This window comes from Portunus trituberculatus, chromosome 25, assembly GCF_017591435.1.
Source record: "Portunus trituberculatus isolate SZX2019 chromosome 25, ASM1759143v1, whole genome shotgun sequence".
Classification (NCBI taxonomy): Eukaryota; Metazoa; Arthropoda; class Malacostraca; order Decapoda; family Portunidae; genus Portunus; species Portunus trituberculatus.
In genome coordinates, this window is record NC_059279.1 from 4,487,667 (window position 1) to 4,631,442 (window position 143,776).

Sequence of the window (143,776 nt, forward strand, 5' to 3'; positions counted from 1 at the left end):
CCTCTATCTAAAGACCTAATGAGTAGAGTCCACGTCTGACACCTGTTCGCTCTTCTTTGTCACGTATGGATATATATTCAAGCTGCAACTTTCATTATTATCATTATCGTTACTATTTATTATTATTTTTGTTCTATTTCGATCTTCTTTGTCACGTATGGATATATATAAACAAGAGGCAACTTTCATTATTATTATTATTTATATTATTATTATTATTATTATCATTATTTTCATTCGTACCATAGATCAGATCTGATACGACTGTTTGTTGAGATAAAATTCCTTAAACGTTACTTCTTTTTTTTTATCTCTGTCAACAAACTTCACGGCTGATAAGAGACTGGCCAAGCATTGCTAAGTAAATGTTGATAAGAGAGTTTGCGCGTTGTATTCCTGTTATGTTTACTCTGTTCTCCTGAAGGTTAGTTTTCATCATCTGCTTTACGGTTACTATGTAATTTCCTTCCACTTACCTATCTAGCACTTATTCAATTTTCTCTCTATTAGTTTTCCCTCGAATACTTATTCTACATTTCTTTCCACACGGTTTACAATTGTCCGTCTACTCTAAAATGGCTCCTGGATCTCAAACATATTGTAGCTTATTGATAACGTGATTTGATATGAATAATACTTGTTTTCTGTTGATCAGCGCACTTATTACAAAGATAGATCACGATTTTCCTCAAGACATGATAACCACGCATTCCCTGGGACACCATTCAAACCGAGACCCAGGAGCCACTTTAGACTAGACAGACGTTTATCAGAGTCTCGAACAACAATTCCTTAGCGTCGTCAGGTGGTTTAAAATGTGCGAGGCGTGACTGTATTATGCAAATTGAAGTAATGTTACCAAACGCGAGTAAGTCATCTACATCAACACTGACCGCCTGTTGTGAGCTAAACGCTGCTATCTTGCCCTAAATCAACAGCCATTACTCTTTCAAGACAACAAAGGGAAAAAAAAATATCTTGGTTCTTAGATGTAGAGCAACGAAAGGCCACTGACACGCCTGCTCGAACCTGGCCAGGGCAACTACGCATCCTTGCTATAATCACACACACATACACACACACACACACACACACGTATGTACAGACACAATACCACCTCCGTCTAATGACCACCTCCTATAACAGTGTCTCGATATTTTTTAGTTTAGTTAAAGCTTACATCTTGTGGAATTAAATAACTTACGAGGATTTCTTAACCTTTTCAGTAATGGGATGCATTTTTTACCTGGAGTTTTAGGTATGATTCGATGATTTTATTGATATTAGGAAGGGTCTTTGGAGATCAGAAGAGTGATGGTCACAGTCTTCACTATTTTTAATCCTCAGGTGAAATCGTCAAATAGTAACCAGAATAAATATGAAAACGTGTCATGGTATTGAAGAGGTTTAACTAAAGAAATGTCATTCTAATTTTCTTTTTCTCTATGAATTCGATGTTGAAGGGATAGTCCGTCACGGTATGCAAGTGTTGGTGAGGATTCTGGTTTTTTGTGCAGGGAGACGTGAAGGAAGTGCTCACGTACAGTACTACGTAATACATTCCCACACCTTCAACTCCCTCTACATGACCCATGCCTGTGTACCTCATGCTGGCAACTCAGCAAACCCTGCCTCGCTATTCCCTACCAGGACACACTCCAAACATTAATTTTGACCACGCACCAATACCGACAATAAAGGTGGAGCTATGAGGTGACACGCCCTGGACCAGAGTGGCCGCGCCCATGAGGGTGGAATAGCAACACCCTGAGGTCACTCAAATACACATACACACACACACACACACACACACACACACTCTCTCTCTCTCTCTCTCATAAACCCTTTCTACCTGTCGAATGGTAGATGCGAGTAATGACGATCTTGTTTCGTTGCCTCGCTCTTAACACATCAGAGGCCCATGTCACGCGGCACTGATTCACAACACAAGAGCCACAGAAAGACGCTTGCTCCGCGCACACACACCAACTCACTGACGGTCAGGCGCTGACTGGCTGGCAGAGTTCAAGAGTTGCCACTTCCCATTTGCCAGAGAGGCAAGGCAGTTCACGGATTATTTTCCCGCTCACTCCACCTGAAAAATAGCCCAAACCCGGCCTGTCCACCTTCAGGAATCGCCCAAAACGAGCCCAATATCTTGCTGTTAGCGAATATTGTCATAAAGGTGTTCATTCAATATACATGATGGAGTGCAATCATGAGTATATATTTCCGAAAAAGAGCTCAAGGTTCCATATACATTAATGAATTGTGCATGTGTGGATATAAGAGATGGAATACGTAGATGCTGCTTCATTTATTCATCAATGCACTTCTTTTGGGTTCACTACGAACATTGCAAAATATTACTGGGAATCTCATCTGCATAATTTAATGGCTACTGTTCTAAATAACGTCATGATCTCATGGTAGATAAGTAAAAATTGCACCAACACGTTGAGAAAGTTGTTGTTATGCCTCGAAATAGTCTTGAAATACGGTCGTCTGCGTGGTTCTCTGAGTGGTCGGGCTTCCAGTTGATGTGTCATTACGGGGAGCGAATCTGAAACATTGGTGAGCAATTAGTAATTAGAAAAGACAGGAGATGCTTGATATCACACACACACACACACACACACACACCCTGATGGGGGTGGTTACGGTGTCCATGGGACCAGTCCCGTCACTGGTTGACACCTGGCACGTGACGTTTGTGGGTGGTTGCATTCCCACTGTCCTGATGATCAAGTCACCGTTGGGCAGCACCTGCAGGAAACGTAATGCAGTGTTCAGTCTTCCCTGTTGCCTTGATTCAGTAGAGTGACAAAACAGTCGTATCATAATGTGCTTCTGTCTTTGGGCATCAGCACGACCTAACCATTATGAAAAGCTTTTCGTCTTACCAACCATTTTATTACTTGTTACTACTTGTGTTACTCACCTGGTAGTTACTGTTTGTGTTTCCCACGTAGATGTTGTCCACGTACCAAGTGTGCACCAGATTTCTACCCTGGGCGCGGCAAGGGAGAGTGAGAGAGTCGCCCACCACGGCCCAGACCCAGGTAGAGTGGTAGTAGATGCGAGGCTGATTCTCCAACTGGCTGGTCGGGATCTGGCACGTGCTTCCCTCCTCCCCCACGCCTTTCACATTACGTTTTTATCAGTAGTAATATTTCTAAACGTACTAAATTCTAAGTAGAAACATTCGTTAACGATATAAATGACTTACCAAAGAGACTGAGAGTAAAGTTTCTGAAGTACACGTTATTTGAAGGCGTCCTCATCTCCACACTATATTCACCCTGAGAATCAAGGACACATATTTAAAAATAGCCATTGACTCAAGACAAATGAGACACTATGCTGCTCCCTGTCCAACACAAACACATTAAGGGAACGTAACATCTTTGTGCTCTCGTCTCTAAACTGAATTCACCTTAAGAAACGAAGACACTTGATTGAAATAGAAAAAAAAAAAAAAAGGAAAATGAGACAGACATTTCCGGCTCCTTATCGGATATACCAACAATATCAAAGTAACATCTCAAGGCGCCACATTCTGAAATACTTCTCCCCGCACTTCGATTACTTATAAAAGCCTTTAGTTAACCCCTTCAGTGCTGGGATACAATTTTATTTTAAGTTTTGTGTACTATTAGAACATTTTATTGACATTAGGAAGGGTCTATTGAGGTCAGAAGATTAATCCCCTCATGAGTTTCTGAAATTGTATAAAATCTCCAAATAGCAAACAGAATGAATTTGAAAACGCGTCATGGTACTCAAGGGGTTAAAATTACATATTATCAGCAGATGAAACACGATTGAGAATCCTGTTAATTATAGCCTTGAAAAACACGCATGGTGAGAGCAAAATTGATATGGGTCTATGTGAGGTTCGTATTCCCAAACCTTTCTATGCTTTACCTTAACTAATTTAAAAGACTTTACTTAAATATACACAAGTTTTTTTTAAGGTGTTTTTGCGGTTCTAGAGGAAAGGTGATATGATTTTTATATTATTGACTGGAGAAACACTCTTGAAAACCTACCTAATCATCTTTGTGGCCTTGGAAAGTAGTCGTGGTGAGAGCAAAGTGTCTCCAAATACGTATATGTGAGAGTAACGTACCTCGTCCTTCTCGGCAGCGCAGTTGATGAACACCACAGGAGAGACGAGGAGACGGGCGGCGGAGGCTGAGCTTGAGGGAGCCACTGGAGCAGGACCCGCCATGGGAATACTGATCTCGTTGGTTATCTCTTCGTATACTTCCTGCTGAATCTGCTGTGCCATCAGACTCTCCTGCTCATTTCCCTGTGTGTGTGTGTGTGTGTGTGTGTGTGTGTTGCGATTATTACAACCATGAATTAAAGCAATAAGAAAAGCTATGACTAACTAAAGCAAATTAAGTACGCGATCCTTAGAGACACCTACAAAGAAGAGAATAGATGAAAAGAAAAAAATATCCATATCTAACTTGCAAAATGTTCAGAAATGACTGCATAATGATAAAAAAATAAAGATAAAACATTTCAGCGTGAATTATGATTAAGAGAGTGTCTCCAAAAGCAGTGAAAAGCTGTGTCAACTCGTAACAAACCGGACGCAACAGAGGCAGATGATTCTTGAACCAGGTGACCTCAGTGCCAGCAGGAACCACAGCCTTGCACAGTAGCTGAGCGTCTTGCTTCCTGTTGATGTAGGCTTGGCGTGGAGAGCATTCGTCCAGCCATACCACTGCTCCAGCGCTAGTGGATGACGTGCCTGCGGTCAAGAAAACGTGCAAGAGATGACAGGCCAGTAGTAATAACGTGATAACTGAACAAAATCAAAGTAAAGGAAGATGAAATTCGAAAAGAAGACTGGTGAAATAAGGAGAAAACACACTAACCTTGACAAGACTAAACTAAAAGGTGAAACACGAAAAGAAGACTGATGAAATAAGAAAACACGCAGGTCACCACATTAGAGATAAATTATTAGCACGGGATATTTTGGGAAGGAAGACGTTTGAGAAGCGCAATAGAAGACCAGAGTATGTGGAAGACACAATTGAAGATCAGCAAAAAGATTCCTATCCATATGAAGACCAAGCTAAATGTCAGAAAAGTAATTGGATATACAAATCTACTAATCATGAATTGCCTAATGGAAAAGTGAAAAGTGGTGATGTGGTTTCTCATTGTTCGTCGAATACTCACGCTTCGGTTTGGCTTCATGTAAAGGCCTAAATGTGGAATGCTAAAGGGAGGAGAGAAAATATTATGTAGATCATGTAATATGTGAAAATCTGCATCTGTTTTGGTTTATCTATTTATTACTGTATCTTTATTTTGTTATCACTTTTTTTTTTTAATCTGTATACACCACCAATCATTCACTGCCTCTCCTGACGCTTCAAAAGTTATCATTCTCCTCAGCTTTCAACCGCTTGCCTCCTACAAGCTCACGACTCAGCATCTCAAAAAAGTAGTGTCTCAAAAATCACCTTCAAGTAATCATGTCTTCATCCCTTCAGTACCATGACGCGTTTCCATGTTAATTCTGCTTACTATTTAGCAATTTTAAACAGCTTCAGAAACTTATATGGGGATTAAATAGTGAAGATTCTGACCATTAATCTTCTGACCTCCATAGACACTTCATAGTGCAAATAAAATTATCTAATCATATCCAAAACTCTTAGCAAAAAAAGCGTCCCAATTATGAAGGGATTAACACGCACATTTTTAAGTCACTACTCATCTCAGCTATAGTAACCTCATACCTTCCCCCCTCACAGCTCATCTACTCAACACTAGCGCCTCAGCCCGTAATTCAGTGGCTGCTAACAAATCTCACCTTGAAGTGTGAGGGAAACAGGGCCGGGAGAAGATTTTGGCGCATAGGAATGGACCACTGGCCACTCACAGCTGCTGCAAGGACAATCAGCACCACACATGGAGACAACATCATGACCTGTGGGCGAGAGAAGATTACGTGACGCTTGATCGGAGAGGTAAAGGAAGTACATGACGGTAAAAAATTAATTAGTGGTAGATGAGTCCATTGGGTTGAAGAGTTAGTAGTGAAGGTAGAGTTGGTGGAATGAGAGAGATGAGAGGTTGATGAAGAGGTGATGAAAGGGAGAGAAAATGCCCTGGGTGTTGGAGGGAGGAGAGGGACGTGTGTGGAGGTAATAGCAGAAATACTAATTTAAAATATATAAAAGAGAAGGAGGAGATTGAAGAGGAGGTGGTGGTGGTAGGTAGTAGTGATGGTAATCCGATAAGGATACGTGTTGCTTATCTATAATTATGTCATACACTAAAATAGTAGCTCGATAGATAAATGAATGAATAATGTAAGAAAACATCTAAGAAGTGTGCCAAGATAAATAGCAAGGAAACATTCTCTCTAGAAGCAAAACATAAAGGTTGGAAATCAGAGAAAACGAAGCTATGGAGTATGAGGGAAGACTCACCTAAAGACGGAGATCCAACGCCGCGTCCTGTCAGGAAGGAGAGCAGTGAAGGAGTTGAGTGGCTTGGTCTGGCCCCTCTCCTCGTTTTTATACCCGCTTGCAAAACACACGCGCGTAGAAAAGTTTTGTGAAGGTATACATTAAACTGTGATAACTGATGAAGTGTGAATAGGAGGTAATGCTAAAGTATGGGATGAAGAAGTCAATGGAAGCGAGTTGAGAAATCATGGACTGTGGTTCCTCCTGGCGTCATCCCGGCGGCACCTCACCACGGACTCTCGTCGCTCACCTCCAGTTTGTTTGCAGGTCGTATAGATAAACCTGCACTCATTAACGATGTAAGAACAATACTGATGTTCGTCTCTCTACCTCCAGTTTGCCTACAGATGATATACATGTACTACAAAACAGCATAAGAAGTTGAACACTGGATTCTCTTCTCTCTACCTTTTGCTTGCGTGCAGATGGTCAGTACGTACAAAGGGACATGCAGACTTTTTCTTTTTTTATGTAAGAGAGGAGGACTGGCCTAGGGCAACAAAAATATGAACACGAAAGGCCCACTCAGTCGCCAGTCTCGTTGCAGAGTCGATGGAATTAGCCAAGATCATAGAAAAATAAAGGATACTGCAACAAGCCATATGACTTATACACGTGGCAGTCCTTGCATGGAACACACCTAAATGTTTCCACCAATCATTTCCATCAATAACTGTTTGTAATCTTCTTTTAAATCTCCCTGATGATTCGACACTAACGTTATCCTGGTTACTGACTCAATTCCATTCATTTACCACTCTATCTGAAAGCTAATTATAATCTTGACTATCGGTGTATGTATGTAATATGATGTGGGGATAAGAATGAAGCACAATACTACTGAAAACTTTCAAAGTGAAGCCTTCTCATAAGATAATGGATGAGTAGATTGGTGAAATAATAGTAGTAATAATAAGGATGATAATGATAATGATAATGATAATGATGATAATGATAATAATGATAATAATAATAATAATAATAATAATAATAATAATAATAATAATAATAATAATAATAATAATAATAATAATAATAATAATAATAATAGTTATAATAATAATAATAATAATAATAATAATAATAATAATAATAATAATAATGATAATAATAATAATGATAATAATAATAATGATGATGATAATAATAATAATAATAATAATAATAATAATAATAATAATAATAATAATAATAATAATAATAATAATAATAATAATAATAATAATAACAATAATAATAATAAAGTTATGATAATAATGATAATGATAATAATAATAATGATAATAATGATAATGATAATAATAATAATAATAATAATAATAATAATAATAATAATAATAATAATAATAATAATAATAATGATAATAATAATAATAATAATAACAATAATAATAATAGTAATAATGATAATAATAATGATAACAATAACATGAATAATAAAAGTAATAATAATAATAATGACAATAATAATAATAATAATGATAATAATAATAATAATAACAACAACAATAATAATAACAATAATAATAATAATAATAATAATAATAATAATAATAATAATAATAATAATAATAATGAAAATAATAGAAATAATGATAATAATAATAATAATAATAATAATAATAATAATAATAATAACAATAATAGTAATAATAACAAAAAAAATAATAATAGTAATAAAGTTTTCCTTTCGTGATGTCACGTGATTTGTCACGGAAATAAAAGAAAGCATCGTACTGTGTGTGAATGCACGATAACTCTACTCCCAGCAACGCTGATTTGATACCAAGAGTTCCACAACAAGGTACTGTTTACTGATGTGAAATCAACACATTCATTCGTGTTTATGCGCCTCACATGTTCATTAATCTTCGCAGCACACTGTTTTGTAAGAGGAAAAATGAAAATAAAGAAAATAAATTTGCCGCGTGGTGAGTCCCAACCGTCCAGCGAAGGTGTGGCCGTGACCTGACTCGACCTTGGGGCGGGGGCGGGAGAGAAGCGGGTGAGTACTGAGCATTGAGAAGTGAGCAGTGCACGTGGGATCTTCACCCATGCCAAGTGTGTGGGGTCTTGCTGTGTTGATGTGGTGGTGGTGGTGCCACATTTCCACAGCTAGCTGCCTGTTGGTCCGTCCGTCGTCACTGTTGCCGCCGACACAGGAAGTGGCTGTGAGCGATGTGGTGTTCATCAGAGAAGTTGTGCAGCAGCTTGGTCTCCCTCGCAGTCATGAGTTACTGCAGACACACTTGCAGGATGTGGTGACCTCCGTGCCCAAGCTGGTGGACCTGCTGATCCTCCCTGTGCTAGAACACACAACTCTGTCCTTCGTGAGGGCTGTAGAGGACGTGGTAGCGCTGGTGCCGCAGAATGAAGGCAGCCGCACACATGACTTAATAGACGCCGCCGAGCACATGGCGAGGTGGCTGCCGCTGGTGTTTCCCGAGACGAGTCACTTGGAACCACTGATACAAGACTTTCTAGGTCCGGACATTTCTTGCCGTGTTCAGCAGTGGCTGGTGAAGACTGGGCGGCTGGTGAAGGTGTCTCAGCAAACAGTGAGCAATATCAAGAGTCCAGCACGTTTACTTGCCCTTTTCCTTGAACCAGCGTTGGTGAGGCTCGTCTCTCTCCTGGTGGAGGAAGTGCCCAAGTACATTGCAGAGGTTGTTTATGAGCTGATGCATGACGACCAACGCCTCACTCAGTCCTGGATAGTTGACGCGATTGTGAATGTGCTGAGGGCCGCGGAAAAGGGAGTACAGAATACTCAGTGCTTAGAAAAAGTCTTGTGTCTGTCACACCCTGCTAGACTGTGGCTCACCTACTACCCCACACAAGTTGGATTGTGGGTCGGAGACACCACAGGATTCCTCGCCTCTCTGACACCACGTCTGCAGAGTGCTTTCAAGACTGTGTCCTGGATGGTGAAAGGAGAACCGTGCTGTCACTTCTTTCATTGTGACATTGCAACATTTTTGCAGACCTTTAATAGTCAGTGTTAAAAATCATGTGGTGTTGAATCAAGAAGGCTTTTCATGCACAGTCCCCACAAACGAGAGAAACTGTGAAGGAAGATTCGTCCATAAATTAGATCCTGAATATCAACACAAACAGACGCAGATTACTGGCAGGACCACTGTGGCTGCGTCCATCCAAAAGCAGCGCGCCCATGTCGTGAGTTGTTTCACGTTTATGCATGATATCTATGGTGTGCCAGTATTAGAAAGCATGTGATTATTTGGGATTTTTCATAGTATGATTATTCCTGCTACTCCAAACCAAGTCTGTCTGTCAGTCTTTTCCCGCAAGAATTGGCAGCAGTGCTTAGCAGTGATGGAAATCTTTACGTAGTTATTTATCTCGTGTGTAAATGGGCACATCTGTCATCAGGTGGATTGAGTATAATGGGCTGTATCATTATTATTATTACATTGTTATTATTATTATTATTATCATTACTATTATTTTTTATTACTTATTATCATTATTATTATTATTATTATTATTATTATTATTATTATTATTATTATTATTATTATTATATTATCATTATTATTATTATTATTATTATTATTATTATTATTATTATTATTATTATTATTATTATTATTATTAGTAGTAGTAGTAGTAGTAGTAGTAGTAGTAGTAGTAGCAGTAGCAGTAGTAAATGGTATAATACACAAATTAGGAGAAGAAAATGAGGTGCGGAAAAGAGGAGTGAAAAATGAGGAATTGGTGGGATTGGTGGGGATGAAGATGAGGTGCTAGGAAGAGAAGACAGTCTGTAGTGAGGAATATAAGGTGATACAGTGCATGGGGGGAATATAAGTTGGTATAGTGCACAGGTGATAGTGGGTAATGGAAAGGATAAGACGTCAGAGCTGGGGCTGAGGAATGCGTATCTGGCACCGTCTGGGAGGAAGGGAGGGAGGGAAGGAGGGAGGGAAGGCAGCAGGAAGCATTCGTTCCCACGCTCATAAACTCATCAGGTGGGGGAGGAGGAGGCACGGGAGAGAGGGCAGGAGGGAGAGTGAGGGCGCCACTACCAACGCGGAGGCAGCGGCTGCAACTCAGGTCGTGCAGTATTCTGAAACAGCTTATTCCCTCACCACAAATACTTTCAAAGCTCACAGAGATGATTAGCCAAGTTCTCAAGAGTGTTTATCTTATTAATAATTTAGATATCACTTTAATGTCACTAAAATGGTAATATCCTTAAATAAAAAAGAAACTATGCAGCATCAACTAGAAGCTTTAGAATGTAGAGGAGGTGCATGCAGAATTGATTTAGAACGTGGTCCGTAATAGAATAAATCCACCGGCATCCCAACACAGGCGTGTCAATGAAAGGGAGCGAGGAATGCGGCCGCGACTCCCGGTTGTGATTGGCTGAACTCTCATGACGTCACCAAGCAAAAATATCCTCTCACGAATTTTATGTTAGCGTCTTGTAAAGGAAATCTTTCACCACTTTATGTTCTTATAGTGTAGTGGTGATGCTGGCGGGACCACATGTACACTAATTCACAGCAAGATATGATATTTCGATTACTGCTCTGCTTATAATTATAGTTTTTACATTTCCATATACGAAACAACACCACGTGTAAGATTAAGTAAACAGGTGTGTTTGGTGGAGTGGGGACAAGTGTGTGAGGTATCAATTGCTTCAGTACTGAGACGCATTTTTATCTTTAGTTTTGAGTATGATAAGACGATTTTATAGTGATCAGGAAGGGCCTATGAAGGTCAGAAGATTAATGGCCAGAGTCTTCACTACTTTAACCCCCAACATAAGTTCCTGAAGCCGTATAAAATCACCTAATCGTAACCAGAATGAGTATTAAAATTCACTATGGTATTGAATGGGTTAAGCGGTCAGGTGCATAATTACAGAATGTTTCAGTTATACCTACAACATTTCGTTTTCTCTGCACTCACCATACTACTGTTAAGTAAGTCATGAATAATAATATACAAGGAAGTATGCTCGTAACTTTAGACTCTAGGACGGTTAAAAGGTTTCATTTATTTCAATTGACTGGGAATCCGTGAGGAGGGAGGAACTGTGGACCGGAAGTGTCTGGGATGTACGATGCTTACCTTTCAATTTGTGATGTCCAACATGTGTTAACGTAGAGGAGAAAGGAAATGTGCAGAATACACTAACTTAATATTTTACTGGGAAATGGAAAATATACACTTTTGTTTTGAAGATGTTAATTTCATCGTATTTTTGTTCACCATTCTCGCACTACTATCTTTTCTTCTTGTAACCTCTATCCTCCGTAAAGTAGAAATAACACACTCTTCATAATCTATGGTCGTGTTAAGCTACCGTTAGGATCACGAAAGTTGCCTGAGTAACACATCCAAGCCGTTCAAGGTTCGGACTTTGATAATAGGAATATGGATAACATTTTCTTACATAATAATGATCAAGTTAAGATACTGTTAGCCTCGGAAAACTTTCTAAAACCCCAATATGCACAGCCTGTTCAAGAGACGAGGCTTCCAAACCTACCATGATATGAACCCTAATGATACAAATAGGGATTCAGCAGTGCACCTGTCCATATGTGAGGCGTCAGCTGGGGGCGGTGGCATCCGAAACACGTGTTGGGACTGTTTACTCTTGTGAGGCTCCGCACCGCCAGCCCACCACAGCTCCGCCGAGCTGAGAGTCGGTCGTCGTGAGACCTCAACTCAGTCACTCAGTTACCGCCTTGGCTTTTGTGAGAGGAGGACGCGCTGCGCGGCGCTGTGCTGTAGGAACTGGGATCCGATTATTACAATCATGTTGGGAAAAGTACTGGACGCTGAGTGATACAAGCGTTGGAATTGGATACACAGTGGCCATGTGAGAGGAACATATATCCACCGGCCACGTGAGACAGTAAGAGCAGACAGTTGTGTTGTGGTAATTGTGTAGTTAAGACATGCTTGTTTGTCTGGTAATCACTCTGCTACAGTCACTCATTTAGTGTCAAGGAGTAAGTCTTGTCAGTAGTCAAGGGGTTTACTCATCTACTTTACTGACAGGTGCATCTGATTTGTTCACGTGACTTAAGCCTCTTCAATTACGTGATTCACTTACTTTTTTTCAATTGGTTTCTTCATCCCGTTATCAATTTTGGTTACTCATCTGGCTTCACCCACCTGGCTCATTCACCTGTCCTTAATCACCTGCCACATTCTTCAGGTATTGTCATGATACGATTAGTTGTTTGTTGTAATTTGCTTAGTCAACGAGGTTTATTCACGCTCCTACTCAATTCTCTTCCTCATCTGTCACATTCTCCTCGGGTGGCTCATGATTGGCATACTACTGAATTGTAGTGGAGGAGGAGGAGGAGGAGGATATAGAGAAAAAGAAAGACGAGAAGGAGAATATCTATCAATACCTCGATGATTATCTTAGTCTATGCTGATTTCACCGTAACAAATTCTGCTTATTTCACACACACACACACACACACACACACACACACACACACACACACACACACACACACACACACTGTACTGGGTGTATTGTGCACGTATGAAAGTCGGTGTTGTTTGCAAGGCACTGGTGGACGTGTTCGTGTGTGTGTATGGATATAACGTGTGTACGTTATGCCAACTATCCCTACTGTGTGCGTGTGTGTGTGTGTGTGTGTGTGTGTGTGTGTGTGTGTGTGTGTGTGTGTGTGTGTGTGTGTGTGTGTGTGTCATTCGGCAGGTAAATGTAAGCGTGAAAAGATGACATTTGTGATATTGTCTTCCTTTAGAGGTTATGCGTGAGGTTAAGTCTCTCTCTCTCTCTCTCACGTAGAAAGATGAAGGGAAGCATCTCCATTGTCATAATCACTAGCTCACTCACTCTCATACAATCTTTCACTCACTCACTAGCGTAGAAAGAATGAAAGGGAAACATCTCCATTGTCACACGCACACTCAGTCAACGCACTACACAACAATGCCACGCAACAGCAGAGGCGGAGAAACAGTCGTGTTCTAACTGAGGCTGCGCTACAGTAAAGCCGTGCCATTGTTTAGGACGTGGAAGGGTTGGTGTGACGGCCCCCTGCTATGCTCATGCTGCGTTGACAATGAGACCCCGTGTAAATGGCTCCAGTGAGATGAGAGAGAGAGAGAGAGAGAGAGAGAGAGAGAGAGAGAGAGAGAGAGAGAGAACCATATACAGCCAAAAAGTTAAATCTATTACCTAAAAACATCATAAATACTTAAAGAAAACAATATATGACGTTAAAATCACCAGAAAATGCTAAAAATACAATATATTACAGAAAAATCAATAACACAAATAAAAAAAAAAAAAACTCACAAATATAATAATGAAATGAAGTCAATGAAAAAATATAGAAGAAAAACGAAATAAGGGAAAAGAAACAAAATGACCTCATGCGTCTCTTAACCTCTTCAGTACCATGACGTGTCTCCACATTTATTCTGATTACTATTTGGTGACTTAAAACAGCTTCAGAAACTTACGTAGAGATGAAAATAGCGAAGACTTTGGCCATTAATCTTCTGACCCTTCCTAAAGTAAATATAATAGTCTAATCATATACAAAACTCATGGCTTTCCCACCTGTCCACCCACTCATCTCCATCTTCGCTCCTCCTCAAACACGTCTCCACTTTATTACACTCACGGCGCTTCACAATGAACACAAACAGGGATTTAGGACACCGCGTCTCGTTCATTCCCACGTTTGTACACAAATAGGAAAGTTAACCTAGCGTGGCCTCGCCTTTCTGTTACACACAACACCTCGCTCTCTTGAAAAGGAGATGAATACCCACAAATCTTCGAGGCAGCGCACAACACCCAGGAATACATTAGCTACTTGAGTTACAGTAGGTCATGAGGTGTAATGCGAGGCTTGGGGATCAGCTGGGTGCAGTGTAGAGGATGGTGTTTGGGTATAGCTTGGGTGAAGTTGATCGGGTGTGTGTGTGAGAGAGAGAGAGAGAGAGAGAGAGAGAGAGAGAGAGAGGGTTTACAATTGTATGAAACCCATGCATGGGAGAAAGTTATGAATAAAGGATAATTAGCAGCATGGGAAGTGTTTAGTTGGGGAAAATGAGGTTGGAAATGATGGTGGGAAAGAAAGAAAAAACGAGAGAGAGAGAGAGAGAGAGAGAGAGAGAGGGTCCGTATGTATTCGCTCTGCTCTTACCACGACTATTTTCCAAGGCTACAGAGACGATTACCGGAGTTTTTGAAGAGTCTTCCAGTTAATAATACAGAAATCGTGTCACTCTGCCTCTAGAACCACAAAAACACCTTAAAAACTTGGGTAAATTTAGATAAAGCTTTTTGAAATAGTGAAGGTGAAGCACAAAAGTGTTTGAGAATACGAACCAGATACAGACTGACGGAGCTACAGGAAAGGGAAAAATTTGAAGGTTAAACTGCCTTATATGTTTCGTGATGTGGAGCATTTCTACGTATATACGAGGGAAGAGACAATAGGGAAAGCATAGATGATGGATAAATGAACTGTTGATCTATTCAGTACCATAAGGCGTTTTCATATTCCTTCATGGTTACTATTAACTGATTTTATACAGCTTCAGAAACATAAGTTGGAATTTGAATAGTAAAGACTCGGATCATTAATCTTTTAACCTCCATAGACCGTTCCTAATGCAAATGAAATCGTCTAACCATACCTAAAAATCAAGGTAAATATGCGTCTCGGTATTGAAGAGGTTAAGAACTTTTACATCATCAACACTTGACGATACTTAACATGTCCTATTACTCGTGTGTGCTTGATGGCCAGACAGGTCGCTTGTCAGGAAAGTACAATGGATGAACAAGTGTACAGGTTAAGCTTCCCCTTTTATCACTTCAAATCAGCAACAACACTGACCACTTACCATGTCCAATTCAGCGTGTCCTTCCTCTTGTGTGCGTGAAGTGCAGATGGGTCGCGCTTGTCAGGACAGAGAAACATGGACCAGGTATTTATGGTTCCCGTCTTGTTTGTCCATTCTGCCGCCGATGGAACTCAGCCCTTCCGCAGTGTTCGGGAAGAAAGAGGCTTTGTCTGGAGGAGGCTGAATAGGGAGAGTGGAGAGGCCTGTGGTGGGAGAGGATGTGGAAGGTATAAATTCGACCCGCTTCCTTCCCTTTCCTCTTCTTACCCTCTGTGTTCTAGTGAGGAGGGAAGTTTCAAGACATTTCTGATTTGGGATGATTACGTTGGATCTTTTCTTTGGGGTCTGGCAGCTTCATTGGATCTCTCTCTCTCTCTCTCTCTCTCTCTCTCTCTCTCTCTCTCTCTCTCTCTCTCTCTCTCTCTCTCTCTCTGCTTTTTTGTACCCCTTGGCCAGAGACCTTCTTACGTAAAAGTAATTTTCTCTGATTTATGTAAGTGTGAAACATTTTTTTCTTAAACTTTTTCCTTGCGGACCTTATTTTATTGTCAATCTTATCAGAAAATGAGCTCGTTTGTTACTGTACAGGGAAAATGTCTTCAGAGCGATACCTAGCATTCAAGAAAGAGACGTTTCTAGGTTAAAGGATATTTCTCTCCTCTATTTCCTAACGATAATAGAATGCCATCAGTTATTCCTCAGGGGAAAATGTGATAAGGGCAATAACATCCAGGGAAGGAGAGAACTGTCAGGGGTGAGATGTAATCCCGTCCCTCTCCCTCCTCCTCACTCCCTCTTCCCTCCTCATTCTTCCCTCCTCTTCCCGTTGCTCCATCACTCTCTGACCTTCCGTTCCCACGAGAATGACCTCTGCGGGACAGTGACCACAGCCACTCACAAATAACTCGGCCCGGCAGGTGTACAGAACCCAACAGGTGTAATTAGCAGAGGGGCCGCTAGGGTGCTCCATCACTCCACATCCTGCTCGCTACTCTAACCACCAAACTATACTCTGATTGAACCAAAAGATCCACCCTTGTTTCAACTCCATCAGTACAAAACCGTTTTCATATTCATTCTGTTTACTATTTGTTAGTTTTATAAGGCTTCAGAATCTTACGTGGGGGATAAAAGTAGTAAAGACTCTGGCTATTAAACTTCTGACCTCCACAGATCCTTCCAAATGTAAATAAAGTCGTGTAATCATACCCAAAACTCAAGGTAAAAATGCCTCCCAGTACTGAAGGAGATGACATACTTCTGTACTCGTTTACCGCCTCTCCATCCCTCTCCTTCTCAACACATAGCAGGAAGTTACGAGAGACAGCAAGCAGTGACTAGTTTGTTGATTCTTGCTGGGTTTGAAGCTGATGTAACGACGATAACTGGCTATTGTATTGTGAGAAAGAGGGAGAAAGAGAAAGAAGAGGAAGCAGCACATGTTATCTTCTATTCTCTCCTCTCTTTCCCTGCCTCTCTCCGTAAACACACCCAGTACTTTCCCGTTGGTTTGTTTACACTTCGCTCTGGTAACGGCAGCGGGAGTGTATCTAGGCTGGGAATGGCTGCGTTTGTGTGTTACCGAGTGGACGTGACGGAAATCGGATCCATCGGTTGTGTTGATAGTGTGTTAGTAAACGAGGGAGACAGAGTATACCCGTGGGAGGAGGAAGATGTAGTTCTCTCTCGTTAGTGTTTGAAATCACTGAGTTGCTTCAAAGATAATGTCTGTGATTCTTTATCTTGCCTTGCCTAACCTGAGAGAGAGAGAGAGAGAGAGAGAGAGAGAGAGAGAGAGAGAGAGAGAGAGAGCGCTTAACTGACCTGTTTGTATGCGTGTGAGTGTCTGTGTGAGTGTCTGTGTGTGTGTGTGTGTGTGTGTGTGTGTGTGTGTGTGTGTGTGTGTGTGTGTGTGTGTGTGTGTGTGTGTGTGTGTGTGTGTGTGTGTGTGTGTGTGTGTGTGTGTGTGTGTGTGTGTGTGTGTGTGTGTGTGTACTAACAACCGCAACGATTGAAGAAAGTTTATTACTCCCATGACCAACAGCTTCCTCCTCCTCCTCCTCCTCCTCCTCCTCCTCCTTCCTCCTCCTCCTCCTCCTCCTCCTCCTCCTCCTCCTCCTCCTCCTCCTCCTCCTCCTCCTCCTCCTCCTTCTCCTCCTCCTCCTCCTCCTCCTCCTCCTCCTCCTCCTCCTCCTCCTCCTCCTCTGCTGACCCCACCGGAAGCTCACTCTGCTCTCCTCTCACATCATTAAAATATCTCCGTGTCTGTGGTGAGGAGGAGGAGGAGGAGGAGGAGACTTCTGGGTATTACAATCTCTCTCTCTCTCTCTCTCTCTCTCTCTCTCTCTCTCTCTCTCTCTCTCTCGTAGGGGAATAAATGGTATTGCTTTGAAATTCGAGTCTGCAGTGTTAGAGAAGCAAGGGAAAGATTAACGCAGAGGAGGGGGAGGGAAATTATCAGTGGAAGGAGGGTTGGTGGAGGGAAGATTGTGGCGAAACTAAGAGTAGGAGGGGGAAAGGAGTAATGGATGAAGAACAACATTGAAACAGAGGGAGGAGAGGAAGGGGAAGGAAGGGGTGAGAGAAGGCCAGAATTAGGACCAGGTTGAAATGAAGGATAAGGAATAGGAAGTGAAGGAGACTCGTAATTAAATATAGAGAACAGGAAATAAATAGGAAGATGAAATAAGTGCAGGAGACAAACAGTGGAATTAAGAGAGAAAGAAAGGAAAGAGAGGGAATAAATAAAGGTAATCAGAGGTGAAGAGGAAGAGAAGGAAAATATGCTGCAGATCAGAAGTCAAATACAGGAAAGAGAAGGAATTGGAAGATGATGAAGAATAGGAGTTGGGGACAGCAGTATTGAAATAGAGAACGAGAGCAAAATAGAAGAAGCAGAGGGAATGGGAAGGGGAAGGAAGTCTAGCTGTTAATGACCTTGTGGTTATGAGGTAGACCACTTGTAACTTGCTCGAAAAAACTGTCTTAAATTTTTGAGGGACGGAAGGGAAGACGGAATAGAAGTCAAGGAGAGGGAGTTGCAATGAGTGAGAGTGAAAGATCTTTAGTCTTAACCCCTCAGTACCAGGACGCGTTTTCATATTCATTCTGGTCACTATTAGGTGATTTTATACAGCTTCAATAACTTATGTGGGGATTAAGATAGTGAAGGCTCTGGTTATTAATCTTCTGGCCTCGATAAACCCATCCTGATGTAAAAAAAAATCAAATAATCATACCCAAAACTGAAGATAGAAATGCGTCCCAGTACTAAAAGAGTTAAGAATCCTGCGTCTCTTCCTCTTTTTAAGATAAAGTAGACCTTCTTTTAGGCTCTTCAGTACCGGTACTATTTTTTATCACGCGTTTTGGTTACGATTAGACGATTTTATTTACATTAGGAAGGGTCTATGGAGGCCAGAAGATTAATAGCCACAGTCTTCCTATTTTGATCTCCCATATAATTTTCTGAAGGTGTATAAAATCACCATATAGTAAGCAAAATAAATATGAAAACACGTCATGATACTGAAGGAGTTAATCTTGGGTCATTGTTTTCATGTTCATATTCTTTCATTTCTTCACACTAACTTTTTTTTCTTCTGTTCTTTCTTCATCTTTCATATTTCTTTAACTTCGTCTCTCCCATATACCTTCCTTTCATTTCTTTCTTCTATCATTCTTCAAGACATTTGTCCCTGTGCTTTAGCTAATGCTCTCGGCTCTATAAGGAGACTGGCGACTAAATGGGGCTTTTTTCTTTATATTTTTGTTGCCCTTGGCCAGTCTTTCTCTTTTACAAAAAAAAAAAAATACATCACTCCATTTATTTTTTTTATTTATCTCCTCTGGACTATTTTTCGATTAAAATAGTACAGTTCATCTCAAATTCTCACACAAATACAACTTCTTCATCCGAGTTCGTTTGAAATTAACCCAATATAAAGAGAAAAGAATAGATTTGCGTAGAAAAAGATGAACTGGGTTAGTAAGTGTGGCGAAAAAGAGAGCAGTGTCATCGGTAGAAGACAGCTGGAAAAAGATTGTGGCTTCCTGTTGAATAGAAAGTGAGAAAGTAGAAAGATGAATAAAGCAAATCATATATATGAGAGAGAGAGAGAGAGAGAGAGAGAGAGAGAGAGAGAGAGAGAGAGAGAGAGAGAGAGAGAGAGAGAGGAAATGAAGGAAAGCAGAAAACTTATTTAATGTCGTTTTTTAGACCACTAATTGCACAGAGTAGTCGCTACACACACACACACACACACACACACACACACACACACACACACACACACACACACACACACACGCACTGGAGCACTGAACTTAGAGTCAATAAGGAACTGAAAGTGTTTGCAGAAGGTAACGAGCTGAGGAGGAGGAGGAGGAGAAGGAGGAGAAGGAGGGTGTGAAAAAGAATGGGTAGACGGTCGTACGGAAGAGGAAAATGTAACGGGGGAAGAGGGGTGAAAAAATTGAGGTATTTCAGTTCTCACGGTTTATTTGTCTTGGTTCCACCGCTCCTTGCAGACTGAGTGAACCTACGCAATGCTGGGAGAACCTGAGACTGTGTGAAGACTGACTCAATACTTCCATCTCTACCTAGTTTTTGTTTTTAATCCCTTCAACACTGGGACGCATTTCTACCTTGAGTTTTGGGTGCGATTAGACAATTTTATTGACGTTAGGAAGGGTCTGTGGAGGTCAGAGGATAAATTGCCACTCTTCATTATTTTAATCCCTTCAGTACTGTGACGCATTTCTACCTTGAGTTTTGGGTATGAATAGACGAATTTATTGACATTAAGAAAGGTCTGGAGGTAAGCAGATTAATGAGAACATACTTCATTTTAATCTCCACTCAAGTTTTCTGAATCTGTATGAAATCGCCAAATGATAAGCAGAATGAATATGAAAACGCTTCCTGGTACTGAAGGGATTAATATCTTTGTTTTGATTCTATGTCATTATTTGTAGTTAGGATGGTTTTGATTAGTTTTGATTGCATTATATTTTGTTAGTTTAATGTTTATCTAATATATTCCTAATTGAGCTTTGTGAAGTATCTATCTATCTATTTATGTGTTAAGTTACAGATAGTTTGCTGCTTTAATTTTTCTTGAAGATTTGTAATTGACGTCTATGTTTTACTCTCTCTCTCTCTCTCTCTCTCTCTCTCTCTCTCTCTCTCTCTCTCTCTCTCTCTCACACACACACACACACACACACACACACACACACACACACACACACACACCTTCCCATGTTTTTTCTTTCTTTCCCATTATCATTTCCAACCTCATTTCCCCACCTAGACACTTTCCACGTTGCTAACCATCATTCATTCATAACTTTCTTCCAAAGCATGGGTTTCATATAATTGTAAACGACCCGTCCCCTGCTCTATTCCTTCTCTCTCTCTCTCTCTCTCTCTCTCTCTCTCTCTCTCTCTCTCTCTCTCTCTCTCTCTCTCTCTCTCTCTCTTGCACCACCTAAGTCTCCTAACACGTACCTTATTTCACTCCAACAGATGCTGAAATACGTGCAGGTGTCTCCGTATCGCAGCTCCTCGGCTTTGGCAGGCACGAGGCGGGGCGACTGCTGTGATCTTTCCCCGACCCTCTCCTCGCCTTCCACGCCCACCACGCGCCTCTCCTCAGCCTCCAGCCATGCTTACACTTGCTCCTCCGCCTCCTCCTCGTCTTCAGGTGTCGGGCAGAGTCGAGGAGTGGGAAGGGCGGATAGTGTCAGTCTTAATTCGTCCATGTCTTGCTCCAGTCTCAGTCAAGATCCCCTCAGCTCGCGATCATCGTCCTCCACTTCCTTACACGACGGTCAGAAGGTAATAGTGAGTGGCCCAGTGTGTCTTGTTGGGTTAAGGGTTTTGGTTGCATAGAAGGGGTCAAGATTGTGTTGGTGTGTTGTGTGTGTGTTGGGGAATGGAAGGTTAAGAAAGGGTGAAGCAGAACGGTTATGATTATGAGACAATCTTTTTTTTATTTAATATGAATAGGATCTATTTGTATGTTGACTGTATATTGTTAAGGTGTAGCTAGTTAGTTACTACTGCTACTGTTACTACTACTTCTGTTACAACTACTTCTGTTACTTCTGTTAGTACTACTACTACTACTACTTCTACTTCTTCTACTTCTTCTACTACTACTACCACCACCACTCTACCACTCTTCCACTCTTCCACTTCTACTTCACCACCACCACCACTACCACCACCACTCTTCCACTGCACCACCACCACCACCACCACCACCACCACCACCACCACCACCACCACCACCACCACTCACCACGTCTCACTCTTCCACCACCACCACTACTACTACCACCACCACCACCACCACTACCACCACCACCAACCAATACTACCACCATTACTAACCACCATTACTAACCACCACAGCCACTACCACCACTACTACTGCCACTACTACTACTACTACCACTACTATTACTACCACTATTACTGCTACCACCACTACCACCACCACCACTCAATGACTATTACTACTACTACTCAATCACTACCACCACTACTACTACTCAATCACTACTACTACTACTACTACTACTACTACTACTACTACAAATATTACTATTACTACTACTACCACTACTACTGCTACTGTTACTATTACTACTACTACAACTCTATTACTGCTATTGCTACTGCTACTGTGTGTGTGTGTGTGTGTGTGTGTGTGTGTGTGTGTGTGTGTGTGTGTGTGTGTGTGTGTGTGTGTGTGTGTGTGTGTCAGTCGTGAGGAGTGATAAGGGAAGCTTTTTTTTATCGCTTTCTCCTTTCTACCCTCACCGGATATCGGGCGGACAGGTTCAGTAAACAAAGTGAGTCGTCTTCCTTCTCCTCCTCCTCGTTCTCCTCCTCCTCCACACGTTTCATCTCTGGCCGGAAGCTGCGAACTAGATCACACTAATTTTTTTTGCCTTCTCGTCACTATGTTGTGAAGGCGGCGCTGGATGAGAGGCGGTGTTGGCAGCTTCAGTATAAACGATCAGGATGAAACCAAGAAAGCCGGAAGGGAAAAGGAAAATAGAAGAAAAGGACACTGTAAAAACGCGCTTGTAGCAAAAAGGAGACAGGAAAGTAGGACTAATAATACACATACGGTAGAAATAGATCTTAATGAAACACAATTAGAGAAGAATAAATAGAAAAGGAAAGTTATAGAGAAGAATAGAAGGAAAGTTGTCAGGAAAAATAGTCGACTTGATTTGTAAATATTTTGGTTTGTCATTAAAAAGATAATAGAAGTCTCAAGATTAATAAACAGATGTACATGTGTGTGTGTGTGTGTGTGTGTGCCTGACCGCCTGCCTCGCCCATTAGCTCCCACGGTGCCGCCTGTGGGTGTTGTGGGCGACGCAGCTTGTCTTTTTGTGAGGGCGTGTGAAGCAACCCACCTGAGCAGCTTGTGACGCGGCTTTCTCCCCCCGGGGCCGCCTGCATGTGCTGACACTTGCTGCGATACACCTGGGCGGGCGGCGGTGGTGGTGGTGGTTGTGGGCCTGCGGGGATGTCCTCATTAAAAGCTGGCGTAGGTGAGGCTTGTGGGCCGCGTCAGTTACTTGTATCTCTTCCCTCTCGTGTCAGGCTGATGTAACTCCTGCGTCCGGCTCAGAATTTCATGCTTTGATGTTAGTGATGCTGAAATTGTTTTCCTTGGGTTGTTCAGTGAAGGGGATTGGAAGTAAGGAAGCTGCGGGTTTGGATGGCAAATGTCTGCAATTGGCGGTGTGAATGTTATTAACCCCTTCAGTACTGGGGCACGTTTTTCTACCTTGAGATTTGTGGACGATTAGACCATTTTATTGACATTAGCAAGGGTCTATGAAGGTCAGAAGATTAATGACTACGATCTTCACTATTTTAATCCCCTACAAGTATCTGAAGCTGTATAAAAGCACCAGATAGTAACCAGAATGAATATAAAAACGTGTCATGGTATTGAAGGGGTTAAATGTCGATTGCCTAAGTAATTGCTTGTACTGAATACTTGAAAAAGGTTCTCATGATTTGTTTCACTCTTTCAGGTCGTGTCGTTGCCGCCTTCCACTGCCAAGGTGAGTGTGCCAATACTGTTGTTATTGTACAGTGATGGGTGGAATTCTATATCAGTCCTACTTTCCGGTGAGTGGAGAGTGAAGTGGCTCGTTTGCTAGAGTTGTTTGTGTGCTCGTCTAGACTGAAGTAAGAGGAAGAAGAAGAGTATTGAGTTTTTGAGTTGACGAGACCATCAGCAGTCGAACGAGTTAGTTGAGGTGCGGGGTCGTGTGAGGTAAGGCAAGGCAAGGCTGGTGGGTGACTCAGTGGGTGGACGTGTGGCGGACGGGTTGGGCGGGCCGGCATGAGGGTGGGAGTGGATCTTATCACCACCGCCCTGTAACCTGACCGCCCGCAATGCCGCCCACAGCCCCGCCCATGACACCAGCGCCCATGTCACCCTAACTGGACTTTGCGGTTTTGTCGCTTGCCGTCAAGGGGATAAGGAGCTTCGGTGTCAGTGTTTGGCATCGCTTTCTAAATGTAATCTGCTTTGCTCTGTGTAGGTCTCAATGTTGCAACTGAAGACACGGCGGGAGGCGGTGTAGTGAAGTACGCATCAGATCAAGTTGTGATGATGAAATGATGATGATAACAACAGCAACAATAAAGATAATGATAATAATAATAATAATAATAATAATAATAGAATCGTTTTAAGGTCATCTCGCCTTAGATAAGTTTCAGGAAAAGAGTTAAGGTAGGTTAGATTACGTGGAGACAGACAGATAAAGATATATAGAAAGATTATATAGATAAATTAGGGCAGATATGCAACCTAACTAAACTGACCCAAGTGTAGCTGTGGTGTATTATTCTAAACTCGATTCTAATCATCACTTCCACCACCACCACCATCATCATCATCATCATCATCATCATTACCAACACAATTCTTTCCATCCACATTACATCAGTGGCGTCCTATTTCTTTGGGCAGGGCGTGAGGAGGATAATAGAAGCTGTGGTCGTGAATAACAGTAACCGGTGCACGAAGGAAGTCCGTATTTGGAACAGTGCATTAGGGAGTGAACGATTGTTTGTGTGTTAGCGCCGCGTGGGTGTGGGAGGTTAGGGAGCGGAGGGAGGGGAAGAGACAAGAGAGGGGGTACCGGAGCAATGTGTTGTGTTGTGTTGGTGAGGGGAAGAGGCCACCAGGACGGGTCTCGTGTATATACCACTCCCCTCCTCCCTCTCCCCTTCCCATCTCCTCCCCCTCCCCGACATCCTTCCTTCCTCCCCACCGTGGGAACTCTTTCTCTCCTCCCCTACCGTTGTTTTCAGTAACTTGTTTTGTGTTCTATTATTTCCACTTGTTATTCCTTTGGTGTGTTGATGTTATCTTGCAGTATTGGTTCTTCCGTCACTGTTCTGTTATTTTATTCTCTGTCCTTTTTTATTCGTAATTTCTCCTTTTATTTTTTTTTCAAGTTATTCTCCAGCAGTTTTTGTTTGGTGTTCCTTTCCTTACTTGATTTTTTTGCTTGATCTTCTTCCTGTTCTATTTCTCACTGGCCTCGCTTCGTTTCGCGTCTTAATTTGATATGATCCTTCTTGTTGTGGAGTTGTGATCAGAGAGATAGCGAGCCAGCCAGCCAGTCAGCCAGACAGTTAGTCAGTCAGCTAGGCAACCAACCAACCAGCCAGCCAGCCAGCCAGCCAGCCAGCCAGTCAGTCAGTCAGTCAGTCTGTCAGCCAGCCCGTCAGTCAAGTCAACCAGTTAGCCAGCCAGCCAGCCAGCCAGCCAGCCAGCCAATCAGTCAGTCATTCAGCAAGACAGTTAGTAAGTCAGTCAGCCAGCTAACCAGCCAGCCAATCAGTCAGTCATTCAGCAAGACAGTTAGTCAGCCAGCCAGCCAACCAGCCAGCCAGCCAACCAGCCGGCCAGCCAACCAGCCAGCCAACCAGCCAGCCAGCCAGCCAGCCAGCCAGCCAGCCAGCCAGCCAGCCAGCCAACCAACCAACCAGCCAGCCAGCCAGCCAGTTAGCCAACCAACCAACCAACCAGCCTGCCAGCCAGCCAACCAGCCAACCAACCAGCCAGCCAGCCAACCAACCAGCTAGCCAGCCAGCCAACCAGCCAGCCAGCCAGCCAACCAACCAGCCAGCCAGCCAGCCAGCCAGCCATCCAGCCAGCCAGTCAGCAAGACAGTCAGTCAGTCAGTCAGTCAGTCAGTCAGTCAGTCAGTCAGTCAGTCAGTCAGTCAGGTCAGCCAGCCAGCCAGCCAGCCAGCCAACCAACCAGCCATCCAGCCAGCCAGCCATCCAGCCAGCCATCCAGCCAGCCAGCCAGTCAGCAAGACAGTCAGTCAGTCAGTCAGTCAGTCAGTCAGTCAGTCAGTCAGCCAGTCAGCCAGCCAGCCAGTCAGTCAGTCAGTCAGTCAGTCAGCCAGCCAGCCAGCCAGCCAGCCAGCCAGCCAGCCAGCCAGCCAGCCAGCCAGTCAGTCAGTCAGTCAGCCAGTTAGTAAGGCAGTCATGCAGTCAGGTAGTTGGTCAATCTGCTTGTCAATTATTTAGTCTGTTGGTCAGTTAGCCAGTCAACTAGTCGTACGGTCAATCAGTTAGATAGCCACTAACTCAGTCAGTCAGTCAGTCAGTCAGTCATTCTCTAGTTCCTCACTCACTCATTCAGTCCCAAATCAGTCAGTCAGTCAGTCAGTCAGTCATGCAATCTCGGTCACGTCTCCATTGTGTCAATCATCCAGTTATTCACCCAGCAATCTCGGCTGTCTGTACGTCTCCTTCCCTGTCAGTCAGCCAGTCAGGTAGTTAGGTAGTCAGGCAGGCAGGCAGGCAGGCGGAGTGGGTTACGGCTGTCTCATTTCACGTTCCGGCTGGTTGAGTTTCATCTTGTATTTTGTGGACCAAACGGGAATTTATTTTGGTGTGGACCTGACAAACCTTATATTCCTTAACCCTAATATTTCAACCTAGTGCTCAATGAAGCCCATGAGTCTACATTACTTGCCTTCATCTTTTGTGCTTCGTGTATTAATTGTATTCTGCCATCAAAATGTAAGGCAAGTGAAGAAACCCAGACATGACAGAGGAAATTGGGAAGGAAGGGGGAGGGAAATGAAAATCCGTAAAATGAAGAGGGAAAGAAACGCCACATAGTCGAAACTTCGCTAAAAGAAAAAAGAAAAGTAAGAAGAATAACGAAAATCAGACATGAGAGAGAGAGAGAGAGAGAGAGAGAGAGAGAGAGAGAGAGAGAGAGAGAGAGAGAGGAGTACTCAAGTGAAGAGGAGGAAGGAACGCCAAATTGTTAAAAGAAAGAAAGGGAGGAAGGAAGTGAGAAAGGAAAGGAGTGGTAGAGGAAGAAGGGTGAAGGGTGAAGAAGAGGAAGAGGAGGAGGAGGAGGAGGAGGAGGAGGAGGAGGAGGAGGAGGAGGAAACAAAGGAAAAGGAAATATATTTTGATTATATTGACGTGTATCGTTGAAACTTGTAACAATTGTTTCACTAGGTTACCTTCCTCCTTTTTCTTCCTCTCCCTCAATTTTTCCTTCTTTTCTTTCCTTCCTCTTCCTCTTCTCTGTTCATTCCATTCTCTCTGCCTTCTTATCTTCCTCCCTTCCTCCTTCACTATATTCCTCCTCCTTTTCTTTCATTCCTTCTCTTCTCCCATTCCTAGATTCTTACCTCTTCATTCTTTCCCACATTCCATTCCTTGTTCATTCCAAAATTCCAGCTTCATACTCTCACACATTCCTTCTCCTTACCCATTCCTAGATTCCTACTTTTCCTTCGTTCCCTCCCACATTCCATTCCTGCTCCTACATTTCCTCGCTCTCCCTCTCTCTCTCCCTCTCCCTCCCTCCCTCTCTCTCTCTCTCTCCCTCCCTCCCTGCAGGCACCCCCCAAGCCCCTCCCCTTCAGGCACGTCGGGTCCGGATACGTAACCTACATTCGCAAAGTGACCGACAAAAGCCAGCCTGCTTCCCACTACTCGTTTTCTGTATTCTTCCTCCTTTTCGTCATTTAATTCTGTCTCCCCTACTCTCTCTCTCTCTCTCTCTCTCTCTCTCTCTCTCTCTCTCTCTCTCTCTCTCTCTCTCTCTCTGTTGTGGTTTTGTAACTGTTGTGGTTTTGTTATAGCAGTAGTAGTAGTAGTGGTAGTAGTGGTAGTGGTAGTAGTAGTTGTTATTGTTTTAGTTGTAGTAGCAGTAGTAGTAGAAGTGGTTGTTTCAGTAGTAGAAGTAATAGTAGCAGTAGTAGAAGTAGCAGTAGAAGTAGCAGTGGCAGTAGTAGAAGTAGTAGTGAGCAGTGGCAGTGGTAGGTAGTGGTGGTAGCAGTGGTGGCAGCAGCAGGTGGTGGCAGTGGCAGCAGCAGCAGCAGCAGTGACAGCAGCAGCAGCAGTGGCAGCAGCAGCAGTGCAGCAGCAGCAGCAGTGGCAGCAGCAGGTGGTGGTGGCAGTGGCAGTGGCAGCAGTGGTGGTGGTGGTGGTGGTAGCAGCAGTGGTGGTGGTGGCAGTGGTGGTGGTGGTGGTGGTGGTAGCAGTGTAGTGGTAGTGGTAGTAGTGGTGGTGGTGGTGGTGCAGCAGCAGTGGTGCAGTGGTAGTAGCAACGTGGTGGTGAAGTAGTAGTAGTATTTAGTAGCAGTAGTAGTAGTAGTAGCAGAAATAGTATTATTATTATTAGTAGTAATAGTAGCAGTAGCAGCAGCAGCAGCAGCAGTAGTGATTAGGTAACCTTGTGATAAATGTCCGTAATACGAGTAACAGTGGAGGACTTTATGATGATAGGACTGGCGTTGGTGGTGGTGGTGGTGGCGGCGGCGTCGGTGGTGGTGGTGATGATAGAGCGGCAGGGGCTGGGAGGGACGAGATGGGGTGAAAGGAATGTGGGTGGTATGCAGTGACGAGGCAGGCTGGTGTGAGGGAGGCAAGCGGGCGGCCAGATAGGGAAGTAGATAAAAGACTCAGGTAGATAGATAGATGGCGGACAGACAGGTAGAGGAGAGGCACAGGTTGGGAGGCACAGGTTGGGAGGCACGCGCTCTGCCTGTCCCCAGCTGAGATGTTTACTTTTCTTACTCGTGTCTTACCTATCAGTTGCTTTCTATCTTTCCTTCCTCTTCCTCCTCAGTTTTTCTCTACTACTTTTTCTCTTATTATTGTCCTTCATTTTCTTCCTTTACTTCCTTTTTTTTCCGGGTTATGTTCTTCTCTTTACCTCCTCCCTGTTATCTCTTCCTGTTCGTGTGTAATTCATCAACTTTATATCTTTCCCTTTTGCTTTTTGCTTATTATATTCCTTTCCTATACCTTCTTCAACTCCCCTCTATCTCTCCTACTTTTTTTTCCCTATCGATCCCATTCCCTCTCTCCCACAATGCATTCCTTATTAATCTTGTTTCCCTTTCCTTTAGCTTCTTCATATCTCTTACTATCATCCGCACGTGTTTAGACTCGAGACGGTCCTTAAGTCTTCAAGAGAGATAAGTCCCTGTACCATGTCGGTGTATGAGCTAATGGTTTGTCCGGAGGGAAGACTCGGTGGACGGCTCACAAAGAATGTTAGATGGGAGGAGATACTGAAAAATGCCTTGTTGTTGTTCTGAGGATCGAGAATGTAAGGAAGAGCATTGAACCTGAACTATATAGAACGCCATTTAGTTTTTCGTATATAGATCGAGAGGTAAGCGACTTGGACCGGTGAGGAAATCGTTATAAGAAGAAAATAATGCATGTTTTTTGTATGTCGTTCATTGAAAGAAAAAAGCGAAAACGAGAAATTTTAATAAAGGTGTGGAGTAAGAGAAGGGACGAATCACGAGGAAAGGAAAAAAGGAGAAGAATTTTATATGTGAAGAGAGATGGAAAGGGAAGGAGAGATGAATGAAAATGATTACAAATGAGTGAAGGAAGGAGGAGTTATTAGGATGGGAAGATTAAATAGATAACAAGGAAGAAAGATGGATGGAATGGTGAGGATAAATTGGAGTAAGTGAGGAGGAAATGAGAAGAGGAAGTGCTAAAGGGGAGGAGACAAGGAGGATAAGCACTAAATGAGGATAACAAGTTTAACACCACAAACTGTAACCTGAGCCTGAAACTAATTAATATAAAGGAACACAAGTTTGGGGACACTATTGTAGACGCTTCACCGCTTTGTAGATACTGCCCGCCAAGAGCCACGCTACAGAGTTTGACAGTCCTCTTCCTCTCGCAAATGTTCTTATCCTGTACACATTGACCAAGGCACGTATCCTTCGCTTCTATTCCACCACCAAGATGCACATTACACACAACCTTCAGCTACGGAAGGAATAATAAAGAAACTACGCCTCGATACACTTATACCAGTTCTTCCTTATGGTTTTAGAACGGAAGGATGGGAAATGTTTTCACTGATCCCGTCTGTTGTATCTCTTCTCATAAAGTCATTATTACTCCATGCATTTATCATATTACTGAAGCTCGTATTCTCAAACACTTCTCTGCTTTACCTCCACTAAAGGCTTTATCTAAATTTACTAGAGTTTTAAAGTGTTTTTTGTGGTTTTAGAGGAAGAATGATAAGATTTCTACATTATTAACTGGAGAAACACTCTTGAAATCCCGCTAATGATCTCTGTAGCCTTGGAAAATAGTCGTGGTGAGAGAACAAAACGTTTCTGAGTACGGACCTGAGTCTTTCTTGTGGCTTTGGAACGGAAGGATAAGAGATGAGTTAAGTAATCTGGATTCATTGTCCCTACCCTCACAAAGACGCAATGTGACGTGAGAGAGGCTCAGGGTGGCTACAACAACAACAGCACACACACACACACACACACACACACACACACACACACACACACACACACACACGGGGATCATATTGTATTCTTGTAGACTGCCACGTGTTTTCTGCCGCGGGAGGGACGTAGATCTTTATTATTAGAGTAAGAGGATTCCTCGTACACTTTATTGCTCTTTGTTATAACTTTCATCTCCACATGACGCATTTCATTTATTTTAATCTAATGAATTCATAGTCACAGTTTGTTGTATAGAAACATTGCATTAAGTAAGACAAGAGAGACAAAGGATTATGCTGCACAATGTCATTACAGAAAAGCACGTGGAAAATGTTCATTAAAAACATCGACTTCGAATAGGGACTTCACCCCTTCAGTACCATGACGCCTTTTCATATTTATTCTGCTTACTGTTTAGTGATTTTATACAGCTTCAGAAATTTGTGTGGGGATTAAAATAGTGAAGACTCTGGTCATTAATCTTTTGACCTCCATAAACCCTTCCTAAAAATAAAATCGTCTAATCATACCCAACACTCATGGTAAAAAATGCGTTCCAGTACTGAAGGAGTTAAGCATTTGTCACAGTTTGCCACAAGATCTCCAACTATTATAGCAACTACTTCTCTGCGGTGATTGATAGCTAATACATCATCACACTGAAGTTGATTGGCAGTAGTTGATGAAAAAGCAATAGGTTCATTATCAAACACCTTAGCAATTAGATGAGAAGCAGGTCGAGAGGCTGGAGACATGACACCTTGAGGGGCTGAGAGAAAGTCGCTCGTATACCAATCAACTGTGCTGTGTGATCGAGGCCCAGGGGTAGGCTGTCACCTTAATAACCTGCTCTCAATACCAATCTGCAGGTCAAGGTAGTTAGAGCACGTCTGGGGAGAGTTGTTTGATCGACTCAGACCAAGAACCTTTCATTATTCAACCCTTTCAGTACCATGACACGTTTTCATATCCATTCTAGTTACTATTTGGCGATTCCATGCAGCTTCGAAAACTTACGTGGGGATTAAAATAGTGAAGACTCTGTCCATTAATCTTCTGACCTCCATAGACCCTTCCTAATGTAAATAAAATCGTCTAATAACACCAAGAATCCGTGATAAAGATGCGTTCCAGTGCTGAAGGGTTAATAATGTGAGTGGAAGCAAGTTGGTGGAGTCAGTCGTTGATACGGTAAGTGATGATTCCAGTAAGATTATGTAAATGAGGGAGCGAACACACCGGACAAGCCTTCGAATGTCCTTTGTGTCTGTGCCTGAAAGACTCACGAGGCTATACAAGCGTCACGCGTTCCTACACTAAGCTTCTCCAGGCGTCAAAACAAAGGATGACTGGGGCTCGTCGCGGCGCCGGAAGAAGGGGCGCTGGAGGAAGTGGAGGGAGTGGAGGGAGTAGAGGGAGTAGCGTGGTGTTGGTGGGTGTCTTGTCCTTGACGTGTATTTGAGGTGAGGATTCAGTATGTCGCAGTAATCCCGCCTTTCTACCACACATCAAAACCCAGTACGTGCTTGCCTTGTGGTGATGTCATGCCTTTCGTGCTTCCTCTGGTAAATGTGTCTTGTTCATCTCGCATTCTCATATGTTATTAATCCCTTCAGTACGCTTTTTCATATTCATTCTCCTCACTATGTGGTGATTTTATACAGCTTCAGAAACTTGTGTGGGGATTGAAATAATGAAGACCATGGCTGTCAATCTTCTGACCTCCATAAACCCTTCTTAACATCAATAAAATCGTCCAATCATACACCAAAACTCAAGGAAAAAATGCGTCCCAGAAAAGATTAAAACATTATATTATTCTTTTTATTGACAGTGAAAAATGAATTGGTTGTTGCTGCGCCATAAAACTCTGTCAATATTCGTTCCCTGTATCTCCTCTTGCTTTCCAACAGTGTAGACTTGATCAAGGTTTCAAGACATTCACCCCAGACTTTTGGCTAATTCTATTAATATTTTAGGGAACTGGCAATCAAGTGGGCCTTTTTTTTTTTTATTTATTTCTTATTGCCCTCGACCAGTTTCTCATCCATAAAAAAAGAATGAATAAGGAACAAATAGCAAAGAATGACTACGAGACAGCACGAGGAGAAAGGGAGGAAAGACTGGAGAGAAGAAACAATAATGAAGTCTATTAGAGGAATCGCACGAAGGGGATACATTTCAGCAGGCGCCAATTACTGCCAAGGCTAATTTGGGAGTAAGTGTGGATAGTGAAGCAAATACAGGTGTTGAGGTTCACGTTATCGGAGTAATGAGGGAAAATTTCTACTGCGTGTATTATGGTGAGAAATTAACTGCATATGAAGGCGAGTTATTACGTAGGTGTTGGCTGGAGGTTGTTGCATTAAAGTTTGTCATTTTCAAGAGAGTGAAACGAAAATATTTACCTATATTCCTTTTGTTTAGTTTTATATGTAAAGAATTTGTCTAATTTGTTGTTGGCAGTTGTTTTTGTAACCATTTTAAGGTAATTTTCTCTCTCTCTCACACACACACACACACACACACACACACACACACACACACACACACACACACACACACCATTATTGCCTCACCTCCTTCCATACTTACTCCCTATAACCTCTCTATTCTTTCTCTCCCATCTTCCCTCCCCATTTCCCTCTTCTCTTCCTTCCTGTCACTGCTAATTTGAAATCCGAGCCAACTCTCAACACGCGATGCTAGTTTTCAAGGTTCATCTGAGGGAAGGTCAGAGGTCAAGAGCTTAATGTGACCTTGTCTTGTGTGTGTGTGTGTGCGGAGGAAAAGAAAAGTAGCTACCGATTTCCCTTGTTTTCTCTTTTTCGTGTGTGTGTGTGTGTGTGTGTGTGTGTGTGTGTGTGTGCGCGCGCGCTACCACTGTTACTACTATTATACTCCTACTACTACTATGTTACTATGTATTATGGGTGAAATTTAGAGTTGGTAATGATATGTTTCTCTCTCTCTCTCTCTCTCTCTCTCTCTCTCTCTCTCTCTCTCTCTCTCTCATAAAGCAAGGACGCTCTCTCAGAACAATAGGTTGTTGATGGCTGAAAACACACACACACACACACACACACACACACACACACACACACACACACACACACACACACACACACACACAAATTTGGCTACAGAATTCAGAAAAATTTATCATTGGACTAAAACAAATAGTTTGAGCTTAAATATTGCAAAAACAAATTACATACTGTTCCAAAATCGCTCTGTACATCATGAGTTTCCCCCTGTTACTATTGCAGGAAACATATTGAACAGAGTAGAATTCACAAAATTTTTGGGTGTCTATATAGATGAAAATATTAATTGGAATAAACAGATTTCTTTTGTTACAAATAAATTATCAAGGATGTGTGGTATTTTGTTTAGAGTTCGTAATAGTCTCACAATTGAATCACTCACTAGTATTTATTACACCCTCTGTTATCCCCACCTCACCTATTGCGTAGCAATCTGGGCGTGTACTTGGCAGTCTTTCATTAAGAAAATAACTATTGCTCAAAATAAAATATTTAGATGTGTTTTTCATTTGAGTAGGTTTGAATCAACACGCAACATATATAATGAACAAAATTTTCTTACTTTTTCAAATATTCATAAACATTTCCTATTGTTAAGTATTTATAAGTACTTTACACAATATTCCGGAGCTCAACCTTTCAAATTGGTACAGACATCATACAATATTTGGGGTAATAATGTTAATCTCATGTGTCCGCAATTCAGAAAGACTTTTTAAACATAGTGTATTATGCTCCGGTCCACAGATATGGAATTCATTACCTTTTCAAATAAATATACTTCTTTATAATGATAACTTGTCCACTTTTAAAAATCTTTGAAGACATACTTATATAACTGCCAAAATACATATTTTAAATTTAACATATAAATGCAAAACAAATATTTATATCTAAGATTTTCCCTTCCTCTTTGCCTTTACCATGTATAACAAACAGATTTTTATAGATGTATCTTCTAATGTGATATTGTAGTATGCGGTGTTAATTTCCTTTCGTGATCGTTTTTGAATTTGCAGTATGTTTATTGTGATTTGCTTAGCTTTGTTCTTGTCATTATTAGATATGGTTGTTATTATTACTATTCTAGTTACCTAAATGATTCTTTAGGCAATTTACCTAAAATATTGCCAATTGGTGTTGGTGTAAACAATAATCATAGTTATGTACATAAATGTGACTGTCGGGAAGCTTCGGCTTGACAGTCTCTGCCATTTTCTTTTCGTTTGTAAACATGTCTTTTTCAAATGTATTTATGCTAATGGGCAATAAATCTTTACTTACTTACTTACTTACTTACACAAAAGCCCGAGCTCCCCTCGCTGAGAGAGAGAGAGAGAGAGAGAGAGAGAGAGAGAGAGAGAGAGAGAGAGAGAGAGAGAGAGAGAGAGAGAGAGAGAGAGAGAGATTTAAGTTTTATACGTAATTTCATTAACTGTGAAGAATAAAAGTGCTATGTGTGTGTGTGTGTGTGTGTGTGTGTGTGTGTGTGTGGGTGGGTGGTTGGTGTATGTATGTGTGTCACTTCTATCTGCTATGAGGGATCCCAAGTGTCAGGAGGGGTTCAGGAAAGAGTTGGGGTGTCAAGTAGGGATCAGAAGGGGTCAGGGAGGAGGTCAAGGGAGGAGGACTATCTGTCAAGTGGACGGACCTAAGCTAAGACGTCAAACATTTCCTGCATCAAACTCCGCCTCATAAACCCGCCTCGCCGAATAAACACTTGGATACAAGGTGCTGTTATGATTCACTGACTGCGAGCACTGTCCCTTGCGTCACTTAGCGGGTCATTATCTCGGCGTTACGTAAGTGCTGTTAAATTTCAAAGCTTCATGATATTTCTATACGCAGCAATGATTGGCCTAAGCAGAATATAATGCTCGTGTACGTCAGAGTCCAAGTATACAAGTATTCTGTTCCGGTTAGGCTATAATTGCTGCGAATAATACTGGCTCATATTAACTTCCTAAATTCATGATATTTCTAGCTCGAGGTTCTATAGATTGATTGGGCATGAGGTGTGTTTGTGATTGTGTAATGAATGTTCGTGTTATTCTGTTCTTAAATCACTTGGTGGGTTATTATATTTCAGTATTTCATAAGTTTGACTATATTTTGAGGCTTTCTGATCATATTTTTTAGCTCGTGGTTTTTTAAGTCAAAGGGTATAATGTGTGGCTTGCTTCAGAGGGTCATTACGTCATCATTATTAGGTGTCGTGAGATCTGGAACCTTTGAGATCGTATTTTCAGTTCGGGGTGTTTGAAGTCAATAGTAAAGTGTTGTTTTTGCCCTCTGGCGGAGTTTTCTGAAGGCAAAGGTGATGGGAAATGTAACACGCTGCGAATACCAAGGCAGTCTGAATGATACGTTGGTGTGTTGCATTGTTTCGTGCAGAGGAATTTCCTGGGGACAAAGGTGTGGAAGAATGCGGCAGGTTATAATTGCATAGCTCCGCGATTCTTGGATTACAGCGAGTCTGCCCCGCGTCGATTTCTCGTGTCGCCTCCCAAACCCAAACCAGATCAAGCTTGGCAGGTTTGGGAGACATGATGATGACACGCTGGCACACCCTGGCTTTGGCTTAGCTTTCTACAACCCTGAACCTGTCACACATCCTTCACTCGTCATGCTTGAATTCTTGTATCTCCTTACAGACTTACTGCTTTTTTTTACGTGTTTCTAATATTACTCCTCCACAATTACATAAGTTTTTTTTTTAAATACTTGGCCATGAAAATAGGATGACATAAGTAACATTCTCTCTAATATTAATCCCCGAAATCAACACTACTTCATAATTTCATAGAGAGTCATTCACTATTCAAATACATACCTTTTCACCTTACTGTACCAAACTTCCTTGTAATCCTAACTTCCGTGACGTCCAATAAGAAAACACAGTACAAGTAGCAAATTCACCTCCTCTTTTTTTTATCTTTGTTTCCCTCCCATGTACTCAGGCCAGGCAGTCCTCACCCAGTCCTCACCTAATCCTCACCCCGATGCACCCACCTCACCCATTTATCACTGAGCACCATCATCACCACCTCCGCCACCACCACCACTCCTGTAACCTTTCTCCCATCGCTATTACACACACACTCACGGAAAGATTACATGCATTTGAAATTCCCACATTCATCTCTCTCTCTCTCTCTCTCTCTCTCTCTCTCTCTGTAGATGGATAGATAGATAGATAGATAGAATACCACACACACACACACACACACACACACACACACACACAGAAGACACGGGCACAATTAACTATGACACACTCTCCTGAATCTCTCCCAGCCCTTTTCCTTCCCTTCCCTTCCTTTCCCCTTCTCTTCCTTTACAACCCTCCGTCAAATAACCGTAATTGGCATATAAAAAAAAACGCTCTTGTGGGATCTGGTAATGGGAACCTTGAGTAATGCTGAGGTGACGATCCTTGTGGGAGAAAATGAAGTGAATGTGTCGGGAGTTGCACTGTGAGGCATACTGTACTGTTAGCAAAAGAGACACGGCAAGTAAAGAAGATTGACATGGGTAGTTTTTTTTTTGTCCGTATTCAGAAATGCCTTCTCCTCTCACTACGACGGTTTTCAGGGCCACAGAGACGCTGGGTTTTCAAGACAGTTTTTCCTTTTAATAAACTAGAAATCTTGCTATTCTATCACCAGAACCATAAAAATGCTCTTAAAAAAACACGAGTATCTTCAATCGGAGCCTTTGTAAAACAGTGATGATGAGATAGCAAAGCATTTGAAAATACGGGCCTTTTTTTATTTATTTTTTGTTCGAGGAAGGTTTATTACTATGTCACGAAAGAAAGGAGTGAAGAAATAGTGTCGTGATGTGTTCAGTAATGGAGATGTATTATACTGCACTGCTGGGGAGGAAAAGAAGACATTGTAAGTTTAAAATAAGGACAGTGATTTCAGTTTAGTTTATTTATGGATGCTGGAAAAGAATAAATTAGCGTGGGAGGGAAGGGAAAGAGGAGTAGTTAGCAAAAAGTAGCTGTAATGAAGCAAGGATAGAAAAAAAAGAGGTTGTTTCTCGTAAATTAGGAGAAAAGTGTATGAAAATAACAATATGGTGGGAAAACACGATACTTTTAAGTTGAAAAAAAACAAACAAGGGGGGGAGAGAAGAGGGGCGGTTGTGATGGGGCAGGGAAAGAATAGGGCCGAGACAACAATCTTGAGACACACACACACACACACACACACACACACACACACACACACACACACACACACACAAAGCAACTTCCTCCTCGGCTTTCTTTGCCTTTCAACACTCATCTTGTTCTCATGGTGCTCACGCTAAGCTGGGAGGCGTGGGAATTACACGTCAATGGGAACCCTGATGAGAAAATATAAGAAAAGTGACATTAATTTGATACCTTTTACTGAGGGAGGTCCTTGACGCCATCTTCTCCAGGCTTCATCTACATCACTATAGTCTTTTCTCTCATTCAGCAGACTTCATAATTATACTTCATTTTTCTCTTTTTTTTCCACTTACTGTTCATTTCTAGTCTCTCTAAATTTATCCACTTTTTATTCAGTTCCTACATTTACATTACTTGAGTCTTTTCTCTCTCATTCAGCACACTCCTTCATTAATTATTCTTCATTTTGTATCTTTTTTTTTTTAGTGTTATTCGCTGCTAGTCTCTCCTTATTCATCTCTTTATTCAATACTTACATCTACATTACTTTTTAGTCTTTCGTCTCTCATCCAGCACGCTCCTTCATATTTTTTCTTCATTTTGTCTCGTTTTTCACTTGCTGTTCACTTCTAGTCTGTCTTTATTCATCCACTTACTCAGTATGTCGATTTTCCTCCTCTCTTTCATCCTAGTTTCTCTTTACTTATTCATTCTCACTCTGTACCTTCGTTTTTTTCCTTATCCTATCTTTCATTCCCTTCCATGTTATATCTCTCATTTATCCTTGTTTATTTACCTCATTTTTTCCTTTTTCATTCTCTTTCATCCCATATCTTCATTTCTCCCTTCTCAGTATCTCAGTTCTCTTTTCCCTCTTTCATTTCTCTCTCTCTCTCTCTCACCGCCACGGACTCCTCTCTTAGTTTTCCTCGTCACACAAGACAAAGGAAACACGTGGCATTAGTTAAGCCTACACAAGAACACTTTCCCGCCCGTCCTCTCTCTTTTTCTCTCTCTGTGGTCTGCAGGCTACTTTCTGCGGAGTTTGTTCATGTGCCAGCTGTAATGTAATGACACTATGATTATGTACTCTCTCTCTCTCTCTCTCTCTCTCTCTCTCTCTCTCTCTCTCTCTCTCTCTCTCTCTCTCTCTCTCTCTCTCTCTCTCTCTCTCTCTCTCTCTCTCTCTCTCTCTCTCTCTCTCTCTCTCTCTCTCTCTCTCTCTCTCTCTCTCTCTCTCTCTCTCTCTCTCTCTCTCTCTCTCTCTCAGCATAAGTCAAGTGGATGTCAAGTGCTGTGCTAAACTTATCTTAGTCTAATAAATGTCGAGTTGTTCGAGGATCGCACACAAGTTTTGTCCTACACTTCTAAAATTCCTTCTTTCCTTTCCTTTCCTGTTGCTTTACTTCACTCCTTCCTTCAGCAGAATTACGCTTAAGTAGATGTCAAATGCCTTGCTAAATTTACCTTAGTCTGAAAGTTACTGGTTTATTTGAGGTTCATACGCAAGTTTTGTCCTATACAGTTCTGAAATTCCTTCTTTTCTTCCTTCCTTGGCGTTATTTCATTCCTTTGCAGGTCTCGGGGGGAGGGCGTAGAAGGGTCCATAAAGAGCGAGTGTAAAGTCGTGACTGGCGCGAGAGATATGAACGCTAACCCTCTCAGGAATGCAGATGAATGCCTGAAGGGAGGAAGGGAGGGAGAAGAATGCCAGCTCGCTTAATGAAGGCCGTAAATAGTGGTCGTGATTGTTGTAGTGCTAATATTTAACCCCTTCAATACTGGGTCACATTTTTTATCTTAAGATTTGTGTACAATTAGACCATTGACATTAGGAATGGTCTACAGAGGTTAGATGATTAATGGCCATAGTCTTCACTATTCTAATCCCCCTGTGAGTTTCTGAAGCTGTATAAAATCACCAAATATTAAGCAGAATGAATATGGAATCGCGTCATTGTACTCAAGGGGTTAATGATTCCACACCTGATTACTATTGAGTACATTCTTCTATTTATCATATTTCCCCTATTTACTTAACCAATCTCTTCCTTCTACACCAATATTTGAACCGGGGATAAGCATCAATGAGTCTCTGAACCATTATGAACCGCGGGGCCACTCAATCATAACTGCTTCGGATTCATTTGACCCACGAAGCATTCACTCAGGAAACGGCTAAATTAGAGAGGTTCCTAGTACACTATTTGATTTCGTTACAGACTGCTACACTAACTATAGCCAAAAGCAGTACGATGCAAGCAAAGAAGTGTTATACTTGAGGGTGACTGAAGTGTGTTCGCACCACTTCCCTTCCTGGGGTCGGAAAGTCATGTGCTTAAGACTGTAAGAAAGATTGAAGGAGGGTACGAAAGTAAATATGGAAAGAAAATTAATATAACAAAGGAAAATACATTGCACTTGAGGTTGACTGATGTACATTCGCACCACTTCCCTTCCTCGAGGTCAGAAAGTCCTGTGTTGGATCATGTCGAGATTAGCAAACCCTCCAGCTCTTCTCGTTTCCTGGCTCCCCCTTCGTAGCTCTTTCACCCAGCTGACATGACGTGGGAATGAAAATGTGGTAACTCAAACTAACTAAACCCTAAGTATAACCTAACCTAAACAATGTTAACCCCTTCAGTACCATGACGTGTTTTTCATATTCATTCTATTTACTATTTACGGATTTTATACAGCTTCAGAAACTTGTGTGGCGATTAAAACAGTGAAGACTCTGGCCATTAATTTTCTGAACTCCATAAACCCTTAGAAAATAAAATCGTCTTATCACACACAAAACTCATGGTAAAAATGCGTCCTACTACTGAAGGGATTAAATGCAGGATTAAGTTAGGTTAGGTTAAAGTTATGGTTAGTTAGTTTTGGTCGACATTTTCATTCACACGTCATGTCAGCTGAGTGAAAGAGCTGCGAAGGAGGAACCGGGGAAACAGAGAGCTGGAGGGTTCGCCATAATCTTGATCAGATTCCCTGTGTTAAAACGTGAAAAAGGAGACTGAAAGAGGGTACGAAAGTAAATATGGAAAAATCATCGGAGCAGAAAGTGTCTTAACCACAAAGGGCGGAGCGGGGGACGGGGGGGAGGGGGAACGACCTATAGACGAGCCTCAGGAATCCCGGGTTTTGAAAGGCACTGCTACAGGCGGCGAGGAGAGGAGCAGAACAAAGCGCTCACGTAAGGACAAGGGACGAGGGTTAGGCAGGTCAGGGTTGGGAGTTCGTGAGTTTGTCCTGCTCTGAGGCTTTCTCTTTTCTGTTTTCTTTAATTTTCTCGTCTTTTTTAATTCCTTCCTTTCCTTTTTTTCTATAATTTCCTTTTCTTTTTTTCTTTTCATCGTTTTTCCTTTTTTTACTTTTTTTTTCTTGCATTAATTGTCTTCCTCTGAACAAGCGGTATGTTTTCAGCATTAAATCTAATCTTCCTCACACATTTTGCATTTCTTCTTTACGTATATTACTTCTTTTTTTTAATACTTCAAAGTTACGAAGTTACTATTGCCATCACACAGCCTTGGATAACCACTTTAGCACCCTCACAATACATATACCTGTCTCCCTCTCCTATTACGGGGCGAGAGAACAGTCTTGCCACCATGGAATTACTCCCTGAATGGATGCCTTTAAATTTCCCTTCTGTACATTAGATCATTCCGGCTTTAATTTTCCGTTCCCGCCTCGCGATTACAGCTTTAGCCCCGAGCGTATTCCATTTACAACGTCTCTGGGTTCAATTACTTTATTACAACAGACGACCATACTGTTTTGCCTGCCGGGTATGCAACAAGGCCTTTAATGATGTTTTTGTTACTGTTTTGCTCTTTTTTTTTTCTCCCACTGTGATTAAATGGGTTCGTCTTGGATACAAAGGGAGCTAATCGTTTTAACTCGCTTAGGTGAAGGTATACCAGCGTGTGTGTGCGTGGTGATGATTTGCTGGTGATCGGACGCCTGTGTTCAGAAACGCCTTCCCCTCTTTCATTTCATAACGACAGAGACAACTAGCCAGGTTTTTAAGTCAATTTTTCCTTTTAATAAACTAGAAATCTTGCCAATCTATCACCAGAATCATAAAAAAAAACACTCTTAAAAACACAAGTATCTTCAACTGGAGCCTTTGTAAAGCAGTGAGAGAGAGAGAGAGAGAGAGAGAGAGAGAGAGAGAGAGAGAGAGAGAGAGCAAGCAAAGTGTTTCAGAATACGGGCCGTGTTGTATATAAAGTGATGTAAGTGCGCTGGTCGTTTTAATTCGCTTAAGTTAGGGTGAGATAGTGTAAATATGAGTGGTAAAGTAAATTAGGTAAAGTAAAGTAGGTAAAGTAAAGTTTATTGTCATTATATACATATATACACATAGCTAACAGAACAGAGAATTATTGGCATGATCCGTCGAGCCAGGGTTCCCTGACGGAATATACTTAATTTATAGAAGCTTAAATGGTGATAACTTAATCCCCTTCAGTGCCATGACACGTTTTCATATTCATTCTGGTTATCATTTTGGCGATTTTATACAGCTTCAGAAATATTTGTTGAGATTTGAATAGTAAAGACTCTGGCCATTAATCTTTTGACCTCCATAGACCCTTCCTATTGCAAATAGAATCGTCTAATCTCACCCAAAAAAATCAAAGTAAAAATGCATCTCATTATTGAAGGGATTAATTGCTAGTGAGAGAGGTAATCGAGTGCATTATATAGGTGGTGTGAGAGTGGCAGTGGTTTCAGCTTGTGTTATATATGGTGAGATGGGGCATATGTGGTCCGTGATAACTTAATCGCAGTGAGAAAGGCGGAATGAGTGTGTACTGTAGGTGGTGTGAGCGTGCCAGTGGCGGTGTGGAGGAGGTCGAGGCTTGGTGGAGGAAGGGAAGACACGAGGGTTCACAGGTCACTGGGGAAAGTTGCTTCTTCTCTCTTGTCTACCTCTGTTGTTGCCTTCTCCTCCTCCTACTTCTCTTTCCTCCCGACCACAAACACCTTGCCAACTTAACTCTCTCTCTCTCTCTCTCTCTCTCTCTCTCTCTCTCTCTCTCTCTCTCTCTCTCTCTCTCTCTCTCTCTCTCTCTCTCTCTCTCTCTCTCTCTCTCTCTCTCTCAAGAAAAACAGTTTGTCTGGTTCTCATTATCATTTTTTTCATTGATGGCACATAATTGATGCAAAACTCACTAGAATCCTGTAAAAAAAAATCTATATAGAAGCCTTACAAGTCTAGGTAAGGCGTTGAAGCATCCAAGTCAGGAATATTATATTATTAGCGGATTGTTTCCTCATTAATGACGTTTGATTATTGCAAAATTGTCACTAGAATCACATATTTTTACTAGAACCTCTTGAAAATGTAGCCGAGATAAGGCCCTGAAACACTGTAGGCCTACCACCAGAATCATATAGCTTCAACTAAAGCCTCTTAAAAAGTAGCAGAGTCAAGGCGTTGAAACGTTGGAGAACGTGGTCGCATGGCGTGAGGCGCGTACCGACCACTTACGGTGTGCCGCCAAGCGTGCTCACGACACGTAAACAAACGGCGTGGAGAAGGGCGGGGCGGCGGCAGGTAAGAAGTACTGCTGCTGCTGCTCAACCACTCCCCACTTTGTTATCGTGTATAGTGAAAGTCTTGCCGGACTCTCAGATACGGAGAAACTTCTTGTCTGAACCACCTGCTACTGCGGGGAGGCGGCACGTGGCCTCCTGAAGGTGTTCGGTGTTAAAATCGTGGTGCAGTTTGCGTGGTGGTGCAAGGCCGTGGATTGGCGCATGGGTGGAATCTCCGTGAAAGGTTATGTGGTGATGTCTCTATGCTGCGGTGATGATGTTGGTGATGGTGCTTATCTAGCTTGTGTTTTTTATAAGATGGAATCAACAGTTTGTGATTTCTCAGATTTTTTTTGTTTTGTACCAAGTTGTCATGTTTTCCTTGGTCTTGTGCGTACGGTTCGCACGTTTACACACGCCCGCTAGATTAAGATACAAAAAGTCATGGAGCTACTTCTCTGTCTTAAATTGTCTTTTCACTCACAGGAATGCAACCGTCTACATTCATTTTTGTCTTTGCGTTATCTGTTTTTGCCAACACACTAAAATGGAGCCTTATTTGTCTTTCCTCTTTCTGATGTGAGTGAGACGTGCGTATTTATCCTTCCCCGTCCTTTCCTTACGAATGGTGTGCCTCGCTTCCCAGGATTCCCCCTCATCCTTTTGTCTAGATATTCTTAACCTCCCCCTTTCATCGTTATGTCTGTGAATAGCATCAACGAGCTCTTTTCTACCTTAATTCGACCTTCCCCCTTCCTTACGATCTAGAGATGAATGGAAAAAATCCCTCGCTTCTTCCCTCCCTTTGTCCTTCCCTCCCCTTCCTCCTAGCGTCGCCTCGCGTCCCATTGATGGCATATAATGAGCGCTATTACCGGTGTCACCCTTCGTCTCAGGCTGGGAAGAGGCTGAGCACTGTGACACTCAGAGCAGCCAAGCAGATTATGAAGGGTGGCCTGGGAAGTAAGTAGAAGGGACTTCGGAGCAAAACATGAGGTTGTGTATGAGTGACAGTGATGAGTAAAGCAAGTGGTAGAGAGTGGATAAGGTAGAGGAATGAGGCCAAACTTGTGAGAATCAAGATGAAGTAGGAATGAGATGGCGTAGAAGGAAAGATGTGGTATTGTGTTGTGGTAGCAGTGATCAACAATTTTCAGTTTTTCTGTAATCTTGTAAAGTCTTGTTTGCGAGACAATGTGACACAGGAAAGATGAACAATAAGTAGCCATTATTACCTCGTTTGGTGTGTGTGTCTGAGTGTGTGTGTGTGTGTGTGTGTGTGTGTGTGTGTGTGTTTCACTGTTTGATCTGCTGCAGTCTCTAACGAGACAGCCAGACGTTATCCTACGGAACGAGCTCAGAGCTCATTATTTCCGATCTTCGGATAGGCCTGAGACCAGGCACACACCACACACCGGGACAATAAGGTCACAAGTCCTCGATTTACATCCCGTACCTACTCACTGCTAGGTGAACAGGGGCTACACGTGAAAGGAGACACACCCAAATATCTCCACCCGGCCGGGGAATCGAACCCCGGTCCTCTGGCTTGTGAAGCCAGCGCTCTAACCACTGAGCTACCGTGTGTGTGTGTGTTTGTGTGTGTGTGTGTGTGTATTCCCGGGGTGTTTTGCAAGCGTGAAACAGCACCAGACTAGCTAATGCCTTCCAATGCCACCCTTGTGACACCATCCCCGGAGCTGTATTCTGTCTACAAGGGCGGCACCTTCACCCCTTGAGGGCAATACTTCTTGTCCCCTCAATCCGTGACATTGTTGAGTCCATTACCAGCACTGACGTAACGACCATCGCCCTGCAGCAGGAGGGAAAGAGGGAAGGCAGGAGACTAACGAGGGTGAAGGCTTGGCAAAGACGAGGTCAGATGCCAGATGGGGCTGATAAAGGCTGTCACGGGTGTGATATGTAGGGCTTTCACGTCCATAGAGGGAAGGGAGGGGATTGGAGAGACCGATATTCTGAAACGCTTTGCTCTCTCACCATCACTGGTATCCAAATTCTCCTGTTGAAGATACTCGTGCTTTTAAGAGTATTATTAAAGTGCTGGTGATAGATTGGCAAGATTTTCATTATATTAAAAGAGAAACTGTTTTGAACACTCGTCTAGTTGTCTCTGCGGCCTTGGAAAATTGTCGTAGTGAGAGACCAAAGAGTTTTTTTAGTACGGGCCAGTGAGAGAGAGCGTCGTGTTGTTACTCAGTCCAGCAGAAAAGCCTCGCTCCAAGTGTCTGCTTCTGCTGGTGTACACAAGAGCCAGTGCGGTGCGTTATGGACTCTTCACCCGCTGGCCCAGTGTGACAGGTCCAGCACTAATGATGTGAGGGGCGGACAGGTGGCTGCGGTTGGCGAACGGGGAGGGGCGTGGGTGGAGTTGAGGACAGGCGTGGTGGGGTGGGATGGGGTGGGGTGGGATGGGTGTGTAGTGGGGGCTGGCCTGGGAAAGAGGGTAACTTGAGGACATTCTTGGTCCGTCTTTTTTTTTTTCAGCTTGACTCTCCCCGTTATTTGTTGGACCACGAGTTTTGTTTATTGTCGTCTGTGGCCCTTACAGAAACACTTTACTCTCTCACCCTGATTATTTTTCAAGCCCATAGAGATGATAAGCTTGGCATTCGATAGCATTTCTCCTGTTATTGTACAGAAATCTTGTTAAACTGTCACTACAATCGTAAAAACACCTTCGAAAAACATGTTACTTCACCTTTTTTCAAAGTGAAGATGTGGCTCAACAGTGTATGTTTCGGAATACAATCTTGTTCCCACCGCTTGGTTTGTGCATGTGTGTACCTATTAACCTCCATATACTTTTGCATCAAACCTGACTGTCATTGCTTCTCAGGTTTGATAAAAATGTTCTTATGTAAGCTTAAGTGGATTATACTTTCGAAAAATTTGTAGTGTTCTGATTTATGGTGGCTGTCGTTTTATTTGGGCCACAAGTAAAGTCGTACAAGTTTCATAGTCGTTAATCTTAAACTATCATATTCGTAAAGGTCTCATAGGATTACAGCAAGTGGCAGTGGTTAGATGTCAGATTTGAGTGGATGAAAGAGCGAGAGGTAGAGAAAGAGATGGAGAAAAGTTGGAGAGGGGTTAGAGATAGACAAAGTGACAGAGGGTGACCTAGTCGTTAATACTAACTATCATATTCGTTCCAGCGTCATGGTCTTTAATCTTACACTATCACACTATCACATTCGTACAAGCGTCATATTAATCTTGTTTATCTTATTGAACACCACTTTCTCCCTCCCTCTCTTTCCGCCAAGTGTTGTCACGCTGCCCTGAACACCAGAGAGACTGACTGGCGTGATATCAGGAACACAGACAACAAACAGCATCTCTTCTCGACTCTCACTTCCTGTTTCACTCTCCCCATAAAGCACAACTCCCATGCATCCTTTCCTCTCACTCCTACATAATACTTCCTTTACACTCTCCTCTCTCTCTCTCTCTCTCCCTATAATATAAAGTGATACGCCTCTCTCTCTTCCCTCCCACCCGCTCTATTTCATTTCCCATAGCCACGCTCCTTCACCCCTCCCTCCGTCCCTCCTCCTACTCGTCCCTCTTGACCGCACCCACTCCACAAACACGCCTCGCTTCCCTCCCAACTCTCGTATACATGTCTCTCCAACTCTCCCTCTCCATGTGGTCAGCTCTCGGCAGTGTTCACTCAGAGTACAGGGAAAGGCGCCAGTGTTACGGTGTGGTGGCCGGCCTGTGTTCCCGTCACAGCCACACCCAGCCATACTTGTCCCAGAGTCCTTACCAACATTCTTTCTTTTTTTTTTCGTGTGTGTGTGTGTGTGTGTGTGTGTGTGTGTGTGTGTGTGTGTGTGTGTGTGTGTGTGTGTGTGTGTGTGTGTTCCTTCAGAATCTTCGCCTTTCAATTGTCTGTTCTCTACTTTTTTCTTCTGTTCTTTCTGGTTTGTTCTATCCTCTCTCTCTCTCTCTCTCTCTCCTCCTCGTCGTCGTCGTCGTCGTCGTCGTCGTCCTCCTCCTCCTCGTCCTCCCACTTTCGAAACACTTTCCCCTCCTACGACGTTATTTTTATCTTACTAACAGCAACACTTTCCTTCACCTATTTATTCCTCTTAATCTTCTCCATCACTGTCATCACCTCCATCACCACCGCCATAGTCATCATCTTTATCATTGTTCTCGATCTCTTTTCTCTCTTTAACTCGTTTTCCTCCTCCTCCTCCTCCTCCTCCTCTTTTTTTCTTCTCTGCACGTTTCATCATCCTTAATATTGCATGATCACCTAGATTCATTCACTCTCAGTCCACTATGAAATCAGCAGGTCGGTTAGAGCAATAACACGCTCGTCTGTCGTGTCCTCGTACTCGGAGTGAATGTAAATGCTGAGGAAACTTGTGGGGGATTTCAGAGGGTTGTATTTATCTATTAGTTAATTTATTTATAGTTAACAGGACCTAAGCTATTTGTCTGATCCTATTTTTGTATCTATTTTGTCCATCTATCAGTATTTTGTTCTCTATTAGTGACTCTACTGAAGATATGTCATTATAAAAAGCATCATTCCTTCTATATATTATAAAAAGCATCATTCCTTCTATATATTATCCAAACATCATAGTTTTCTTGTGGTTCCTTAAAATGTCCAACCTCTATCTGGCCCTGTACAGCTTTCGTGTCCGTTCAAACCTTCTATTTCGTCTGCATTCGTTCCATGTACGTGTTTGTTTTGAAGAGCGCAGTGGCGTGAGTTTGTATGTGTAGTGAAGGAAGGCTTGAGGAATGCGCGGGTCGAATGCGTGGTGGGTCAAAGGTGACAACTCTTACCCTTCACAAGTCTGGCACTGCTCTTTGCCCTCACCTTCCCTCCCTCCCCTCTCAAATGTCTTATCGCACCGCTGACAGACACACACTCACCCACCCGTCCCCACACACCCACACAAGGAGAGAGGTTAGGAGGTATTTTATATAATGTTCCCTACGTGACTGTTTTGATATAACCTTCTCTCGGCATCGCGTTCGTGCAGTGTCAAGGAAAAAGAGCTGAGCATTAACTGGGCCTGTCTCTCATCGCGACGTTTTTTTTTTTAAGGTTGCATGCTGGTGTTCAATTGTGTTTCTCCTGTTCATAATGTAGATATCATGTTTTTATGTTACTAGAACCATAAAAATGCCCTTAATCCCTTCAGTACTGGGATTTGTGTACGAATAGGCCATTTTGATAACATTAGGAACGGTCTATGGAATTGAGAAGATTAATGACCAGTCTTCACCCCACATGAGTTTCTGAAGCTGTATAAAATCACCAAAAAGTAAGCAGAATGAGTATGAAAACGCGCCATGGTCAAAACCCATACCACTTCAACTACAGCCCTATGAAAGTAGAAGAAATGCAATACAGAAATGTTTCAGGTTATGGTCTTGGATGTGGAGGTCTGCGCTGGTGTGGCGGGAGTGTAAGCGGCCTCGTCTTCCTTTTAAGCCTGCGCTGCCCGAAGGTTCAAGTCTCAAGGTCGTGTTTCCGTACTGAAGGTTGAAGTGGGATTTATATTAACTTGTTTGGAATTCTAAGTGGCAGTTAAATTCCTGGTGTTTGGTGGGTGCCGTAGTTGTGGTGATAGCGATCTTTTAGTCACGGCTGGACGGACACACACACACACACACACACACACACACACTCGTTTTCTTGAGCACTTGACACGTTTCTTGTGTCTTTATGTTTACACTGAAAGGAGGAAGGGAGAGGGTGCAGTGGGAGGCGGCCAGCACTATATACTCGGGGGCTGAGAGAAGGGGAGGCAGAGGAGGGGGTGATGCCTGGAGTAGGAATACAGCACCGCCCTCCCACACAACCCGTCATTACCATCCATTACCAGCTTAGCTTTCTCCTGCCGAGACACCCATTGGAAGTGTTCGGTGGGCCAAGTGTGTGTAATTATACCGCCGTACATCCTCACTCTCCAATCAGGTGATAAATTCTCGAAAAGTGCTCGTGTTGAACCTCCCTTCCCGTGTGTGTGTGCCTGTGTGTCTATGTGTCTGTGTGTGTGTTTCACTGTTTGATCTGCTGCAATCTCTGACGAGATAGCCAGACGTTACCCTACGGAACGAGCTCAGAGCTCATTATTTCCGATCTTCGGATTGGCCTGATCAGACCAGGCACACACCACACACCGGGACAACAAGGTCACAACTCCTCGATTTACATCCCGTACCTACTCACTGCTAGGTGAACAGGGGCTACACGTGAAAGGAGACACACACAAATATCTCTACCCGGCCGGGGAATCGAACCCTGGTCATCTGGCTTGTGAAGCCAGTGCTCTAACCACTGAGCTACCGGGTGTGTGTGTGTGTGTGTGTGTGTGTGTGTGTGTGAGTGTGTGTGTGTGTGTGTGTGTGTGTGTGTGTGTGTGAAAATTTCTTTGCATTTCTACAGACCTGAATTGAAGTTGTGATGTTCCGTCTTTTGACAACAAACTATCATAATTTTTTCTATTACACCACTTCCTTTGGCAGTGCATTCCATTCATCTATTGTTACTGTGTGTGTGTGTGTGTGTGTGTGTGTGTGTGTGTGTGTGTGTGTGTGTGTGTGTGTGTGTGCCGTACCCTACAGACTGCCTTAGCTACGTAATTACGATGTGTCTGTCAGGGTGGGGGGACGGGAGGTGAGTGGGGAGGTGGCAGGAAAAGTGCAAGGGCAACAAGACGTGGCTGTGAGGTCCGTGAATAACTCAATTGGCCTGGGGCGTCTCTTTGCACCTGTCCTGTGTGGCGCGCAACACGACTCTCAGCGCCGTTGTTGTTTATCGTCCTCAGCGTCACCTCCCCTAGTGCAACTCATGAAAGCCAAGTGACCAGTTCGGTAGGTGCTTTGAAACACTAAAAAAGAATGTGTTTGTAGCAGATGTTTTGCGGAGTGAACTTGTTTTGTGCGGATTTCCTTGGGAGTCTGCTGCAAGCCTCCCCTTGGGCTTGCATTACTCCCTGCATTATCTCCCTTGCAGCGCCATCCATCCCCCCACTCTTCTCCCCGCCACGCCTCGACAATCCCCCACCCAATCCTCCACCCCAATATCCCGCCCCACAAACTTCCTAGCCGTGTTTTGCTTCGGGGGATTAACGGGGCTTTACATTCCACGTCTGTATTAGCTTGTGATTCCCATTCAGTGTTCCCACTTTCAAGCAAATTCCTTGTTTTAAGGAAATATAAGAAGAATCTAATGAAATCTTAATTAATTCCGGCCTTATCAATGAATTTTTCTAAGGAAGTATCAGTGTGTGTATACATGTATGTATATATTTATTTATGTATGCATGCACTTGTACACAATAAACCTTTCATAATAATAACACACTGAGAAGATCCATACTACGTCCGAACACGCACAGAATACCGCTCCCACAACAAAATACACTCAAAACACTTTAAAAGACACTCAAAACACCAGGCAATACCTCAAAATAACAACAAACACGTACATTTAGAACTCAATAAAAACACAATATCCACCAAAACCATCCCACACACCCAATTCAGAATAATCCCAAAACACGCTCAATACGCAATGCAACACCTCAAAATGCCTTCAAAAACATCCATAACTCACTAGAAACACCAAATATACACCTAAACACATCCAAAATACTCACACACACGTAAATCACTTAAAACACTCTAAACCGGCCTCTTCCCTCTTTTCTTATGTTCTTATGTAAAACAACACACAACCCCTCAAAATGCCATAAAAAAAAAAAAAACATTCAAATATATATTCAAACAGTAAACACATCCAAAATACCCATCACACACACGCAAATCCCTTAAAACACTGAAAACAACACACAACCCCTCAAAATGCCACCCAAAATACTGAAAACACAGTCAAATATTCAAACATATCTCCACATCACACTCAAGATATGTAAAATATACCTAAAAAAACATTTAACACACACTGAAAAGACTTAAGATATACTTAAAACATGCTTATAACACCGTAAACACCCTGCAACAGTACCAAAAAACTTAAAATATCCCAAACATATTCTAAAAACACAAAAATGCATTGCAAAGAACGGCAAGATTACAAGGGAGACTTACCTAAATATTCGAGCTTCGTTCCTCTTTCTCTTCCGTTTCCATTTTTCCTTTCTTACTTATCCTCTGCCTTTGTTTCTCCTTTTTTCCTTCTTCTATTATTTCCATGTACATGTCTGAGCCTAGAAACACAGCAGAACACGTAAAAGACATTAAATATTAGACAATATATTGAAAAAGTGGAGGGACAGTTAAGTATTGTGGCTTGGATGCTCCTTCTCCTCCGTCCCTCTTTCTCCTCATCTTCCTTTATTTCCCCTTTCTTCTTCCTTCTACTGCTACTATCTGCACATCTGAACCTATAAACACACGAAAGCACGTACAAATCACTAGATATTAAGCAAAGTATTGACGAACTGGGGTTTGGAAGAGAGACTCCAGCCAGGGGCTATGATGAGACACCACCTGTGGCGCCATCAGAGAAAGTGGAACAGGGGGTGACTCGGCTAAATTACGTAAATAAATTTAGAAATGACCTATAGAAAACACGAAGCCACGGCCAAATGCTTGATATTTTATGACTTGATAAATAATTTAACTAATATCGAAATCATCAAAACATCTCCATCCTAACTAGTTTTAAAGAATTGAGTAATTTAAGTATGGTGAATGTAGAAAAGATATTTCACTTATGAAACTATTAAAACGTCCACCCATTTCGACTTTATACTTCTTTAAAAATATTTGACAGTATAAACTGTCTTCTTAGGCATCCAACATTTACCTAAAACCAGAAGTGAACCATGGGCTAAATATATTTATATAAAACAAATGCATTAACACCTCAAAACTCCTAGAAAGTTTAAATATTTTCACTTGGTGAGTTTCTTAACACATTTTATAGTCTTAAGTTATCTTTTAAGGCATTCTACAACGGATTAGAACCGTGAAACAAAAAACGTAAACAAATAAAAAAAAAAATATATATAAAATATACATTTAGCAGGACTAAACGTTTCAAAGTCCACATATCTCATTCAATAGATTGATTCCACACTTAAGATAACATAGGCGACTCTTTGATCCCATAAAGGCTTTAAATGAAATATTTCAAAATGGGGAATCGTAAATATGACCGTTGACCTGGCTCATACTTGCACCATAAAACACCACTAAACTCTACATATAGGGAATATTTGACCACAGGATGTGATATATATGGGGAATATTCAAACTGTTGTCACTCTCATATGTAAAGGAAATCTACAAATGAGCAAATGGCCTTAAATATACCTTAGATAAATTAAATTATGGCACTGTTGAGGGTTGTGGGGGAGACGTACATAATGTTGGTCTAAGGCGGCTCTAAGCTTTGCACTGTTGGTTCATTCTTGTTTGGCTGCTTGGTGCTGTTAAGAAAATACGGGAATATAACAACAATTAACTTTTTTTTGTGTGTGTGTGTGTGTTTGTGAGTGTGTGTGTGGCCTGCCTTGGATGTGTTTCGGAGTGTTTGAGTGTGTTTTGGGTATGTAAGAATGTTTTTTTTTTATGTATGGCTGTGAGTGTGTGTGTTTAGGTAGGTATATGGCAAGAAGTAATTAAGTTCAGTAACACTAAACACCACCACCACCAACTCCACCGCTGCCATTACCCCCAGGTCCACCACTGCACTAACTCATACCATAGCCGTAGGTGTGTCTGTGATGGCAGTGACTATAGTATGAAATTAAGTTCCTATGACAGATATCTATTGCAAAATCTATTATTAATTATATTAATATTAATGATATATTCATACAAATTTTATATATCGATTTATTGATTATTGTGACATCTTTCTTTTCTTCATCGTGTCCAGCTATAGTTATTTTTCAAGCAATAAATATTAAGTTATTTCCAGTTTGACAGAGTGCATATCCAGCGGGGGAAAAAAAAACGAGGTATTTGAATGGTATACTATGACATTTCTTTCATTCTCCATCTATCCCCTCTTCTGATATACGAGTAATTTTGACAATGTACCAGTGATGGGTTTTTTTTTTCTTCCTTTTTTTCAAGCTCACAGTTATGATTAGAGTGGAATGTGATGCATATACCTAACTGACAATGTAGGGTATAGTTAGACCATTACTAGGTTGGTTCAGACATGGTTGAGGGTAGGATATCAAAATCTGAAGGTTACATATGTAAGGTTGAAGGTTGGATATGTACTAATGCCCTGTGTCTTCCCACAGACCACAGTGCGGGTGTGGGTCCGCTGCCTGATGCAAGACATGGAGTACAAGACGGTGTGCATTGCCTACAGCACCACCTGCAGAGAGCTGGTTCAGTCCATCTTGTCCAAATTCAAGATGAAACACAGAGACCCTAACCTCTTCTACCTCACCATGGAAGTAACTGTCAGGAAAACAGGTGATAAAGCCATTATTAGTACCACTATTACTGTTAAATCTTTTACAAGTGAATACAAATAGATATCAAATTGTAATTCTGTAGTTTTTTCATCTTATGAATATTTTGGATTGCTGTGTTTGGTGATCAGTTTCCTCCATTATTCTTTATTGTCTTGATTGTGTCCCATCTTTTTTTCTCCTATTTGTTCTCATGCAATCTTTATATCTTGTCTTAGATCTTTTAATTCCTCCTTCTTCCCTATATGTACTTCCATCTTTACTCTTATCATTTTGTTCATCACTTCCATCTGATGAATCTCACTTCTTGCATCTTTTCCAACACCTCCAACACCATCAATGTTCCTTTCATCCTTGCATTGCTGATCCTCTCTTCTCTCATTACTCCACACATCCATTGCAACATCCTCATATCAACTTCTTCCATCCTCCTCTCAGGCAGGTCCAGTACTACCACTACCCAGCATGTCATTGCTAGCTCTTATACTCTTATGTATTTCAGTGAATACTCATACAAGTTCACAATTATAGTTACTTGAAATACTAGTGACAAAAAGTGCTGCCTGAAACACATCACTCTATCTATTATTTGTAACTAATACCTAACTCTGTCACTCAGGAGGCATCATGAGAACCATCCTTACTCTGGAGGATGACTCAAGGCCCGCAGAACTGCAGTCGTGCTACCCTCGAGGGGACTCCCGTCTTGCCCTCAAGATGCGTCCAGGCGGCCTCGTGCGTGTCTATGATGGGGCACTGGTGTCTGGGGTGGGTTCTGTGTCAACAGTAGTAGTAGTAGTAGTAGTAGTAGTAGTAGTAGTAGTAGTATTTGGTGGTGGTAATAGTAGTAACAGTAGTATTGGTGGTGGTAGTAGTAACAGTAGTAGTGGTGGTGGTAATGACAATGTAGTACTAATTGTTGGTGCACTGATGGTCAGGGTAGATCCTGTCCCAGTAGTATAGTCTTTCATTTTTCTCATATTATGTGAAATACAGTAAATGAAATACAGCTTTCAGAACCAAAATAATCAAATTCAAACATGTAGACAAATCTTGACATATCAGCTCAATTCTCCTTTTCTTCTTTTCTCACCATTCTTTCTTGTTATCTCCTTCTATGCACTGCTTTTCCTCATAACTCCTTATTTACTGGTATATATATATATTAATTCAGTCGTTTTCTTTCAGTCTCAGTACAAGAGTCTGCTGGTTAGTGACAAGACCACCTGTGAAGAACTGGCACAACTTGTTCTTCTTTGCAACAATATTCAGGACAATATCAAGAATTACTCCATCTATGAGGTAGACACTGTTAACTGAAGTGATTAATTCCTGCAGTCATTGATAAAGTTTTATATTGGAACTTTATTTCTTAGTGATATCGGTAAACTGAAGTAATTAGTTCCTGCAGTGCATTAATGTGTTTCTATACATCCAAACTTTGTACATATTTTAGCGACATGTCTTTGTGTGTTATTTATGCTTGTGTCTGAGCCTGTAGGATGAACTGCACACACAGAGCTGCCCATTGAAAACAAGTGTCTCACCAGGTGCGGCGCAATGATGGCAGGGAGCGCAAGCTGCACCATGATGAGAGGCCACTGCGGCTCACGGCCCGGTGGGTGTCCAGAGACCACGCGTGTCTGGTGGTGCGCCACACTCCTTCCCTCACCCCCACCAGGGCTCACATCACATCCCTCGCCACACTCAGGTAATACAGCTTTGTCATGCACAGCCATCATGATTCTCCTATGCACGCCACTAGATAGATCTCTGTTTGGCCAGTGATTAGTTTTAAATGATAAGCTTTGTATTCTTCTTTCACCATATAGCCTTCAAGGGAAGAATACAGCAGAAGCACTTTACACCCAAGCTAGAATAGAATGTTGCCACCTTGTTCCTTATAGGTTAGATTTGGGTTGTTATAGTATGATCACAATGGTTTAATTCTCTCTACCTTAACTCCTTCAGACACATTGTTATCAAGTGTTCTGAGTGATTTTATTTATGTTAGGAAGGGTTTATGGAGGTCAGAAGATTAATGGCCACACACTTCACTATTCACACAAGTTTCTGAAGCTCCATAGAATTGCCAAATAGTAAGCAGAATAAATATGAAAATGTTTCATAGTACTGAAGGGATTAATGACAAATCATACTCACTTTCCAGAGGATCAGTTTGCCGTGCATCAACAAAGAGGACAAACTCTAACCGGACAGTTGAGAACACTCCAGTGTTAACAAGTCACACTCTTGCCTCCTCCTCTCCTTCTGCTAACACGGACTCGACAACTGCAGACTCCCAGGACGGGCTGATATCCACCACCACCATCACCATCTCTCCCAATGGAACCTCAACAGTGACCATCAACATGCCTGCCATCACTCCACCCATCAACAACAACAACAATAACAACAACAGTAATGTCAACAAGACCATCAGTAAATGTAGCAATAACAACAGCAAGATTATGAATAGAAACTATCAGAAAAGTGCAAGTGTGCATGAACTAGAAGAGGCAGAAGAGGAGGAAGAGGAGCAGTGCCCTTCCCCTCCTGTAAGGATTCGCAGGCCGGCATCGTCCTCCTTCAGATCAACAGCAGTAAGACGAAAGGTAGAAATATTTTGCCTCTCTTTTTGTTTGCTAATTAGATAGACTCCACCATGTTTTCCCTGCATCAGTCTGCTTGAACACTAAACTACTTGTACTAATACACAAAATAAGTTAGGAGAGGATGAGTAGCAATGAGGAGGAGGAGGAGGAGGAGGAGAGGAGGAAGAAGAGAAGGAGGAGGCTGCGGCATTTAGTTCCAGCATGGTGGTAGTAATGGAACTTCTTGAGGTTCTTGGAGTTCTGCACATTTCACTCATCAGCATTGGTCTTTGTGATGAAGGGTGTGAAAGCAGTGTCTCAGCAGGACTCCAGACAATATTTAACAGCAGACCACAACTACGTTGTCCTCATTCTGATTTACTAAAGATATGTAATAATAATAATGTAGTGTTACATGCCACACATAAATATTGACACTGCCTACATAACCTGAGAAGGATACAATTAATCCCAGCCAAACATTTTTTAACCCCTTCAATACTTGGACACATTTTTACTTTGAGATTTGTGTTTCATTAGACCATGTTATTGACATTAGGAAGGGTTTATGGAGGTCAGAAGATTAATGAGTACAGTCTTCACTATTTCAATCTCCCACATGAGTTTCTGAAGCTGTATATCACCATATAGTAACCAGAATTAAAATGGAAATGCATCATTATACTGTAGGGGTTAACAGCATTAGTTATAATTACAGCTGTCGTGGAAGATGAAGGTTGACCCTACCCACATAACCTGAGAAGGCGGCAATCCCTATCAGGTGTTTCTTCAGTACATCATTTTGCTTATAGTGTATATAATTTCAGCTGCCGTGGACTCAGAGTGCTGACCTGATAGAAACTCCAGTGGACGATGATGGAGATGAGCTGCCCTCTGCCACCAGGACCCGCAGAGCACACTCCTACAATGACTATGAAAACTACTTCTACATCTAATGATTCCCAGTACAACTCATCTCTCTTAAAATGCCAATGAAACAATCCATTCAAAGTGACAAAGTTACATATGCAAAATTTATGTAGCCTTTCATAAGTAATGATTTATTATGTGTTTCATATCTCAGTGGTTTTCTTGAAAGGAATGTTTTTTGTTTTGAAATACTCGGCTTTATTGTGAGTTTACAAATGCTGCAGATAGTTTCATTATGGCACAGAACCTTCTCCTTTTGGGAATGATATTGGCTAATAGCAAATCTCATACACTGTCAATATGAAAATTATTGAGCAGAATTTCTCTACTTTCAAGCATTTGCCTTTATCCCTCCCCTCCCCCATCTCTCTCTCTCTCTCTCTCTCTCTCTCTCTCTCTCTCTCTCTCTCTCTCTCTCTGATGTAGTCTTATCACCACTTCTACAGTTTCCTTTGCTCTCGCTCCCACCACTGATTACCAAAATACACACTGTTGCTATTTATGCACAAGAGGATTTATCATATGGCAAAATTAAGAAAACTGCTCAAGGTGAATAAGTATTGATGAAGTGTTCATATGTAATACAGTATTCAAATGTTAGTAACTCTTTGCAATTTAGAAAAGTGAAGTACTGTATTGATCCATTCAGCTCCTTCATACAGCTCAGCTACCACAATTGTCAAAATCAATGGCAAACCTTTCAATAGAGCTTTAAGTTGTAAATAATAGTGTAACTATAATGTTCATATACATTGTAAGATACATATTGCCAAAGATTATGTAAAGATGAAAATATATAGATATAGAAGTGTGTGTGTGTGTGTGTGTGTGTGTGTGCAAAGTAATTTTTGTTGACAGTGTATCAGCAGAGTACATACTGCATGAAAACTTAATAAATGTAGACCAGGAGCTCATACCTCGTGGACTGGTACAGAAAAACAAAAGATGACAATATTATTTAGCTTTTTGATGGTAGAGAAATGGCTTTGGCTGTAGCAAGGCTAGTACAAGCCACAGGAAAAACTAAATTTGGATGTGAATGACAATTTCTCATTGTGAAGTTTTCTTGGCATCCAAACTTGTCAAATGATTCCTGAAAATTATAAATGTTATTAATTTGGGCATTATGCAATTCTTATAATATGTATATGCTTACACTGTACTACTTCCACCTACTTCAATGAATAAAGTGCATATTCTCCCTATTCTTTTCTTTCCATATTATTAAGAATTTACATGTGTCCCTTCAATGCCATATGTGTGTGTGTGTGTGTGTGTGTATGATTCCAGATTGTGCAGAGAGAAAGAGACGGGATGTGGAACGAACATCTCTTAGTTACAAAATAAGTAGGAAAACAATAATTCGAAATCCAACTGCACCATATCTTCACATTACCTGACAACAATATTAATAATAGTGATAGCTGCAGTACAGTAAGTGCAGTAAGTGGGCGTTGATTCTTTTAAAGTATGAGGGAAAGAAGGGGCGAGCGTAGCCAACCAAACAACTGGAAAAAAAAAAAAAAAAAAAAATTATTTGCTAATAATTATTTGTCGAGATTTTTTGAGGCCGCATGCAGTGTATGTTAAGACATAGTGGGGATATGACCCCCCACATCATCCCTCCCCCGTAATCAACACGATATATCTTGGCCTGAAGCTGTCCTGTAAGGCAGAATACACCACAAACTGTGCACGTATGGATTTATGATGCTACCCTATCACAAACCTGAGGACGCCAGCTTGATAATATTCTGCTTGATGATTAATTCATGAGGCTGACTAAGCTCTGGCTGGGCTGGGCACCTCAACTCAACGCACTATGCATAGGAGATTGGCACAGTCAAACGACTTGTTTCCTTTCTGCCAGTACGGATGTGCATACCAACTCTTTAGTTGACTCCTTCATTTTACCCTCTTTCCTATTGCTTGTTTCTGTTTCATCCTTGCCAGCACAAGGTGCGGAGTAAATAGCTCTACGAAAATCTCTCGTTCCATCCATGCATTATGGTCTTTGCATGCAGCACTCAGTGGGGTCGTGGCCTGCGCAGCGAGAGTGTGAGACTATTCCGCGACTCTGTCATTTGCGCACTGCCGTTACGGTGTGAAGATCTACTCGCTACTCTAATGAATTCTGTAGCTCAAGTGTTGGATGCTGGATGGACCTCAAGTGAACGTACACCGGCAATGGTCTGCTGCGGGAGGGAATAAACACGCTGCCTGCAGGCCAGTGTTCACGTACGGCTGGCCAGTCCTGAAGACGCAGAGGAGGTGGTGACTACCGAGACAGGCGTGATAGGCTGATAGCTCCCATACAAGTAAGTGGTGATCTCTCTCTCTCTCTCTCTCTCTCTCTCTCTCTCAGGAAGTAAGCAAACGTAATAAGTAATAGTTTTGCATATATTTACTGGAACAGGACTAGACAAGCGATGTTTCACGTGAGATTGACTCATAATTTAAAACACATACGAAACACTCATTGTATTTTTCCATGGTACCTGGTGTGTGTGTGTGTGTGTGTGTGTGTGTGTGTGCGCTCATGAAAATACGTCGGAGCGTGTGGACTGTGAAAGGCAGAATAAATTATATCAGGGGAAGGTGACGTGACGGGCTTCATTCCCAGGGTTCGGTGGTTTGGGTGTCGGTAGAACCTTAAAAGTTTTTCATAGAGTACTGGCCGTTTGGAAACTTATTTTTGGAGGGAATCATAGCTTGAAAAATTTAATGGGATGGTGATATAGTGCCGAGGCTTAAGACAAGCTGTGACAGAGAAACGAGAGCTGGAGAGGGCATAACAAGTGTACAGTATAGTTAGTGGTCAGGACTATGTGCAGGTATATTGTGGTGATGCTGGGAGAGTTGAAGTACTGAGGACAATAGATGTAGGAGAATGTTGATGATGTGTCGGGAAAGAGTATGTGATAAAGAGAGAGAGTAAAGACTGGAGAGCTTGTGGGTTAGAGATGAAGAGTGGTTAGATTGTTTTAGATTTAGAGGATGGTGACGTGAGGCCTGTGAAGTTATAACTGAGTGTTGACAATTAGGTGGTGGTGGATTTAAGAGTGACAGAGCTTGATGAAACAATGTTTGAGGGCGGTGGGAGGGAAAGGGACGAATAGCGTAAGGGTACCGAAGAGTGGAATATTTGAGGATTAGTGTTGAGAACCGAGTGCTGGCAATAATGTGTTATATGTGCAATATGTATTAGTAGAAAGTTGAGTTGGTGCAGTGTTATTATTATTAGCGTCAGCTCACTCACATGATTAATGGCAACATAGATTTGGTGTTAAAATCAATGACGTTTTGCTGCTTTCAGTATTCAATTTTGCCTAGATATGATTAAAACAGATTAAAGTTTTGAAATCAATAATGACGTTGCAACGTAGCCACGTGTTTCATATTCCCAAGTGAGAGGGAAATGAAAGGCCAACGTTGCAGAGTCCAAAATTTTGCGAATGCTTTTGTTTTAGTAAAGATAGTTTATGGATGAAGAATAGATTATCGCCAGCTTTGGACAAATAAATTATTTAGTTACAAGAAAGTGCGTATAGTAAATAAGTTACGAAAGCTCTACCCACTATTCATTGAATTTCAGAATAAATTAATGAAAGGACTTGAGAGATCGCATGCATGGAAATGTCGAGCAGTGTGTCCAGTTAAGGCTCGGGGCAGGAGCAACTCTTCTCTTTGTTGAGTTCTCTATCGATCTCCGTCCAGTACTTGGAGAGGCGAGTGTAGACTCCAGGGTAGCGAGCGCGCGCACATCCCTCGCCCCAGGATACCACGCCTGCCGGGGAGCAGTGTCAAGTGTTAGTAGAATAAAGAGCCCGTCAACCATTATGGTGACATGACGAAAGGAAGGTGACGTTTTAGACGTCGTCTTATCAGTATGACTCCTTTCTAATGTCACATCTGCAGGAGACTGGACGAGTTTAAAGAAAAAGAATATATAATCAACAAAATATTCAACATCCTCAAAAGCTTACCGATGATTTCAATTCGAGATCCATTCTTGTACATGAGAGGGCCGCCGCTGTCACCCTGAGGCAGGAAAAATATAATGAATAAACGATTCATTGATATGGTTTCACTAACTTATGAGAGGAAAAGGTGTATATTAGAAGTTGTTAAAGAAAAAAAAAAAGGCAAGCAAAGGTTGAAAAATATAACCTGTCATATTTTCAACTGCGTTAAGTATTAAGAATCAGTCAAGTAAAGTTTTCTGCTCACACTGGCAGCACAAAATATATTGTGAACATTATAAAGAAACAATTAAGATTGGACATTCTTCATGTGTTTTAGAATCCTTTGAGAATACGGAGCCTAGACTGCATGTACTTGTTAATACCACAAAACAAAACACGGCATTGGCTTGTAATTCCTACCTGGCAGGCGTCAATCTTGCCAGCGTCGTATCCAGCGCACATCATGTTTTCAGTAATTTCTCTTGGCGAGTAGTTCTTGGTCTTGCATTCTGCGTTGGTCATGATCGGAACCTTAACGTAACGCAATACGTCGCTGGAGTTGCCGTACTCCTTCATGCGTCCCCATCCTGCCACGATGCCAGACAAGCCTTCGTAGGTTGCGTCTGCACAATGGTAGCATCCATCATTAAACTATGAAAATAACCTTAAAAATTCTGTAACTTCAACTAAAACCTTTTGAAACTAATAGATGTGAACAGAAGTGACTCGAAGCGGTCGTTATAGCCTGGAACCGAGTCTTTACAGTCATGAAAACGCCAGTCTGAAGAATGCCGGGCTTTAATTTACATTCAGAGGATTGAATGATACAAATTTTAAACTCCACGATCAGTTAAGTCACATATGACAGTTAGTTTGCGCGCGAAGCATTCATAAAACTTACCTCTGTCACTTGGGAGACAAATGGGTCTGACGAATTTGGTGATTTCAGCTGGGACGTCCAATTTGACGATGCCGAGGTCATTGTTGTAGGTGTTTCTCTGGAAGGAAGGATGGTGCCACACCGTGGCCACCTTCCTCACCTGGCGACCCTCCTCGTCGTGTGTTGTCTTGTTGTGACTTCCCAGGACCAGCGATATCTTGTGCTTCGCGACGCTGTAAGTATACATTGAACTGTTGTTTTAATGCAGACCTAATTGTCATCTGTGTTATTCCTAAGAGATGTAGTGCAATATTGACTATGAAAGGAGATAATATTGAAACATGGGTGAATTAGCTCACGGCTGATTGAGTGACTGGTTAACCTCTTCAGTACCATTACATGTTTTCATATTTATTTTGCTTATTATATGGTGATTTTATAGAACTTCAGAAAGTTATGTGGAGATTAAAATAGTGAAGACCCTGGCCATTGATCTTCCGACCTCCATAGACTCTTCCTAATGTCAGTAAAATCATCCAATCATTTTCAAAATTCATGGTAAAAACGCATCCCAGTACTGAAGAGATTAAGGCGTACAGTGTTTCACAGGTGAGGATGAGAACACTTACCGGCGGATACAGTGAGCGGCAGTAATGATGTAGCGATCATTGACGAGGCTTCCGCTACAGTATAACTTGCCGCTGTAGTAGAAGGCGACCATCCACGGGTATTCGTTGGGAGCAGTTTCATTCCTCCTACCACGCGCCCGCTTCGATTAGGCGTACCGCATTCTGTTCGCAGATACACAGCGTGAATCCCTTGCCAGTCGTGCATTGTTAGCATAAAAATGTTATATTCCTCATGGCTGTAAACCTTTACTAAACAATATGAAGACCAGCCAAGTTAGGTCAGATTATGGATAAGTTTGATTAATCGAGATACCCTATAATTGACGGTTTCCTATTCCTAACCTTCTGTAATATGTAATTTAAAGAGCAGCCAAGTTAGGTTAGATTAGGAAAGGTTGAGGTAGATTAGCTGGTAAACCCAAACATAACCTATTCTAACCCATCCTGTGATACTTCCTTCTTTATCAGATGACAGTTCATAATGAAAAAAAAAAGCTATGCCAATGAGAAGAAAATATACGTAATGAATACTTACTGTAGTTCAAACACTTGCCGTCACAGGAATCTCGCATTTTCAGCATCACTGTCGCACGGCCCTGGAACAAAGAGGCCACTGTCAAGGGTGCCTCACACCAGGACACCTCCCCACAGGACTACTGTATCAATCTTAATCTATCCCTAATGATCAGAAGGAAAGGAATTTGTGAGTTACAGCAGAACAAAAGGTATAGTAGGAGTAGGAGAGGTGTAGTAGACTAGGTAGTGGTGGTGGTGGAGAGAGATGGGGAAGGGAGGGAGAGCTGGCCCGCCCGTGGGAGAGGAGGAAGAGTGGGAGGAAAGGAGGAAGGGAGGCGGTGTCTCTCAGGGGCCCGAACACTTTCTCGTTTCCTCAGGCAACCTTTCTCCAGTCTTGCATGACTTCTCTATATTTCATGCGCTTTTGTTTACGCTTCTTGACTTTTCACGTCCTTTACATCTGCAATCTCCTCAAACTTGGCGGAGGTGTCACTTAGTTAAGTAACAAGGAGAGGACACCTGAGTGGCTGCAAGAAATATCTTTGATACTTTCTCAACTGTACATTTCTTCTTTGCTGTGACTCATGCACGGGTGAAGCTTGCCGCGAAGGAAAGCCTTTATAAGAATATCTGTACATGGTGGTTACTGGTCGTGCATTTTCCTGCCTCTGCTTGTGTGATGAACTGACTCGCCTGCAGAAGAATTTACAGTAGGAAGGAAATTTTGATAAGGTATCAGTCTTAATGTCACATGGGTTCCTTGCAATTCCCAAGTAATTAACTCGGCTAACTTGACTTTCTCTTCCTCGTTCCAGTGGGCTAGCCGCGTCCTGGCTGACATGCCGCCCTCATGCACCGACAGCCCACCCACAGCTAACTCACCGCTGATACCACCACAGGCGGTGCTTCCTCACAAAAAATGGAGTTCGAGGTACAAGCAGTTCTTCACTCAAGTAAGATACGCTTTTTGTGTCCTTGCTAGTAACTTCAGCAATATCATTGAGGCTTTTCAAAAGCTGCTTGCATATGACACTCTTTAACCTCCAGTGAGTGTCACGAATATAGCTTGTAGTAAATCGACTGAACGAGGAACGCGGCTCTGGTTCGGTGAGATAGCAAAGCGAACCACTTGTGTCCATAGATACACACACACACACACACACACACAGCTTGCTCGCTCTTTAATAACATCCACAGTTGTTACTCAGCAGACTGTTCAGGTTGCTCAGGCCTTTAATTTGTTAGCGATCACTTATTTTTCCTCCTTGAGCAAGAGGATGTTTAATGCATGAAAGATATCAACCTTGCCCATAGATAGAAGGGACTGCTCCAGTTCTGACCACGAACCCGGCGAGTGATCCTCAACACACACACACACACACACACACACACACACACACAGACGAAAGGGAAAGTTACATATACAGGCAGACTGGCTGTGAGCAACCCACTTTCAATTTCTTCTTCTATTCAGGAGTTATTTCGGTTCTGGAGCGAACAGGTGACGTGAGGCGAGTGTTTGAAATTCCGCTAAAATTTGTACCAAACACTAAGGTCCGTGTAGCAGCATGTATATAAGCTAGAGCTTGTACTACTGCGGAGAAAGTGTGTGTGTGTGTGTGTGTGTGTGTGTGTGTGTGTGTGTGGGTGGGTGGGTGGGTGTGTAATAGCAGTAGTAGTAGTAGTAGTACGAGTAGTAGTGTAGTAGTAGAGTTGGTAGTAGTAGTTGTTGGTGATGGTGTAGCAATAGTTGTAGTAGTTAGTGGTAGTTGTTTTTTGTCATTGTTGTTGCTGCTTTTGTTGTATGATTGTTGTTGTTGCTGTTGTATCGATAGCTTCTTAGATTTCTAGATACCAAATGTTCAGGATTCTGATAATTTCTGCGCCATGAATATATTTGTGATAGGCATTATAATTATTGATCACAACATTAGCGACAAGCCAATTGGTGGTGGTTGGCTGCTTGGCCTGATCGGTGAAGTATGATATCTTCCGTAATAAAGAAGAAAGAATTAGGCGGAACATCTGAACAGTATCCAGTGAAGTCTATTGGCCTATAATCGGCAGCGTTTCAGCCTCAATAGGTCTGGAAAGCCTACAAGTGACAGGATGGAATATTATATAAGATTATGATCATCGAAAATAAAATTTTTCTTGACCGGTGAAAAAAAATTCTGAGAGTGCCGTACCGGCTGCTGAGGTCATCGAGGACCAAATTGCTGCAGAAACCTTCGGCACGCGATCTCTGTCCAGGAAGAGATGTGGCGGTGCCTCATCGTTATTCATCGCGGTGGACGCGTCGCGGAGCGTGACGTGACATGACGTGACAGTAGCGGAAGCCTTTTGTTGTAGTGAGGCGAGGTTGTTGAAATATCCTTCCTTCCTTCCTTCCTTCTGCAGCGAGTCGATCATAGTATCAAACTGTTCATCTTATGAGAATCTCAAAAATTCAAAATAAAAATAATCGTCTGAAACGCGAAGCTCGGATAGCTTCTGTTCCTCTCCTGCTTGACAGCATCCTCCACCGTAACACTGAATTCCTTTTGGCTTCCTTTTGAGGAACAGTTTATACATGTATGGAAAGCAAGATGCAACAATCATTTGAACAATCAAGCTGCTATATCATGCAGCTAATATGGAGAAATAAACGGCTGTTGAGTGAAGAATTTAAGAAACTTAGATAAGGCATTCCAGCATTGCACATTTCAGAGAGAAAGAGAAGGAAAGGGCAAGCGGCGCTTTCTTGACGGCAGCCACGTGGATTACGAGTACAACCTTTGTTGAGACGCGCATCTCGCACAGACTCGCAGGCGCGACCCTTGACCGTGTGGTGCGCAAGATCTTCCCTCATGATGTAAAGCCACCCACAGCACATGGAAGTGCTGAGGGAATCAGAAGCTTAATAAAGAAGCTAAATGCAGGGCAAAGTCACGAACAATGAATCTCTACTCCTAATGCATCAGGGCTTGTACTTAAATCTACAAATCAGTTTTTTTCTTACTGACGAAGGAAGAAAGAGTCTCAAATAGTGTGCAGAAGTATGCCACTTGCTCTGATAGTCCTGAACAACTTGGAAAACTTGGGAGAAACAAGAGGGGGGTAGTGCCCAAAAGTGAGAGTGAGGTGGAAGGCACATATTCTTACCTGTACCGGGTATCCCCCGAGGGCGAGGAGTGCGGCCCCACAGAGTATCGCAAACGTGCAGAGTTGCATTGTGGTGGAGTGGTGGGAACTGAGGTGTAGGTTATATAAGTGGTGACGGTGGCTTGGGGGAAGTGGTGATGGTGATTGTGGTCGTGGCGGTGTTGAAGGGGGAACAGTGTAAGCAAAGGTGAGAGTACGTTGCAGTGCACTCGCTCACTCAACACTAATAACTTTCACTCTCTGGCCCGCCATATAAACCCGCTGAAGGGAAGGGGTCTCTGGATGTCGCCCGTTTGATCCTCCTTCCCTATTTACCCCTCGTTTCCTCCTCCTCTGCAGCCTCCACGGTCTTCTCCTTCCACACGACAGGAGGAAAGGAAGAGACGCACACGCCGCGACACTTCTACATAAAACCATGATAGACAAAATCACCGTAGAAGCGCAAAAAGGAGCGTTATTCCATTAAAAGTTTGGATGTCAGGCGGAAGCTGAAGGCGGAGGGGGTCTAGAACACAAGGGGAGGAGGATGGGGGGAGAATGTGGAATAATTTCTATGTCACACGACCTTCACAATTCTGCTCCACTCGCCCCCGCGCCTCCACCACCTCCACCTCTACCACCTCCATCTCCTCCTCCTCCACCCTTATCACTATTGACATCCAGAGCGTATAAGTGTGTCTCGTTCCATGTAGTTTAATCTTAGTATAGTTCCATGTAAGTATTTCTCTTAGGTTGAAACTGTACTACCTGAAATGAATGGTAAGATTTGGGAAGAGCAAACAGCATTAATTAGTATAGTGGCTGGTTCTGATGAGGCTGTCTGTGATATACTGTACTAACATCAAGTAGCAGGGTGAAGTAGTAGTAGTAGTAGTAGTAGTAGTAGTAGTAGGAATAGAAAGGAAAGCCAAAGAGCAATAGATCTTTAGGTTCTTTCAAGACTGATTGGTAACTATTTTAAACTAGCTATACATGGAAGAGAGACAGAACCGTACAGTAGAAGGCTTCTCCTACTTGTTGTTATTATTGTTGTTGTTTTTACTGATACTGGAGATAAAGCGTTAGAAAATCTACATCTAAATTCAGCAGATAGCCCAAAATTATTCTCTCTCTCTCTCTCTCTCTCTCTCTCTCTCTCTCTCTCTCTCTCTCTCTCTCTCTCTCTCTCTCTCTCTTCCCTAATGCTTCAATTCTCTTTTGGCTCCTCATCTCACCATGTACTTGTTAACTTTATCTTTCTGTCTAGTGCTCCTTTCTCTATTTAAACGTTACTTCTTTGACTTTACTCCTTTAATTTATCCTTTTTCTAGTTCTTTTCCCTCTATCCAAACTCTACTCGTAACTATTTGTTTGTTCACGACTTCTCTTTCCCTATCATCTTCTCTTTTAAATGTACATCGTTACTTCATCCTTCTGTCCATTTTTCTTCTCCTTATTCAAACCTCTCCTCTTAGCGTTGTTCTTTTACCTTCTAGCCTTCTCTCGCTATCCGAACACTCACTTCTTAATTCCTGAAACCTTTCCACTCCATCCTTTCCCTCTCTCCCTATCCAGTTGCGCCTTCTTTGTTTGATTACATCTTTCTTTTTCATTTTGTGTCTTTTTAAACATGTAATTTCTAAGCTTATCTTTCTCCTCTTCCAGCCTTTCGTTTCCATTCAAGTCTTACTTATTTGTTTGGTTAAATCCTTCTATTTCTTGCAATGTTTCTGTTAAGCATGTTATTTTTCTTGAGTTTATCCTTTTAATTGTGTTCTCCACTGTCACTTTCCTCTTTTTTATTATGGCTTTTTTTTAATCCTTTCAGTACTTAGACGCATTTTTTATTCAATTTTTGGGTATGATTAGACGATTTTATATGCATTAGGATGGGTCTATAAAGGTCAAAAGGTTAATGGCCAGAGTCTTTATTATTTCAATCCCAACGTATGTTTCTGAAGTTGCGTAAAATCGCCAAACACTGACCGGAATGAATATGAAAACGCGTCCTGGTACGGAAGAGGGTAAATGCGCATCCCTTAGTATTTTCCTTCGTATACCTTTCAGCCTTCTCTCCCTATTCAAACATTACTCTTTTACCCTTTTACTTTGTTTTCTCTCTCTCTCTCTCTCTCTCTCTCTCTCTCTCTCTCTCTCTCTCTCTCTCTCTCTCTCTCTCTCTCTCTCTCTCTCTCTCTCTCTCTCTCTCTCTCTCTCTCTCTCTCTCTCTCTCTCTCTCTCTGCATCTGTTTTTACACATGTACGTCTCTAAGTGCTCTTCCACTTTCGTAGCAGATGCAGGACAGTACTGACGAGGTCTCTTACTATATGTACCAGGACACGTTTTCATATTCATTCTGCGTATTATTTGGTGATTTTATACTGCTTCAGAAACTTATGTGGGGATTAAAATGGAATAGACTCTGATTATTAATCTTCTGATCTCTATACAGCCTTCCTAATGTAAATAAAATCGTCTGATCATACCCCAAAACTCATGGTAGAAATGCGTCCCAGTACATAATGGGTTAAAGATTTGCCTTGATTACAGGAAAGGAATTTCAGTTGAAAGACACGATAAGATGGAAACACTGTATTGAAGAAAACACGAGAAACGAAGGAATAAACGAAAGCAATAGCACTAAACAGAAACACCCAGAAAAATATCATTAATCCTTTTAGTAATGGGACACATTTTTACCTCGAGTTTTGGATATGATTAGACGATTTTATTTACATTAGGAATGGCCTATGGAGGTCAGAAGATTAATGGCCAGAGTCTATTCCATTTTAATCCCCACATAAGTTTCTGAAGCTGTATAAAATCACCAAATAGTAAGCAGAATGAATATGGAAACGCATCATGGTTCTGAAAGGATAAAAAACAGCAACGCCGAATAAAGATTTAAGCTGAAAAAGAAAAGTAATTTGAAGGACGGTGTTGATGATACAGCAGCGATATATAATAATCAAGGCCAAAGCTGATCGACATATATTCCACGCCTTAAAACACTTCCATATTTGGCTGCTGAACCGAAAACACAAATACATGTGGAACCAGAACAAGACCTTGAGCTAGAAATCATGCCTCACTGATACTGCGGTGACGGGGTGACGTGGTGACGGGATGGTGCGGCCGCTCAGGAAGGGGTGTGGTATCAGGTGCACCTATACGTAAGAGTTTCCAGGAATGACAGTTGACTGTGCAAGCTTCTCCGACCCCCGCGAAGCCTCTCAGTACTGACCTTGCAAAGTGGGATATGATACGCTCGCATATTATTCAAACTTCCACGAATATTTATGAGGTGAAAGGAAAGCAATTTTTTTACTGGCTATCCTAAATTTTATGGCTTACATATTATGCTTTTGGGGACCGTGAGTCACGCAAACCTCCATCCTCCCCAGCATGCATAAATTCTACAAACCTTGATTTTCACGACATGCGAAGTCCTCTGTTTTGAAGCACTGCTTTCTCTCACTAAGATGATAGTTATTAAAATTCAGAGAGATTAATAAGGTCATAAAAGGGAATATTTCTCGCCGTTTGTTGTGCATTTCTTTAACTACGTATACCATTAATCATGAAAGCACCCTTGGTACTTGATAGCCACTAGACTTTCCATTGCAGGTTTAAAAAAGAAAAAAAAAAATAGGTGATACATGATGCCGAAATGATTGGGAATACGACTCTACATTGTGCATATTTGAGTAAGTGTCAGTTTATACATGGTTCTTTTCGGTTTTATTCTATGTTCTTATAATTTCTAGAAGTTAACATCTTCTCCAGCTATCTAATACCTCGGTACTTTAATAGGTTTACATAACCACTTGATAGAACATTGTGTACATTTGGGTAGTTTCTTATATTTCTTATTTATTTTCAGTTTTATTCTATATTACAATTTCGATCCGGTGAGAAAATATCAGCTTCCAACTACTTAATCGCTCAACACTTTTAAAGATTCAATAGTTTTTCGCATCCATTCACCATAACATTTCAGACAACAGTGTCCGGTCTTCGGTGACACTCAACTGTTCCTCTACTCTGCTCTGCTCTGCTCTTCCTTATAACTCTTCATGAACTGTAGCAACATAATTCTAACCTCGCATTCCTAAAGCTTTCGTGCACTTTATTTTGAGTCATAAGCTCTATATAGAGTTTAATGAAAATCATTGGGGTTTTCGAGGATATTTCTATGATTCTCTCGAGAGTTGAACAAGCAACCTGCATCATTGCTGTGTGTGTGTGTGTGTGTGTGTGTGTGTGTGTGTGTGTGTGTGTGTGTGTGTGTGTGTGTAATTCACCACCACGGTCGTCTGCTGGTCACCCAGCCAGTCTTCCCCATTACGGAGCGAGCTCAGAGCTCATAGACCGATCTTCGGGTAGGACTGAGACCACAACACCCTCCACACACCGGGAAAGCGAGGCCACAACCCCTCGACTTACATCCCGTACCTATTTACTGCTAGGTGAACAAGGGCGACACACATTAAGAGGCTTGCCCAGTTGCCTCGCCGCGCCGGGACTCGAACCCGGCCCTCTCGATTGTGAGTCGAGCGTGCTAACCACTACACTACGCGGTGTGTGTGTGTGTGTGTGTGTGTGTGTGTGTGTGTGTGTGTGTGTGTGTGTGTGTGTGTGTGTGACAGAGACAGAGACAAACAGAGACAGAGACAGAAACAGGTATAGAGACAAAGACGATAAATTAATGTTAGCTCTACTGATGATTCACAAAAGCCTTAAAAATATTTTTTCTAAGACCCAAGAGCATTTCAAGACATGGGCGCGCATGAGAGTTTCAAGACACAGCAAGCCAGCTCAATATAGATGCCTACCCTCAGTCATGCCATAGAGTACAGAGTTGTGTCACGTTCGTTGTGGCTTGCGTGGCGTGACCTCTTTTCGCCTTCACATGTAGTAATCTATCCAATCTCTCTCTCCATCTCCCCAGCTTTGCTAGTATCACGCGACGAGCTGCAGAAATGTTTAGGTTTTTCACTACCGGCCAACTTTAGCCAGGAAAGCTGTGCGGCAGATATGAGACAGTACCTGGATGACGCGTGGACACTGCGTCGTTCAAGGTCTGTGGGTCAAGGTACTTCCAGCCTGCAACCTTTTCTTCCTATTTACGTATGCTCACGGTAGAGGTCTGCGATTCTGTGTATTTTGCTGCCACGCTTCCATCCATACTAAGGAAGAAGGTTGCCATAATATATGAAACTAGTCTCCCTGCTCATATTACCTCGAAGGTCTGTAGGTCAAGGTACTTCATCCAGTCTACAATCCTCTATTTCTTTTCCACCTTGCTGTGTTTTTTTCCACTAACTCGACCTGCATTGAATATACCTACTAGATCAGTGGCTCCCAAACTGTGGGCCATGGTTTCCTGCGGAGCCATGTAGCAGAATGCAGGGGGCCATAATCTAAGGATAGGCAGCTAGTGGAGGTAACTTACATGTATGGAATCAGTAAAATGATAGGATTTGCTTGAGTGGCTTATATATGGACCTAATGAGTGTAGGACTGTAGTCACTGTAGTCATGGGTGATGCTCAGCAGTGGGCGATGGACCATTGAACAAGTATCCTGTATGAAAAGAGGGTAACGACCAGAAAAGAAATTGGAACCACTATACTAGATGATAGTTGTATTGATGATGGCAATAACTTCTCTTTCAGAGCATTTATTTGTATTATTAGTTTATTTATCTATTCACGTGCTTACTTTGTCAAACGTTCTTCAGATGGAAATCACAAAAGTTTTTTGTCTACAATAGTATTATCTGTGTAATGGGGACCTCACTACTTTTCGAAATTAGAAATGTGGACGCAATCCACGGTGTGACTTTAAAGGCAGATTGTGCAATGATAAGTGGAACCATGCGTGCTTTGTGGTCCGAGGGGTCTCCAAGCGCACGGGTTCGAATCATGTCCACGGTCCGAGTGTAGGTTGGGCTTCCTCACTCGGGGCAACGGTTTCCTAGCGGGTGGGCTTTGAGATTGGAGGTACCCCAAAAAGTATCCCCTTTAGCCCATAAATTCCCGTGAAAAGCCCACATGGTATATATATATATATATATATATATATATATATATATATATATATATATATATATATATATATATATAAGATTTAGAATCATACAACGGACCGGGTTTCTCCTTACAGGGAGGTAGCCAGATAAGACACGACACAGATTGAGAGGGGAGGGGATCTCATATATGTCTAAGTGATACAGAGAACATGATATAGAATAATGATTAATTAATCTATTCATTATGGCAATATAATAAATCTTCCTTTTGCCATAACGGGGGCGCGAAGCGAGGCCTTGGCGACTCACCCACACCTCACCCTCATTTTCGTTTGTAATGTAACAATTACGTTAGCGAGAACATATCAGTGATTCATAATGGTGGCGATAGAGGCGGCTCGGCCCGGCCCGCGTGTCGCCACTCACACCGGTTGATCTGGGCCGCTCAAGGTTCTTTTTCACTTTCGACCTACTTACCGGAGGTGGTGAGGGGGCGCATTCAGTAATAATATAGGTAATTTGTCTGAATTTGTTTGTTCTAGTCACAAGTTACATATGTAGAAAAAAAAAAGTTCAGTTTGTCAGTGTCGTATTTTTGTTCCTTTTTCAATGAAAATTATCAAAGAAATTTTTTGTTGAATTTATACACTGTAAATAATAAGATGAAAAACAAGTAAAGTGAGTGAATAAATAGGTAGAATAAACTGTCACGAATTAGTTAATTGTGTCATAATACCATGTGTTCCTGCCTGTGTGTGATGTTTGTTTATTCGTGCACCCGTGAGTCCACCTATGTCTCCCTCTCCCTCTCCCTTCCCCGCCCCTCCTTATTTGTCCCTCTCATTTCCTCTAGGGCAAGAATGCAGTGACAATCACACCCGTGATATAAATGTTTTAAGATAGGACAAGGAGACACTCATAAAACTGACCAAACAAAGAACTTATTATTAATAGCGACTCTTCCACAAATAGACAATTAAGTGAAAGCACAAGGGCGAGATGCGGGTCGGGGTGAAGGTGACAGCTGACCCTCATCCGCCCTCACCTTTTGTTTACAAATATTACGAGCAGGTGTGGCGAGAGTTGGCACGGCAGGTTTCGCACGTGACGCAACATCCTCCTCCTGCTCCTCCCCCCATCCCTCCCATCCCTCCCATCTGACTGATTGACTGCCTCCTCCTCTCCCCCACACAAACCTATCTTAGTAGCCTAGGTCAGCATCAAGCATCCTGCCGCTCAACGGCCGCGTGAATATAGTACTACACTCTGACACTTTAAATTTTCTTCCATTTCAAACTGTCTGAAATCACGAATTAGTACTGACAATCCCTGGGAAAATACTGTATAAATACTTCAGGTTCCTCGCGACTTGCACCAATAGACGTTCGTGGAACTCGACTAATTAGTTTGGTGTCCCTTGAAAAAAACATTCCTTGCAGTAACCTAGTAGGGAAAGGTTGACTTGGTAACCTGGCCTTTGTGTGCAGTCCATGCATAATACTCCCCACGTGAGAGGGGAAAAAGTTGTTTTATCAGTGGTCTCAATATTAATGAACGAAAATATAGGATTGATATGCCCATCGTTAGATACACATGACATAACACACAATATTTATCTAGAATCCTTCACTATTGTTTTTTTTTTTTTTCACCTCTGATTACCCCGAAAATAACGGCTTTATTTCTCCATCGGGTAAAATGAACTCAGCTCGGGAACCAGTACTTAAGATCCTGGCCTGAAAGTGTATTAGAGATTTACTCTCTTAACCCCATTCTTTCATGTGACTTTCTGTACGTCCTAGCCTGAAAGAGTGAATGAGATCGCCATTCTTTCATTTTCCTTGTTTAGGAGTGACACCTGTACTGGCCCATATTCTGAAACACTTCTGCGCCTTACCTCCACTATTTTCAAAGGGCTCTAGTTTAAGATACACTAATTTTTAAGTGTGTTTCTGCATTTCTAGTGCCATGTTAACAAGATTTCTGCATTACCAACAGGACAAATATTCTTTAGAACTCGGTTAATTGCCTCTGGGGCCCTTAAAAAATGGTCACCGTGAGACAGGGAAGAGTCTCTGAATATGGCTCTTTTAAAATCTGGCTATATTACCGCGCACTTCCAATGTATTTAGTATTTAGGTCAGTAAGGACTCCACACATTGCCGAGGCGGAATTCAGAAAAGTCACGTGCGTGAGGCTCAAGCAGTATGGTACGCAGTGACCTGGTGACCCTGACCACTTGCGCCTAAAATATGTGTCAGTGTGGAAGGTTCCGACCCCTATGACGGATGTGCCAACCCGCAGCGCGCCGGCCACCCTCCATCCTTCCAGCCGTGACCTCTTTTGTGCAGTGTCATCTTGGACCCCCCGCGGAGTATGTATGTTGCTTGCGTGTCACGGGGGAATTGGTGGGGTGTGTCAGGGAATGGTGTATCAAGGGGGGCTGCGAGAGAGGCATGTCACGAGTGAGGGTGTAGTGTGTCGCGGGGTTGGCGTATCAAGGTAGAGGCAGCATAATAGGCGTATATCACTGGGGTGGTGTGTGGGTGTGTCACGAGGATGGTGTGTCATTGGTGACTGTGTAGGAGGGAGTCACGGGGAGAGTCTGTGGTGGTGTGTCACGAAGAAATGTGTTAAATAACCATTAGATATTAAGAGGAAGGGAAACTAATTAGTGTGTGTGTGGGGGGGGTTAGGAGAGATATTGAGAGAAATGCAAGAAATTATCATTACTATTATTACCGCTGTCTATAAAATCTATTCGTATTTCAGGAGAGTGACTGAGAGAAGATAGAAAGTAAGGAACGAGGAGGAATGAGACGTAAAAGAAGAGAAGAAACGAATATAAGACGGAAGAGGAAATATAAAGAAGGGAAAAGAAGACGACAAGAAAGGAAGAAGAGAAACATAAAGGAGGGAAATGAGAAAAGAAGAGAATATGAGATGGGAGATAAAGATAAGGAAAGATCCAGAAAAAACATTTTGTGTGTGTGTGTGTGTGTGTGTGTGTGTGTGTGTGTGTGTGTGTGTGTGTGTGTATTTTACAAGAAAAGGATGCGAATTAATGAGTCCTATTGCAAAACCTTCGTCACTTTATCTATAAGTATTTTACAAAGAAAAGATCTGAATTAGTCTAAATGCTATTGAGAAACTGGTTTTTATCTAGGATTTTACGAAGCATACATCAAGGCTAACGAATAGTATGATAAGTGTGTATTTTGTATGTATGTATATATATATATATATATATATATATATATATATATATATATATATATATATATATATATATATATATATATATATATATATATATATATATATATATATAAGTATGGGTCATGAGTTTAAAATGATACACTATTGGGGTAACTTGACCCTAAAGATCGCGGCGCATCTCTGGCATCTTTTGTTTAGGCGAACGAGTGAGACGGAGACCAAGTCCTTCACAGGCCACAGCAGACCGCTGTCTTCTCCGTCTCGTCTCCAGCACTTGATGCTTCTACTGCTAGAGCTGTCCTACTCACTCCAAGCAGCGACCAAGTGGCATCTCTGGAACCCATCATTACCTACACCGGACTCCATTTACTACAGCTAAGTTTAGGCTAAGGTTTGGGAAGGTCTTCAATCAGTGCTTCTGAGTGCTTCACCTTGGTTGGGGTCAGCTCGCAGCTGCAGCCACTCGCCATCCTATGATGTTCACCAATAACCGTTTTTTTTTTTTTTCCTTGCGTGGTATGGAGCCCCACGCAAGTTGGGACAAAGCCTTAGTGTCGTGACCAGGATTAAGTAGCTAAATCGGGCACTGTTCCCGAGAAGCCGTCCCGCGTGCTTGCCTCCATTCCCAGCTACCCCTTCGCAGCTCCTCCACCCAGCTGATTTGACGTCACATATTTTAAGCCATGCTATTGGTCAGAGAGAGAGAGAATATGGTAATGAATAAGGAGAAAAGGAAAAAACTTCTCTCGACGTAAAAGTGATAACACACACATGCTGTCTGCTGTCACACGACAGCAAAGTTCTCTCTCTCTCTCTCTCTCTCTCTCTCTCTCTCTGGCTTCATATAATGTGACGTCAAATCAGCTGGGTGGAGGAGCTGCGAAGGGGGAGCCGGGAATGGAGGCGAGCGCGCGGGACGGCTTCACGGGGACAGTGCCCTAAATCGAACCTGGGAAAGCTGCTGATGTGACGTAACAAGAACAACAGTAATAACGAGCCACAATAGGGTCGTGTTGGTAGTGTCTAGGAAGAAGCGGAAGGCCAAGCTCTCCTCAGGAAGTAGGCTCTCTTCGGTCACTCTTACGTAAACCGTCTTATGATATATAGCCCCAGTGCTGGCTCTTATTTGTATTTGAAATTTAGAAAAGGGGGACGCCAGGGTGAGTAGCAGGAAGGAAGCCATCTGGGAGGGGCTGCTGGAATACTGACCTCAGTTTAGTTCTTAATCATAGGCAGTAACGATATCCTGCACAACACTGACCTCAGGCAGGTGGTCAGAAATTGAAGAAAAGACCGTAGGCCATTGTAAAATTGTGAGGACCGAAAAAAGAACTAACCCCCGAGGCCGAACCCCAGAAGAATTCACCACGTCACAGAACGGGGCAAATCGGTACAAGTTTGCCGCAGTAGATACATGTCTATGGAGATGTGTGAGAAGTAATTATGTGATGGGTTCATCTAGTGCAGGAAGCTGCTGTCTCTGATCTGTAACAAAGCACAAGAGTACTTTAACAATTTAGAGGCTAATCAGTGAATCATCATTAGGCTTGGGGTCATTCTTAATCCCTTCAGTTCTATGATGTGTGTCCTTATTATGCTCTCAAGGTAAAAACTGCATTCCAGTACTGAAGCAGTTAAAATCTAGTTCACTTGGAAGAAGGTATTAAGAGAGCTGTACACTATCCTATGTAGAGTTAGAAGCAACAGTAAATGACTGGCCCTTGAGTTGTGCATGTTAGAATTAACTCGGCTACTGCAGTTCCAAAGTATGAAGTTGATATGGAAGATATATCTCACTTGACCTGACATATGCAATATGTTTCTGAAGTGATGGAAAGTGAGTATTTGTTATCCTTAAGAGTATGATAGCCAAGTCAGGTAACTCAAGGCCTAGTATTGGATATGTGATTCGCATTCATGATGAGGGACTGTGATTATTTTGGTGATTAGGTAAAGACCAATATTTCCGCGTAGTAGAATTGAGAACCTAAACTCAATTAATAATCTATCCCTTAGAAGTCAGTGTAAGTGTAAATGAATGGAATGAGTGGATAGGTGTTCTAATAGGGCCTCCGGCCCAGAGCGGAGCAGAGTGGAGCTGATAATGTTAAATTGTATCCAGTCTGTATCTCTGCTCTGAAATCCTCTTGATTATGGCAAGCCATGGCCCATGAGGGTAGAATCTTGTATGGTAGAATATAGTATGGTAGTGTATATTTTGTGTAGATGTAAAAGTATGGATCATTAGTTTAAAATAATGCATTATTGGGATAACTTGCACCTGCTGAAAATTGTGGTACGTCACGCATCTTTTGTATAGGCTTTAAAAGGTAGCCAGACGAGTGAGACCGAACACTCTCTCAAGTACTTTGACGCTACCACTACTAGAGCTCACCTACTCGTACCAAGCAGCAGCCACGTAGCATTTATGTGACCCCACGCCACTTACACAAGACTACATTTAGTACAGCTGAGCTCAGGCTGAGGGTAGGGAAGACCTTCACTGCTTCAGCTTGGGCTCAGCTTGCAGTATCAGCCACTAGGCACTGTAAATTGTTATTAGTAGCACCCAATTTTTTTTTCTTTACTTTCCTAGTTTCAGCTTACATGGTATTAAGTCCCAGGCAGTTGGGATTATTATTATTATTATTGTTTAAAGTCTATTCATATTTCAGAAAAATGAGCACAATGAATTAGAAGAAAGGAAGAAAGAAGAGAAGGAATGAAGGAATATAAGTTATAAGTAAAGCCTTTGTAAAGGCAATTCTTCCCAACAACCACCACCAGAAGGAAGAGGAACCATAAGGAAGGAAGGAAGGAAAAAAAGGACATACAAAGGCATTATGTTAATATAAAGAAGGAAGTAAAGAACAAAGAGGATATGAAAAGGAAGATAAAGAAAGATGTTACAGATAAAGGGTGTGTGTGTGTATTTAACAAGGGAAGGATATGATTAATGAGTCCTATTGCAAAACCTGTCCCGTTATTTAGGATTTACAAGTAAAGTATGTTAATTACTCAAAATGCCATTGAAAAACATGTCACTTATCTAGGATGTTACAAAGGATATGAATAAAGAATCCTATTGCAAAATCCATTACAAATAAAGATTTTACAAGAGGAAGGATATGTATCAAAGTATTTTACAATAGGAAGGATGTGTAGTCAAGATTAAGATGAATATAGTTTATTAAGTAGCATTGAAATGTAAGTTAAACACCTGATATGGGTAGGAAAATAATACTAGTAGCAATAATAATAGCATTTACTAAAATATTTTCTTTTTCACTTCTTCACTCATGACTTCCTGTTTCTCACTCTTTATATTAAATCATCCTTACTTTTCAGGAGGAGGGGGAGGAAGAACAAGAAGAGGAGCTATTGGAAGAAAAGAATAAGCAGAACCATAGTGTTAATAGGGTAATAGTACTGTTAGTAGTAGTAGTAGTAACTACTAATATTCAGTAATAATAGTAACTAATTTTCAGTAGTAGTAGTAATTACTTATTTTCAGTAATAGTAGTAACTATAATTTTCATTAGTGCTTTCATATATCGTTTCCTATAATTGTAGCCCACAGCATGTCCCTCACAGGGACAAACCCACAATTGCATCCCCCCAAAAAAAACAACTATATCTCTCTCTCTCTCTCTCTCTCTCTCTCTCTCTCTCTCTCTCTCTCTCTCTCTCTCTCTCTCTCAGCCCACAGCATGTCCCCCACAGTATGTTGACAAACCCACACTCACACCATACAGCACCCCCACAACAAAATTCTCTAATAAATATTATACTAACAATAAAATACAATGCAAATACAGCCTTTTGTCTTTTTCCTTTAACTGAATTGTATACAGAGGGAGGAGGAGGAGGAGGAAAAAGTGGTTCCCAACTTGTGGTATGTGAAGGCCTTCCAAGTGGTACATGAGCACTTTTGGGATTAGATGTGATTTTCAGTTCAATCTAATTAATTTCTCAGAAAAAATAATTATTGCCTTACACAAGATAATCTGGCATCAATCAGCTGATGGAGAAAAAATAGATGCATCCCTTGCATCAAATTGAATTGTGTTCCTTGTTGTGAATAAACTGATATTTGTTGGAAGCAAGTTTTTCTGGAACTAGGTGATATTTGTGGACTGTTCCACACTCAGGAAAATTTTGGGTAAAAGGAAAAATAGAGGGAAGTATATTAGGATGAGAGAGAGAGAGATAGCTTATCCAATAGAAAAAGATATACAGATGAGAAAGACTGCAAAAGAAACTAATGCAATTTTCTATTCGTTAACAATATTTTCTTATTCTCTTCTTCCCTTCTTTCTCCTTTCAAGACTTTTTTATCTTCCTCCTCTTCTCTTCCTTTCTTTATACTTTCGGAATCTGAAATAAAAAAGAACACTGGATTATCATGAGAAAAAGAAAGGTAGGAAGAAAAAATGAGAAAAATATTGGAATTTTATAGGCTTTTTTTCTCTCTCTCTCTCTCTCTCTCATCCTTTATTTTTATAGTTTTAGCGATTTCAGCATTCAAAGAGTAGTGGCGAGAGACTGGGTTTTTCAGGTTTGTTTTTACTGTTCTAGTGACACATTAACTATCTTTTTACTCTCAAAAAGTTCTGGCTAAGTGAAAGGTTTTTAACCCCTTCAATACTGGGAAACTACTTTTTTTTTTCATCTTGAGATTTGTGTATGATTAGACTATATTATTAACATTAATTAGGGTCTCTGGGTGTTAGAAGTCCTTACTATTTTAATCTCCCAATAGTTTCTGAAACTAAAAAATCAAATATGTAGTAGGCAGAATGGATACAAAAATGCATCATGGTATTTAATTAAGGGTGTTTTTATGATTCTAGTGACAGATTAACATGATTTCTACACCTAAAAGGCTCTTGTTGAAGTAATACGGGTTTTCAAGTGTTTTACTAAGACTAGTGAAAGGCCAAGTGTCTTTACTGGTGTTTTTGCATTATTTCTATGATTTGGATATGTTCACCTCTTGTGTCCCTATTTATTATTCTAGTTTGTCTAGACAAATTGCTAGAATTACAATATAATTAAAATTAAACATGTAGCAATTACTGAAAGGGACACCATGATGCAGCAAGCATGTCTAGCCATGTCCAGGTCACAGGTCATTCACAGAGACATGGGCACAGTCCCTCGCCTCGCCCTGCTCCTTAGACTCAGTCACATGAAGTCAACATTCTATCCTGTGTATTGCTTCTTTAGACCCACTTTATTTTGTTGACTTGTGCAAATATGAGCCTCTCTAAACAGCATTTTAACATGAATTGATAGAACTAGTCATGATCTCACATCACATTATGGCATTACCATACCACAAAGATGAGTTGGAAGTCACGGCTTAAGACAGGAAGGCCTTTTAGACACCTTTACCTGCCCCGCCAGAATGATGCATGGCACTAAGACAACATTGCAAGCAAATTTTACTATTCATTTAATTTGAAACCCCTACTGCTTTGAAAGAACTGTGGATTATGTATTTACCTGAAAGTATAAATTTGGCCATTATAAGTTATTAAGTAAGTAGAACAAACAAAAAATGCCTATTCATATAACACTTGGATCTGTCAGTCCTGAACTCAGAGGTGTCACTGATTTACCTGTCTCACGATCAATAGGTCATATTATAGTTTTCAAACATTTTTACTACTAATAAAATTTAAGTTTTCTGAAAATATATTAATTTTTGGAACAGTGAGTAACAGAATAACAAAACATCTGAGGAACACTCACCACTAGATTATCTTAAACAATTATGGATATTCAATACCAAGTTTTATAGATCATTCCATGTTTAAATAAAGATAAGATAGAAATAAATCTTCAACTGAAAAATATCTACAAAATGCAGAGGAAACAATGGATGCATCAATACACCTCAATACACCTTCTTCCTCAGAATGCACGTAGCACCAAGTACCTCAATATTTACGGGGTAAGTCTGTGATGTGGCGGTGCACTACTTGTCCAGCACATCCTTGGCCTCACTGAGCTTGGAGCTGATGAACGGTGAGCCACCTCGGTCTGGATGGTTTGTGAGCATCATTCTTTTATACGCAGCCTGTAAATAAAAAACACAAGCCTTTTACCTTGTAATTGTAGATGCATTATAAAAAAGTTCCTAATGCAGACTGTCTGACTCTTGTGCCGCATGTGTAGTGCCAGAAAGTAGAGACGGCTCTCTACTTGAAGCAGCCTTCCTGTCCTTACTTCTACTTAAAGTGACATGTCAACTCGAGATTTTAACAGATAAATACCATTGGCCAGGAAGTCATGATGTGTAAATTAAGCCAAGCCTCTAGCTTTACAACCTCACTCCATTTCTACCTCATCCCCACTCCCTCCTTAAAGAACTGTGCAATAAATCCACAGTAACAGTTACATATATTAAAATAAAAAGAAAGTAAGCTCATTTATTGCCTTACCCGCACTTTCTGTTGGTTTGCATTAGGAGACACATTAAGGATAAGCGCTGCTTCTCGTTTCGTCATCTTGGGTTCAAATCCACCTTTATAGTATTTACTGCTGGCAAACATCTGGGAAGTTCATAAACAAAACATCAATTCAATCATATGAAAATAATCAGAAAGAATACAACTGGAAAGTGTTTAATCTGCTTCATTAAAAAAAAATAATCATCATAATAATAAAGAATGAATTTATTATGGAGGGCAACACTCACTAAGCCAGTTTGACACAGGTCCCAGTGAGGCCATGACCACATCCTGACATTACTCTTATCAATTCACACCAGGTATAATGTGGGCAAGTATGTTATATCTAATAATAATACTTAAACACTAATCTGAAAGAATCTAAGTAGGAAATATACAATCTACCAAATGAAAAATAAATTATAATTCTAATAAACTCATCAGCAACAATGAGATATAGGTGATCTCAACCTAACAGGAACCACTCAGTTGGTCTTCTGGGAAAAGTGTCTGGACTGTATCCTCACCCCTGACTCAATGTGACTAAATACCATAATGCTCACCCACTCACCCAGCTGGAATGTCACAAGATCTTCACAAAGAGACAAAACTAAAAATGTGGTTTGTTTGTCATGTTGCTATATGATTCTTCTCTAACTGGAATCCTGTGACATTACAAATAAAGACATTAAACACAACAGTTTTCTTACCTTACTGTCCAGCTTTGGGGCATTGTAAACGGTATCAGCCATTTTCTTGCCCAATGCTGGAATTGTGCGAATTACGAATCGAGCCCCGAATCCCACTGTGGCGAGGCCCAAGCCTGCCAGTATCATGCTACTCGCCTGCAAAACAATGCACCATTATAAGACAGTTATCGGCAGTGAGGAAGCTTTTGTTCAAGGCAGATGTTGGCTGGGCAGGAATAACTTGGAATAATATCAGTGAGATTACCAAGGGCTGTTAGGTTTAGATTAATTTAGTTTTATTTTTAAAATTAATAAAAGGAAGGAGCAATGTGTTGCCATGAAATTCTGTTTTTTGCTGGGGAAAATGGCAGCTGAAACTCCAAATGTTTCAAATAGCTTAAAAAGATGTGCTATGAGCTAAGACACAAGTTCATGAGTGGTTTGCATGCTTTAGGAATGGTCAATTATTGCTGGGAGACCATCCTCATTCAGGGCCACTGTCAACCTCTCCAACAGATGAACTTGTTGATTTGACTGGTGTGTCCTGAGGCTCCTGCCAATAAATGCTGACTGAGGAATTGGAGATGAAAAGAGTTGTAACAAAATTGGTGCCTCATTTGCTAGTGTATCATCAGAAGGAGGCATGAATAAATATGTGCCAAGAGCAATGATGCACTGAGACGTTTCTGTGAAATTAATCATCAATTCAGAAGTTATGTCTTGGTCAAACAAGCAGAGTATGAAGCATCTATGGTCATGAACTTTACTACTAGCAATAAATTCTTCCACTCATATATATGCTATATGAAAGTCTCAACATAATGCCTGATAGCTATGGCCTTCAGTCACAGTAATACTGATTGCCTCCACAAAGTCTCTTCCTCCTTGGGTTTACCAATGAATGTTTCAACATGTGCTATTGTGCGTTTCAAGAGACGCCCAGTGGATTGGTCTTCTCTTCCTGTATCAGGTCAGTATAACTTGGATGGCTTTTCTATCCCAATCAACAAGTCTGCTGTTGACTTGAGTATATGGGTTGATTCCTCCTTGAAAATTTCACCAGCACACAGCTAATCTTGTACAGAAGGCAGAGAGTGTATTACATAATCTACAGTTAATCATGATGCAGCTTTTATGATGCCCCTATTTGTTGTTCATGTAAAGCCATTTCTTGAATATGCAGTACCTGTTTGGAATACTGACTAGGTGGAGGATATGCGTACAATAGAATCAGTTCAAAGACGCTGGACTAAAGAGATACGGGGCATGAACCAACTCACTATTCTCAGACTCAAGAATTCAGGTCTTTATTGTATGTAAGGCAGACTTTTATGACATGACATGAAATATTGGAACATCTTTCATGGCAATTATACCACTTCCAGTCAAGTCTATATCCAACACTCCATTGACAATACAAGAGGACACCAACTCAAGATTACATATGTCAGAACCCAACTGGAAAAACAGATGTTTTTTCAGTGTCAGAGGAATTACTCTATGGAATTCTCTTCCTGATGACTTAGTTGCCATTCAATCTCTTCCATCATTTAAAGCAAATCTTTGTAAACACTTAGGTGACAAACTCTACAAGGGCACTGGCCAAGGGCAAACACAGTGTTGGAAAAAAAAAAAAATCCCGCTGGTTGCCAGGCCCTGTTAAAAGAAAAGTAGAAAGAGAAAAAACAGAAAAATCTAAAAGGAGGGTCCAGTTAACGTAAGAGGTGTCTTGACACTCCTCTTTTGAAAGAGTTTAAGTCATAGGCAGGTGGAAATACAGACACAGGTAGAGAGTTCCAGAGTTTACCAGTGTAGGGAATGAAGGAGTGAAGATACTGGTTAACTCTTGCATTAGGAAGATGGACAGAATAGGGATGAGAAGAAGTAGAGAGTCTTGTGCAGCGAGGCCGCAGGAGGGGAAGGCATGCAGTTAGCAAGTTCAGAAGAGCAGACAGCATGAAAACAGCGGTAGAAGACAGATAAAGATGCAACATTGCGGCGGTGACTTAAAGAATCAAGACAGTCAGTTAGAGGAGAAGAGTTGATAAGACGAAAAGCTTTAGATTCCACCTTGTTTAGTAAAGCTGTGTGTGGATCCCCCAGACATGAGAGCCATACTCCATACACGGGCGGATAAGGCCCTTGTACAGAGCAAGCAGCTATGCCTAATCCTGCTATCTTCTCCCAGCCTACTGACCAACTCCTTGCTTTTTTTTTTTTTACTGCTAATGATGCACCATCCAGCTTTTCTTTCTCAATAATTTACTAATTAAGCAACACGATTGATGAGCTGTTGCATCAGCAGAGTGTGGCTCCACAGAACCTCTGTTGGTCTTTGACTAACATGGACCCAGGGAGACCATCAGGTAAAAAAACTGCAAGAAGAGTAAGAAGTTGACCAAGAATTTTTTTCAAAGGTCATCACTGGAGACTAAAGCTGATACTACGGCTATGACCCGGAGACAAAGCAGTAGTCAAGTCAATGGAAGCGTCTGTCACCAAGACCTAAAAATAAGTGTGTCAAGTTAAGTCCAATGTCAAGATGATGTTGATTTGTTTCTTTGATGTGAGAGGAATTGTCCACAAAGAATTTGTTCCTCCTCATCAAACTGTTAACAAGACTCTTTAATTGGAAATTTTGAATTGTGTGGGTGCATGTGGTACGAGCCAGCCATACACCTCTCAGTAGCCATGCTGTGTCTGCCATGGAATGTTGCTGCAATGATTGTAACCTCAGCTTGCTTACCAAGATGAGCATCTTGATCCCACATCAGTCTCTTCTGCATCTTCCAACCAAAACTACTAGTGTACCACTGGAGGACTGCAGGACGGTTGGCTAGTTTTAGATGCAGAACATAACTCACATAAGGACGTAGCTAGCTAACAATACTCATGAAGATGATGACCCAGGAAATGTTGGAAATGTCGAGCAAATGTTTGAAGGACTGGAGAGATTGAGCTGACACAACTATTTCAGGTAGAGAATTCCAGTTGTTGATGACCCGTAAGGAGAAGAAATGACTTCTAACGTCATTGGAATGATGAGGCACTAAGGTCTTCAAACTGTGGCTCCTTGTTCTACTCAAAATGGCTCTAGAAAATAGACCATTTAGTTGAGTACTGAAAACACTCAAAATCTTCCATTGCTACTTGAATAAAATCAGCTCTTAGCAATCTACCCTTAATAGAGAGCAATTTCAGTCTAGATAATCTTTCTGAGTATGGTAGGCCACCAAAACCGTAAACATTTTTAGTCCACCTCCTCTGAACAGATTCCAGCATGCGTACATCACCCAGGAAGCCAGTATTCCAAACAACACTACCAAAGTCAATAATTGGCCGAGCATGTGTGACAAAAATCTGATACATGAAAGAAGGTGATCTGCATAAGGTGCCTCTTAGAATGTTGCTGGCAACACCATTAGCTTTGCAGCAAATTTCACGGATGTGAAGGTGGAATTTCAGTGTTGAGTCAACTAGAATACCAAGGCCTCTAACAGAATGTTTGTGAGGAATGGGATGATTTCCTAGGAGATAGACATGGTGAGAAGCTGGAATCCATCTTGAGAAATGCATACAAGCATATTTGTTTATGGAAGAGGAAAGACCCCCAAGATAGACTTCTTTGGTATAGCAATGAGACATAATTTTGTAAAGACATAATAGCATCAAAAGCATTTGATTTCTTTGACCTATCATCCTCCACCTCCAACGACTCTGGTGTATTAATACATGTAAGGATTATTCCATTAGCCTTTATCATTCTATTATGGATTTGTAACTGATCAGAGGGGAAATGAAGGCAAGGATGGCTTAGGTTAAAATTAGTTTAGGTTATCTTAAATTAGTTTACATTAGCTTGGGTTAGGTTAGGCTAGTTTATAAGTATTTTAGGAATCTATTTAACGATTTGGCCGAATAAGGCCTCTTAGACTACTTTGGAATTGCAAAAGGTATTACTGCAGAGTTTCACCACAATCAGCTACGTGTTTTTTACCCACCTCAAGAGATAGAGCTACTCATTACGAGTAATTTGAACCCTATATATACTAGGTGCAACCTTTTATAATGGCGACACAGATTTTTAAAGATTTAAGCGTGTTTTGGTGATCAGCCGTGACACTAACCTCCCGCATCAAACCCTGCCATACACTGATGGTGTCATGCGCTCACGGCGGCTCGGTGGGCTCCGTGACATACCATTGTCTGAGCATGCGCTTAATTGTTTACGCTGATTGGTTCTGTTCTTTGAAACTGAAGTGGCGGCCAATGAAAAAAAAAACATAATTATTTCCACCAATCATGACGGCCCCTGAGGCTCGCGTATGCATTTCAAATCAGTTTAGAGCAAGATGTCCCAGTGTGAAGGTTGCAATTAGGATTATTTTAAGGGCATTGGCAGATTTTACGAGAGTTCCTCAAAAGCAGTACAATTTTTTCGAGATCACGAGGTTCTGCTTACTGTGGTGAAGTGCCCTACGTGCCAAAGAGACTGTACTTATATGGAATATCAGCAAATTTGGAGGTGCACAGGAAGTTTCTTACCAGCCACGAGAACAGCCACCTGCACCATTTCCTCATTCAAGCTGCCCGCCTCTATCCCCGTCAAGGCACACAGCAACAACAGCCCGTCACTCTCGAGGAAGGCTCGGATTATGAATAAGGTAACTGAATCTTTTATTGAGATTAGGTTTAGTTAGGTTAGGTTAGGTTAGGGTTAGGTTAGGTTAGGTTAGATTAAATAAGGTTCTTTTCTGAACGAAACTAATTTTTTTTTGGTAGATTTCGGCTTGTTTTTAATGAATTTACCATATATTTTTTTTATGCAAATCATGTTTCAGGGCTGTTTGTGCCAAAAAGAAGTGGTATTTTAATTAAAAGCAAGCCGAAATCTACCAGAAAAAATTTGTTTCGTTCAGAATGGGTAAGGTGGTGAAACTCTGTAGGTTTATAGGTTACCTTGCAAAATTTATCTTTGGCTTTCCCGACACAGAAACTCTTCCTTTCACCAGATTTTAAATCTTTTCTAAGTTGGAGAAACAGAGGAAGGCTTATTCTCCAGTTTTAGCTACCATGCATCTTTTCCATGTGAAGTAAGTGGTATAATAACCTAAGCATGCACTAATTAAGATACAGAAAAGAAAGCAAGAAAAAATAAGTAAATGAAAAGCAATCAACAACTTTGGCTCTTCGCAAGCATTTCATTTTTTTATATATAATCTCAAGTGGCTTTATTTCTCTGTATCTATCAGTGTATTACATCTATCCATCCTTCTCTTACCATGCTTGGCCCGTGTACCACAGCTTCCTTCCGTTCCTCCAGCTTGAGTGATATTAATGGCAGGAAAAAATAGAAGAGTGACGTAAACAACCTTACTTCTATACAACGAGCACGGGGACCGAGTTTCGTCTGCAAAATGTCGACATTGATTGTAAGCTATCATTATGTACTTATGTTATAATATTCTTCACTTATCTTTCTTGTTTATACGTTGGTAAAATATTTTGAGTATTTATATGTTTTTTGTTTTGTGTTATGTAACGGGTTATTTATTTGAGAGAGAGAGAGAGAGAGAGAGAGAGAGAGAGAGAGAGAGAGAGAGAGAGATTTTTGTTGTAATGAATTCATTACGCAGAGAAGCGTCAAACCATCATAGAAAATTACAAAATATTACTAAAGACAAGAGTTAATGAATTACATACAAAATAAACGCAATAGAGTTAGTGATGTAAGGGTACAAAACTTACGTCAAAAGACAACCGTCAAATAGGATACATACAGGAAGATGTTTACAGTGGATTAAACACCACCAAAGCGTGGGTAGCGAACAAGTATGGTGTCTAAATGCTCACCAGAGAGTAAAAAGAGACATATTTGTTCTAATGTTTCTTCCCTAGGCAACATATCACTAACAATGGGACACTATAGGCAATAATATTGTAAGGTGTTTGAGAAAGGTGCATTACAGAGTTGACAAGTGGTGAAGTGCTGCTCTTCCTCCAGCCGTGCGACTTGTCACACCGGCCTGTAGCCCAGCCTGATGCGTGCCGATACCACGTTGTGTCTACGATACTTGAAGGAGTGCGCTCTCATGGTGTCATAATGTTGGATAGACTCGCTGATAACTCTCTGAGCGTCCATCGCCTGCTTCACAGCCAACATAGCAGCAGAGAGAGAGAGAGAGAGAGAGAGAGAGATTTCTATATAAAGGAATGTGTGTTCTTGCAACAAAACAGAAAGTAACCAAAACTTTCAAGTCACCTCGCGTGGCAGGTGGCATCTATGAGGTGACACTGTAATGACATCTTCACTTGTATTCTTCCATGCTTGCGTTGGCCGCTATATGGTCTTAATGCAGATAATGACGACCAATGACTGAATAAGAGGGCAATTAACAGAACACAGTAGACGCTGCAATTAAGCAGGGCTGACACATAAAAGCAGTCCCTGTCTAAAGTATACATTCCTATATCCAATTACTGTTCGTAAAGGCGCTTATCTTTTTTCTTTTTCCTTCTTTAAAGTTCTGTTCCTCTCTACATAAATACCAATACCTTAAAAAAAAAAACGCGCTATTTAATCCACTAATTTGTATGCATTACCGATTTTAAGTAATTTGTGAAGCTTAGTAAGACAAGCACAGCGATAGAGACTTGGAACCGAGTCTTTTGTCTTATCGCAATGAATAGAAAAAACACACAAACTATGGAAAATGTGGCAATCCTTAACGACAAAAACAAACCACTGCTATCAATACGGGTGACACTTGCCACATAATGCTAACATGGTCGAAAATCCACATTGATACCGCTGATAAGAGCAGATAACAGATAGCAAGGCGAGGTGACGAATGGAAGTCATTAGTGGGTTCAGAAGTGACGGGTGAGGACGGAGAACAGGAAAGGAGCCACATACAACTTCTATTCCGCAACTATGGAGGATGAAAGTGAGAAGTGCTGCTGACATAGTGATCTAGCTTTACTTAGCCCCTTCAGTACTGGAACACATTTTTACCTTGAGATTTGTGTACGATAAGACCATTTTATTGACATTAGGAAGGATCTATGGAGATCAGAAGACTAATGGCTACAGGCTTCACTATTTCAATCCCATAAGTTTCTGAAGCTGTATAAAATCACTAAATAGTATCAATAAGCAGAATGAATATAGATGCACGTCATGGTATTCAAGGGGTTAATATTCTTTTATCATCCTGAGATTACTTCATGATAAAGGTGTTCGTTTCCCCAGTGCTTGGATGGGTGGGTTAGGCCATATACGTCGCTACGCCACGCTGCCATAACATTTTTATCTACTGTGGTTATCTTTTGTTAACATCCAGAACAGTGTAAACAATTACATGACACATAAAACAAGGTACGAGGTAAATTAAATGTTTTGCAGTGTGTGGAACTACTTTACGCTAATACTAGCTCTTATTGTTACTACTACTACTACTACTACTACTACCACTACTACTACTACTACTACTACTACTACTACTACTACTACTACTACTACTACTACTACTACTACTACTACTACTACTACTACTACTACTACTACTACTACTACTACTACTACTGCTACAATTACTACTACTACTACTACTATTTCTACAACTACTATTATCACTACTACTATTATCGCTACCACTGCTATTTTAGTATCAAAATAATGGCTAAAAATTACAGCTGATTATGAAGACGCATGCGTAGCATTGAAATATTAAGATGTTTTGGTGAAGTTCTGGGTGTTGCCTTTAGTCCGTATCAAATAAGTTTAATAATATAAATCGCAGTCCTTCCACCAGAGACAAACTTCAGATCTTTAGCTCAACAAGATGGTGGTCAGAGTTCAGTGCACAAATACAATACCACCCTCATGATTTACAAAGATTTAAGACACTATTTCGCACTACAATTTTATCTCACTTCAAATTATATTCCTCTCTGTTTTGGTGAAATAACACAAATTTCCTCTTCTTATTGAGTATAGGAAGTGTGTTTGCCTCCCTCTTAACCCGTTCAACACTGGGACACACTTCTACCTTGAGATTGTGTACAATTAGACCTTTTATTGACATTAGGAAGGGTCTATGAAGTTCAGAAGATTAATGGACAGAGTCTTCACTATCTTAATCCCCATAAGAATTTCTGAAGCTGTATAAAATCACCAAATAGTAAGTAGAATGAATGGAAACACGTCACGGTACTGAAGTAGGTTAAATGAGCGCTAAATTTCTCTTCCTGTTCACCCTCCCATCCTACGAACTCCTACAACATTATGTCAGGATTCTAAAGCATAGAAAAAATGTCTCACTATACACATTATCTCTCAGAAACATACCTACTAGATCTGGGCTGGTATTCTCAAACACTTCTGGGATTAACCTACACTATTTCTAAAGGTTTTATTTAGGTGTTTTTTTATTATTTCAGAGACGGATTAACAAGATTTCTACATTATTAACTGGAGAAACACTCTTGAAAACCACGCTAGTCATCTCTGTGGGCGAGCGAGTAGAGCGTTTCTGAATATGGGGCCTGGTACTTTGCTTTAATTTCAACGCATTAATGACTCGTCTTCATTAGCTGGTCACGTTATCATTCGTTGAGCTTACTGTATCCCATGACTCCTTTTTCTATATTTTTAGCCATTTTCTCAGTGGTGTTGGTGCTGATTCACTGTTTATATTTCAACACCACTAGCTTGCTTAATCGAAACATACATCGGTGTTACAATTTTATACTATACTCCTAAATGGGATGGAAATAGCTGGTGGTCGGTGGTAGGTCTGTCAATGATTCAACAACATCAGCAGCAACAACATCAACAACAACAATAACTACTGCTGCTACTACTACTACTACTATTATTACTTATGTTCGTGCCGGTATTAGTAGTAGTAATCTTGTTTGTAGCACTAGAATCGTTCCCCTAAGTAACTGCTGCGTAGTGCTATGCTGGCCCTCCTTATCATTTTTGCGATTATAAGGTGTCGCATTAGCAGCTCTACGTGACAGTGTAATTATTGTACGTAACAGATAGCGCTTCCACCCCCCTTCACCCTCTCTCTCTCTCTCTCTCTCTCTCTCTCTCTCTCTCTCTCAAGAAATGTCATTACCACTTCTGAAAACAAGTAACTTCCCAGCTGTATCTTCCAACTAATAGTAACTTTGTACAGTATTGAGAAAAATAAATGTAAGCATGAGAAAAAATACCATGGGAATAATAAAAAAAACCACGAGATATGGTATCACGACAACCGGATATAACATCATATACATAGTAAGGGAATAGAGGACAGTAGTCAACGTGGTGTCGAATAGTGCAGGCCTTTTCTAAACGTGGTGTCTTGCAGGAGACGGCAACGTGTTTCCCAGGAGAAGGAAGATGGAAGTGTTAGAGTGGAACAGCCTGACTTCAGCCGTGCAGGTGAAACTCCTCTTCCTTCTAGATATCGGCGATGTAACTTCCCACGGCATCGACCACCAAGACGATCTTCTCATCTCAGCGCCAACAGAAGCCAGAGATGCCTTCCTGTCGGTGCTTCAAGACAAGCATCACAGATTTGTATGTGTGACGGACATACTGAAGGTTCGTGTCAAACATCTGCAGGAATATCCCTTTATCAGTATGGCCCCTGGGACGCAGGCAGCTGATTGGAGCGTAAGGAAGAACGACGAGGACCTGCTGACGCTGGTACACGTGTGTCGCCACTTAGGCATAGACTGTCGCCACCTGGAAGAGAAAACCAGGAATGTGCAGAAGAAGCTTAGTCTTACCGAGGAGGAAATAGAAAGAAATTCGTTGATTTATGCTGAGAATCTGAGGATGCTTCGACTTTGTGACTCGCTCACCGTCCGGCAAGTGACGCAGCTGTTTGGCCTTACTGTGGAGAACAAGGTGCTGAATGATCTTTTGGATACACGTCTCGAGGTGTCTGCCGATAAACTAGAACAAACGGAGGGCCTCAAAGAAACTCTATTCTTCTATTTAATCAGGACACTAGAGTTAAACAACAAGCTGAACCGTATATACACCAACAAGATGGAAGCTCTCTTGGAAAAGTTGCAGAGTCAGACGGATAGCGAGGCTGAGAAGCTTGTACTGTCAGAGGCGATCAGCAGCCTGAACGACTATCCTGTCGGAGAACGCTCCCCCGGGTACTGCGTGGTATTCTGCGTCATTCGTGACAGGGAAGGGGCGAGGGCCGAAATTGAGAAGGTGAAGCACGCGTTTGGAAAGTCTCTGGGCTACACAGTGGAAGTCGTAGAAAACCCTAATAAGGAGAAGATAGAAGAGTGGCTTAGGTTGCTTCGAAAACCTAAATATAAATACTACGAATCCATCGTTTACTGGTTTATGTCTCATGGCTCGGAAGAGAAAGTGGAGTTGGCAGACGGCTACCGCATCGAGAGGAAACTCATAATTCAAGCCTTTTCTAAATTGGACAATTTCAGGAAAAAACCCAAAATTTTTTTCATGGCTCCCTGCCAAGGAAATTCCGTCATTCACGTAGAAAGAAAAAGTAAGTAGATGGAAGACAATATCCTGAATATCTGGTTGATGTGATGTGTTATGAATATTTGCCAGTTTTAAATGACACTTCATTGCAGTCATCTCATTGAACACATACACAAAAAAAAAAAAAAAAAAAAAAGTATTTTTCTTGCCTTCACTTCTCCTTTAGTTTCTTGAGTTCACTATTTTTCTCCCAGTAAGCGGACTGCTCGTGGCGCTCGACGGCAGCAATGAAGGTATTGCGCCATACTCCGAGGTGACCGAGGACCAGCAAAACATCACCGCCGTGTACTACCAGATGGACCGCCTGGTGGCCAGCGCCACGCTGCCCCAGCACTATGCATTCCGCCTCCCCGATGGAGGTAAGACTCTCGCCTCACTCACTGAGGCAAGGCCACAGACTTTCTCATCCGATTTTGACAAAGCGCTAATCTAACTGATTCTATTGTTAGACAGTCATGCACACTAGGCGAGCAATCGTGGCTACTCGGAAAACTATTTAGCCGTTGGTACATACAAAAGCATAGATATGTATGTGGTGTGTGTGTGTGTGTGTGTGTGTGTGTGTGTGTGTGTGTGTTTAGCTATAGTTGTATTTACCTAGTTGTATTGTACTGGGTTCGAGCGGGGCTCATAGTGTTCTGTCTCCATGTCTCCATTTATCCAATTTTTCCTTTAAGTTATGCACATTATGTGCTGTAACAACTTCATTATTCAATGCATTCCACTTCTCCACCGTTCTGTGTGGAAAACTGTATTTTCCAATATCCTTCACACACTGCCTCATCTGATCTTCTTTACATGACCTCTTGTCCTTCCATCTTCTTCTGTCACCAGCACCAGGTCTTCCTTGTCTATCTTTTCAATGCCATTGACTATCTTGTACATTGTTATTAGGTCTCCTCGTTCTCTTCTATCTTGTAAGGTTGGTAGTCCCATTTCCTTCAGCCGTTCTTCATATGTTAGGTCCTTTAGTTCCGGCACCATCTTTGTAGCAATCTTTTGTATCTGTTCTAATCTTCTTATATCTTTTTAGAGCTCGGAGACCACACCACAGCTATTCCAGCTTTAGACGTATCATGCTTGTGATGATTTTCTTTCATCATATCTTTGTCCATAAATATTAGTCATCATTTTATATGATATACCAAAGATCTTGCTTATGTGTTTTTTGGGGTTCAGATTTTCCTGTATAATCATTTCCAGATCTTTTACCTCTTTAGTCTTCATTATTTATTCCTCTCCCATCAAATAGTTCCATACCGGTTTTCTTTTGCTCTTTCCTAGTTCCATTACGTGACATTTCTTTGCATTGAACTCCAATTTTCACTTCTTACTCCACTCATAGATTTTGTTTATATCTTCCTGTAACAGCAAACATTCTTCCCAGGTTTTGATAACTCTTAGCAGCTTTGCATCATCAGCAAATAAATTACTATAACGGTTTACCCCATTGTGAATGTCGTTTACATAAATCTGAAACATAATGGGGGCTAACAGTGACCCTTGTGGCACTCCACTTGTTACTTTACCCCAAGATGAGCCTGTATCTCTGATCACAGTTCTCATTTCCCTGTCTTTCAAAAATTGATAATCCCTTGTCCACTCTAACAAAATTCCTCGCAGTCCTCATATGTTCTCTAGTTTCCAAAGTAGTTTTCCATGAGGGACTTTATCAAAACCCTTTTTATGCCCAGGTATACTGTGTCCACCAATCCATCTCTATTATCTAGTCCTTCTATTACTCTTGAGTAGAAACATAATAAATTCGACGCGCACATGACTGTCCTGTCCTGAACCCAAATTGTCTGTTTGTTATGACTTGTTCTTCTTTCAGAAGTTTAACCCATTTTTCTTTGATGATTATATCACACAACTTTCCCAAAATGCCTGTAAGTGACACCAGTCTGTAATTTAATGGCTCAGTTGCCTTTCCCCCTTTAGATATTACGTTGGCTCTTTTCCATTTTAGTGGAACTTTCCCTTCATTTAGTGAACTTGTAATTATTTCCAAATTGGATCCAGTAGTTTGTGTATGTGTGCGTGTGTGTGTGTGTGTGTGTGTGTGTGTGTTTCACTGTTTGATCTGCTGCAGTCTTTGACGAGACAGCCAGACGTTACCTTACGGAACGAGCTCAGAGCTCATTATTTCCGATCTTCGGATAGGCCTGAGACCAGGCACACACCACACACCGGGACAACAAGGTCACAACTCCTCGATTTACATCCCGTACCTACTCACTGCTAGGTGAACAGGGGCTACACGTGAAAGGAGACACACCCAAATATCTCCACCTGGCCGGGGAATCGAACCCTGGTCCTCTGGCTTGTGAAGCCAGCGCTCTAACCACTGAGCTACCAGGCCGTGTGTGTGTGTGTGTGTGTGTGTGTGTGTGTGTGTGTGTGTTCGCTTATTCATAAAACAAAATCTTCCACGTATACCTACCTACTCATAATTAAATCCCTACATGTGATGTAAGTTAATATTTTGTTATCTCATCTGTTTCTCATGAACTGATGTAGATGAGATGCAGCCAAGCAAGTGATGGAGAGCCTGGCAAGTGACATGTGCTGGCTTGTTGCAGGGTCGATATACGTGGACACTGTGTGCCGCCTGATGGAGGAGCACCGCGGCCACAACATCACGCAGGTGCTAGAACGCGTCAACAACACCATGCACCAGATCCTCTTCACCTGCAAGAAAAAGTTTAGCGGCGAGGCTAAACAGGCGTGCTGCTACGAGAGCACCTTGCAGAAGACCTTCCGCGTGCCCTGACTGCAGCGCGGAGGGTAGCCACCACCACCAGCTGTACAAAACCCTGCAGCATGAGGAATGGACCAAGAGAAGGGCGCAGCGAGGGGGATGAGTATACAGTACAGCATATTTCCCACCACACTCACCACTTTGCAATCACCCACAGAGCCTTGACAAAGAAGTCAACACGGAAATACCAATACCTAGTGAATACAGAAGAGTCAGCTGACCCACGTCTTTGCAACGAACGTCAGCATGATGCAGTATTTCATTTTTATTTTATTTTTTATTAGCCATGAGAAGTTGAAAACGGAGTGACCTACAAAATTTGACATAAACCTCTACCCATTAGAAGAATTAAGACTAGGATCCGTGACGAGCTGAGTGAGTTAGCACTGCTAGGAAGAAAATGCACCGTCACACTGATCTTTCATACCCGTCACCTTAATACTCCGCAAAGACGTCGAAGGGTGCCTCGCTGGACACTCGGCACACCTCGGGGCCTCGTGACGCCCTCCAAGGTTACTCTGAGAGACTCAAGCTTCACAGCCTCCTGGCACTACTCATCTCTCAGCTGTCCAGTACACGTGTGGTGAACTTTGCTCTCAATGTTATCATTATATTATTTAGAGTGTGAAGGTCTTAATTCTTTACCCTCTCTCTCTCTCTCTCTCTCTCTCTCTCTCTCTCTCTCTCTCTCTCTTCCAAGGAAACGCTTTCTCACCAGGATTTAAACTCAGGATTCGTGGCACAAACAATGATGTTATCTTTTACAGTAAACAAAGGAAAACATCAATGTTTCACCACGAATGGTATGTCCTTCCCCTCGTGGACAAAAGAAATGCAGTCAGACTTATATTTGAACGGGATGCCACGAAATGTTTGCCTATCTTCATCACACCAAGAGCTACTGGCGTAAAAAATGACGCAAAGGAAGTCAGCTTAACACTCTTAATTCACCATTTTTAAATTATGGAGGCTGCTACAAGTAACAGAGCGCTCACCATTCCTCACCACTGGTCATGTGGCAATAAAGAATTCCTGATGAATTATTATGAACATAAAAGCGCCTTCATCTTGAATGTTTCTAGTAATATTGCTGAAACCGTTCCCTCAATAACAACTTTACTCTTAAAATAGCATTGCTCTTATCAATAGACTTGGTAGTACTGGTAACACATTCAGATCATCTAACAATATAATGTAATTTCTTACCAGTTTAAAGATAGAAAACTGTAGAATAAGTAAAGAGATCTCAGAATGATTAGTAATTAGGAAAATATGTATCAAATAGAGTTAAATGAACTCGCAGAAAAAAAAACATAGATATCCACGTATTGTACTGTACGCTACCGAAATTAGATTGAATCCTAACTAAAATCCTGTTTACAATACCAAAAATCTACAAATGTACTACTTGTACTATTGCATTTACCTACGTCTGTGTGGTACCGAAATTCAATAATAAAAACTACCCACCCTATTGTTTCCTTGAGATAAAAAAGAAGAAAAATATATAAACTAAAAGAGAGCACAAATTTTTCATTGTATCTAGTTATATAAGTATATGCTACCAGTCTACCACAATTAAATATTAAACTACTTATTGTATAATTTTATTCCTGATAGAAAAATCATGCCAAAATATACATTCTTTCTCTAAGTATTAATGTTGAGTCTCGTAACTAGAGTGAATGGTGGTACAACACATGACTTTGTATCTCTTTTTTTTTATGTAGGAGAGAAGCCAGCCAAGGGTAACATAATAATAAAAAAGGCTCACTTGAGTGCTGGTTCCCTAAAAGAAAAGTGAAGCGTTAGCCAAAATTAAGGAACAAATGTCTTGAAATCTCCCTCTCCCTTGATCGTGTTCTCAAACACTATTTCCAAAGACTTTGTTAAAATTTACACTAGTTTTTAACGTGTTTTTACAATTCTAGAGGGAAAGTGACAAGATTTCTACACTATTAACTATAGAAACACTCTTGGAAACCTCGCTAATCATCTCTGTGGCCTTGGAAAATAGTCATGGTGAGAGAGCAAAGCATTTCTGAAAATGGGCCTCATGTTATATTTTCAGCATTATTTCCTTGGTTCATGGTAAGTCTATTCACAGTTCGAATTCTACGTTGTATCATCTATACCTCAACTAATCAATTCCTTACTAGCAGCAGGAACGTTACGGAATGTCTTAGGTTACTACAAATGACTCATATTACTGAAGTTGTCATTGTTCTCGCTGACAACTCCTATTCCACATTAAAATTTCCACGTCAACTCAATTGCACTTCCATGAATCAACTCCATACTCTAGCATCGACAACAGTAGGGAAAGGAGGTCACAATAAACGCAAGTCATAGTACTGCAGTTCACGAGGCGCTTAGTAAGGATTCGCAGTCTTGTTTTTTTTTTTTTTTTTTTTTTTACGGTAAGGCCTCTAGCGCCTGTAGGCACACTTGAAGAGTGTATGGGAAGCGCTGTTCAGCTTCCACCCATTAGTGGCGCAGGCAATTTTATTTATAGTGGTACCCATATTAGGGCCCATATCACCACCCAAGCTCATCTTGAGTGTAACCACCTAGAACCTGGGTATCATGGTGATATGTAGGTAACTTTAAACCACTCGGGATTTGAACCTACGCGTGGACGTCTGCCCGATCCCACGCTCACCACCTTAAGCACTACGCCACCGCCTCCCAGACCGTACCGCTGAAAAACCATCTTTCATTGCTATGGCTTGCACTGGTACTCGTGACAAAGAAAGGGTGCATGTAAAAGAGAAAGGAGACACGTGTGCGTTGGATAGATTAGGAAGCCGTACTGAATAGAAGGCGCGTGAAACTTCAAGCTAAGGTCAATGAATGAGTCAAGAGCTAGGTCACGTCACGCGCCTCACACCAGAACCAAGGAGCCGCGAGAGACACAAGTCACTAGTGTCAGGAAAATAAAATAAATGAATGTAATCAGGCGTTCTTAATACGGGTCTTAGGCTCCTGCTGATACGAAATGCTCCCAGGTCACCTCTCTGAGAAGATTACAAGCGAAAAACATGAGCCAAAGGAACAAAGAACATTTAGATGGTCTCCTATCTCTGTAACCCTTGTATTTCCAGTCAACAGTCTGCATTTTTAGTTGCAACTTTCCTCAATGAAGCTCAATATAGCATGCGTTGCTTAACCCCTTCAGTAGCTTGACAGTTTCCCTATTCATTCTGGTTACAATTTTGTGATTTCATACAGCTTTAGAAACTTACGGTGAGATTAGAATAGTGAAGACTGGCCATTAAACTTGTGATCACCATAGACCATTCTTAATGTAAATAAAATCGTCTAATCATACCCAACCGAAGGCTGAAGGGGTTAACAAGCATGGTAAAGTAATTTTTTTTTAACAAATTCAAGCATACTAACTTATTCATTTACACACACGTGCACGTTAACATACCTACATTAGTTTTTCGTTTAGCATCAGTGTCATAGTAACCTGTTTGGAGCAGACGTATGTTATTGGCGATGTGGAGGAAAAAAGATGAGGAAGTAAATGTGAAAAAAGTTAGCTGTAGGCGGGAAAAAAGTTTGTAAAGGAAAAAAAAAGTACAAAAACAGTGATATGAAAAATTTTCAAGGTTCCAGAGAGAGAGAGAGAGAGAGAGAGAGAGAGAGAGATAATAGTGGTAGTAGTAGTAGTAGTAGTAATAATAGTAGTAGTAGTAGTAGTAGTAGTAGTAGTAGTAGTAGTAGTAGTAGTAGTAGTAGTAGTAGTAATGCTGGTGGTGATGGTGGTGCTGGAACAAATAAGTGGATGTAATAAGAGCTGCAAGGAAAGATCTTCACTGTTACGAATGAAATTATAAAATAAATACATGATTATGAATGGTATAGATAGAGCATGGTGCAAACCGGTTGTTACCCCACCCACGCTCTCTCTCTCTCTCTCTCTCTCTCTCTCTCTCTCTCTCTCTCTCTCTGAGGAAATGATAAAATATTACACAGATACCAACTCAAGATTCTGGGACATATTCTTTAGGTATTTATCTATTTATTCACTTTATCATCAATTTATCACTTTACTTTTTTCTTATTTATTCCTTTTTACCTCAACACTACAGCTGTAAATGGGTCACGGTTGCTTCGGTAATGCGTCCCCAAGCCTCCTAGATCCTGAGTGATGGACGTGGCGGAGAAAAGCAGGATGCACTGCACACTGGCCGCCCCCGGTGACAGGAAACGAGGTGACCTTGGTGCGCGCGTCCTCTGAGGCAGAGCATAACGGACCATAAACGTTCCTTGGATTACACCCCCAAACTTGTAACTCGGCGAGAAAACTCCATTATAATTTTCCCAATTATGTAAAGTAAGGTCGTTGATACTTTTCCCCCACTCTTATTCATTGTCATACAGTAATGACTCAAGCCTGCCTAGTGAGAAGGGGAGAGGGCGGAGAGGGCGGAGAGGCTTGTGTTGCGCTGCCAGACCTGCCACCGCCGCTGCCGCCAGCCGTCGTCGCCACTGGGTTATTTAGCGTGCCATTTCTCCCTCGGACTGGCAGTTATCGTGATCCATTCGGTGAAGCAAGGCGTCGCACAGGCACGGAGGAGATCTGTCTCGCACAACCACCACAATGTAAGTATTGTGTGCGCTACTGACGCCCGGCAGGAGGTGGTGTCAGCAGTCACCCTTGCAAAGAAGTGTCAACAGTTGTCACTTGTCAGCACGGCAAGCAAGCACGTGCCCTGAGGCGGGAGAGCAACGTTGATCAGAAGTTAACAGTCTTTCCCGGGTACCACCTTTACATGAACCGTAGATGGAAAACTGCACTATGCTCTTCACCACACACAGGCAGCGTTGTATAGACAAAGGCGGTGGATTCCTCGCCTGGAGGTGGAGAAAGCTGGAACTATATAGTGGAAAAGAAAGGGGAGGGAACGTCCAGCCACACAGACTCTACACCAACCTGCCGCGTCTGTATTATTGATTTGCCTCCCGTTTCTCTCTCCCTTCCCTCTCTCCCTCCCTCCTTCCTGTCCTGACACGCGATGCCACATGGAGTCTGGCGGCGTGGGATTCACCTGACACTTGTTGCATTACACGGGTACCGCTAATCTGGTAACTTGAGGTGAGTGGATGTCTGCTTGAGGCCGCGACTGTGGCTTGCGGTGACAATGATGAGTGTAGGACTCTTGGTGAATCAATATCTTGTCAGCTACTCCTTTACATACTTGACGATAGAGAAAAAAATGTAGAAATAATTACCCACGGATGCGAAGACAAGGACATACCGGGATAATTAGTATGTAAGAGTGATAATATATTGGGTTTATTGGGATGTGATAGAAGTGTGTTATCTTGTGGCAACAGAAAAGCTGATGCGTTTTTGATGACTTTATCTTTCAACAACCGTTCCTTTCACTAAGACATTTCAAGGGAGGAGAGTCATTTCATTCTATTGTAATAACCTGACAGACACTCACAAGGGACTTCCGTTGAAACTGATGTGAGAGACAAGTAATGATACACTGTCAGAGAGAGAGAGAGAGAGAGAGAGAGAGAGAGAGAGAGAGAGAGAGTTGTGAACTTAATTGTTTCTAACACACACACACACACACACACACACACACACACACACACACACACACACACACACACACGCGTCGTAAAAGCAGACATGATAACACGGAAACAAGATGATAATGATAGGAATGATAACAATCGCGTCAATCTGCTGAGGTTTGTATAGAAGTCGAAGGAATGACAGGCAGACAGACAGACGGGACAAGCAGACGAGCATAAGAACATATAGACATGAGCGCAAGAAGTCTTACACGTTATAGTCCTTTTACAAACCATACTGGCTTTATCCTTATCTATAAATGGATGTGATCTTTCAAAAGCTTGTTAGTAAATCGGCACTAGCAACATGATTCCTAAATTTATTCTAATCGAAACAGACATACATATAGACGGACAAAACTACAGACATACACTTCCTTGCAGAGAGAGAGAGAGAGAGAGAGAGAGAGAGAGAGAGAGAGAGAGAGAGAGAGAGAGAAAGGGGGGAAGACTGAAATAAGGAGGATTAAAGAGAGTATACTGAAAGGAAAGTGTGGGTGAAAGGATGGAACCGACCAAGGAAAGAGAAAAAAAATGGAAACAAAGAACACCAAGAAAATCCAATGAAGTAATGAGAAATACATTTAATCTCAAGCATGTTACGTAACTATGAATACACTCACGCGAGGTAAAAGGAAAGAAAAACTACATAGTGAAGATACAAGCATTCACATCAACTTTACTCGTATTCAGAAACGCTCTCCTCCCTCATCATGACTTTTCCGAGGCCACATAGACAAATAGCCGGGTTCTCATAAGCGTTTCTTTCATTGATAACGTCGGAATCTTGTTGATCTTCCACCAAATCCCACTCCCTAAAAAAAACAACAATAGCATTATAAACCTATGTCACTTCATCTACAGTCTATTGAAAGTAGAGGACGTGCGCCTAGAAACATTTCAGAATATGGTGAACGTCCATATTAAAAAGCGCCTTTCCCTCTCACTACGACAATTTTGCAAGGCCACAGAGACATCTAGCTGGGTTTTAAAGATAGTTCCTTCTTTTGATAAACTAGAAATATTGTCAATGTATCACAAGAACCATAAAAATACTCTTAAAAACACAAGTATCTTCAAATGGAGTCTTTGGAAAGCAGTGATGGTGACAGCGTTTGTTACTTCATTGAGTCAAAAGTCGTCCATCAGAGGCGGAGTAGTGCAAATTTAGGGCAAGGGTACAGATGGCCGCGAGGATGGGAATGATAAGGGATTAGCGTGTGGTGTGCTACTATCGCTAACAATTGAGCCACAAGTGTATCTTAATAGCACCAGCGATCATCTTCCATTGTGTGATGTGGCGGGGCGCTGTTGTCATACCGTACCTACGTGACGTTCCTATTTGAGCACTGTTTCATTTCTTCCTTTTTCTAATCTCTTAAATAGTGAAAGTGTATTAGACCACAAATACCACAGAAAAATCTAAATGTAAACTTTTCACTAGTTCACAAGCTCCCATTATTATGATATCGTTGAACTTGATAATTAGACTATTAGGAGTAGAATGAGAAACTACAAAGTGAACATAATCATTGTAATCACTAACACAAGCATTCACATCAACTTTCTCCCACGATTTTTCTCTAAACACATCAAAACCAGCGTCAACATTCAGGTGAGAGTAGTGAAAGCCGAGATAAGAGAGAACAAAAAGTAAAGACTCAGGAAATAATTAAGCATTGATAAGAACGCTTTTAGTTTCTCCTCTCCGCCACATTTGTTTTTATTTACATCATCTGTATCGACAGTATACTTGGAGTAGGGAAAGTTGACGGGGAAAAAGAAAACGAGTACAGCTGCCTACTCGCAGAAAGATCACGCACAACCCATAACTTCCATTTCCCCTTAGAAAGTTAGCCCATAAACCCTCGTCCGGTTCCTTTCAGGTCTCTTAGTGTCTCGTCTCGTCTCGCGGAGCCTCGTGATCCCAGCCAGCGACCCACTCGACACGTACTGTACTTTTCCAAGCATTCCTCCCGCTTCACCTTCTGTTCTATGTGTTCCGTTCGATTTTTCAGGTTTATTAATCCCTTCCTTGCTTTTCATTACGTTTTCCATTTGTTCTCCTTTTGACTTTCTTTTTTACTCGTCTCCTTCTGTCCTTCTCGAATAAAAAAGGAAAGGAAGCCAAAAGAACAAATAGAAATTGATAGAAAAAAAGTGATTATTAAAGGACTGGCAACTAAGTGAGTCTTTTCTTTTGTTTTATGTTGCCCTTGGCCAGCTTTCCCTTCTTACATAAAAAAAAAAAAAATACAAGTAAAAAAGAGAACATGAAGAACGCATCGTAGAGTATATAGGACCGTGTTAAAAGAAAACCTTGTTTGTCATCTTCTCCTTCACCCAGAATTACAAGTCATTTGCATGGCAGGACAGTCAGCGTGAATCAAACCGCTATGTAAGACGCACGGCAGGTTCCTTCCTCTTTCAAAATCAGGTTATCAGTTTTTTCTCCATGACTCAGGGTTGCCGCTAGGGTTACGGTGAGGACTTATGAAACATACTTTTTTCTTTGGATTTTTTTTTTATCTCCAAATCTGAAAAAGTCTGACCAAAGGGGAAAAAATAAGCTCCACGAATTACATAAGCTCGCTTCAAACACATTGCCCTTTAAGATAAAATGTTAAGTTCACCTCATCAGCTTTCTATTAAAAGTAAGAGAAATTAAGATACAGAAAAAAAAGCTCAGGACAAGATGGAAGTCTTATTAAAAATGTTTGTTTGAAAATAAATGAATAAAAAACGAAGAGATAAGAAAGTGTTCAATTTAGTTAATCTGAACATAACTCATCGAGATGCAGGATTGGCAAGGTGCTCTACGTGGTGTGAAGTAAATGGCTTCTACCTGGCTACATCGCTGACTTTCTCCTTTAATCTCTATTACAGGCTTAAGTTGAGATTTCCAAGCGAATGAAACCCTGGCTATAGTGATAAACAAACGCTTGTAACTAAGGACTGGCCGTAATAATGGAAATAATGAGACCAGACATGAGTGACAGTAGAAATGACAGAAAGGAATATGTGAAGGAGCTGACGAGTGCCTTGGGCAATCGTTGTGTAGCAGTGTAACACGATACCATCTTTATGTGTGTGCTCTTACACCAGTCACTCCAGGGTAGAGTCTGAGTGGTTGTCAGCCAGTAGGTTATAGGAATACGGCGTAGCCTCAACCAGCCACGCCTCATCCGATATATCCTCGGTTGCCTTGTGACTAAAAAATGACTCGGCTTATGTGTGTGTGTGTGGTTTGCCGAATACATAATTTGCACTTTTCTCATTTCTGGATTTAGATTTATTTATGATTGAAATGCACACTATACAATTAAGAATCGCATTTTCACGTTTCTTATTACCAATGAGTCACGTTCAGGGAAAAAGAATAAAGACTATTGACAGTTTCTTTCTACGTCAGAGAGGCTTTGCCAAGTGTAATAAAATGTTTAAAAAAACTAAGACTCAGTGAGGAGCCAATCCTTAACGTAAAAACTAAAGAAATGACCAAACACAGAGAAGTGTCATGAAACCTTCTTCGTGAAAAAATCCATGTCATGGGTAGGAGGAAATAGAGAACCAGGCAGGGAGTTCCAGAATTCAGCGTCTTATATAGCTAGCATTACGTCGCAACCTCCTTCTGCTGACCCGCTGCTTTCTGAGAACATCTGAGGAGAGCAATCGATTCACCCCTTTAGGAGAAAAGGAGAGAGAGAGAGAGAGAGAGAGAGAGAGAGAGAGAGAGAGAGAGAGAGAGAGAGAGAGAGAGAGAGAGGATGAAAAAAATCAAGAAGAATAAATAATGACGACGATATAGAAAACTCCAGGTGTATTTGAAGACATGCTTTAGAATCAATCACGTTCACCTATTTTGTGATACAAATTACTGCATGAGGTCACCAAGCTCGACAGTGTCATATCAGTGTCACTGGGAATTTAACCTCTTCAATATCATGACGCATTTTCTATTCATCTGGTTACTATTTGATGGTTTTATATAACTTCAGAAAATCATATAGGGATTAAAATAGTAAAGACTGTGATCATTAATCTTTTGACCTCCATAGACCCTTCCTAATGTCAATAAAATCGTCTAATCACACCCAAAACTCAAGATAGAAATGCGCTCCAGTACTGAAGGGGTTAAAAGATCAAAGGGTGTTTTCCTATTGCTATTACCATCATCACTGTTGTTATATCTATTATTATTGTTATTATTATTATTATTATTATTATTATTATTATCATTATTATTATTATCATTATTATTATTATTATTATCATTATCATTATTGTTATTGTTGTTGTTGAGAGAGAGAGAGAGAGAGAGAGAGAGAGAGAGAGAGAGAGAGAGAGAGAGAGAGAGAGAGAGAGAGAGAGATTATTATCATTATTATCACTATTATTATTATTGTTGTTGTTGAGAGAGAGAGAGAGAGAGAGAGAGAGAGAGCAGAGAGAGAGAGAGAGAGAGAGAGAGAGAGAGAGAGAGAGCAGTATAAATGACTCACCTACTCTCAGACTCATGTGACCGTGACAAGGGGTAAACTAGACGTCCTCTTTTCTCTTGGTCACTTTTTTTTTCATTTTTCTTTTTCTACGTCGTAGTTTAGTCTCTGTGGAAAACATCACATCTTGCACTTAGAAGGATGAAAGAAAGGAAGAAAAAATATTTCCTGTAGAAGGTTTCTGAGTCGTAATTAGAGTTGTGTTGCCTTACAAACATTCAGTATCTCTTACGGCCTCTCCTTCCCCTCTACAAGTATCCTAGTGTCTTTGTTTCTGCATCAAATATTCAGTGGCCAATAGATGTCTTTCAAACACCCTACAACTTCGCACACTCTCTGGCGCTCGTTTGTCAAAATGATCGGTGTTCAGGCGGTGGCAAGTCGAGTTAAGATGGATGATGTAATTGATTTTTTTTTTTACGATGGTTCTCAGTAATTCATTAGGGACAGCACTCAATAGGACTTTGATGATTTTTCACGGAATATGTTTGCTGCACAGAGCCATGACTCCCTGTTTCTTGCAGGTCGACCGACGTGGAGAACCGCGGCGACGGTTATGACTATTCGGTGATGTGTCGGAACTGTGACAAGGAGACCCCGGATCCTGCGCCTTGCCAGCTCACGGGTGAGTCCTTTGTAGCTGAGGTACGTGACACTCGTATGCCGTGCTTTCCCTCACTAAGAAATTATATTTATCTAATGTCGTATCAGCTTAATTTGTGAATAAAAACCCAGTGATATTATTTCTGGTCTTATATTTTAATGAAACATGCAGTGAACTTAATGCAAAGTGAAAACGTGTTTCCTTAGTTATAATATCTTCTTTAACATTTTTGTCATGACACACCTTTTGGCAACAAAGACAGTGTGCTACCTATCCCGCATTCTGAGACAGGACATGAACTCTGCCATTCATTATTCCTGCCATCCTTCAACGATCTCACTGGATCACAGCTGGAATCACCGCGCCAGCCAGTGGTTGTGGGGCTGTAGCAACATGTCACATAACTAGGACATTTAAGAGTTTTTACTCATAAGCCTTATACAACCTCATTCACACTACACATAGATAGGCTACACACGTAAGTGTACGTTTTCAAATTTTAGGTCAACACTTAAGCTTCTTATAGCTTGATTAAATGGCTGTAAGTGTCGAGACTAGCTATAGTTAGCGTGGCGGTGGTCTAGAGGGAGAAACACAACTCGCCTATGGTAGAAGACACTTGTATAACGATCAGCTCCGTAATCAAACTAATATTGAATCCATGATCCTTACTGTCTCTATCACGCCCCTCCCATGATGCACCTTCATCTCGCCAGGTACGCTGCCGGAGTGGCTGAAGGGACAGCTCTTATGCAATGGGCCAGGCCTCACTAAAGTGGGGGAGCAGGAATACAATCATGCCTTCGACTCTGCAGCTCTATTGCAGAGGTAAGTTTTCAACACTTAGATAGGGACTGCCTGCCACGTGTAGGTCTGATAGCTTCTTGCAGCTTCCCTTTTCTTATGTTCTTATGTGATACCTATAGAAATAGATGTTTATAGGACACCTCAGCACATTTTCCTCCCCAGATTCGAAATTTCTGATGGAAAAGTGATGTACAACAACCGCTATGTGCGCTCCAAGACATTTGAGCAGAACCAAGCAGCCGGGGCCATCACCAAGGCAGAGTTTGGCACACCTGGCCCTTCCACCAAAGGAGTGTTCTCCAGGTGGGAGATAAGAACTTCACTATGTTTAAGTCAGAGGAGTGGTTACCTAAATTCGATTTCCTTCCATCCAGTGACCATTACGTCTATGCATTTTTTCCCATCTAGGTGATATATACGAAATATTGCACCAAGATGTGCATCTCTGTCAGGAATGGTAGAAGGGTAACATAATACTGAACAGATTCTAATTCAATGAGTATGTCACAAGTCATCTCCTTTGCAGTCGCTCACGTTACTACATCACTTCATGCACATATTTAATAAAACAACAACATTCATATTTTTGTTGTATCTTTATTTTTCTCCAACAGACTTTTGGAGGCAATGGACCCAGAGAAAATGTTCTCTGATAATGCTTTGGTGACAGTGGCTGACTTTGGAGGGCGCTACTTTGCCATGTGTGAGACGCCCTTCTTGCTGGAGATCAATCCTGCCACTCTAGAGGTGAAGGATCGGGTGAGTGTTCCCTGCAGTGTTGTAGTGGTAGCGTGGCGATGCTGCAACACTTGTCTGGGGTCTTGCAACATGTCACACAAGATGCTTTAAGATAAAGAAATGAGTGAAGTTTGCTGGTAACTGCTCAGAATTTAGCTCTTGACATGGGATGAAGTTCGACACTGACAAAGCCTTTATATAAGAATCTAAAATGAAACTAAAAGAAACTTACTTGAAATGAGAGTCATGAATTATGTGAATGGACCCAACACACTTTTATTAGGGTCATCATTATGCGTGTAACATGAGCAAATGGTGTCATTTATATCAGTTTCCCAAATTAATTGCACTGCTTCCAGGTAAACCTCAACAAGAAGTATGGTCTGATGACCCAGACCCCACACCCCATCCTGACCAGCGATGGAGTGTACACAGTGGGCCAGGGTGTTGGGGTGACTGGCCCCAAGTACTGCATTGTCAAGTTTCCTCCAGATGGTGAGGTTTCATCTTTGCCTGAATGCTGCTCATTGAAAACTAGATAAATTTTGTTGCAGCTCACCATGCATGGATCACTAATGTTCATGACACATGCAGGTAACTTGAAGCAAGGAAAGGTGATGACTTCCGTGCCAGCGCGTTGGAAGATGTCCCCTGCCTACATGCACAGTATGACCTTGACCGACAACTATATGGTACTGATCGAACAGCCCCTGGCAGTCTCCCTCTCAGAGCTGCTGAGTGACATTGTGACCAATGCTCCTTTCATCTCAGGCCTCAAATGGCACAACGAACCAGTGAGTGTCCAGGTCTGCTTGTTGTTATTCCTCATGCTTCCCCAACCAGCACACTTCACCTCTTGCTTGTATGAGTCATCTAGTGAAATAATAACGATTTTGCACAGCTATGTCTGTTCAGTGTTTCCATGAGTGAGTGATGGTGTTCTCTATTATTCTCTACTTCATTGATTTTAATGTTTCTGTGTAAAATATTTGTAAAAGCAAGGGATTACATGCTCTCTTGTGTACTTTCCTCTATCTCAATCTGTGGAGGATGTGTGTTGGACCTGTTTCATCACTGTTTTTTGCTCATCCTGTCCTTTCTCTAGGTACTCATCCACGTCATTGACAAGAAAACCTGGAAGCTCGTCAAGACTCGCTATGTAACAGAGCCTTTCTTCTTCATGCACGTGGCCAACGCCTACGAGGATGGTGAACACATTGTGCTGGACATCCCCACGTACAAAGACTCCACTCTGCTGCACCACCTCTATATCAAGACACTCAGGGTATGGTGTGTGTGTGTGTGTGTGTGTGTGTGTGTGTGTGTGTGTGTGTGTGTGTGTGTGTGTGTGTGTGAAAGGAAGACACTCCCTATCTTTGCCTTCCTTCACCTATCACCTATCTGATGCATTGTGACATGAGCCTCACCTGCAGGAACAGCGAGGGAACAACACTGAGGAGTTTTTGAGCAGTTTTCGGTCAACACTGCACCGACTGGTGGTTCCGCTCAATGCTAAGGGCAAGGAGACACTCATAACACTGCAGGGCACCTCCTGCACTGCTGCCTGGTCTGGACAAGAGGTGACTTACACTTCTCGTTTTCCTTCTTTATGCATGAGTTATCATCATTAGCTTTAACATTAAAATCAATATATTTAATATATAAAAATTACATAGAAAAAAAATGTGTATTAATCTTGGATTGTAGCTTACATATCTTTTATACCAAAATAAGGTTGACTTCTTGTATAAGTATATTGTGTTATTATTCATATGATTAAACAGGTCACACTAAAGAGTGAGAAGCTGTGTGAGGTGCCCTTTGAGAACCCGTGCATCAACCCCAAGTATTGCGGCAGCAAGTACAACTTCCTGTGGGCGATGGGACCCGATCCTGAGGGAAGCGACAAGGGATTTGTACGTGTCTTTGGCTTCACCACCTTGTGCTTCTCTCACCTCTTCACTTTTTTTTATTTGATTGTTATAAATAATTATGGATATTCCTAAGATACTCCAATACTATTGTATAAGTGGTTTTTGCTGCTATTTTCCTTCATAAATCCTCCCATGTTAATATAACTATCGCTAATTAATATTTTTGCTTTTCAGTTTTGCATTTTACTGATTTATTTCCCATTCTCATGAAACAGTGAACAGATAGTAATAATCAGATAGTACACACAGTTATAATAAACCACATTGCTGGAGCATCAAATAACACTCCTGTAAAGAGAAACAAGTCTGCAATCTTCTGCTGGTGTCAGTACATTGCAAACCAAAATACTACATGTAATTAATGTTCAGGGACAGGATTCTGTTGTGTTACAAAATATAATGCATCATCAAAACATTTATTCTTTATAGTCAATAAATGAAGTAGTTTAACATGTTCTCTTTTTATTTCAGGTGATGAAGGTGAATCTGAGCTCAGGTGAGACTCACAAATTCACTGAAGACAAGCTGTACTGTAGCAGTCCTCAGTTTGTGGCAAGACCTGGTGCTGTGGTGAGTAATGCTCTCATTGAGGCAAACCAACATTACTGTCATGTATACACACACACACACACACACACACACACACACACACACACACACACACACACACACACACACACACACACACACACCACAGTGTAATGATTAGCACACTTGGCTCACTACTGTAAAGGCCTGGGTTCAAGTCCTGGGCATGGTGAGGCAAATGGGCAAGCCTCTTAATGTGTAGCCCTAAAGTGAACACCTAGCAACAAGTAGGTACGGGATATAACTTGAGGGGTTGGGGCGTCGCTTCTCGATGTGTAGAGTGTGTTGTGGTCTCAGTCCTACCTGAAGATCGGTCTATGAGCTCTGAGGTCGCTCCGTAATGGGGAAGGCTGTTTGGGTGACCAGCAGGCAAAAGTGGTGAATTACACACACAAATGCACACAGATTACAGTAGTACTTGAGTGCTTGCATGAGTTTTGAATGTTGTACTTGTAGTTTTTCTTATTCGAGGATTAAATTTACTGGTAACATTATTCTTTTCTCTTCACTGCAGGATGAGGATGATGGAGTGATCTTATTCCTGGGTACTGATTCTCAGGATGAGAAAGCAGCATTCTTGGTGGTTCTGGATGCAGCTACCATGACCGAGCTGGCACGGGCCAGTGTGGTGACCTCTGCCCCGGTGCCCCTGCCTTTACATGCCCTCTACATTCCTGCCTCCACACAGTGATCATTACAACTCCATTCCACATGAACTGTCTTTGTATTGAGATTGTTTTCATTCTGCTTCCTTTCTTTCTCTTGTGTTCATATGAATGTGTGACTCATCAGTTCATGTAGGAATTTCATGGAATGCTGTGTCTGTCTCTCTACAAACCAGTGGCAAGTGGCATTTTACAATATATCAATGTGCTGCCATTTGTGTACTTATGTTGAGTGTTCTTCTGGTGCTTCAAGTCTTTCCTGCTCAGGTTATATGTGGGAGTTTGTCCTGAGGATGTTTTAAGCTTTAATTTGCAATTATATGTGAGAAATGCTATATGTGAGAAATGCTTGGGGTATTACCTTTATTTTTGCAACTTGGCTACAGGAAACCTCTGATTTCTGTTGTGCAAAGTACAGTGTGGTGTTGGGACCAATTTTTTCTAAGCATGTATGTAAATGTACTCAATTCCTTAGCCTATATGTAGCATAACATAGATTCTTGCCAAACCTCCACTTTCTGTGGCTGTGACAGTGAAAAAGCAAAACTCACATGTATCTACTTATGTACTTATGCATTGCAGTGTAAAAGGAAATTAAGGATCTGATGAGTATGGTGACAAGTAGAACATTCCCTCTGAGTTGGTTTAGAATTTCCTCTGTTGTCTTGCATATATTTTTGCTCTATCCTTGTGTTAGCAAAGTGCATTGGACTGTAATGCTACTATGAAGGAAACTTTGATGTGAATGCGTAATAAGGAATAGTGTGCCCAGTGGTCTGCTGCACAAAATTTGGCCCTACGAGGCTCCCTGCAGATGGCTGACAGACAGACAAATGACCCACCTGATGAATTGTTATACATGATGTGATATTTGGAATTAAGTGTGAAGTGAGGCACATATCTCAGCCAGACAACAGGATGTGTCATGCGGATTTGACACGAGTTCAAGGTATTAAAATACAATAAGAGTTACATTAGTTAACATTGATTTAATAAGTGTGTGTGTGAGTGTGAGTGTGAGTGTGTGTGCTTTCAAATAATGCTGTGTCTTTGCCCAAGTGGAACATAATCTTTTCATGGAATCCTCATTTAACTTTTTCTTATAACCTCTAAATGCCCATGAAAGGTACAACTACTTACTGTAATGTGTTTGATATTAAATGTAGAAATATTGCTAGATGTATTAATGGAACACTGTCATTAATAAGGGAAGCTGAATCAAGACTGTATGAAGTGGATTGGAGAGAATGAAAGGAGCTCAGTAAGTTAAGACTGGTAACCACAAGTAAGAAAGAAAGAGGAAGTGTGTCCATGTAGCAACAGATGTGCAATATAGTGCTATAGTGATGGAGGTGTCATGATGGAACCAATTCACTTAAAATGAATATAAGCAATGCATGACACAGTTTCATGGACTCAGAGATGCCAAGTCATAGCTGCCAATACCTAACCTTATGCTGTGTGTGTTCACTGTTCACTGTTCACTGTTTGATCTGCTGCAGTCTCTGACGAGCTCAGAGCTCATTATTTTCGATCTTCGGATAGGCCTGAGACCAGGCACGCACCACACACCGGGACAACAAGGTCACAACTCCTCGATATACATCCCGTACCTACTCACTGCTAGGTGAACAGGGGCTACACGTGAAAGGAGACACACCCAAATATCTCCACCTGGCCGGGAAATCGAACCCCGGTCCTCTGGCTTGTGAAGCCAGCGCTCTAACCACTGAGCTAACGGGCCGTGTGTGTGTGTGTGTGTGTGTGTGTGTCCTTTTTATATTTACATGTGTGAACTACAATATATACATGCCATTAAGATAAGTCAATGCATGTATACAGTATATACATTATTTTTGTACACATTTTGCATGATTACACATGAATTGAATGAAACAAAGCGTGTCCAATTTGTTAATCATATCATGTCATAATGTTAGGCAGCCTGTCTGTGCTTTCAGCTTTACATGTTAGAAATACAAAACTCTGTTGCATAGCACTGTACGTGTCTTTCCTTCAGCAACAAAGGGATTGACTGATCCTTCGTAATATTTAGTCACTGGCTCTGTTGATTGGCTTGGGGATACGTAATTAAAGTTGAAATGTTGTATAGTTACCAATGAGAGAGAGAGAGAGAGAGAGAGAGAGAGAGAGAGAGAGAGAGAGAGAGACTTCTGCTCAATCACAGCTGGCCGAGATTAGCGAGAGAAACTTGCAGACTTAGCGTTCGTGACCAACAAAGGAAAGGGAACGAGTAAAGGAGGGATTATCTCGGCCAGGACAAGGTGTGGAGAGAGAGAGAGAGAGAGAGAGAGAGAGAGAGAGAGAGAGAGAGAGAGAGAGACGTTGTTCCTTCCCATTACAAGATAACTGGCGTTCACTGCTCGCCAGGCATCTCTTCCAAAACCACAATCAAGACGAAGCAGACAATGAATAATCTAAATTGTAAACGGATATTAATGTACAAACGCTCAACATTATTACATTATCTGAGAGTAGGTAAGCAAGGAGGAGGAGGAGGTGGATAATGAAGACCCCTGCATGAAGATTTTAGATAAAGATGCAAACTAATGATACGTGAAGGAAAATGAGGTAACATAGCGAGCACCTGATCCTCCTCCTTCTTCTTACGACCTAATTCCCATTGTGTAGTAGAATCAGCCGCTCGAGTTAACTTTTTCCATCTGTTTGTATTCATGCGTCCTCTTCTTGTAGTTCCAATATATTCGTGTCACGGTTCAGCACGTCTTTCCATCTTACTCTCTGTCTATCCACACTCGTTCTTCCCGTAACTGGTATCAGCATTGCCTCCTTTACTGGTTCCTCCTCATCTCTCCTCTCACATGTCCAAAATATCTCAACCTTGCTCCTTTTGCCTTCTCTTTTATAATATTACACATCCCCCACACATTCTTCTTTCTATCTTTTTCTCTATCTACCTACGCACCTTCTCCCTGTAACAGGTATCAGTATTGCCTCCTCCTCCTCTTCTCTCCTCTTCACATGTCCAAAATATCTCAGCCTTGCCCCTTTTGCCTTCTCTTTTATATCATAGACCTCACACATTCTTCTTTCTATCTTATTCTCTGTCTACCCACACTCCTCCCCGTAACTGGTATCAGCATTGCCTTCTTCACTGGTTCCTCCTCATCTCTCCTCTACACATTCAAAATATCTCAACCTTGTCTCTCTTGCCTTCTCTTTTTTGTTACTCCACATATGCTTCTTATATCTTCACTTTCTCTCTTTTCCAACAGTAAGATACCAGTTGCCCATCTCACCACCCTCATCTCTGTTCTCGTCTTCTCAAACACTTCTGTGCTTCACTTCCACTAATTCAAAAGGCATTATCTAAATCAACAACAGTCCTTTAAGGTGTTTTTACGGTTCTAGAAGCACAGTGACAAGATTTCTACATTATTGATAGAAGAAACGCTCTTAAAAATCCCCGCTAATCATCTTTGTGGCCCTTAGAAATAGTCGTGGTGAGAGAGCAGAGCGTTTCTGAATACAGACCTATACCACATCAAAAGATACAAAGAAAGGAGTTGGGAAAGCATCACAAACATACAACCTCATACCTAAACCTCAAAGAAAAGTGAAGTAGATAAACAATTATAAAGGAACCACCTACAGTATGCAATAAATATGTAAAGAAAATAGGAAAATCAAGAATGTGAAAAAGAGGAGAGAGAGAGAAGGAACCTACATAAATCATGAAGTTGAAAAGGGTGGAAGGGGGAAAGAGAGCGAGAGAAAAAAAGGAAGGAAGAAAAGGGTTAGAAGATTGAGGGAGGCAGGTAAAAACTGGAGAGAGAGAGAGAGAGAGAGAGAGAGAGAGAGAGAGAGAGAGAGAGAGAGAGAGAGAGAGAGAGAGAGAGAACAAGAACAAAAAACGACAGAAAGAACGAAAGAAAGAAAGACAAGACAAGACTGGTAAACGAAAAAAAAGCAGAGAGAGAGAGAGAGAGAGAGAGAGAGAGAGAGAGAGAGAGAGAGAGAGAGAGAGAGAGAGAGAGAGGCAGAACACGTCTCAAGGCAGGGATTTGATGGTTCCTTGGGAGGCGTTGTCAGCAGGTTTTGCGCTTATTAAATATGAAGGATGACAGGGCGGAGGGAACGGGGAGGAGGAAGAGACACCGAGAGAGAGAGAGAGAGAGAGAGAGAGGAGAGAGAGAGGGAGAGAGGCACAGGAATGGAGGAGAGCTCAGTATTGGCTGGCATATTGAAGACGGACCTTCCAAGATGACAGGAAACAATATCACAGTCAAGACAGGTTAAGTTAATCTCTCTACCCGTCTGTCTATCTGTCTGTCTGTATACTCGAGTTTTCTGTAGTTATTTAATGCAACATATACCGAGAGAGAGAGAGAGAGAGAGAGAGAGAGAGAGAGAGAGAGAGAGAGAGAGAGAGAGAGAGAGAGAGAGAGAGAGAGAGAGAGAGAGGCAGACAGACAAATAAACAGACAGATAAACAGACAGACAGACAGAAACAGAATACAAATAACTCCAAAACTGAGCACATAGGAGGGATTCAGAGCAAAACCAAACAATCTGTATATTTAGGGACGCTTGTTGAGTGAAGTTAAACATGCAAATCCGAATGTTTATTGAGAACGCGCTTCTCGTGGTGATGGCAGCTATTTCCGGAGTCTCCCCTCCATTCGCTTCGTTTTCTTTGACTAGACTCACTCGACTCTACTCGTGGGGGTCAGAGGCAAGGGAGAGGAGAAACGAGGGAGAGGAAAGCGCAGAAGAAACAAATGAAAAAAAAACAAAACGGAATAAAAAGGTGTGAGATGAAAGAGGAAATAGCGAGGGAGAGAAACGGACAAATAAAACAAGAAAAGAAGACACAAAGAATAATGGAAATAAAAAAATGTGTATGAACGTAGGTGGGTGTAAAATGGAAGGTGGAAGTATAGAGAGGGAGTAAATATAGAAAACGAGAGAGAGAGAGAGAGAGAGAGAGAGAGAGATGAAATGTTTATGATAGTGCCGTCATGTCCTGTCACTTTGAGCGCAGGACAGAGAGCCTTTCAAGAGAGCGTTCCCGTGTATGATCGGCAGTAGTGACGCGGGTTCTACGAAAGGCTTTGGACTCTTACCAATAGAATTCCACCAGCGTCACAATACTTACTACCCAAAACAACAATAACAACAAGAACACGAAGTCTAGAATAACATAAACGATCAAACCGCACGAGAGAGAGAGAGAGAGAGAGAGAGAGAGAGAGAGAGAGAGAGAGATTTAAACCATATAAAAGAACAATACAAGAAAGACAGCAATAATAGGAGGAGGAAATGAAGACGAAGAAAGAGAATAAAATAAAGAAAAAAAAGCGACATAGACAAGAGAGAGAGAGAGAGAGAGAGAGAGAGAGAGAGAGAGAGAGAGAGAGAGAGAGAAAGAAAGAGAAAGAGAGAGAGACAGATTCAAACCACAATAAAGGAACAATACAAGGAAAAAACAATAGTGGAAAGAGAAGGATATAAAAAAAAAAATGAAAAAAGACAAGAAAAAAAAGAAAAAGACGATAAAAACCGACATGAATAGAAAAAAAACAAAAACAGGCACAAAAATAACAACAATAACAGCAATAACAACAATAACAAGCATAGCAGCCTCCTCAACCCCACCAATACCTGTCAGTTTGCACCTATTACCTGGTATTCACGGCGCCTAATTTTGTAAAGGTGTAATCCTGCTGATGCTCCACAGGTAACGAGATTAGGTAATTAGGTGCCCAGGTGAGGGGATGCTGCGTCCGTCTGACCTCAGGTGTTGCTAATACACATTATTGTGGAGGAAGATTGTGGATGCGTTTCTCTCTCTCTCTCTCTCTCTCTCTCTCTCTCTCTCTCTCTCTCTCTCTCTCTCTCTCTCTCTCTCTCTCTCTCTCTCTCTCTCTCTCTCTCTCTCTCTCTCTCTCTCTCTCTCTCTCTCTCTCTCTCTCTCTCTCTCTCTCTCTCTCTCTCTCTCTCTCTCTCTCTCTCTCTCTCTCTCTCTCTCTCTCTCTCTCTCTCTCTCTCTCTCTCTCTCTTTCTCCATTTCAGAAGCATACTATCTCAGCAAGTTTTCGTTTATGGTGTGTGTGTGTGTGTGTGTGTGTGTGTGTGTGTGTGTGTGTGTGTGTGTGTTTCGGACTCGCCACTGTTACACAACGAAACCTACTGTAAAAATTGAAGAAAAAGAACCTTCCAACTCCAGCTAATGAAGAAAGAAAACCGATACAGAATTGAAAAGGTGAGTTTAGTTCTCGGTGAACCTTAACACTTTTGTCTTAACTCCTGAAGGCGTTAAATTCACCCCTTCAACACTGGGACACATTTTTACCTTGAGATTTGTGTACGATTAGACCATTTTATTGACAATAGGAAGGGTCAATGGAGCTCAGGAGATAAATGACTAGAGTCTTCACTATTCTAATCCCTTACATGAGTTTCTGACGCTGTATAAAATAATCAAATAGTAAGCAGAATTAATATAGAAACGCGTTATGGTACTGAAGGGATTAATGAGAAAGCGTGTGTGTGTGTGTGTGTGTGTGTGTGTGTGTGTGTGTGTGTGTGTGTGTGTGTGTGTGTGTGTGTGTGTGTGTGTGTGTGCTAGCAAGGTCAAACTATTAATTCTACTGTCATATCTATTTCACTTTGGATCATCAGCTCATTAATAAATCAAGATCAGTAAGTGGAATTCCTACTAATGTTTGAAAAAAAAAAAACACTTTCCGAACATGAAAGAAAAAAATAACTTCATAAATACTTCAGATACATCAGGCCTCCGACACACACACACACACACACACACACACACACACACACACACACACACACACTTTGTTCCTATTTGGGGGAAGAGACTCACTTCACATCGGATTTTTACAGCGGGAACCTAATCTTTAGTAATTAACTTTGAAAGGGAGGAGTCAGAGAGGCCGTGAGGGAGGGAGAGGCGAGGGACGGACGGAGAAAAAAAGAGAGGGGGAGGAGAAAACAAGAGAGAGAGAGAGAGAGAGAGAGAGAGAGAGAGAGAGAGAGAGAGAGAGAGAGAGAGAGAGAGAGAGAGAGAGAGAGGGAGATGGAAGAAAGGGGTGTGTCCATTGGTTTTTAGTAAGACTGTGATGAAAAAAAAAGAGAAATTTCTTGTATGGTTCGTCATTTTTCACTTGGAGTTAATCTTAGGAGGAATCGAGGTAAGACGTGTATTCCCCCCCTTCTCTCTCTCTCTCTCTCTCTGGCCTGTATTCTGAAACGCTTTGCTCTCTCACCATCACTGTTTTCCAAAGGCTCCAGTTGAAGATACTCGTATTTTTTATGAGTATTTCTATTTTCCTGGTGATAGATTAGCAAGATTTCAGATTTTTAAAAGGAGAAACTGTCTTGAAAACCCAGCTAGTCATTTCTGTGGCCTTGGAAAATTGTCATAGTGAAAGGGAAAGGCGTTTCTGAATACAGGCGTGTCTCTCTCTCTCTCTCTCTCTCTCTCTCTCTCTCTCTCTCTCTCTCTCTCTCTCTCTCTCTCTCTCTCTCTCTCGTTTACAGGTCCCACTGAAGCTTTGCCTTACTGGACCTTGCATCAAGTAATTTTTATGTATAGTATATATTAATGCAAGGAAAAGTACCAAATCTCTCTCTCTCTCTCTCTCTCTCTCTCTCTCTCTCCAGGTAGGCGGCAGTGTCCTCGGTGGCGTCATAATAATCCAATAACTTGTAGTGTATATGGGCGGCGGAGGAGCGGCGGTCAATTGGTGGTATTGGAGGCTGATGGTGATGGTCGTGGTGGGCAAAGTTGTGGCCCAGTGAAGGAGGGTCGCTCATATTTTTGGTACACGGCGTCAGCTTTCACTGTATTACGTCGTCTTGTCTCCTGTTATTCCCATCTTATAAGTTCGTTTTCCTTGATTTTTCCAGGTTTTCTTTCGTGTTTCTTTTCTTTTTCTTTTTAGTTCGTTCTCTTTTCTTTAGCTCTTTCGAAATGTGTACTATTACTTTAGTTTTTCTACATGGTTTAATCTTTTACCGTGTTTTATTGTATTTGGTTTATTTTCTTTCCTTCAAACGACATAGAAACCAATTCTAATAGGTACACTTCTATGAATCTTTAACCTCTTGAGTACCATGACGCGTTTTTATATTCATTCTTCTTACTATTTGGTGGTTTTATACAGCTTCAGATTAAAATAGTGAATACTGTGGCTCTTAATCTTCTGACCTCCATAGACCCTTCTTAATGTCAATAAAATAGCCTAATCATACCCAAATCTCAAGGGAAAAATGTGTCTTATTATTGAAAGGGTGAAAACTAAACTTCCATGTCACGCGATCATATAAGAAATAACAAAACACAAAAGTTCCGTACTGAAAAAAAAAAAAAGTAAACTGTGGCGTGTGTGTAACCCATCCCCGTTTTCCCTTTATAAATTCTCAAGGCAAATAGAGTAAAGAAAACAGAATCGAGGAGAGGTGTAACTCTGCCAATATTGATTCTCTCGCCAGCATCTTTAAAGCACACGAAGTACAATAGGAGATAAAACACTACTCGTTACTCGACTGTGTTCCTTTAAAAAAAACACTGAAGGGGGAAGGGAAAGAGAATGTGTTAGGGAAAGACAGTACGGAGGGTTCACAACGGAAAGTGGAGGACATACTAAAGGTAGCGTGTGTAAGGGAAGGAAGGTGGAAGAGTGGAAGAGTGGAAGAGTACGACATAACACAAGACTAGTTCTCCTCCTGCTTTTCTTTCTATTTCTCTCCGTCTTGTAACTTCCTTATGATGACAGGGAAGAATTAAATCTTAACAAGGGAATCAGAATGTCTCTTTAAATTCGTATCCATCAGCTATATGGTAACGGGAGAGAGAGAGAGAGAGAGAGAGAGAGAGAGAGAGAGAGAGAGAGAGAGAGAGAGAGAGAGAGAGAGAGAGAGAGAGAGAAGAGAAAATAGAAAGAGGAAGAAGAGACGGAGGAGGAGGTGCGTGTGGTGGTGGCGGACGGCAAAAAAAATGAAAAGAAGAAGGAAGAAAAGAAGAATAGGTGGAAAGAAAGAAGGGAGAAAGAAGAGAGTGGGAGAATGAAGAATAAGAGGCAATAAGAGGAGGAAAGGTAAGACATGGCAGCAATACGTGAATGAAAAAGGGAATATTAGATTTCGGAGGTGAATAAGCAAGAGAGAGAGAGAGAGAGAGAGAGAGAGAGAGAGAGAGAGAGAGAGAGAGAGAGAGAGAGAGAGAGGACAAAAATGAGAGAAGACAGGAGGAAAAAGACGAAGACGAACACAACGGTTGGGTCAAGGACAAGGAAGAAGAGGAGGAGAAGAAGGAGAAGAAGGAGGAGAAAGAGAAGGTGGAGGAGGAGGAGGAGGAGGAGGAGACAAAAAGAAGAGAGAAAAGGAAGAAGGTAGTGAAAGAGGTCCAATTCACCTTTACTTTTCAATCTGCGACGGAGACAGGTGAGTTATTCCATCAAGTGTGACAGGTAAGATCAGCCCAGTGACATCTTTTCTTTGAGCACACTTGAGGAAAAAGAGAGCTAAAAAATGAACACACACACACACACACACACACACACACACACACACACACACACACACACACACACACACAACAACAAAAACAAACAAAAAAACAGAGAGAGAGAGAGAGAGAGAGAGAGAGAGAGAGAGAGAGAGAGAGAATATGAAAACAGAGCTGGTGAAGGGTGAAGAGGAAGAAGAGGTAGAACAGTAGAAGACCTGGAGCAATATCCATACAATAACACAGGTAAGGTAAGGTAAGGTAAGGTAAGATAAGATAAAGTAAGACACAGTAAGGTACACTAAGGTAAAGTAAGATAAGATAAAATGATGCACAATAAGGTAAAGTAAGGTAAAAGTAAGGCGCAGTTAGATAAGGTAAGGCAAGGCACAGTAAGGGTTGGGGCAGATAATGAGGAGAGGACAGGGGAAGGAAAGGAGACACTCTCATACATGAACGTAACGTGAGCCATTGGGAAGGAGCGAGAGAGTAGTAGTTTCCTGCCGAATAATTCCAATATCGATAGAACGACTCCGCGAGGGCCTATGGCGATGACAACGACTACGACGAGGGCGAGGAGAACAAGAAAACGACCACCACGACCCTCACAGCGATAGAAAAAAGTGATGAGAAGGAAAAGTTTACAATATAGAAGTGTGACAAGGATAAACATGAATAAAAGGGTTAATGCGGAATATAACATGAATTAGTAAATTTGACAAGGTTCATCTGTTGTGTGTGTGTGTGTGTGTGTGTGTGTGTGTGTGTGTGTGTTCTTATCTGTCTGTCTGTTCTGAAGTGCTCTCTCTCTCTCTCTCTCTCTCTGTGTGTGTGTGTGTGTGTGTGTGTGTGTGTGTGTGTGTGTGTGTGTGTGTGTGTGTGTTCTCTCATTCCTCTGCACGTTGCACAAGAGGAGGAGCAGGTGGGAGGGAGTGACCACTTTTCGTCCCTAGAGTGGAGACCCGCAGCAGGAGGATTACAGCGCAGGGAGAACAATCCTCTAAAGGGGTTTACGTGGAGGAGGAGGAGGAGGAGGAGGAGGAGGAGGAGGAGGAGGAGAGTACTTTGGAAGGATGTGGAAAGGGAAGGACGGGAGAGCTACATATGTAACCACACACACACACACACACACACACACACACACACACACACACACACACACACACACACAAATTGAAACAAAAAAAAACAAAGAAAACCAGAAATAAAAGGCAAATAAATGCATCGGAGAGAGAGAGAGAGAGAGAGAGAGAGAGAGAGAGAGAGAGAGAGAGAGAGAGAGAGAGAGAGAGAGAGAGAGAGAAGATTTGGTTATCGACGTAGTTTAAATGGGAAATTACCCTCAGGCGCAACATTCCCCTCTCATTTCCCCTCTGCCTCTCGCCACCCCGGAACTGGCTCGCAATATTAGCATAAAACCTTGTGTGGAGGGAAAGAGGGAAGGAGGAGGGAAGGGAGAGGGAACTAAGAGGGAAAGAAGAGGGAAGGAGAGAGAAGGGGAGGAAAGGAGAAAGAAAAAGGGTGGGAAGGGGGAGAGGGAACTGGGAGAGAGAGGAAGGGAATTGGGAGGGAAAAGGGAGGAAAAGGGAGGAAAAGGGAGGGAAGGGGACAAAAGCTGGAAGGAGGATGGAAAGGAGAAGGAAAGGGGGAGAAGAGGGAAGGAAGAGGGAGGGAAAACGAGAGGGAACTGGGAAGGAAATGGAGAGGGAACAAGGAGGGGGAAGGGAGATGGAAAGGGACAAGAGCTGGAGGTGCATCGCGATTGGGGAAAATGAAAGATCTCGCGAACCGATTTCCTCTCAGGGCGAACAGGAAACTTTTGCTTGACCCTCGTGGACTGAAAATTTGGTGGCAGTACGTGAAATGAATGTGAATGTTGCTTTACCGTTGACTTTTCATCTACGTATTTTCATTTTTCTTTATTTTTTCACGTGTATTTTTTTTCTTTGAGGTTTTGTGAAATGGAAAAAAAAAAAAAATGGAAACTCTATCGTCATGTTCATTCTGCTTACTATCTATTGATTTTATACAGCTTCAGAAACTCATATGGGGGATTAAAAATGTGGAGACTGTGGCCATTAATTCGTCTGAGCTCCACTGATCCTTCCTAATGTCAATAAAACAGTCTAATCGTTCATAAATCTCAAGGTAAAAATGTAAGCCGAAATTGAAAGGGTAATGTGCGAAGAATAGGATATCTTAAGCTAGATTGATAAGGATAGATAGATTAATGGATAGATAGATGGATAGATAGGTAGAGAGATCCATTTTTTGCTTCTTTTTCTTTCTTTCCTTCGTTTTTTTCTTTCCTTTTCTTCTTGCTTTTCTTGTTTTTTTTTTTCTCCTCCTCGTCCTCTTCCTCCTCCTCGTTCTTGATCCAACCTCTGTGTTCCTCTTCGTAGCTTTTTTTTTCTCTTCACTACAAGTTTTCCCTTTTGACATTTGGTTCTCTGAGATATCCCTGCAGTGGTAGCACAGTCACACATACAGACAGACAGCCTCGTTGGACCTAGTACGGCTGTTGCTGTCTATTCTATCCTTTGTGTTCCTTTGTATTCCTCCTCCTCCTCCTCCTCCTCCTCCTCCTCCTCCTTATTCGCATTCTTCTTCTTCTTCTTCCCTTTAGTTTATGCTTCTCCTTTTGACATTTTTAAATATTTTAGATAACACGTGTTTTCTCCATCTCTGGCTCACACACACACACACACACACACACACACACACACACACACACACACACACACACACACACACACACACACACACACCAACTCATTTGATTACAGACTTAGAAAGGAGTGATTAAGGGCCCAAGGTGCGTTTCAGCCTCCAGGTGGACACATAAACCTCTCAAATTTCGTCCTTGGAATCTCGAGACACAGATGCCAAAATAGTGTGTCCTTGAGAGTAAAACTGAGACGCATCACCGCTGGGAGACGCCACAGGGACACGACAAGATGATGGTGGTGGTGGTGGTGGTGGTGGTGGTGGTGGTGGTGAAGATGATGGTGGTGGTGGTGATGGTGGTGATAATGTTGGTGGAGGTGGTGGTGAATAGTTACTGATAAACGAAGAGACGAAGAATAGCAAAGGTAATGGTGTTGTAGTAGTCATAGTAGTAGTAGTAACAACAGCAATAGAAATACCAATAAAGAATAAAATATATATAAAAAAAAAAAAATACAACATTAGCAACAACAGCACTTTATAAAACCCAAACAAGTACCAACCCTCAACCACCACCACCACTACAAAACTCCAAAACCAAACACTGAAGCTCTCAACCTAACCAAACCAAGTCAAACCAAACCAAACCACACGAAGCCTTCCAGCAAGACGCATGAATACAGCCAGTGATTTATAAGAAGGGGACGCTTGCTCGCTCACTCGCTCGCTCGCTGGTGGCCATCAAAGTTCAAACAAAGAGGAAACCAAAGCCTGCGATGTCTATGTGGGCTGCTCCCTTTGTCCTTAGAGATCCAAGTCCACGGTAACTTGAGAAGGGCGCCTCTGGGACACTTTCTCTCCCACCTGACGAAGGAATAAGGACAAGACGCAGCAGAAGGAGAGTTAAGGAAAGGATGATCTTTGTATTTCTGGTCGTATCTCTAGTCTTTCTCTCTTATTCCATCTCCAGCTTTCCTTTCCTTCATTCTTCCATTTTTCCCTCCTTCCCTCTTTGTATTTGTAGTAGTATTTCTATTTTTTTCTCTTTTTCCTGCTCTCTTTCTCTCCTTTCCCATCCCCAGCTTTCCTTTCTTCTCTCCTTTTCCTTTCATTCTTCTATTTTTCCCTCTCCTCTTTGTATTTGTGGCCGGATCTCTCTCTCTCTCTCTCTCTCTCTCTCTCTCTCTCTCTCTCTCTCTCTCTCTCTCTCTCTCTCTCTCTCTCTCTCTCTCTTCTCCCTTTCCTCTCTCCTTTTCCCTCAATTCTTCCATTCTTCCCTTCGTTCCTTTGCATTTCAGGAGATGATTTTTGCATTTGTAGTCGTATCTCTAATTTCTCTCTCTCTCTCTCTCTCTCTCTCTCTCTCTCTCTCTCTCTCTCTTTCCTTCTCTCTTTCTCTCCTTTCTCATTCCTAACTTTCCTTTCCTCTCTCCTTTTCCCTCTATTCTTCCATTTTTTCCTCCATTTCCTTCTTTGCATTCAACGACAGTTTGGAAAGTTTTGGTCGCCTTGCCTCGGTCTGAATATGAAGACTCGCGCTCTTGAGAAACTTAATGGTTAGTGTGACATCAAAGTGCATTAAAAGTGTTACCTTGTCGATGGATGGAGGAATTCTGCTTAACATATATTCTCTCTCTCTCTCTCTCTCTCTCTCTCTCTCTCTCTCTCTCTCTCCTTCTGGTGATGTCTAAGAGTTGAAGAAGTTATCAAGATAGTTTATGGTCCTTTATGAGTGTGATTATGACTGTATATTAGTGAGGGTTTATTATCTCTCTCTCTCTCTCTCTCTCTCTCTTTGTCCTTGACCTCACATTGGTTTTCGCCCTTGTTTCCCTCTCTCTCTCTCTCTCTCTCTCTCTCTCTCTCTCTCTCTCTCTCTCTCTCTCTCTCTCTCTCTCTCTCTCTCTCTCTCTCTCTCTCTCTCTCTCTCTCTCTCTCTCTCTCTCTCTCTCTCTCTCTCTCTCTCTCTCTCTCTCTCTCTCTCTCTCTCTCTCTCTCTCTCTCTCTATCTATCTATCTCTCTCTCTTGCAGAACAAAACAAAGCTGAAGATGGAAGCATGAAAAATTAAAAGGACACAGAACTTTCAACAACGCCATGGAAAAGAAAGAGAGAAAAAAAAAATAGCATAAAAGCAGAACAAAGAAACCACAGTAATAAGAATTGGTGTAACAGAAATATGAAGGAAACAAAGGGAAAAAAAAGGACATAATATCCCTCGACTCAAAGAACGGCAAGAAGAAGTAAGGTAAATTGATCAAAGTATCTGTGAAGTAGAGGTAAATAAGAACATGGTATTGAGGGAGATGATGCAAGTGGTTCTCAGTGAATTAGGGCATAATAGGAATGAAAGAGTGGAGAAGACAGGAAGGGAGTGGATAGTGTTGCTGCTAGGACTGTGTAAAGAGACGAGTGAAAGGATGATTGAGGCTGTGAAGGAGTTTCTGGAGAGAGAATGTGGCGAGCGGGGTGTAGCGATAACTAATGAATAGAATACTGCTTCTTTTTTTTTTTTTTTCTTCTTGTCTTTTGATTTTTTGTCTTCTGCAGGAGTTGCCGATCCAAAGGCCTGGCTCCGGAGTGATCCCGAGCCACCTGTAGCATCAAGATCAAGACCACGAATTGTGCTTAGGATCTATTTAAGTATTGATTTTGATGCCCTTTATTCGCTTCTTATTGGACAGCTTTGACAGTATATTAGTGACAAAACATCTTATTCCTTATCTATCTATTTTTTATCACCTAAAACACTAAACATTTAAATAGACAGACAAATAAAATAATATCTCAATAACCACAGATATATGAAGGCTAGGACAAATACACATACAAATATACAAAGACATACACCTGCACATTACGGCGCAAGGGACGAAAGTGTATACGCTGCTCCTGTAATTCTGCGTACCCTTATTACTGGCTCGTATTGCAGCATTCTAGGGTCTCCACCCATAGAAGCACGGAGGGGAGTGTTGCGTGGGAGTGATTATACTTATTGGGTGGTGGTGGTGGTGGTGGTGGTGATAAGGTGTTAGAAGAGGAGGAGGAAGAGCAGGAGGAGGAGCAGGAGGAGGATCAACTGAGGAAACAAAGAAATAAACTTGAAGATCAGAAAGAGGAGATGGAGATGAAGCAAAAGAGGAGGAGGAGGAGGAGGAGGAGGAGGAGGAGGAGGAGGAGGAGGAGGAGGAGGAGGAGGAGGAGGCGGAGGAGGAGGCTGCTTTGCATATCAAGGTTGCCTCAGGCTTGGTCCCTCCATGATAGTTTGAGAGCTCGACCTCCTACTCCTCCTCCTCCTCCTCCTCCTCCTCCTCCCGTCCTCCTCTTACTTTTCCACTTCCTCTGCTGAGAATAAAGGACGCGACGCATCTTCCACGTATGACTGTATAAGACGTAGTAGTATCTCTCTCTCTCTCTCGTGGTAATCATAACAATCTTAGTACTCAGAGAGAGAGAGAGAGAGAGAGAGAGAGAGAGAGAGAGAGAGAGAGAGAGAGAGAGAGAGAGAGAGAATGTGTGTGTTCGGTACTGAAAGACTTGAAAAAAATATACCACTCATGTTTTTATAACTATGCATGTATTGAATTTACATGTGGTATTTTTCCTTTTCCTTCTTCGTTAACTTTTCCTCTCTCTCTTTTTTTGTCACATGTTACACCACTTCTCCGAAATTACAAGTGGTACAAAATTACATAAGTAGTTCGTACCTCCTTCACTTGAAACAAAAAAAAAGTTGGCTGGAAAGTTAGTTTGTAGCATATGAAGCCGTCTTTTTACCACCTATCCACCATCCCCTCCACTCCTCTCTTCATACATATTCTACCCTTTTCGTATCACACTCGTTTTATCATACTTTTCATTCGTATTTTGCTGCTAAACATCTTCAGAACTACAACGCATTTTTATCATTAATTTTTGGTTGTATTAGACGATTCTACTTACATTAGAAAGTGTCTATTGAGGCCAGACGATTAATGGCCAGAGTCTTCAATATTTTAATTCCCCACATAAGTTTTTGAAGCTATTTAGAATCAGTAAATAGTAAGCACAATGAATATAGAAACGCGTCATGGTACTGGAGGGGTTAAATCAAGAGAGGCAATCTTTTTTTCCCCAAGATGCTCAATTTGAACGAGTGATTTCCTGGCTAGCATTCCAATATTACATTTTTCAAACATCTATGCTTGGTGTTGTCTGTAGCTCCTTGTTTTTTATACTTTCCATTCGTATTTTGCTGTTTAAATCGAGCGAAACATTCTCTTTTTCCCTCAAGATGCTTAATTCGAGCGAGTGATTTCCGGGTAGCTTTCTATTGTTACGTTTCATCATACATCCACGCTCGGTGATGTCTGTAGCTCCTGTAGGCGACGGCGGCTGCTACGATAGTCCCAAGTCGTCGTGGCGTGAGGGCAGTAAAGGAAAACGCGACCGTCTTCAAGGGGGTAGACTTCGGTAATCAATGCTGCGAGGAGTAGAAACAAAAGAACGTCTTAGGCAGGCCGGGAACGAGGCAGACCGTGCGCCTTTTGTTTTACCCAGAAGGTACCCAGGCGCCCCCCACTCCCCTCCGCTGACTCATTAGCAGGCCAGGTGGATGGGGAGATTACCTGTGACAAGACAGAGGAAGTGTTCGAAATTTCAGTGATGGAGGGCTAAAATTACTACGAGAATGCCGCATCCAGTGGAGGAATGTATGCGCGGAACAAAACAGTAATAATTAAACACATACTTAACCTTCACTTATCGAACTTAACGAAAGGGAACGCACTCTAACTTAATGTGAAGGAAACTCACTAAAAAACTAACTAAATAGGAGGGAAACGCACTCAAAAACTAAATTAATGAGAGGGAAATGCACTCAAACTTAACTCAATGAGAGGGAACCGCTCTCAAAAAGTAAATTAATGAGTGGGAAACGCACTCAAAAACTAATTTAATCTAACGAGAGAGAAATACAGCCTTTAAAACCTAACCTAACCTAACCTAACCCCCTCAAAATCTGAACTAATGATGAAAAAAAAAAAAACACAGAACATAACAAACATGATATAAAGTAAGCAAAACAAGCCAAAAGTCACTTAACAACTAAATAACACACAGAAAAGACAAAATGAGAAAGGAACCACAAGAGCATGTCCACACACACACACACACACACACACACACACACACACACACACACACACACACACACACACACACATTCCCCCGCAAGTAATTTCCGCGGAAGGTGAGTAAGGACAAGGTATCTATCACCTGGACTAACGCTGGACTCTCTCTCTCTCTCTCTCTCTCTCTCTCTCTCTCTCTCTCTCTCTCTCTCTCTCTCTCTCCACTAAACACTGCATGTGTCACCTGCTGCTTTCCTGTAAAAGGAGGAGGAGGAGGAGGAGGAGGAGGAGGAGGAGGAGGAGGAGGAGGAGGAGGAGGAGGAGGAGGAGGAGAGAGGAGGAGGAGGAAGAGGAAGAGGAGGAGAAACCCAGAAAAAAAATAAAACATGGAGAGAGAGAGAGAGAGAGAGAGAGAGAGAGAGAGAGAGAGAGAGAGAGAGAGAGAGAGAGAAAGAGAAATTGAATGGAAACAGGAACGGAGGCAGAAGAGATGAAGGAAGAGAGAAGAAAGATAAGGAATAAACAAAACGAGACAGAGGTGCAGGAAGAGGAGGAGGAGGAGGAGGAGGAGGAGGAGGAGGAGGAGGAGGAGGAGGAGGAGGAGGAGGAGGAGGAGGGTAAAGGATGACAAAGGAAAAATGTAAATAAATGAGTATGAGAGGGAGAAACAGGGACAGATGGAGAGGATAAAGCAAATAGAGGAAGAGGATAGACACAAAGAGAAGATACTAAATTAGAATGACATTAATTAGTACAAATATAAACACGTCAAGAAAAAAAAAAAAAGAAGGGCAATAATATGGAAGAGGGAAGAGGAAGCAAAGAATGGTTAAGAAATAAAAGGATAAATTATACAGATAGATAATGGCTAATGAATAAATAATAGATAATGACAATAAATGTACAATAAGGATAAACAATAATACAGACGAAACGAGAGAGAGAGAGAGAGAGAGAGAGAGAGAGAGAGAGAGAGAGAGAGAGAGAGAGAGAGAGAGAGAGAGAGAGAGAGAGAGACTAAGCTCTGACAGGTATTGCCCTCAAACACACACACACACACACACACACACACACACACACACACACACACACACACACACACACACACACACACACTCTCTCTCTCTCTCTCTCTCTCTCTCTCTGCGTTGTCCTTCCTATGTCTGTTTTCCTGTCTCACTTTCGGGTTGTGTTGGTGTGTTCATCAGTGTGTGTGTGTGTGTGTGTGTGTGTGTGTGTGTGGACATGGTTTACTTGGAAAGTGGTCGTTGTACTGCGATTTAATTCTCTCTCTCTCTCTCTCTCTCTCTCTCTCTCTCTCTCTCTCTCTCTCTCTCTCTCTCTCTCTATCTATCTATCTATCTATCTATAATAATAATAATAATAATAATAATAATAATAATAATAATAATAATAATAATAATAATAATAATAATAATAATAATAATAATAATAATAATAATAATAATAATAATAATAATAATAATAATAATAATAATAATAATAATAATAATAATAATAATAATAATAATAATAATAATAATAATAATAATAATAATAATAATAATAATAATAACAATAATAATAATAATAATAACAACAACAAAAATAACAACAAAAATAACAACAATAACAATAACACAAAATGCTAATAATAATAACAACAACAATAACAAAACATGCTAACAATCACCATCACCACCAACCACCACCACCACCACCACCACTGGAAGCATTTGAGGGCAAGAGCACGTGCGCATGAACCGAATTTACAACCTTCCTGGGCGCTGTGGGTGGAGGCAATGGGCTCAGGCAATGGTCGATGTAATAACAGTTGGCGCCGGACTGGTAATATTGGAGTATCGCTGTCTACCGATCATTAGGAGGCAGGTGGGGCCGGAATCGCTGCCTCTCGTGACGGAACTCCTAGCATGGGCCTGACTGTCACGTGCTTTGCTTTGCTGGTGGTGGTGGTAGTGGTGGTAGTAACAGTGGTTCTAGTTGTAGTAGTAGTGGTGGTGGTGGTGGTGGTGTGGTAACAGTGTGTAGTTGTGGTGGTGTGGTGGTGTGGTGGTGGTGGTAGTGGTAGTGGTGGTGGTGGTGGTGGTGGTGTGGTGGTAGTAGTAGTAGTAGTAGTAGTGGTGGTGGTGGTGGTGGTAGTAGTAGTAGTAGTAGTAGTAGTAGTAGTAGTAGTAGTAGTAGTAGTAGTAGTAGCAGTATTATCTATTATTATTATTATTATTATTATTATTATTATTATTATTATTATTATTATTATTATTATCAGTATCAGTAGTTGAAGTAATAGTAACAATCGATAGACACAACACACAAATACCAATTCTCAGGTAAATTGCTTGACCTAAATAGAAATGTCTTGGAAATAATTCGTTTTGGCTTACGGGGAATTTACGTGATTCTGATAAGGCTTATGAGAAGCAATATATATTTTCCAGGTGAGTCTCCTGCCTGAAATATAAAAAACAAAATCCTGCTAATAATAATAAAAGCAGGAAGAGGAAAGAGACCTAAGAGCAACTGAGTAAAAAAGCAAGTATATCACAATTTCAAGGGAGAGGTAGAGGCGTCAAGGGAAAACATTAATCTTGGTCACTCAAGGAAAAGTTTAGGAGGAGCACCGTCCAAGTTCTGAGCACACGTTGCACACCTCCTTGTTATTTAGCATTTTTAACTTCTGGTCCGCCCAGAGACGTACTGCTTTACAAAACTCCGACAACATTAACTTACAAAACACTCACAGGGAAGAGGCCATTGTATACGCCAAGGAGGAACTAAAAGATAAGGAAAAAAACATGAAAATTGGTACTGAAACATCTTACGGCGGAGAAACCAAAGGAAATTATGGTAATATTGAAGATGCTTGTCGTGTGAACGATACGAAAAGGAATGCTTTAAGAGTAATGAATTGTGGGTCAAGATAAAAAGATTAAACGAAATAGAATGGAACGATAGTTTTGAATATCATTATCTATGCACAGGAAAAAATATTTAACATAAGTAGAATAAGAAAATAAATAGATAAATAAATAAATGAATATAATCCTGACCTGAGAGAGAGAGAGAGAGAGAGAGAGAGAGAGAGAGAGAGAGAGAGAGAGAGAGAGAGAGAGAGAGAGCGCATGTATGTTATTCCAGAGTGTTACGCACATGTCTTTGCATTTTCCATTCCAAGAAGTCCTGAACAGTGACAGTCAGTCCTTCCGCCCTCCACTAACCCCGCCTCCCGACCCTCTCTCCTCTCAGCCTCCGCAACAAGAGCTATTTTTCACCGCCAACTCCAGCGTAAAATTGACTTGAGCGATAAGGCATCAGTACCACACACAAGTCTCCTTTTACCCTTATAATTTTTCAAGCCTATATCTTTCTGGCCTCTCTCTATTCACCCACTCCTGCTAAAGAAAACCCTGATGGAAGATTAAAACACCCGTAACAGTAATGGATACATACTGATAGAAAAATAAAGTAAGATATAGAAACAGAAAGTGAAGAGAGGCCAAGCACAAAGGAAGGAGAGGAAGCAGAGCAGAGGGACGAAGAAATAAAGGGAAATGCAGGTAAAGGATGTACACAAGGGGAGAGAAGGAGAAAAACGAAAGGACAACGGAAAGACGGTCAAGGAAGGAAGCAATACGAGAGACAACCAGGAGGAAGACGTAGTGCAGTAAGACAAGAAGACAAGAAGACAATTTGGAGGAGAAACGTCAACGATGTGAAACGCAAGGAATACAAAACAGACGATTGGAACGAGAGATACAAACAGAAAAGAACAAAGAGAGGAGAGGAAGGACCAGAGAGAGAGAGAGAGAGAGAGAGAGAGAGAGAGAGAGAGAGAGAGAGAGAGAGAGAGAGAGAGAGAGAGAGAGAGAGAGAGAAAGGCCCATATTCTAAAGCATTTCTCCGCTACACCTTCACTCTTTTCAAAACACTATAGTTAAACTTACGCGAATTTCTAAGGGTGTTTTTGTAATTCTGGTGACATATTATCAAGTTTTCTGCATTATTAAAAGGTCAAATTACCTTTAGAACTCGGCTAATTGTCTCTTGTGGCCCTCAACCCCCTTCCGTACCATGACGCGTTTTCATATTCATTCTGTTTACTATTTGGTGATTTTATACAGCTTCAGAAACTAATGTTGGGTATCAAAATAGCGAAAACTGTGGCCATTAATTTTCTGACATCCATTGACTCTTCCTAATGCCAATAAAATGGTCTAATCGTACACAAATCTCAAGGTAAAAATGTTTCGCAGTAATGACGAGGGTTGAAAATGGTCGCAGTGAGAGAGGGAAGTGCTTTTGAATACAGCTTACAGAGAGAGAGAGAGAGAGAGAGAGAGAGAGAGAGAGAGAGAGAGAGAGGATGGAGATGATGCTCTAATGTTCTCCGAAGCTCCTTCTCACACAATAGAGCTACTTTACAGATACTTTATGTGGCCCCACTCACCACTCTGACCATACAAACACTCGCGCCGCCACGCACACGCTCGCCGATACAAAGGAAACCTCGTTATGTCTTATTGCGTGCCAGTGTACACCGAGGGAGGGAAAAGTAACGGAAAGATGAAGAAAAGAGACAGAAAACAACCAGACAGTGAAAGGTCCGTGGCATTGTAGAGCGAGTTTTAATGTGGTGTTTTGGTGTTCAATGTTTCCTCTGTCAGTTTTTAATGGTGTTCTGTGATCGTGAGACGGAGTGATGGTGCTTGTGCTGGGTGTTGTTGACGGTGGTGGTGGTGATAATGATGGCGATGGTGATTGTGATGATGATGGTGATTGGGAGCTATGAAAAAATACAACTAACGTGCTTTATTATTATTATTATTATTATTATTGAGAGAGAGAGAGAGAGAGAGAGAGAGAGAGAGAGAGAGAGAGAGAGAGAGAGAGAGAGAGAAACAGAGAAACAGAGAAATAGAGAGACAGAGAAACAGAGAAACAGAAACAGAGAAATAGAGAAACAGAGAGACAAAGAAAGAGAAATAGAGAAACAGAGAGACAAAGAAAGAGAAATAGAGAAACAGAGAAATAGAGGGACACAGAAACAGAGAAACAGAGAAACGAAGACAGAAAAACAGAGACACACAACACTATGAATGAGAAAAAAAAATATTAATACTATTCATGCACTTCTTTTTTCTTTTTTCCTTTTTTTTTTACATCTACTTACTTTTACACCTGATACAACACTACAACTAACTCTCCTCCCCCCTCTCTCCACACACACACACACACACACACACACACACACACACACACACCTCACACCTGAAGTGATTATGGAGAGCAGTCGGGGGAAGCGGAGGAAAGAAGGAGAGGACAAAGTTTGACCCTCTTGTTGCCTCGCTGCATCACGAACGGAGACAAACGGGACGGGAATACTCCACCAATTACCTGCCTCTCTTACCTGTCCCTTCCTCCTTCCTCACCTCTCCAAACTGAGTAGAAAAACAGAGGAGGCTGAGAGGACGAGAAGAAGGAGGAGGAGGAGGAGGAGGAGGAGGAGGAGGAGGAGGAGGAGGAGGAGGAGGAGGAGGAGGAGGAGGAGGGCAGCGACATGGAAAAGGAAATAGTGGAGGAGGAGGAGGAGGAGGAGGAGGAGGAGAAGGAAAAGGAAATAGTGGAGGAGGAGGAGGAGGAGGAGGAGGAGGAGACACGATGGAAGAGACAAGTAATGTTTCTTTTATTCACTTCTTTTTGGAAGGAGTGAGACTTGAGGTAGGGAGGGGAGGGAGGAGGGGCGAGTGTCAATAACAAGACATGGAAAGGCTGGCTGGTCCTCTCTCTCTCTCTCTCTCTCTCTCTCTCTCCAATGTTTGTGGATGTAAAGAGGAAAAGGATGGAAAAATACTATTAAAAGAGTGGAAATAGGGGAAAAATAATAAAAAAAGAATGAACCACGAATAAAATTATCAAGGGAAAAGATGTACTGAGAATTTAACTTCCGAGAGCCGAGGAATGAAAAGAAAAATGTTTCCTTAAACCGTAATAAAAAGAGAGAAAAAACAACCTCTCAAGGTAAAAGAAAGAACCACGTTTACGTACAAAAAGAAAGAATTCAAAGAAGCACATTTAGGAAAAAAAAAAAAACATGAAGAAAAAACAAGACCAAGGATTATATAACGTTGAAAAGATAAAAAGAAACAACTTAAAGAAATATGCAGTACGAATAAACACTAACGCACACACACCCACACCCACACACACACACACACACACACACACACACACACACACACACAAGGATTTCACTCTTAATATTTCACAGGCTCACTTTTAAGTTCCTTGTAATTTGGCGTAGAGGCTTAAATCCCTTGATGGCAGCCCAGCCCAGCCCAACTCAGACCAGCACAGCCCAGCCCAACCCCACCTCAACCCAGCCATTACTCGGAGGCAGACGGAATGAAGAGAGAGAGAGAGAGAGAGAGAGAGAGAGAGAGAGAGAGAGAGAGAGAGAGAGAGAGAGAGAGAGAGAGAGAGAGAGAGAGAGAGAGAGAGAGAGAGAGAGAGAGAGAGAGAGAGAGAGAGAGACAGGGGGGGGAGTAACACCCATGAGGGCATAAACAACTCGGGCGGAGAGAAGAAGTTGTGGGGACGTCGAGAGGAATACGGCAGAGGGACCTTGCAGGGGGAGAGAGAAGCGTGCTCGGAATACCTGTCCCGGAGATGAAAGGTGCGTGTGGGAAAGAGGAGCGAAATATCCTAAAAGAATAATGACACTGAGGGCGGAAGGAAAAGAAGTGTGGGTGAGGCCTGGTAGAGAAGAGAGGAGAGGCGTAAGAGGCGGACACAAGTGAGGGTGGTAAGAGTGGCAAGGAGAGGGGAGAGAGGGAGAGAGGGAGAGGGAGCAGTGTGAGGGAAAGAGGAAATAGAAGGGGAAGAGAAATCCTTAGGTGTCTGTAGGAGGAGAGAAAAGAGGGAGATGAAAGCCCCGCGTGATGAATGGCGTGAAAATGAATGAATGAAAGGAGAGAAGAGAGAAGAGAGAGAGAGAGAGAGAGAGAGAGAGAGAGAGAGAGAGAGAGAGAGAGAGAGAGAGAGAGAGAGAGAGCTTTTATCAGTCTATTTGCCTTTCCATTTATCTACATATCTCGAGAAACACACACACACACACACACACACACACACACACACACACACACACACACACACACACACACACACACACACACACACACACACACACACACACACACACACTTTGTTTTGAGGCACTCTAGAAATGTTTTGGAAAGGAATCGAAAGAGAGAGAGAGAGAGAGAGAGAGAGAGAGAGAGAGAGAGAGAGAGAGAGAGAGAGAGAGAGAGAGAGAGAGAGAGAGAGAGAGAGAGAGAGAGAGAGAGAGAGAGAGAGAGAGAGAGAGAGAGAGAGAGGTATTGGGAAGAGGAAGAGGAAGGAGGAAGAAGGAAGGGGGAGAGACGAAGTGGATTAAAACGAGCTATCGACACACACACACACACACACACACACACACACACACACACACACACACACACGAGGAGACGTACACAAATCCGCAGACAGAGAGATAGACAGGCAGAAAGGCAAACAGACAAAGAGAACAAGAGAGAGAGAGAGAGAGAGAGAGAGAGAGAGAGAGAGAGAGAGAGAGAGAGAGAGAGAGAGAGAGAGAGAGAGAGAGAGAGAGAGAGAGAGAGAGAGAGAGAGAGAGAGAGAGAGAGAGAGTACAATACAAAATGGAGAAAGGGGAGGGAAGAATACAGTCGATGAAAAAATCTTGACAAAAAACGAAAAGGGGAAAAAAAATCCCCCCTGAAATACGGTTAGTGACAGCCAACAGTTGGGAGGAAAATGGACACACACACACACACACACACACACACACACACACACACACACACACACACACACACACACACACACACACACACACACACACACACATACACACACACACGAAACAAAAATATGGAAAAAAATATCCTTAAACTGTGATAAAGAGGATACACGTTCAAAACCTCCTCGCTTTTCCCACACACACACACACACACACACACACACACACACACACACACACACCTCTTCTCCAAGCCACACCTCAGAGCCAGACACTTTCCACGCAGCTGTACTCAAGACCGGAGGGAGGGAAGAGGCAGAGAGGCAGGTGGATACCTCTATAGACACTAACGAGAGAGTAAGTTCAGGTTAGTGAAGGCCGCTGTGTCCCTAACTGGCTCTTGACACACACTGCTACTTCGAGCTAACCTTCCTTCGCTTGTGTGTTTTTTTTTGCTTCCCTGTTTCGAAATCCCGTTTTTTTTTTTTTTTTTTTAATGTAACTCTACGGCATATGGTGTTTGGTGTATGGTGGTTTAATGGCTCAGTTCAGCTTGTTTCTGTTTTTTTTTGCTCTCTATATGGCGTCTGTTTCACTAACTTTTCTCCGTGTCTGCTTGATTTGTTACTGCGAACTTCACTTTTTGTTTCCAAGGTCAGTTCCGGGCCATAGTTGACTTCGTTTTCTTCCACCGTGCACGCGAATAAAAGAGGAGAAAAATACATGGGTGAAAAAATAAAATAGTGTAAGAGAAAGTATAAAGGTTGGTAGGCAGTGTGGAGGTAATGAAAGGTGGAGTGAGTGGAGTGTTTTGTGTAGTGGATGAGAGGAGTGCGTAACGGAATGTGTGAATGAGAAGAAATACTTGTTTACAGAGAATAAAAAAGAGTAAAAATGTGGAGGAGAAAGTTAAATGACTATTACGCAGTGTGGAGGTAACAACAGATGGAATGAATGGAGGAGAGTTTAGTACAGTGAATGGGGGAAGTGTTTATTGGAACGTGTGTGTGTGTGTGTGTGTGTGTGTGTGTGTGTGTGTGTGTGTGTGTGTGTTAAGCTGCATGAATAGGACCTGTATTATGAAACCGTTCACTTTCTCCCACAACTACTTTCACACGATACAGAAATAAAAAAAAAAACTTCATTCTCAAAAAAAGGTGCGTTTCTTCTCTCATTAACCTAAAATTCCTTCTAATCGCAAAGAAAAAAAAATCAATAAAAGACACTTGTAACGTCAACTGGAGTCTATTCAATATAATGGACCACTGCTCAGGTGTTTGAGAATAGGTCTTAACCCCTTCAATAATGGAACACATTTTTACCTTGAGATTTGTGTATATACGATGAGACCATTTTATTGACATTAGGAAGGGTATATGGAGGTCAGAAAATGAATGGCTACAATCTTCACTATTTCAATCCCGCACATAAATTTCTGAGGTTGTATAAAACCACCAAATAGTACGCCGAATGAATATGGAAAACGCGCTATGTTACTGAAGGTCTTAGAAGGTGAAGAGTGTGAGCGGAGTGTGCGGTGGAGTGACTGGAAAGGATAGCAAAGAACAAGTGGGGTGTGAAGCTGTATAAAATCACCAAATAATAAGCAGAATAAATAAAGAAAACGCGACATGGTACTCAAGGTCTTAGAAGCCGAGCAATGTCAGTGGAGTGTGCGGCGGAGTGGCTGGAATGGGTGGCACAGAACAAGTGGGTGGCGGAAAAGATGCCTCAACGCGGGGATTTATCAGCTGAGGCAGACAGGGTGAGCCTTCAGCCTCCACACTATCAAGAGAACAAACATTTGCCCTCCGGCGGAGTACACAGGAGGCTCCACTTTCTTTCCCGGCGAACTGGGAAGGGGGAGGGAAAAAAAAAAAATAAAAGTAGCTTGGGTGCTTGTTTTTCTCGGTAACACTCGGCAATGTTCTCTCTCTTTCTCTCTCTCTCTCTCTCTCTCTCTCTCTCTCTCTCTCTCTCTCTCTCCAGGCCGCTCGTTCCCTCAAGTTACGTTAATGTGCGGACGAAACTGGCGCACATTGTTTTCATTTACGGTTTTTCCTGTCCGGTGTATTAATAAACGTCATATTTCACCAAGTTTGCCTTGTTTTGCGGGATAAAAAGCCACGTTCCACCCCCGCGCCCAGCCGCACTCACAACCTAGAGACAACACAACTCGGAAATAACTTTGACAATGAAGACTGACTCGAGGGGGGTGCCGGGATTGGCGGCTCTCGGGGGTTCACCAGCCAATCAGAGAGCGAGCAGAGACTGGAGCATGTCTAAAGTTCTCACATAACGCGCCAAACTGAGCCAGATTCTTGTCTTGCCGTGCTCTGGGGGCGCTGCGGGAGGCGTTAGGCTCAAGGGCAACATTTTTATAGTTTGCCGTGATTGTGAGAGGAATGCGAGGGCGAGACGTGAGGGTTGGGACGCGAGGCCGTGACGAGGAAGCGGCGTGGCGAGGAAGGAAGGAAGGAGGGAGGGGAGAAAAGGAGCCGGCACGTGGAGGGCATGGAAGGAAAGAAAAGAGAGATACTAAATGGATATATGACTTATTTCTTTCTATTTCTGTTTTTTCTTAATAAAAATTGGATGACTAGCTTCTAAACAATGGTCTGTTTTTGGTAAAGGGTTTTTGATTGTATTGATAACTTGTATTACCATTGCTCACTGAAAATTAAGGTACAGTATGCTCTATTGTAATGCTGCTTTCAAATTACTCTCCTGGTTGAACACACGCACACACACACACACACACACACACACACACACACACACACACACACACACACACACACACAGTATTCATTCTCTCCACTTTCAATGTTCTTTTCTCTTTGTTTTCTCCACCTGAGTCTTCCAGTAATTCCGACATTGCGTTCCTTTGCCTTCCCCTCGTTTTCCTGTCCTCCTCCTCCTCCTCCTCCTCCTCCTCCTCCTCCTCCTCCTCCTCCTCCTCCTCCTCCTCCTCCTCCTCCTCCTCCTCCTCCTCCTCCACAAGACTGTCTCTTCCTACACATGTCCAATCATCTTTCGTTTTCCTCAATATATTCGATAAATTTTCCTTTTCCCTTTCCTTCTGTCAACTGCATTTTCATCTTTCATTCTATATATCTGCTTCATTCTTCTCATTCTTCTCCACACATACACACACACACCCACACACACACACACACACACACACACACACACACACACCCGGTAGCTCAGTGGTTAGAGCGCTGGCTTCACAAGCCAGAGGACCGGGGTTCGATTCCCCGGCCGGGTGGAGATATTTGGGTGTGTCTCCTTTGACGTGTAGCCCCTGTTCACCTAGCAGTGAGTAGGTACGGGATGTAAATCGAGGAGTTGTGACCTTGTTGTCCCGGTGTGTGGTGTGTGCCTGTTCTCAGGCCTATCCGAAGATCGGAAATAATGAGCTCTGAGCTCGTTCCGTAGGGTAACGTCTGGCTGTCTCGTCAGAGACTGCAGCAGATCAAACAGTGAAACACACACACACACACACACACACACACACACACACACACCTTGACGAGAAGTGGTAGTGATGCAGGTGTGAGTGTTTACGTGAGGTGTCAGAGAGGTGTATAGGTGTTGGCAGTGCTGCAGGCGAGTGGGTCAGGTGTGTTGCATCATTATTAGCGGCAGGCACAGGTAACAAATAAGTAAGCTGCAATAATCGCCAAACTGCAACTTGAAACATAACTCCTCCATAACGCTAAACCGATAAACCGTTAATAAGGTCACTTTTATCGTATTTATTTTGGGGTTGGCTTGCTTTATTTGCTCCTGAATTATTAAAGAGCTAAAGCGTTAACGTGTTGAGGCCTAAACACAGAAAATTACCTTTCCACTCGGCACCTTTACATTTTTATCATATCTAATGTCACTTTTATCATATCTATCTTGAGGTTGGCTTGGTTTATTTGCTTCTAAATTACTAAAGAGTTGATATGTTGACGTGTTGAGGCCTAAACACAGAGATTTATCTTTCCACTCGGCACTTTTTACACTTTTATCGTCTTTAATAAGATCACTTTTATCATATTTATCTTGGGGTCGACTTGCTTTACTCGCTTCTGAATTATTAAAGAGTCGAAGTGTTGATGTTTTGGAGCTAAAACACAGATTTTTACCTTTCCACTCGGCACTTTTTACACCTTTAACATCTTTAATAATATAGCAACGTTCCACAAGTTATCTCCAATAGTTTTTCCTCTCTCCAAAATTTTTCTACGTTTCTCTGACCATTTTCTCAGAATATGTTTATAAAAAAAGAATGATATATAAAATGCTGACAGGAAACACAACCCGCTGGGCTTTCTTTTATTATATAGAAGTATATATATATAAATACTTTATTCCACCTGCCTCTCTCTTCCTTCCATTAGCTCGGTTCAAGGCGAAAATGACAGGGAAAGAAAGAAGCTACACAGAAAAAGAAATGAAAGAAAAGAAAGTAGGTCAAAACATCAAAAGACGGCGTTGAATAATTAAGTTTCGGTGCCACAGAGCCTCACTCATCTTCGTCTCACATTAACTTTTTATTTTGTACACTTTATCTTACTTTTATGAACAGTGTATGCATGAAAGAATAACAACCAACCACCCTGTCCATCCCATCACAACCACAGCTGCCACCATTCCATCCTACCTCTACATCCACCCTCACCACCCTGCCCATCCATTCACCTCCACACCCTCTCTCTTCCACCCCCTTCACTCTCTTCCCCCGCCACGCATCACTCTTCATACCCATCCCTCTCCCTCCCCGCCAACCTCTGTCCCCTCAGCTCCCTCCACACTGGGAACACACCTGTATCTCGCGCGTTATTACCGACAGACAGGTGTACCGTGTATCTGTTTTCGATAAGCGCCTCTACCTGCCCAGCCCTGCGAGCGGCGGACACGCGGCCTGCCCATTAGTAAACAGTGAAGCGATCACACCGGGCCTTTTGTCTCCGAGCGATACGGGACTCTGCGTGGGTGGAGGTGGAGGGAGACAGGGAGGTAGGATGGGGACTGGTAGCGGTGTAGCAATGCACGACAGGACAGACAGAGGCATGAATGACTGTCTCTCTTTACGGTGGGGTGGGATTTGCACAGGCAGGACAGACAGAGAGGCATAAATGACTGACTCTGTTTCCCCACATCATTCATTCCAATCCTGATCATTCCGCAGACGTGAATAAAAGTAAACGAGCATTTTTAACCACGTTCATTAATGTACAATCGCATTATGTCCGATTTTTTTGCCGCAGTGAACCGCTAAATATTGCTCCATTCGAGTGTGATTTTTTAATGCACGCGTTGGAGTAATCTTTCAGTGTTCATTTACGATAAAAGGTGTCAGGTGTTGCTCGTCAAGATTGGAGTAAAGGGGAGAGGCTTTCAATCTAACGTGGAGGGACGAGGGATGAGCTGAGAGCGGATTACACCGAGACAGGCTGACTCACACGCTCATGCAGAGAGTGACCGCCTGCCAGTTACCAAATAATCCTCGCGCCCCACACGTCACCGTCAAGGGAATACATTATAGCTATTGTATACGTATTATGAAGCTGCCTGGTTAATGTTGCTACCACTGCATGCCTGTTTTGTGCATTATGTTCCTCTGCAGGTGGTGACATGAAGTATTATTAGTTGTTGTCATAAAGTGTTGTTCCAAAAAGCTATCCTGTTTCATTATGTAATTAATTCATCTTTTTTTCTTTCTCTCTCTCTCTCACCAACAAGTACAGTTAAATGTTTCAAGAGGTTCAGAACAATATTACCAACAACAACAACAACAACAACAACAACAACTACTACTACTACTACTACTACTACTACTACTACTACTACTACTACTACTACTACTACTACTACTACTACTACCGCTACTACTAGTCCTGCTACAACAACAACAACAGCAACTGCAACTACTACTACTACAACAACAACAACAACAACAACAACAACAACAACCACAACAACCACAAACACTATCAACCACAACAACTGCAACTACAACAACTACTCACGTCATCATACAGAAACACAGGGAGGCAGTGACAAAAAACAACACGCCCAGTAATTAGAAAACACTAATGATGATTGATACGAAGCACCTGACGTGGAAATATTCTCACCAATAACAACGAAGCAGTTAATGATTGCCATAAATAATGCTAAGATAAAAAAAAAAAACAGAAAAAAAGAGTCAGGGAGAAAGGCAGGCAGGAGTGTGATTAATGGAGGCTATCTAAATGTAATTGTTGATCCTGTGTTGGCTCATTCATCCTCCACACCTTTCTCTGCCAGCATATCACTCTGCAACACTGCAACACACCACTGAGCGCTGCCACCAGTCCCTGCATTAATAATCCTAGCTCTTCTCCTCCCTCTTCTACTCTTTATGATCTCTCTCTCTCTCTCTCTCTCTCTTTATTCTAATACTCATTTCTCTCTTTTCTTCATTCTAATATCGTCATTTATCTTCTTCTCTTCAATCTAACACCTGATTTATCTCCTTGTCTTCATTCTAACACCGTCATTTCTCTACTTCCTATCATTCTAACACATGATTATTCCTTTTCTCTTCATTTTAACACATGATTTATTTTTTTTCCCTTGAATCTAACGCTTCATTTCTCTCCTTCCCTTCAATCGAACACTTGGTTTTTCTCCTTTCTTTCAATCTAACACCTTTCTCTTCCTTCTGTCATTCTATCACCGTCATTTTTCCTTGTTTCGGAATTTAGCACCTATTTTTTTTCTCTCTTTTCAATGTAACACTTCTGATACTTATCTTTCTTCTCTGCTTTCAGTTTAACATCCATATTTCCTCTCCCTTTATCCAGTATCTCCGTTTCTTTTCTTTTCTCTCTTTCTATCTTTACTCTCTCTCTCTCTCTCTCTCTCTCTCTCTCTCTCTTCATCTTCATCTATTCCTTACTCCCGTTTTCTCTCCCTCTCTCCAGTATTTTTTTTCTCTCTGTATCTTCCCTATTCCATTTTTCCCCTCCTTCTCTTTCTCTCTTACATCCAGTCCTTCTCTCTCTCTCTCTCTCTCTCTCTCTCTCTCTCTCTCTCTCTCTCTCTCTCTACAATGTTGCCACATAACTCGTCTTTCGTTGAAGCTGCATGGGAACAGAAAGCAGCATTGCCAATCCCACCCCTTACGCTTAGATAGTCGTAACAAGCAGCCTGCAGGGTTGCCAATTGTACACAAGCAGGTGCAAAATGATATGGAGCGTGAGCTTTGCATTGTTGCCACATTGAAGCTCCTCCTCCTCCTCCTCCTCCTCCTACTCTTCCTCATTCCCTGCCTCCTCCTCTTCCTCCTCCTCCTATTCCTCATCTGCAAATTAAGATCATTAGGCTGTGTAAAGTTGCCGAAGGTTGTCATTGGTTTAAAGTCCACGAAATAATTTCATCCTTTTTTTTTATCCTTGTTAAATTATGTAG

The 143,776-nt window shown here is 41.8% G+C and overlaps 7 protein-coding genes across 14 annotated transcripts in view; 3 read left to right on the forward strand and 4 right to left on the reverse strand.

Annotated features, from left to right (window-relative positions):
- Positions 1–2,016, reverse strand: part of LOC123508711 — a 30,925-nt gene extending 28,909 nt beyond the window's left edge. For all 4 annotated transcript variants that reach the window (XM_045262585.1, XM_045262591.1, XM_045262590.1 and 1 more), the window contains exon 1: positions 1,853–2,016. The gene's annotated coding sequence lies outside the window, so the exon portion shown is untranslated. The remainder of the gene's footprint in view (positions 1–1,852) is intronic.
- Positions 2,017–2,206: 190 nt separating this feature from the next.
- On the reverse strand, positions 2,207–6,523 carry LOC123508758. The gene is made up of 9 exons (XM_045262643.1): positions 6,465–6,523; positions 5,843–5,959; positions 5,203–5,242; positions 4,602–4,765; positions 4,133–4,315; positions 3,230–3,302; positions 2,942–3,141; positions 2,644–2,766; positions 2,207–2,563 (listed from the first exon to the last, which is right to left on the reverse strand). Exons 2-9 carry the CDS (start codon positions 5,954–5,956, stop codon positions 2,549–2,551), a joined length of 912 nt encoding a protein of 303 aa, XP_045118578.1. The 5' UTR covers positions 5,957–5,959; positions 6,465–6,523; the 3' UTR covers positions 2,207–2,548.
- Positions 6,524–12,201: 5,678 nt separating this feature from the next.
- On the forward strand, positions 12,202–58,177 carry LOC123508769. The gene is made up of 9 exons (XM_045262665.1): positions 12,202–12,402; positions 20,932–21,243; positions 23,472–23,501; positions 53,276–53,453; positions 54,072–54,220; positions 54,641–54,754; positions 55,003–55,163; positions 55,623–56,067; positions 56,874–58,177. The coding sequence occupies exons 2-9, from the start codon at positions 20,932–20,934 to the stop codon at positions 57,000–57,002; spliced, it is 1,518 nt and encodes a 505-aa protein (XP_045118600.1). The 5' UTR covers positions 12,202–12,402; the 3' UTR covers positions 57,003–58,177.
- Positions 58,178–59,365: 1,188 nt separating this feature from the next.
- Positions 59,366–66,325, reverse strand: LOC123508770 (vitamin K-dependent protein C-like). Of its 3 annotated transcripts, none has more exons than XM_045262666.1 (7): positions 66,111–66,325; positions 62,986–63,046; positions 62,451–62,612; positions 61,843–62,054; positions 61,362–61,564; positions 60,963–61,017; positions 59,366–60,763 (listed from the first exon to the last, which is right to left on the reverse strand). In XM_045262666.1, exons 3-7 carry the CDS (start codon positions 62,540–62,542, stop codon positions 60,633–60,635), a joined length of 693 nt encoding a protein of 230 aa, XP_045118601.1. In that variant the 5' UTR covers positions 62,543–62,612; positions 62,986–63,046; positions 66,111–66,325; the 3' UTR covers positions 59,366–60,632. The 3 variants fall into 3 exon arrangements, with proteins under 3 accessions (XP_045118601.1, XP_045118602.1, XP_045118603.1); XM_045262667.1 differs by lacking the exon at positions 66,111–66,325 and adding an exon at positions 63,849–64,007; XM_045262668.1 differs by lacking the exon at positions 66,111–66,325 and adding an exon at positions 63,758–64,007.
- A 12,268-nt stretch (positions 66,326–78,593) lies between these two features.
- On the reverse strand, positions 78,594–88,553 carry LOC123508808 (mitochondrial import inner membrane translocase subunit TIM14-like). Its single transcript, XM_045262724.1, has 6 exons — positions 88,457–88,553; positions 87,771–87,899; positions 82,511–82,645; positions 81,792–81,902; positions 81,287–81,427; positions 78,594–79,719 (listed from the first exon to the last, which is right to left on the reverse strand). The coding sequence occupies exons 2-5, from the start codon at positions 87,771–87,773 to the stop codon at positions 81,326–81,328; spliced, it is 351 nt and encodes a 116-aa protein (XP_045118659.1). The 5' UTR covers positions 87,774–87,899; positions 88,457–88,553; the 3' UTR covers positions 78,594–79,719; positions 81,287–81,325.
- A 799-nt stretch (positions 88,554–89,352) lies between these two features.
- LOC123508705 lies at positions 89,353–97,375 on the forward strand. Of its 2 annotated transcripts, none has more exons than XM_045262575.1 (4): positions 89,353–89,436; positions 91,855–93,024; positions 93,215–93,379; positions 95,603–97,375. In XM_045262575.1, exons 1-4 carry the CDS (start codon positions 89,424–89,426, stop codon positions 95,791–95,793), a joined length of 1,539 nt encoding a protein of 512 aa, XP_045118510.1. In that variant the 5' UTR covers positions 89,353–89,423; the 3' UTR covers positions 95,794–97,375. The 2 variants fall into 2 exon arrangements, with proteins under 2 accessions (XP_045118510.1, XP_045118511.1); XM_045262576.1 differs by having other exon boundaries at positions 95,541–95,665.
- A 2,857-nt stretch (positions 97,376–100,232) lies between these two features.
- LOC123508703 (carotenoid isomerooxygenase-like) lies at positions 100,233–112,390 on the forward strand. Of its 2 annotated transcripts, none has more exons than XM_045262573.1 (12): positions 100,233–100,395; positions 106,406–106,506; positions 107,202–107,313; positions 107,455–107,595; positions 107,907–108,051; positions 108,390–108,525; positions 108,625–108,824; positions 109,136–109,315; positions 109,464–109,610; positions 109,815–109,946; positions 110,436–110,534; positions 111,067–112,390. In XM_045262573.1, coding segments are annotated over exons 1-12 (1,572 nt in total). In that variant the 5' UTR covers positions 100,233–100,393; the 3' UTR covers positions 111,244–112,390. The 2 variants fall into 2 exon arrangements, with proteins under 2 accessions (XP_045118508.1, XP_045118509.1); XM_045262574.1 differs by lacking the exon at positions 100,233–100,395 and adding an exon at positions 100,497–100,888.
- Positions 112,391–143,776: the final 31,386 nt, after the last annotated feature.

What these genes read in the sequence shown, in the direction of transcription:
- LOC123508758 (XM_045262643.1), bottom strand. Translation starts at nt 5,956, where the DNA reads ATGATGTTGTCTCCATGTGTGGTGCTGATTGTCCTTGCAGCAGCTGTG. An exon ending in TGTTTCCCTCACACTTCAAG is followed by an intron (nt 5,243 to 5,842) that starts GTGAGATTTGTT and finishes TCCTCCCTTTAG; the next exon opens with CATTCCACATTTAGGCCTTT. An exon ending in ACACAAACAGTAACTACCAG is followed by an intron (nt 2,767 to 2,941) that starts GTGAGTAACACA and finishes CGTTTCCTGCAG; the next exon opens with GTGCTGCCCAACGGTGACTT.
- LOC123508705 (XM_045262575.1), top strand. An exon ending in CATTCACGTAGAAAGAAAAA is followed by an intron (nt 93,025 to 93,214) that starts GTAAGTAGATGG and finishes TTTTTCTCCCAG; the next exon opens with TAAGCGGACTGCTCGTGGCG. An exon ending in ATTCCGCCTCCCCGATGGAG is followed by an intron (nt 93,380 to 95,602) that starts GTAAGACTCTCG and finishes GGCTTGTTGCAG; the next exon opens with GGTCGATATACGTGGACACT.
- LOC123508808 (XM_045262724.1), bottom strand. An exon ending in CCCCAAAGCTGGACAGTAAG is followed by an intron (nt 81,903 to 82,510) that starts GTAAGAAAACTG and finishes TGAACTTCCCAG; the next exon opens with ATGTTTGCCAGCAGTAAATA. An exon ending in CAAACCAACAGAAAGTGCGG is followed by an intron (nt 81,428 to 81,791) that starts GTAAGGCAATAA and finishes TTTTATTTACAG; the next exon opens with GCTGCGTATAAAAGAATGAT.
- LOC123508703 (XM_045262573.1), top strand. An exon ending in CTGCCTGGTCTGGACAAGAG is followed by an intron (nt 109,611 to 109,814) that starts GTGACTTACACT and finishes ATGATTAAACAG; the next exon opens with GTCACACTAAAGAGTGAGAA. An exon ending in AGGGAAGCGACAAGGGATTT is followed by an intron (nt 109,947 to 110,435) that starts GTACGTGTCTTT and finishes TTTTTATTTCAG; the next exon opens with GTGATGAAGGTGAATCTGAG.
- LOC123508769 (XM_045262665.1), top strand. Translation starts at nt 20,932, where the DNA reads ATGCTGAAATACGTGCAGGTGTCTCCGTATCGCAGCTCCTCGGCTTTG. An exon ending in AGTAACTGTCAGGAAAACAG is followed by an intron (nt 53,454 to 54,071) that starts GTGATAAAGCCA and finishes TCTGTCACTCAG; the next exon opens with GAGGCATCATGAGAACCATC. An exon ending in AGAATTACTCCATCTATGAG is followed by an intron (nt 54,755 to 55,002) that starts GTAGACACTGTT and finishes GTGTCTCACCAG; the next exon opens with GTGCGGCGCAATGATGGCAG.
- LOC123508770 (XM_045262666.1), bottom strand. Translation starts at nt 62,542, where the DNA reads ATGGTCGCCTTCTACTACAGCGGCAAGTTATACTGTAGCGGAAGCCTC. An exon ending in GCAAGATTGACGCCTGCCAG is followed by an intron (nt 61,018 to 61,361) that starts GTAGGAATTACA and finishes TTCCTGCCTCAG; the next exon opens with GGTGACAGCGGCGGCCCTCT. An exon ending in ATCTCGAATTGAAATCATCG is followed by an intron (nt 60,764 to 60,962) that starts GTAAGCTTTTGA and finishes GCTCCCCGGCAG; the next exon opens with GCGTGGTATCCTGGGGCGAG.